We start from the raw sequence: 122,566 nt of genomic DNA on the forward strand, positions 1-122,566 counted from the left end.
TTTTGTGCTTCCTTTTCATCTGCTTTCACTTTCAAAGATGATAGGCGACATTTGGAAGAACGTTTCTTTTCTTTTTCTTCCCCACACCACACATCTGTGGGCTTCATCTCCAGAGCTGCCAAGAGATACTTGTCAAGATACTGATCCTGATCTGGAGCTTTTGAAATCAACACGTCAGCACACTTGTATCTCCACAGTCTTACTGCACAGAACCTAGCTTTCACACCACCATCACCTTCCAGTAACTTGGGCATTTCTTTCACAAGTCTTTTCAAGATTTCTGGTTTGTTCATGATGATGAGCGTTTCAAGCGGCGATGGGCTTGTACATGGTGGAAGAGATTGAAAGAGGAACTGGCAGAAGTGAGTTCTAGAAAGAAAAAAATATGACAAAAACTTGATTATATATACATTGATTCTTTTCCTTTATCAGAAAAAAAACCACTTTGAAAAAAACATAAGCAATGTTGTAAAATATCAATCTACAAATGAGCTTCACAGCTTTTATCAATTGTGATTTTGTGCAATGAAAATAATTACCCATCCTGAAGTATAAAAGAACATTTCAGTACTCATTCAACTTACCCATTGTGTTCCATCTTTATCTCACAATAGGGACATGTCCAGTTACCATCGTCCATTTCTTTCAGATACCCAATCTCATTTGGTGTCTTATTGGAAAATTGATCTCCTTGTTTTAATGAAAATCCATGCTGAACTTTGTATGGCTCAGCGGAAATGAGTGGCAACTTCTTCAGTTTCCTCAAAAGTGCATCCATCAATCCAACTTTCATATATCCAACATAATGTAGTATGTTTTTCCCACACGCATCCATGGCATAAGGATCCAAGTGCTCCAGATGATGATTTATCATATAATCCAGGACCTTTCTACCTTTCTTATAATGTGCAGCAAGCAACAGAGGAGTCCGACCCATGGAATCGCTCACTGACGCGAAACTCAGATCCTGTTGGGAAAGTATGAACTTCACAAATTCCAGGTTGCCATCCATACAGGCGTAGTGTAGGGGGGTTGAATTCCTCCAGTCTACAACATTCAGGTTGTTGGTAGTAATGACAAGATTCTTGAATGCATCTAAGCAGTTTTTTCCCCTCTGTTCCTTCGCAGATGAGCAACTCATGGCTCCTTGAACAGCATCATGCAATGGTGCTCTCATCATGACATCCCGTGTATCAGGTGAACAGATGCTTAGCAACCACTCAAGCAAATCTGTGAGTCCAAGATATGCAGCCTGGCCAACAAATGGAGCAAGAAGCTCCGGGCATTTCTTTAAACATCCTAGCAGAGGCTTTGCAAATGTCTTGATATTCTTATGTGTTTCCTTTATCAACGTCTGACAGAAATCAGGGTCAAGATCAATGCCTAAGTCAAGATCAGAAATTTTGGATATTACCTCTAAGTTCCTGTTGTAGAATGCCAGACGTATGCCTTTAGCAACATCTGCTCCGTTCATTTTTTTGTTAACAAGAAGTGTCACAAATTCCGTCCCGTCATGTTGACAAGCATAGTGGAAGGGCAGATGGCCATCTGGATCTCTGTCCATAATACTATGACCACCATTTAAAAGATTCTGGATGATTTTGAGGTTGCCAAATTCTGCAGCAAGATGTAGAGGTGGTCGCAGGAATGTGGGTTCAACCGTTGGCACCACCTCACAGAACCTGAGAGCATGTTGGAGCTCTTTATACTGAAGAGCACAGCATGTAAAATGGAGCACCAGTTTCTGTTCAATGATATCTGGATCAAGCTGCTTCATTAGGTAGACAGTGTCTTCCTTCTTCAGGCTTAGGATCATGTAGTAACAGCTGATTCCATTCACGTCAGGGGAATCCAGGGCAGGTTGGAATGACAGTAGATATGCAGCTACGTTCAGATGTTCCCTGTTGGACTTGATTCCATGTTGATAGAGGGCACAGTGCAGTGGTGTCCGACCATTAATATCTTTCTCATACATCAGTTTGTACTTGTCCAGGCGCATGCAGAGAAACTGGCACATGCTCAGATGTCCCCCTTGTGCTGCATAGTGAAGAGGTGTGGCCAGCCGCTGATCTTTTAACTTCTCTTCTGAAAGTTCTGCACCTCTTAGCAAAGTCTCAATCTTTTCCTTGTAAATGCCATAATAATTGTTTTCTTTGTCCGCACAGGCTGCGTACAAGCCTGTTTCAGTCCTTGCAACTGAAGCGTACTGATTTAGTTCCTCAATCACCGAGTCTGAAAAGCCAGAATGAAAAGACATTTAGGCATCCCCATGGACACCAATTGTGCCCCTCTTCTGCGGATCGGTTTCTTTCTACATTTGAATCGGAATTTCTGTTCGGATTGGCAAAGTCAAAACAAGGTAATTTGGCCAAAATATTTAACTTATGCTTCAGGTATATCGATGATCTGATATCGTTCAATAACAATCAAACAGCCAATTCCCTTCCACTGATTTGCCCACCTGAACTAGATATAAAGGAGACCAGTGAGACCGCCTCATCTGTTTTATATTTAGATCTATACATAAGGATTCAGAGTGACAAAACACCCTCCACATGACTGTATTACAAGAGTGAGTGAGTGAGTGAGTGAGTTAAAATTTATAGTCACATCGGCAGTATTTCAGCCATATCGTGACTACCAAAAGTTATACATAATATATATATTTAAACAATAACGGCCTGTCAACAAAGGACAGTAAAATACCTAGATGATCACGAATATTATTTAAAACTAGTCTGTATGGCAAGAGGGATGACTTCTCCTTTTCAATAGTCAACATTCCCATCATGTCGAGCAATATTCCAGGAACTTCAGCCTTTGGTGTTTACATTTCGTAACTTTTGAGATACAATCGAGCATGCTCTTTCTACCAAGATTTCAAAGAGTGTCAGACGACTCTTGCTAAGAAGTTGTTTGATCAAGGTTACAACATTCAAGGCTCAGTAAAGCTTTGAAAAAGTTTTATGGTAGACATGTGGAGGACAGTTCCAAATTTGACGCATAGGTGACAAAAATTATGTCTGATGCAATTCCCTGTTTTTACTTGTACCATATGTTCCCATGGTTTTTTTTCAGGTGAACAATTGACTTGCCTTTGCATGTGTTAGTGACGGGTGCCACCGGTTGGGCAGGATAAGCTCACCTTTTCGCGAACACCTGGTATCATTACTATTTTATAGTGATTCATAAACTCAAACTCATTATGTAGTCGGAAAGGGTTTTGTCGCTTTATTAACATACTTTTACATTTACTGTGAAAATATATCATGCCATGTGTTCCTGGCTTCAAAAATGATGTAGGAGATTAAACATGTGCCTACTATTTTCAGTCATACAAGTTACCATGGTGCGATATATAAAGGATAGATACGCTAATTGGTTATTCCTTTTCGTGGCGTTAACATAGCTCACCATTAACATCAGGTCGGGCTGACGTGATGTCTGATGGTATGAATGAGAAGCCGGTCATGCCCCGTGCGTCCAGCCTCTGTCGGAGGGCATCAAGATTCCAGTGACTCACTCCACTTGCATCACACAGGAACAGCAGTCCTATACACGTCACCAAGTAACGCCGCCCGTCCCTTTCGAAAGGCAGCTGGAAGGTAGTCAATAAAAATGTGAGCATTTACTTGTCTTTCATTTCGTGACCATATGCAATTCGAGGAGAGGATCTAAGATCTATTCAAATCAAATTGTTTTTGTAAATTAATTAGAAAAAGAACTACCTTTTTGTATGTGACATCTGGTGAATACTGAAAATATTGGTTTTGAGATCGCCCTTGTCCTGCTTTCGGTAGGATGTCACTCAGTGTCAGAGTTTTCTCCCTTGCTGTGATTACTTCTGTGTTCTTGCAAAGGAAAACGAATCCATTTCGAAATATTTGATCAAAATCTTGCTGGACTTTACTTCTGACGTCACGGACAGATGCTTTTGAATATAGTCTGTATGTCTTGACAAACAGACATGGGTTGTTGGAACTGACAGCTTGGATCTTCACGAGAATGTCTTCCCCTTTCTCCCTGGGGACCGTGGGAGGAGACGAGAACTCATAAGGAATTCCTGGGTCCCTAAAAACAAAACAAATCTTATGATATGAACAAAGATATGAATATGCAAAACCCGATTAACTACAGTTATTATTATTACACCTGTCACCTATCACTTAAAATATTCAACAAATAATGAAGTAAATACATCAATTTACTCAGCGTATATTAAGGAAAACTGGTATACTCTGCTTTCATTTCATTTGTAATATTGTCATTTCTTTCTTGTTTTTGTTGTAAAATCGTTGTCATCCACCGTGATATACATGTAGCTTGAACACTTCCTTGAACAACAAACATGGAAGCATTATTTTTATTTGGACATTTAAAAAATGAAACACGTCTATGAGCTGGAACATCACGTTTTGTTGGGATGTGTGTCGTTTCATCACGATAAGCCATGCATACCACAAAATAATCCACGTAATTACACCAGAAGGAAAATGTGAAGAAACATATAGCGAGTACAGTAAACTACAGTTATAACGAACTCAAAGGGACTACTATTTTTAGTTCGTTATAACCGTAGTTCGATATAAGCATATATAAGTATAACTACTGCAAAAAGTCGGGTCCAAACAAGAAAGTTCGTTATATCCGTCAGTTCTTTATAAGCGTGTTCGTTATAACCGTAGTTTACTGTACTACCACAAACTGAGTCCCCAACCATGGACCCTCCATACAGTGCTTCTGCTAGAATAGGTCTTCAGCAACCAATGCTTGCCGTAAAAGGCGACTATGATTGTCGTAAGAGGCTTTTAACGGGATCGGGTGGTCAGGCTCGCTGACTTGGTTGAAGCATTTCATCTATCCTAATTGCGTGGATCGAAGCTCATGATGTCAATCACTGTATTGTCTGGTCCAGACTCGATTATTTACAGACCGCCGTCACATAGCTGGAATATTGCTGCGTGCGGCTTCAAACAACAAACCAACCAAAGCTTCTGCTCTCACAGACAATGGATAGGATCGACTGTGACAACATGTGGGCGTTAATTTGCGTGCAGAAAGCATACTACTCATACTGCTGTTGCTTGGAGATTTGTCATGCATAGGACATGTCCAAACATTACTTGAATTACTTTGTGTTTTTGTTCCTCCCGAGGAAACATCTAACTTTTGGCCTTGACATGTGCACAATATGGCAGGCACTCTGTAAGGGGTGTGGGTGGGGTGTGGGGGTGTGGTGGGGTGTGGGTGTGTGTGTGTGGTGGGGGTGGGGGGTGGGGTGGGGGGGTTGGGGGGGGGGGGGGGGGGGCAGATACTTATATTCATGGGAACAATTTTGTTCCAGTTATCATATTTTGTTTAATCAGGTTTTCACATGACACAGAACGCGATTTTAATCGAAACTGGTCATCCTTTCGATGAGACATATTTGATGCAACATATTTACCAGCCCCAACAGAGAACACACACGTGACTGTCACAGATATTGTATACTTTTTCACCATAAGGTGTTTCAGGGAACAGAATCTTCATGATGTTTTTTGTTACAATATCTTGATCATATTCGACTCTCTACAGTGTGCTCAATAATTAAAATCAAATAGACTAGGCTTGGATATTCTGAAATAGGCGGCCATACTCAGCTGGACAGATTTTACTTAAACAATTATATGACGTCCTCAGGCTTTTATTATTGCAGTTGATTCTCAGCCAGAAATATCAACTATAACTTTGTTCAAGTCGGAGAAATCACTCGCATCTTTTACTTAGAGGCTCGTGATTCTACTTCCGGAATCAACCCGTGATGATCTGGGATAGAATAGGTCTTCAGCAACCCATGCTTGCCGTAAAAGGCGACTATGCTTGTCGTAAAAGGCGACTAACGGGATCGGGTGGTCAGGCTCGCTGATTTGGTTGATGCATGTCATCAATCCCAATGGCGTGGATCGATGCTCATGATGTCAAGCACTGTATTGTCTGGTCCAGACTCGATTATTTACAGACCGCCGTCATATAGCTGGAATATTGCTGAGTGCGGCGTAAAACAACAAACAAACAAGCTTCCGGAATCAACAGATTCCAGTGATTTATCCATTACAGACTTTGTAGCATTAGGTGAATACATGTACACAGTAAAGTATCATGGTGGTGAAATGGTTTGGACTTAAATCAAATGATGTATGTCTTGGTATTCCACAAATAGTGGGGTGCACGATTGGCCCACTTTCCCAAAACGCCGATTCGTTGTGCGGAGTTGCGTCCCTTAGGCGCTTTATTATGGTATTATTTCAGGTTCACCCTGCATCTGAATCTTTGTCAGCATCACACCCGTGATCGTGAGTTTCACTAGGGCGGTAAACTTCTACCATATGTGCCCCTGCGTCACTCGCCTTGGCACGCCTTGTTATTACTGTAATAACGCATTAAACCCAACTCACTCACGCCTTGAACAAGTTTTACATTTAATAATATTAATCATTTTCCGTCAATGAATGAACAGACTGTTACTTAGATAAATATGTGCAGACTAGGAAAATATCGAAAACTGTGCGAATTCTTGGTTCCCGATTCCGTGTTTACAGATATAAACATAACTTAGTGGGAAATCATGTGTAAATGAATCTCCGTTTGCTACTTTGCTAAGGGGAGCACGGGTGGCCCAGTCGTCTAAGGCGGCGTGATTTGCTGTGTAGAGTTGCGTCCCTTTGGGCACGCCAGAAACCTATGATTGTGGGTTCGAATCCCGGTTCGCCCCGATTATGTTTCTAGGTTTGTCAGCACCGTTCTCGTGGGTTTCACCGAAGTGGTAAACGTCTAAGACCTGGCTTTCCTTCAACATTAAGCTGGTCGTGACACGCCGTGATATAACTGGAATACTGTTAAAAGCGGCGTTAAACCCATCTCACTCACTTTGCTAAGCGTCAGACTGAAGGGTCTCACGAAGGGCTGTGTAGTACAATAGGAAGGGGTCTGTGGCTCACTGCACATGTACGTGGGCAAGATATCGATCCTCGGATTAAGGGGCGTTGCGGTTCTTCGCATGTCGCGTACATGGCGGCAGTAAGAACACTGGGGACATTTACTTTGCAGTGTCTGTGACATCGCCAATGACTACGGCACAAGAGAGCCAGGACGTATGTCAAGCATTGAAAGAACAAAACAAGCCCCACTTCTAATGTAGTATATATGTTGAGGTTCACGTTACGTAAAATGTTTCAGGGTTATCTAATTCAACAAACGTGCCTTATACAACACATATCGGCACTTGGAATCCATAATTAAACATTTGAATTAACCGTTATCTCTGACGTATGAAAGGCTGAGTAGAACAGTGACAATTAAAGTGAAATCTTAGTCAGTATATACGCGTATAAATGTGTGTGTGTGTGTGCGTGTGTGTGTGTTTGTGGTATCGCTCTCCCCCCCCCCCCCCCCCCCCCTCTCTCTCTCTCTCACTGTGTTGGTTGCTATATTCTGGTATATAGTCACCAGATACCCGTATCCGTCCTCTGGCGCATTAATACATTGTTTTGCAATTATAATAATATTTTTATAGCTTATGTTTCTTATGTTGTGTGTCTAGGTTTGTCAGCACCATACCCGTGCTCGTGGGTTTCACGGCTTTCCTCCCAGATTAAGCTGACACGCCGTGATATAAGGGGGGGAAAACTGTTAAACTCACTCATTTACTCACCTACTTCCTATTTTATGTTGTTTTGTACAGCGGATGCCTCAGTACCTGTATGCTCTCTCTCTCTCTCTCTCTCTCTCTCTCTCTCTCTCTCTCTCTCTCTCTCTCTCGTCACTTTCTACTTCTATATTCCCTCGCTCCCTCTCTGTCTCTGTCTGTCTGTCTGTCTCTCTCCCTCTCTCTCTCTCTCTCTCTCTCTCTCTCTCTATCTCTCTCTCTCTCTCTTCTCACTCGCCATTTCGTTTGATAATAAATGTACAACGTGTAAGACTGTGTTGTGTTTGTATGTTTCCTTCTGTGTGAAGGTCCGTTGTCATGTATGTACCCTTCATCATTCACTACAGTTGTATTATCAATATTCACAAAAATGGTGGATTATGTTTAAACGCTGTCAAAGCGGCAACGAAACCCTTTTCACTCAGTCACTTATAATAACCGTTTTTTTATATACTAAGCGAGCGTCCCTGCAAACCAGGTGTTTACCAGAGAATATCTTTTGGCTTTGTTTTTTGTTTAACGCCGCACTCAATAATATTCCTGCCATTTGTCAGCGGTCTGTAAATAATCGACAATCCAGTGATTGACATCACGAGCATCGATCCACGCAATTGGGATACGATGACAAGCATCAACCAAGTCAACGAGTTAGTCGTTAGTCGCCTCTTACAACAAGCATGGTGTGCTGAAGATCTATTCTCTACCCGGATCTTCACGGGTCTCAAGTCATGAGAAATCTCTGCAAAAAGTAGTGTCAGTTTCACGATTCCGACTACTTCATGTGTTAATGAATCACTACCAACTAGTAATGACACCAGATATAAGCGAAAAGGTAAGTGTATCCTGACCCATCGGTGGCACGTCACAAACACATGTAAAGGCAAGTCAAGTCAACCCCCAGATCCTCATTAGTCGACTCATGGGGTTATGCCCGAAGTGCCTACGGGGAGCCATGCATTATACACAACATAGCATTTCTTATGACGACTTTGGAAGGCATTTAGAAGTGATACACATCAAGAAGAGAATTTATGGATGTCAACTTCTTTATTATGAGGAACAAAAGAATAGATTTCTTCTTCTTTTTTTTGTGTGTGTGTCCCTCATAATAAAGAAGTTGACATCCATAAATTCTCTTCCTTATTTCTTATTGCATGTAGTAATCATGATTCTCAAGAGCAATCTGTAATCCCTCGCAATGATGCGGGTCCACGTTGATAACAGTTGCTACGCTTCGCGATAATGTTAGATCCGAATACATTAACTACGTAGAAGGTGTTGTCTCGAATAAAGATCGGTGGCTTACCGCTCTAGTATGTGTTACAGGCCCGGCATTATTTCATGTTATAATACAGGGATTAGGATCAGGCGAGGCTCGTGTCACGCGAAGTTTATTTAATTGAATAGAGTCTGAGGATCATTGGCAAAGATTATACTTAACATGTTTGTTTTATTTGCCAGTAGTCATAGAAGGCAATAATTCAAATGTTATTTGTTTTAAATTGATAGTTACAGAGACTGAGTTGGGTTGAACGCCGTGTTTAGCAATGTGCAAGCCATATCATTCGGTGGGAACACCAGAATGGACTTCAAACATGTATCCATGAGTGTAATGGCGTCACATGCCAAGGCTTTAATCACTTGGCTACTAAACTGCCACTTAACACTACTTGCATTGGTAGTAAAGAATGCGACAATGCATATATATTTATATATAAATAGTTTTGGTAATGTTAACATAAATACTAAAGAATATTTACCTTGCTAGGCAACATGATTTTGTAATGCATTATTGACAAGATTAGACACAATGTAGTTAATGATGATAACTGAACATTGAGCTGAAAGTAACTGTACGTAAAGATGCATGAATAACGTGTAACACGTGCAGTATCCTGTCCCCATATTAGAGATTTGTTTCGTGTGTCAATTTGTGATCCCATTTAATGATTCTCGTTTATCAGACTTGGAGTAAAGTCTCATTTCGACTGATCACATCCTGTGCCATAAAATGTACATTTATGAAAGCCCTTGTTTTTGACACACTGTTACCAGATTCCAAACAACTGCGGCACTTAATACGCAACACGCTCTTATTTCAAACTGACATCTATTAGCTGATAAACACGTCCACACTCATGTTTCACTAGCCTGTACAGCGGGATTTAACTCTCCATTAAATTTTGACAGTGAAATATGAAATATTTCACGTGAAACTATCACTGATGTGTGTTCAGTACGTTTGATTACAAATCGGGATTGATTTGATTTGACAATTTATGTTATTGTGTTGACCACTATACATTATTTCCATTATGTACTTACCAAAAGTTGGTAAAGTGAGAATCATCAAGATAAATCTTCTGATCTATATGGTATTGGATAATGGAAATGATATGATCATATCTGCTGGGGATTTGGTTCTAATGGTTGGTGTGATGAGATGGTGGCGCACTAGGTCGTTAAAGAGGTCGGAGGGCAAATTCGAAATTTGCATTTTTCTGCCCCCGTCGCTAATATGGTGTAAATGTTGGCCAGACGTGCAGGAATTCTTCGAGGCATACTTCGGATAAGTCGACCAATGCCAGCTCGACTCATGTTGTTCCACTCATCAGTGAGAAACACCGAGTTCAACACGTTGCAAACGTCGCATGACCAGTGCTGTTCCTTAATGATTAAATGTGTTTAATGAAGTACCTTCGAGCCTTTTGAGAAGATTATATGTGTCTGCCCACAACGCAGTCTGAGTGACAATGGCAAATCTAACATACCACCACTTGCACGTGCGCTCCGAGGTTACCAGCTTCATGGCTGTACCAGTGTTGTGTTTGGGAGCTTGATTTCTTCAGAAATGTTCGTGCCATATAAATCACATACTTTCATTGCTAGATATTCGTGTGTATTTTCCTGTATTGTCACCTCAAAACAAAATATCCCCTACATTTTTTGCATAGCATATATTTAGCATATATCTATAACACTTTGTGCATAAGTTTCTACTAAATATTTTACATCCAAAGAAATATGAATTTGTAATTGAAGGTGAGCTTCGGGCCCTTTTATTGTGGTGAACGTGATTTAGAAAACTGTGAATCATGTTTAATTCATCTTCTATTAAACTAAATACATCAGTAAAAAAGTTAAAACGTATAATAGATCTTTACACGACAGACATAAAATACCAGTATACTTACCCCATTGCTGATCAAGACAGAATCAAGAAACCATTTGTGACAAGCCACTGTGATCCACTCTGGCCGCTGTCATATCTATCACCTTGAAACCAAGGAGACATATTTCTTGCTCTGCGTGTATTGAAGAACAGGTCTGTCCATCGTAATGCCAGTACGTATAAATCGTCATTTGACAAGTCGCAACTCGGTCCCTTCGTCTCCCTCAATGTACTCCTCTGTCACGTCTAACAATGCCCCGCATGTTGGGCAACGAACCTTAACACTATCTCCGTGAACCTTGACAGTACTAGAGATATCGGGGTATGGCAAGAGGATATACTGTGTGGCAAGGATTCCTGCTTACACTTATACAGAGAGGAAGATACAAACGTAAGTAAGTTTATTTTTGTGTGAAAGAAGCATGTCCAAATTTTACTACGATGCCTCATGGTGTAAACTGATCTCATCACGTGCTATGATCAGCCGGATCTTTATTCTGTCGTGGGCTGGTCTGTCTACTGGGATCCGTCAACCATTCTATCAATTATAAAGCTATCTTATTGTGGGATGATACACTATTACCACAACTGCCCGGACGCTGTCTAAGATCCCACTGTCAATAGTCCCTTCAACGACCAATACGTCTACTGGTGATCTGACAATCAAACGTTCTGACCTGAACAGACTGATCATAATTATAGTGGACTGATATTGTCAACATGACTTATCCATTCTATCGTGGATAGACGGGTCATATTGTGGACTGATATTGTCAGCATGACCAATCCATTATGTCGTGAACAGACTGATCATAATGTGGACTGATATTGTCCACATGACCAATCCATTCTATCGTGAACAGACTGATCATATTGTGGACTGATATTGTCAACATGACTTATCCATTCTATCGTGGATAGACGGGTCATATTGTGGACTGATATTGTCAGCATGACCAATCCATTATGTCGTGAACAGACTGATCATAATGTCGACTGATATTGTCAACATGACTTATCCATTCTATCGTGAACAGACTGATCATAATGTGGACTGATATTGTCAACATGACCAATCCATTCTATCGTGAACAGACTGATCATAATGTGGACTGATATTGTCAACATGACCAATCCATTCTATAGTGAACAGACTGATCATAATGTGGACTGATATTGTCAGCATGACCAATCCATTCTGTCGTGAACTGACTGATCATATGGTGGAATGATATTGTCAAGACGAACAATTCATTCTGTTGTGAACAGACTGATCATATGGTGGAATGATATTGTCAAGACGAACAATCCATTCTGTTGTGAATAGACTGATCATATGGTGGACTGATATATTCACAATGATCTGGCGGTAAAACTTTCCGGCATTGACAGATTGAATATATGGTCTTTACACTATAACGACACATACTGCAAGTAAACTAGTTTATTTTATAGGAAAATATTCGTGTACAAAACTTGGGATGATAACTTTGAATTAAGGGGCAAGTATAAGTGTAATATATAACACCTTTGGACTTGTTGATAGATTGATAGGCAAAAAGGTTATATTTATATATATATATATATATAGAGAGAGAGAGAGAGAGAGAGAGAGAGAGAAGAGAGAGAGAGAGAGAGAGAGAGAGAGAGAGAGAGAGAGAGAGAGGGAGCGAGGGAGATTAGTAAGAGAGCGAGGGAATATAATGCACAAGACAACAAATATGCTCTTAAATATTATATTGATTGAAAAACAATGTATTACTTGGTCACAAGTCGGATACCAGGATCTGGTATCGATATATGTACACAGGGAGAAAGAGAGAGCGAGAGAGAGAGCGAGAGAGAGAGAGAGAGCGAAGGAGAGAGAGAGGGGGTGGAGGTAGAGAGGGAGGGAGGGTGAGAGTAAGACAGAAGAGAGGGACTACAGCTGATGTGGTGTCCATTGTTCAAAACAGCATAAAAAGTAACTAAAGTATTATCACAAAAGTGACACCGGACGGATGTAGGGTAGTAAAATATTGGACACTTGAAACTATTTCACCTACTTAAGTAACGGCTACAACAAGCTATGTCTGATGTTACTGTCACAATATAAAGATCATTACAACCTGCGTGTACAATTATATGTGATCAGATCGTCTTCCCTATACAAAAGATATGTCTTTAGCAACACCATTACGCGTGTCCATCTTGCATTTGACATACATGGTTCTGATTACCAATTATGTGTTAGACTTCTATTGAACAAAGGCTTTTGTACCCTGTATATACTACACTTGAAATAACAATTCAGTTAATTGTGGAGTATCTGTCTCTTGTGGATTACTGTTACCCAGGACTCTGGACATGGATCATTTCTCGCAAACAAGATACATGTAATGACTTGCAGCAGTACCAGTTTAGTTATAATTAAAAATACTCCTTGGTTATATGTAAATGTCAAATGGATTATGGACCACAAACACTAATAACCTTGAATAGATGGAGTAAATATAAACTGTACTGTACAGTATATATACATGTACTGCTGGAATATAGTTAAAAACAGCGTAAAACTAAGAAGATGTTTAATTTTTCTAATAATATAAATACTTAAAAGTATATGCTGAAATATTTAAAGAATAGATATGTACGACGGGCGTTCAATAAGTTTTGCTACTTCAATATAAGACCAAGTTGCAGAATATCTTTTGCACTTTTATTTTTCAATGTAATATATTGAAGTTGCAAAACTTTTTGAACGCCCCTCGTATGTATGTAATATAAAACATAACCTATATATAAAGCATATCTTATATATCTATAACTCACAAATGGCACGAAGGACGGAAAGCTCATATAATGTTAAACATGAACTAGGCAGTAAATATTTCCAGAGTGCATCATATAACAAGAATACTGTATAGCGGTACAGGGGCTTATAAACAGAGAAAAGTAAATTGTTTTAGTTCAAAGAAACTGTTATAAATTCCTGGGGCAAAGATAATTGAGACTGATATTTTATTAAATAGTTTCAGTCTGTTTTGAAAACTATGGATAATCCGTGTTTGGTAAATGACATTGTACCAAGTAAACTGGCAATGAAATATTTTAACAGATGGATGAATGACATGGCAAGATGTGTATCCAGCAGGACATTTGCATCTATGAACATATTATAAATACCGACGGAAGGGAATAGAAAATGCCTTCTCAGTATGTACAACAGCATCGTCGTGAACACGTGAAACACAATAAAAACCTGATATATGCACATGGACGGAAGGGGTAACATGATTTATCAACAAATGAATGATCCATAGCGACAGTTTGCCATTTAGGTGTGTTGACTTGTAGATGGTTACACACCACTGTTTAAAGGAATCGAGTATGTTTAACAAAAGCTTGATTAATTTGACAATTTTTTTGGACAAAACAAAAACAACACCGATACTATAAATGGGTAAAATCCCAGAAGTATTTATAAATAATTACCATAGTTGAAGCTGAAAAATGAAAAAATGAATAAAATGACTTGTACAAAATTATGACGTAATTTTCACAAAACATATGAAATATGGTAACAATAATTTGTTTTTTAAAAAACAAAACAAAACTGATACAATGGATGGGTAAAATCCACAGAAGTAAGTATTTGTAAATATTTGACATAGCTAAACGTGATAAATAAAGATTTGAAATAAATGATTTATACAACATTATGACGTAATTCACACACAAAATCCATATGAAATATGGTGACAATAATTTGTTTTTACTGATACTATAAATGGGCAAAATCCACTGAAGTAAATATTTGTAAATATTTGACATAGCTAAACGTGATAAATAAAGATTTGAAATAAATGATTTATACAACATTATGACGTAATTCACACACAAAACCATATGAAATATGGTGACAATAATTTGTTTTTACAAAACAATACTTATACTATAAATGGGCAAAATCCACTGACATCAATATTTGTAAATAGTTGACATAGCTAAACGTGATAAATGAAGATTTGAAATAAATGATTATTATGATCAACATTATGACGTAATTCCCAAGAACATATGAACTATGGTGACAATAATCATTTTTTACAAAATAAAACAATACTGATACTACAAATAGGAAAAATGCACAGAAGTAAGAAATTGTAAGAAGTTGACATAGCTAAACTTGATCTATAAAAATCTTTATTAAATGGCAAACATATAAACAGACGTAATTCACAAAAACGATCTTGTGTGGCCCCTTTGAAGTTGCCAGGAAACAACACTCTGATCATGTAAAACAAATTGTCAAATTGTTAAATTATTACGTTGGCATATATTTGGCATAACAGATCCCATAGAAAAATAAATAACTCACTTTGATACCACATTCTACATTCAGTGTATGATATTTATAAGCAAACTATTCACAATTGGTTTCAAACAACTTTTATAAAATAACCTATATACCAAACGGTGCAAAATAATTTAGATAAGGAATTTTGAGTTATGTCTTTCTATCTTTATACAGAGAGTTTTATCATAAAATGTATTTTGTATTTCTTCGTGATAACAATCTATTTCATATTTCTGATTTTGTATCTCATTAACACAATACCCATTTTACTTTTTAAATAACACATGGTAAACTTCTACTCAAGTTTAATCATCAGTTTTGTTTAACGCGTCAGGGCAGTATTTCACTGATATCACGGTGGGTAAGGCCTGACGGGAAGCAAGCCATAGACTTACAACGTTTATAACACCTTTTGATCATAATCGGATCGAAACTGGGATTCGAACCAGCGACCACCACATCTTGACACGGCTATGGAAAGTTTAATAAATGAAGTAAAAATATCTGTGTCTAATACGGGTAGAAATGCTATAAATAATGAATGGGTGGGGTGGTATACATCTGTGGCCCTCTGAGTGTCCACACTACACTAAGTACGTGTCCATGTGAGGCTCAAAGCAATGACATGTTCCGGGTGGCCGAACATTTGTAGCGCATTTCAACAGGGTAATGCTGAGGGGAGATATTAATTACTGTTGTATTTTAATGACATGACAAAGAATACATAAGGAGTCCTTCAGAGACTGTAATGGCACACACACTGAGGGCATATCTATTACCACCCGCCATGGGAACTACATTTTATGTCAGTTTGTTAAACCAAACATTTGTTTCTGGAACTGCATATTCAGTCTTGATTCATTCATTTGCCCTTTAATCAAATGTACATCTTTAGTCAATGTTTACACACATTTTGATAGATTCATTACTTATTCTGAAACTCATTACTTGACATAAATCACAGGTCCTTAAATAAAGGAAGAATCAAAGAAAATAATTACTAGTATATATAAGTATAAATATCATCTCTTCACCAACGCGTTAACATACGCATGGAACTGTTTAGATATAGATCTATTTTTGTTGGCAGACTAATTATGTTGGAATTTTCATTTCAAAAATATATATAAAAAATATAGTTGGAACAATAATATGACAAAATAGTTATATTTGAATGGTTGACAAAACAGTACATATTCTACTAAATATAATAAATATAATATATAGTATATAAAATATATTACAAGTTGAAATGAACCAAACGGAGGTAACCAGTATTTCTTTCCCTTCCACTTGCGTCACATATGCATGCAAACTGTTATGTTCTTTTCTCGCTATGGTCATATTGACTATTGACATCAGTAAATAAGCAATGAATATTAACACATGCGTATGAAATATGGGGTTAAAACCTATGATTATATATCAAATCACTTTTTGCATATTACTGTAAAGTTTCCTTCAAATTCAAATAGCTATGTTGTGGTATGTCTGTAAAACAACCCATATCATTAGCTACTTCAAAAGTTAGAAACAAGAAATAATATATATCTAGTAAGTCTAGTAAACATCGACTACATATGACAAGTCATCACCTTTAAATACAGGCCACAAGAATTTCACTTATGTCTTCTCAAGGCTGAATTATAAACATTGTACAACATAAAATTGTTGATTTGATTTTGTTTTGGATTCTTTGATCTGGTTAACATTAAAGCTGACTTTTCCTATTGATAGATGCCTATTTACAATATGTTACAGGTTATGATTAATATAAGAAATACATTTCAAATATATTGCATATATTATAGAATAACGTCAACGCCAGAGGAAATACAGTCTCTATCAACATCCGAAACAGTTTTTACTGTGCGCAAGGCAAGACCATGTCTGTAGACAAAATGAATATGAGAAGTCCTCCTGCGTATGACAATGTGAAAAATGAATAGCGTAGATCCACGTCACAAGAAGATGCCTTAAGTACATTATAAAGCTATGCATAAGGGAAAAGCTTTACCGAATTTGGGATGAGTCACCTCTTCAGTTGCTTCATTGTAATAACTACTCACCAATTCATCAAGGCCATCCCATTACTTGCAATGCATGTATGAACGACCCCGTAAATTGTATTCATTGTATCTATCACACAATCATTAATGACTGAAACAGGACATACTGATTCCTTTGTTAAAATGACAATCAACGAATACCATATTTTCCCCCTTAACTCAACCGCGGGGATTCCATCATACATCACAGGGGCCTTCACTGACATTAATACTGTACAGATGTTTTCGTGGAGATCAAGACATCTACACTATAGGCTTACTCAGCATAATAATTACACTGAAAGCGGTGAAGCTTCACCACTGAAAACAGGCAGTACTGGTAGGAGGTTATACCAGTACTGTATAGTTAAAGCTAATTTAAAGACATAGCAAAATGTCTTTGGTCTTCAAAGGTAATCAAGTCAGATATAATTAATATTATCAATACCAAACCATTTTAAAAAAATCAAAGTTACTTTGACAAATCTATCTAAGGAAAGGTATTACTTACAAGTATGACATATTTACAATCTATTGTTATTACTGAAGTAAAGAATATATACAAAACCAAGGATTTTCCTATCTAAATTCAAACGACAATCTGCAGTAGCATGCGTATTTCTAGCTGCCAATTACAATACAACACAATGAAATGAAATAAATTAAAATAATCCCATGAACAATACCTTTGCTACAAATGTTTAACACATGCATGTACATTGAGCAAACAATGATACAACTGGCATTCAAAGGGAGACCATCCGGTTGCCTCACATTGTTTATGCTTGAACGAAAGAATATTTTTAACCCTACTTCTCTTTGTATACTGAGAACTCAACAATGATTACTTCTGGATACATATCTCGAAAGAATTTTTTGTACCTTTACTAATAAATACCAGAAATAGTATTGCAAATCCTTAGGGGTAGTTTTTGATTAAGAAAAATACCAAATGGTCTATGATTTCCCATGTTTATGTTGAAAAGGATTTTTTCGCTTTTATTTACACTAGTTCATTACTTTTTTTTATTTTAACATGTTTATTGACAATGGATATGTACAATGAGGAGAAACAATGTTATATATTACATTTGGCAACCTATAAAACTATACAATACTTTTCAACAACTAGATTATTATGGGATATCTCTACTCATGTGTTTATTAATGAATCAATTTACAAGCATATATTTCATGATGGCTATTTTGAGACACTAGTGTTAAACCTTGATAGTTATGTGTGTATATAAACTATGCTTGGTTAACCATTTGTATGGTTTGCTTCAAACGATATACAGTCAATAATGTGAACATCTCTAGCCTAATGTTACATTATTGTTGGGTATCAATCAGGACAAACGTAACATACATAAAGACCAATCTGTATCATTTATCGTTGCAGTGACAATATTCTAGAATATCATATCTGAACACTATTATATTAATATTTATAATGGAGTAAGGGTTATTTGACTAATGATAAAAGTATAGTTTGTTTGTTGATTTACGCCGCACTCAACAATATTCCAGCCATATGACGGCGGTCTGTAAGTAATCGAGTCTGGACCAGACAATCCAGTGATGGACATCATTAGCATCGATCTTCGCAATTCGGATACGATGACATGCATCAACAAAGTCATCGAGCCTGACCACCCGATCCTGTTAGTCGCCTCTTCCAACAAGCATAGTCGCCTTTTACGACAAGTATAGGTTGCTGAAGACCTATTCTAACCCGAATCTCTATACAAACTATGCATTAAAAAATGAATAATTAAAATGGTTCTCAAAAAATGATAAAATACATATATTAAAAAAACACAATGCTGGACAAATATACAATACAGTCACAGGCTTAACTAAAATGTCCTAGTTTATGTTACAATGTACGTGCATTCATATGATGCATGACATACTGATATACCTAGCTTGTCCATATTTCTATATTTCAAGTGAAGCATTTGTCTATACTTTTGTATTTTGAATTACTGAAACTGTACATACACTTTAGAAATGTGTTAATTTGTCTTTTTTTGTTGGTTATTGTGAAGAATATCTAAACGTCATGTGATTTTACATGTCTTTGGAATAAATATGTCATCTATACCAGTAATACCTTGGTAATAAATCCTGAATATATAACGCACACTGATAAGTAGTTGTGATGAACACTAGTAGAAGTGAAATTTTTACAGTGTGGAAAGTAATTACACTGATATGTTTGTTTACTAATACTATAACATTAGTTAGGAACGATGTATTCGTTTCATTACCAAAGCAAAATTCAAAGTTACATTGTGTAATCTAGCCTTAGAAAAAAGCCATTACTTTTAAGTATCACATATTTACATTACATTATTTTTTAGGTAAAAAATATTTTTTTAGGTACAAAGTAAATACAAATTTTAAATCTAAATTCAAAGGACAATCGTCAGTAGCAGGCATATTTCTAATTCTACTAAATGCTACGACATGAAATGAAAACAAGGAACAAATTAAAATAATCCCAAGAACTGTCCATTTGATATATATACATATAATACAAACATATCTGAATATTGAGAAAAACAATGAAACAACCAGCATGCAAGAGATACAATCCGGTTGTCTCCCTTCGGTTATACTTGGACAAAAGAATAACTGTTATCCTTTTTGTAAATTGAGAACTCAAATATCTTTACTACTGCATATATATCTAAAACTCTCATCTGTACTCATAAAACACAATAATATTATTGCTGTACTTTAAACAACGAGGGAGAGGTCTGAAATATCAAATGGTGTACACTAGTGCATTATTTACCAAACAGCTAACATGTACTTGCTTAATACCTGCGGTAAGAAAAGACACTACTATACATTTTACCAATGTCACCTGGCAACCTCTAGAACATTGACGAATCATGGCAAATTGACGGCGTTCATTATTAATAAATATATATTCAAACCAGTGTTCACAAAACTCTCCCATATGTCAGATAACGGCATGGTCTCGAGATATTTTGCTTATATAATATATACATAAACACACTTATATACAAAAACAATGCTAGTTTTACCATGTGTATGGTTTTGCTCAAAACAGGATACAATCAATAATTTGAAATTTCTAAATCCTCATTTTATGCAACATTTGGTTGTCAGATGTCGATCAGCACAAACAAAACATGCAAAAAGACTCTATTGGCATCATTCTTCTTTGCTCTAACAATATTCCAACATACATAACAATAAATTATTTATAGCAATATATCTACAATAAAATGAAGTAATTTGACTAACTATAACAAAATAATTTGTGAAAACAGTTTATACAATTGGGCTGAGTTTGTTGTGAAACAAGTTACAAAGTCATATTACAAAAACAATACTGAAATATCAATAATATACATTTAACTAAAATGTCCTAAATAATGTAAACTATACATGCATTCATGTGGACAATGCTTTACTATACATCTATATATATAGTTTAGGTGATGACTGTATTTGATCACGTCCTCTTACAAATTCTTGTAGATGAACATCCCTAAACAGTCAAAATACCAGTTCTAGTCATGTCCACGTAACGTGGTGATATATGAGTACTGGAAGATATATTATACCAACTGTAATGATATCCAAAGGGAATCCCATAGAATTATAAGAATGAAAATGTGGCAAGAGTATTTGTCATATAATGAGTGAGTGAGTGCGTTTTTAACGCCACTTTGAACAGTATTCTAGTTATATCAGGGCGTGTCAGCTCAATGTGTCTATTGTGACGCATGTAGCGGACGTTTACCACTTTGGTGAAACTCATGAGCACGGGTATGGTGCTGACAAACCTGGAAACATATGAGGGGCAAACCGGGAATCGATCCCATGGTCATAGATTCTGACGTGCTCGAAGGGACGCATTTCTATACCGCGAATTGAGACGACTTGGCCAGTCTGGGCCGACTGTACCCTGTCATATAATGAGTGAGTGAGTGTGTGAGTTAAAATTTAACGTAACATTGGCAATATTTCAGTCAAATCGTACTGTCATGTAATGACATGTGAGATAGACATATGTCTACTTTGTAGAATGAGGGTCATAGACAACATGGAGGTACTCTCCAGGATAAGTTGTGGATGTTTCGCTGTGGAGTTCTAGAAGTGACTTGCACAGTTTACATCTAGCTCGAATGAACATGTGTGGTTTGGGCTGTGCCATTCGAAAGGAATATGCTCCTTTGAAATATGAGTCATTTGATGTTGCAACTGTGAGCCAACTTTTCCCTGTGTCCTTCTGCACTCTGAAGGTGGCCTTGTGTACGACCTCGAATTCGACCGTGGACATATCAATATATGTTACACAGTTCCCATTCCGTTTCTGGTCTTGTGACTTTGTATCATTTGAACCTACACCCAAGCAGATATTCTCATGTCTAGGCAACAGCAATAATGTGGGGTTTTCTCTTTCATTTAGGGATACCTGTTTGGATGATTTGCCTGTTTCTATTCGTATGGCATTAAATTCGCAGCCTTTTCCAACTTGTCTATACAAATCTCTTTCATTCAAACTTACAGATAACATGCAATTTGAACCAAGTTTCACCTCCTCAAATCCAGTCCAGTCACAATTAAGAGTCAGTGACTCTTTTGAAACATGCTCAGATGAGATAAGAACTTTTTCCATCTTTCCTTCATGAGACAGAGTCAGTTTTAGCAATTTATTCTTTGCTAGCCTCTTTAAAAGGGAGTCAGTAACAGTAGCTCCAAGAAAATCAGACACTCTCATCTTAAATTTTTTATATCCTTCAACTGTGAACTTTGCAAGCTGAGGATCATCCAGATTACAATTAGATGAGAGTAAGCCCTTGCCGAAAGTATTGTCCAGACCACGGATCATATCTGCTATGGGTGTAAATCTTCCTTTGTGAACAGCAAATATGGTTAAGACATCTTTGTCAAATTTGACAATTTTTGAATCTGAATCTTTTGTCTTTTCCACAACATGGATATCTGTCAGTGTCTTTGGAAACTTATGTTTGAATCCTTTCGATTTTGATGCATAGTAACTGAAGGCTGTGGTTATGTTGTTAAAAACTGTCTCAGCGTATGGAAGGAAGATATCATCTGGAGTTGGTTCCAAGAAAGAAAAAGTAACTGGGGGGTGTCGTGCAGACAAATCATCTATCATATTTAGAAGTTTTCTGCTTTTGTCTGACACAAACATGTGTCCAAGGGTAACGTTAAGAATGTTAGCGAATCTTGGAGACACATATGTTTTCTTTGGGTCACGTGTTGAGCCTTTTCTTTTAGGAAGAAGTTTGGGAAATACAAATCGGACGGCAAATGGTTCCTGCTCATTCTTTTGGACATTTTCTTCAGAAACTGCAAGAGCAGGGTCACAAAGCAAATACAGATCACTCTCTGAGAGAGGATATATACCGAAATGTTCATCATCACGTGCCATTCCTTGAGCAGTCCACGGGGTATGGTCATCCATCATGTTTGAACTGCCGATCCTCAATACTCCTTGGGTCGAAAGAAGATCATTTTTCTGATGTGTCATCAAGTCAACCACTGGAGTGAAGGTCTCAAGCGTAGTAGATACATCCATAGCAATCCGTTCTATAGAGGCAGGTTTGAATCCACATCTTCTTAGGTCATCTGTATCAATAACAATATTAATGCCGAGCTCTGAGCCTCTTTTCCAGCATTGATGAAGAGCTATGCCATGGTTGCAATCCACATCAAAATGAGGACGGCCTATACGTAAATGTGTAGTCCATGAATCAAAAGGGAGGAAGAGTGTTCCTTGTTCTTCCTCATGGATTTCCGATCTTGTTAATCCCCTTTGTATCTTTGATGGTATATTCTGGAGTAGCTTTAGAACTTCAAAAGGGTCTGTGATGTGATATAAGACACCGAGAAAGCTGATCAACTGAAGTCTTCCAATTGTTTTCATATCATTCATTTTGTCAAACGGCTGGTGGTACCATACACCACTGACTTTGGTTGTAGGTAATGATTTTGCATCACCCTTCAGCAACAGTTTGAAATCATATTCACATGACCCTTCACTTCTGACATTGACGAGGAATTTGTCATGGGATATACCATTGCCCAACTCAGCCATGGTGACCCAGCACCATAAACCTGGTTCAAGTTGTTTTGTCAGGGTCTTCAAATTTCCTGGCTTAACTTTAGGTTGTACTGGCCAGACGCCAGGACACATAGTCAAAGCCACTTCAATCCCTTCTACCAATTCTTGTTCAATCTTTTCAACTGGTGAACTGGTATAATATTCTGCAGCATAAAGTTGAAGTAACTCTAAAGGATCTCTCAACTGTCGACTTTCTTTTTGGGCTATCTCTTCAAGCCATTTACGTTTCTCTACAGGTATTAAAAACCTGAAGCCTGATTTTTCAGCCAGAAGTACCAGATCCTTCTTTGGTATCAGATCCTCTTCAGCTCCTCTTGTCAGTACATGCTGCACCTCCATTTCCTTCAGCTGTGCGTATATGTCGAGACCTGTGCTGGTCCAACCACCAGTGTGAGATCGTTGTGCATACACCGTCATTATTAAGACGTCTCCATCAATTTTAAGGCCAACTTCAGATGAAACTTGGGCATTTTTCAGGAGTATTTTTCTTGCCCTGAATTTGTACCTTAGAAGATGTTTTAGTCCTGCAGCCAGGCGTAGCATCTCTAACCGTATTCCATTCCGTCCAAGTATCGACAAAGACTGTGTGTCCCCAACATTGCCAAATGATTTCCAGTCAACAGATACTTCTAACGTTGGTTTCGTGTCCACAACATTCCTTTCAAGTTCCTTCACACCTCCAGTCATGTTGATACAAAATGAGTGACATGCTTTTAAGATGGTATACAAAGGAAAACTCTCTGCTACAAATCCTAAAACTCCATCCTTGAAATTAATGTACCATGGCATAGACTGATCAATCAAACAAAACATAGTTTTGTTTGTCCTGGTCAAATTGTCAGTGTGCTTGATGATAATTTCCCTCACAGGTGTAAATAAATCTTTGAGAGATTCCATGATGGTTTGGCCCTGAAGAGCAAAGATATCATCATTAAGGTCTGTGCATCTTCTGATAACATGCAGTAGTCCTCCAAGTTCATTGCTGGGATCTCGTCCTGTTAGCATATTGTAGACTGTGATATCATCGTCTGAATGTTTGGGATTGAAGGAGGACCAATCCACTTTAACCTTCACTGTATGCCCAACCAGTTCAGTCATCTGCCAAAAAAATACATATCCTGAAGAAATGATATGAACGATTATGCAATAGAAACGAAGCATTATTTCTATACTAGACATAGACATTGCTTACTGTATGAATACTCTGTGACATTGCTTACTGTATGAATAATCTGTGACATTGCTTATCATATGAATACTTTGGGACATTGCTTTTATGGCAAAGACAATGCTTATCGCTATAAATGTACATGTATATGGGAAATATTTGTGTCCTTTATAGCACATTACTATATCATGTTACAGTTTATCACGTTAGGCCCCTTTGATAAACTGCGCAGTTTATTATCAATGTATTTATACATACCAATTCCTCAGCTTTATCAATGATTTGAGTATCAACCATGTTCTTGAAGTAGATCTCCTCTGGTTGTCTAGAATTGACCATGGTCTCCACAACCCTAGATGGCATTTCAAAATAATTTAGTTCTCTGCCAGTTAATTCAGTGAATCCTGCAAATTGACCTCCTGTCTCAATTTGTTTTTCAATTTGCTGCTTCACTTCAATTATATGCAATTGAGACTTGATGTCAATCCCCCCACTAGTCAACCCTGACTGCGACTGGGATGGAAACAGAGTAAGTGTTATCTCCTCGCCATCCATCAAGAGAGCACCTTCCGATGCAGCTGGAGCATTTCTCAGGATTAGCTTCTTGGGTTTAGTTGTGTACCAGAGCAAGCGTTTCAATCCCACAATCAGTTGATATATCACCATTCTTAATCCATTTCGCCCAAACACCGACATGCTAGATGTGTCTCCAAGTGATGAAAATGACTTCCAGTCAACAGATACATCTACCCAGGATATCTGTGCTTCAGTTTCAACATCTTGTGAAAACTTGCAAACACCACCAGCTGAATGTACACATATGGTCTGATATGCCTTGAGCCGACTGTACATTGGGAAGTTCTGTACCACAAACTCAAACTTATCATTCTTATAATTGAAAACCCAAGGCATCGACTCTTCACAAGGAAAGAACATGATCTTTCTTGGCAATGGCATTGTAGTTGACATTGATACAACAATCGTTTGCAATGGAGTAAATAAATCTTGAATACATGCCACGGCAGTATCTCCATGCAAAGCTAATATATCTTCATAGAGTTCTTTGCATCTTCCTAGAATATCAACAAGGCCTCCAAGCTTGCTGTTGAGATCTCTCCCTGCCAGCAAACTGTAGCAAGCTGATCTTGTCTCAATATCAACTGTGTCAAAAGAAGCCCAGTCCACATCAATTTTCACTCTGTGTCCAACAATCTCATGCACCTAAAAGAAGTGACCATTTCAAATTAAAGAATGGATATGATCATAACCATTGACAAAAAGTTACAGTTAGTAATCTAATCTAATGATCTTATATCTCAACCCTGTCAAATCAGCGTAGGAACAGTGAAGAGTAAGGGAACCATATTAACAGGACAAAGGAGCAACATTGTAGTGACTGAGTGAGAGTTTACGGCGCTTTTAGCAATATTCCAGCAATATCACGGCAGGGGACACCAGAAATGGGCTTCACACATTGTACTCATGTCGGGAATCGAACCCGGGTCTTCGGCGTGACGAGCGAACGCTTTAACCACTAGGCTACCTGACCGCCCCAGCAACATTGTAACCTGAGATATATCCTAGAAAAGAATGTCAACTTGTTATCTCTTCCTTGTTTTACTCCAAATAATATCTATACAGGGTTTTGAACTGATATATAATGATGATATATACTGATTTGCTTCAGAAGTTACTATTTTTCAAATTGGAGGTTTACTATTATTCACCGCAGCACATAATTCATGTCTAAAGTTATAATGTATTGTTGTACAATGCTGACATCAATCTCGAGGGGTATATTGGGTGATGTAGCCTGTGTGAGAGCTTCATCACACCATCTGCCCAGAGAGATTGGCTGACAACGAATTTACCTCACCAACTATCATTCATACAGACCCGGAATAGATGTCCGAAGTTTCACTGAGTAAAACGCTTTGATTCAGCCATTGTGAGAGCTGGCAGACGACACATATGAAGAGTTACTTCCCTTTATTCAGTGCATTGGATAAAGATCTGTTCATTTCACGCAACGATACTTATGCAAGATATGCAAGTTAACTAAGGTGTGTTCCCATGGATTTCTCAGCGGGGTGTATAAACAAGCTACATGAGCAGGCTAGGAAAATAATAGTCCGCTCCTTAACCAACCAGAACCTAGTATTTACCGTAAGGTGAGATAAGAAGTAATGTTCAGCTTACCAATATTTCTGCTTCGGAAAGAATATCTTTTTCCACTAGAACCTTGAAATGAGCATCATTGTGAAGTTCATTTGGAACTCTTTCACTTGAGGCTATGGAAAGGATAGGTTCTCCGTCATCAGCCTGGTCAGTTCTGTCAAGTGCAACGTGATCTTTAAGTGTTCTGCCATCTAATTCCTTGAAGGGCGTTCCAGTACCAGTTGACAGGCAGATGATTTCTATCTTGTCCATCTCTTCCAGATTGTGTGCCTGGTTTAAAACTGATGTCAGTGTGGTAAGATAACTAGCTATTACAGTCATCAACCAGGAATCGGACACAGCAACTGGTTTGTTATTTCTAAAACTGTCCAAATCGACTTTCAATGGTTTTCCAATGATCGTTTCTGGCAGCATTGAATCCACAGTAGCAGATGATTCCACCTTCTTTTTCAGTTCTGGATTGTTGGTTTTCAGCATAAGAAAGCTTGCTTCACTCAGTCTTGCGTCAGCCATTGACTGAATCCATGTTTCATCTCCAGGGTGTGATATTCCCGTCTTCCAACATGCAACAATAGGGAGGCACACTTTTATATCAGAGAGATTTGCAAAGTGACTTTGATCTGTGTCAGTCAGTTGCATCAGGGACAGTATTTCCCCATATATGTCGTACATTTGGAGACTAACTGCAGTCTGCAATGGTGTAATTCCCTCGATCTCTTTGTTGATAACTTCTGGATATTTTTGTAGAATGAATTTTACAACATCCACAGAGTGAGTTACGATTGCTGAGTCCAAGACAGATGGAAGGTCAAGTGTCGCTTTAGTGTGTTCAAGAATTGCAATTGTTGTACTTTCCCATCCTTTTGTCAAACAAAGTGATATGTTTGACATTTGATCATTCCCCTTACTTTGCAGCAGGAACAGCCTTGCCAAATCAACATCATCTTTATATCCCATGCATGCCAGTGCACTTTTCACAATGCGAACGTCTTTTGAAATACCAGCATATTGTAGCAACGTTTCAAGGGTATGTGATTGGGCACTGTCTGGGGTTGAGACATACCCTGTAGTTGTTTTCCCTCTTTCCCAAATGTTCCTCTCGGGACCACTGGTCTTTTGCTGATGGAGGTATACTTCAGACCAGCCGAAACATCTGTCAAGGAGACAATCGAGACATGTGTAATCTGTTTTCTTATGGGAGCTGTGTTGAGAATTGGTAGGGAAACCTTGTTCAAAGAACAGTGACGTCATGTGCTGATGACCAAGGGCGATGCTATATTGACCAGCTTCCATACCAAATTTGTTTTTGAGATGAATAGTCTGTGGGTCAGATTTTTCTCTCAACATTTCCAGAACTACTTTGTCCCCTGTCAAAGCAGCCACATGAAATAGGGTTTCTCGTGTGCTCTTTGACACCCATTCCACTGTGTTTTGTCTTTCTATCAATAGTCTGACACATTCCTTGTGTTTGTTCTGCACTGCTAAAGCCAATGGGATATTCCCTCGAATCTCTGTCAGCAATATAGTCCTCAGCGTCTGCTGATCCTCTTCTATTCTTGTTAGCAGAGTATCAATTACCTTTAATGAGCCATATTTAGCTGCAACATGTATGAGGGGTGCCTCTGCATACGAATGTGTCATTGCAGTGAGAATATGTCCTTCTGCCGCAAAGATCATTGCCAGTGCAACTTCGTCATTCCTTTGCCTCAAAGCATACTCAATTGTCCATGCTTCCCTTTTGACAGATATTGTTGGGTACAACATGTCTGTAGACTGTATGGGAGGAAGGGATTCTGTGCCATTACTTGTCAAAAGGTATCGCAACCAGCCAAAGTGGAGGATTTCCTTGGTCCATTTAAATGTCGTTTTCAATTTGAATGTTTCAGATAGGTCCTTGATAAGAGCAACCTGGCCCATAGCTCTGGCATAGTCTATTGGATTTCTCTTCTCATTGTCTTCACGTTCTGCTAACTTGGTACTCTTTTCTAAAATCTTGGTAACGATGCTCTCTGTGCCCCATTTACAGGCATAATGCAAGATTGTTGCTCCCTGAGAATCAACTTCTGTCAGACTTACATCAGGTAATGTTTCAAGTATGTAAAGGCAAAATTCCACATGTCCTTTCTTTATGCCATTCATAAGTGCCCTTGGAACGCATTTAGTTAGTGTTGCTTTCTTCTCCCTTAAAGGCTCATCTCCAAATTCAAGGACAACCCTGAATGCAGATACCGATCCACTGAAACCTGTTAGCTCTAAAAGTGTTGATAGCATGTCATCACTCAACAATTGATTCCTCTGAAACAGTTCAAGTAATGTCTTCAAAACAGAAGTCATTCCTCTCCTGGCTGCTTTCACAGCTGCTGAATTTATGTCGATAGCATTTGATGTTCCTGTGTTTGTGGCGAATGTTAGCAGAGCTTCGGAAGTATTTGTATGACCTTGTGATGAAGTGACACAAAATACCTCATTCAACAGCTGACTGATATTACTTGGGCTGTTCTTCTCAAAAACTGTCAACATTATCCTAAGCAGGTCAATCTTTCCTTTAGAAGCAGCAAATGTAAACACATCAATCCATTGTTTGGTTAACATCTTTTCTGGGAACCGTTTAAGGCAACTCTCTGCAACAATCTTCAGAAATGAAACATGATTCATTCTCACAGACAATACCAGGGTGTTGTCATCAACATGTAGAGTACCAATCATGGCCAACACTGTCAAAGATTTGGATACTTCGTCTTTATGGCCCTGTAGAAGTATGATCAAGTCGGTTAATGTACAACCGTGGATGACTATCCTTGAGCAAACATCTGATTGTCTCTGAAATGTGTTCTTCAGTCTTCCTTTTAGATGGACAAAGATATCAGGGTTGCACAGTAAAGCTAATGCTATGAGCAAGACGTCTGGGATCTTGACATCATGAGACAGGGGCAATATGTCTAAAACCTCTTTGACAATTTCCTCAAGAGGACATTGCTTTCTAGATAGCAAGAACTTCATTTGTTCTCCTTTGAGGTGATGTGACTTTATATCGGTGTGCAGTGAAGAAATCTTTTCCTTTACATCTGCATCTTTCTCTACCTTCTTCCATTTTCTAAGCTTTTCTATCACACCATCAATGCCTGGGATCAAGGAGATAATTGCTTGACTTGCTTTCTCTACTATTGTGATTGGATCCTTAATTAGCTTTGAAGACGTTTGAATTTGTTTTACCATCTTAATGTCAAGATTTGAAACTGCTAAAGCAAATGGTGGTAAACCCTTTGTTGTTTTCATCATGCTAGAAAACATTGGCTGTGTCATCAAATCTTTCACCAAAGCTGTGTCACCAGCGATCACTGCTGCATGGAAGATATTTCCCTTAATATCACTTCCAACGTGTGACAAGTTCATAAGGTATTGAACTCTCTTTGACATTGCATCTTTAACAGTCACTGATGATGGATATTCCTTTGGTTGCGAGCTCATCTCCTCTTTAAATTGCTTTAAAATAGGTTTCAAAAACACTTCACTTTTGGACTGCAGTGCCAATGCAACCCTCCTAGAATTGTTGCATAATAATTCCGGAATCCTGGAAACGGTCTCTTTGGCACCTAGAACAGTTACTGGTGGTGAATCATCATTTGGTTGTGAGCTTACCTCTTCTTTAAGTCTCTCAAAACTTGGTGTCATGAACACCCCACTGTTGGACTGTAGTGCCAATCCAACCCTATCTGAGTTGTTGCATAACCCAGGAAACTGCTTTGGACGTGTCACCAATGAAGGTCCTTCTGTGGCTGCATAACATGTCTTCCTTATTTCAAAATCTGGAAATGCCTTTATCAAAGAAAGGGAAGCCCCATTCATCAGAAGCAATTCTGCAAGTTTCCAATGCTTGTGAGCTAATGCATACCACAGAGGACTGGAACCAGATGCATCTCGTATGTTGTGACTCTGAATTCCTCCCTTTTTCAGATGTTGCAAAATACAGTACATGGATTCAGCGTCACCAGTCTTTGCCAGGCAATGGAGAACACTTTCACCATGTTTGTCCTTCGACGGCTCAATTGCCAACTTCAGCAATTCAACGAAAGAGTCCGTTTTTGCTACAGATTTAGAAGTGTGTGCAATCAATTCCTTTACCATAGGCATGATAATGGCAACATCATTCAGTAAAGCATATGTGATAATTTGCTTCATCACTGGCAATTCCAGTGTATCTTCCGCAAACTGCAATGTTCCTGTTCTAAACACATGTTTCAGACATTCATATACATCACGCGGTTCCTTGTCATTATTTGGATGACAGATCAAATCAGCAGTTGTCCAACCCTCTATGATCGGCATGGATGTAAGATTTGGTTTCCTGTGGAATAATTTCATTCTTCTCTCTAATCGTTCAAATAGGCTAGGTTTGCTCAGCAATGCCAAAACTGTCAAGACAACATTTGGGATCTGTTCTTCCTTAGACAAGAAAAGAATATCCAAAACATAGTTTGCTAGCTCTTCGAGGGAACACTGCGATGAATAAGGAAAATGTCGCAGCTCTATTCCTTTGAAGTAATGTGATCTCAGAGAATCATATAACGAGCATACTCTTTTCTTCAACTCTTGCTCCTTCTCCAGCCGTTTTCTTCTCCACAGTTTTGCAATGACAGTGTCAATACCTGGCACCAAGGAAATAATTGCTTCACTTGCTCTTTCAGCAGCTGTAACTGGATCTGATATGAGTTCAGGGTATTTCAAACAAAGCTGAACCGCCTTGATGTGCTGATTACTAATTCCCAGTACCACTGGTGATACACAGTCAACTTGTTTCATCATAGTTGTAAACATGGGTTGTGCTATTATATCTGTCATCAAATGAATATCACCTACAATGACAGCTGTATGGAAGATTGTTCCTCCCCTTCTTGTTGTAAAACATGTTAAACCTATCAGGTATTTGACTCTCTTAAGCATGGCATGTTGTATTGGTTCCCCCTTTTCAACCAATTTTGGTGGTTCAATGTGAGAGCATGGTGATGCTGTTTTCCGCAAATCTAACAGTGACTCTGAATCCGGGAATGAAGTACCTTTAGACCCTAGTGCAATAGCAACATTTCTTGAATCACTTTGAAGGGCACAAAAAAACGTCTTTTCAGGCAATGATTGAAATGTCCTTTTTGTATCCAGATCAGGTACAACTGGAAAAATCGCACCATTTGGTTGATATGGAAATCTGCTGCGCGAACCCTTGTAAACATCCCAATTCCTATTGTATGGATATTCACGCCATGGTTCACAACCGCGCAAACCATGAAAAGCTCCATTCAAGAGCAACAGTTCTGCAAGCTTCCAATGTTTGTGTCTCAATGCATAATTAGGGGTGCTGATTGAGTCAAATTGATTAAGGTTTATGATTTCCAAGAGGTCAACACGTTCATCTTTCAAGTGTTGTAGCATCAGCTTGACATTACTAATGTCATTGTTTTTGCAGAGATGAGGAATGACATCTCTATACATGTCATTAAATTCGTCAGTTTTCCCAGGTTTTGAATGTACTTTACATAATACTTCCTTCACGATGTGTTCAACAACAGAAACGTTCCCTGATTTTATAGCTGAAATGATGCAATTTTTCATTGGCAAGTCATCCCATTTCACTTCATGAATGCTTTTAAGAGCCTTTAGAGCTAGGTCGGCAGTACCCAACGAGAGAATCTCCTGTAGCCCAATGCTGAAACAAATAAATATTACTTTGATATATCTATATACCAATAGTGTTTGCTGGTACAAAACCAGAAATCATTACACACCACCACAGTATCCATTTGGATACCATTAACGTCAGTATTCTCATACCAGATTAAAGTACCAAAACCCTAGCGAACATAACGAGGAACCTTAAGTCATTTCTACAAAAATGGCAATTCTAGTCTTTGAAACACATGACCTTTGTATTACAATTTTAAACTATATTTTAAATCCTATACCTCAAGCTGCCTCGTCAGATCACTTCCATTTGGGGACATACACGCCAAATGTAGTGTAACTCCCATGCCTCCAACTGGCTTACTAAGAACGTCTTTTGACTTGCGGTTAAGTGTAACAAACCATGTTGGGGCATGTGAGAGTAAATATATTCCTCCTGTATATTTGTTCTGAAGGAATCGATGTACAAGAAACATGGGAAACATATTCCATGGTCAGCAAAATATTATAATTAATAAATGCTACTGAGCTTGTGATGAAACTCGGGGACTACAACCCACCAGCAGAGACATCAACCTGGTTCAAGTAAATATAAAACGTCAATACCATAGAATAACCAGTTTGACAGAGATCTCTTATGAATATGGAAATATCAAAAACGATATTGCATATGCTACTCAGTGAATGCAGGCCACCGTGATCTACTACTCATATGAAATGATTGCCGCAACATCAGCCATAAAACCTATGCATAGTCATAAATCAGCCATTTTCATTCAAAATATAATGATATTTGTTATACGTTCCGTTTGTAGTAGCACTCAACACGTTTCGATTTTAGCAATATTTACAAATGTTACAGTGATTGAAATCTATGATGACTAAATACCAAGGAGCACACCAGAAACCTATGACTGTGGGTTCGAATCCCTGTTCGCCCCGATTATGTTTCTAGGTTTGTCAGCACCATACCCGTGCTCGTGGGTTTCACCGAAGTGGTAAACATCTGAGACCTGCATCACTTCGGGCTTTCCGCCCACATTAAGCTGACACAGCGCGATATAACTGGAATACTGTTAAAAGCGGCGTTAAACCTCACTCACTCCGTCACTCACACACTCACTCACATAACCAGGAAAGATACATAAAGTGGTACTCTATCAGTATTTCATAACCGATCATATATAGTTTATGTGACTTCTCACCATGCAGTTTTGACAGCATCAGAATATCGTACACCATACGGGTCCGCTTCAGATTCATCAAGGGAGCTGTCGGCATTGTCCTTAAAATCAGGCGGCTCTAAAACAGCTGTACCCTGGTCCAGGAAGTAGTCAACCAGTGTCCAGTTGTGATCCATTGCTGCCACTTGTAATGCTTCTTGATTTCTTGGAGGGATATCCTTTACACGTATGCTGAAAAATATATGTATATTTACATCAATAAACAAAACAATAGAACCAGTGAAATAAGACATGGATATGAAGAAAACTAGTTCATGAGACAATTAGTATCTTCATTCCCAAGTAACAATATTTTCCAATGTCAGTTTACCTCTCACAAATGTATTTGATAAGTCCAAGCTTCGTTTTTTCTTCTCCTGTATCTTCTCTGGATACGTATCCCACGTGTTTTCTAAGATGGTGGTTTTGTTTCCTTAAGTAGGTTGTCAATGGGTTGTAATCATCTTGGTCTATCCTGTGTAATTCTTGGTCATTCTCTATCCCTTAATGGATGAAAAGTGTAAGTTGGAATTAACCAAGATCACAATTGGAATATTTTTTTCTACGCAGGTATAGCAATGTGAAAATTAAACATGTATTGAATTCCAAAATGTTCACATGTTAACTGATAAAACAAACTTTTAAACAAGTAACAGTAAAATTGTTGTTGATTTACATGGCACTCTTGATATATGATGGCAGCCTGTGAATAATAGAGGCTGGAGTGATATTATGAATAAGGTCACTTGCTATTGGTATGATAACAGGCAATCGAAAACAGTCTGACCACCCGTCATATTAGGCGTTCTGTACAAGACTGTTAGAAACCTACTCTAAACTGGGATACACACAGGGGAGAAAATTACAGTATAATCGTAACATTTGAATACAATACACTTACCAAGACATGCACACAGAACTGTCATTGCTGTTGGCACTGCTCCATGTTTAGTTAAGAGATGTACCATCTTTTTGTCATTTTTCCATGCAGCAAGATCAACAGCCTTCGCCATGTCCGTATGAGATAACTCAGTGTCACAATTTGCTTTTACTATATGTTCTACGAGTTCATGCTCTCCAAACCAGACAGCCAGATGCAGAACTGAAATATGGATATGGCGTCGATGAAGACGTTGGAGTATGCCTATCAGCCTTTCTTCCAATGATGCATCTTTGGCATTCCTTTTTTGAAACAATCCAAGTGTCCGCAGTTGGATAAGTTCTTTCAGCACTGATGCATTCACGTCTAATTTATTCCCAACAGTCCTCATCTGTTCAATAGATAATGTTCCGAATTCGGAAGCATCTGGCATTTTCTCATCACTTAGAAATGATGGAAATCTTTGTTTTTTTCGCTGATCAAACAGCAACATATTTGAAGGTTTTCGTCGCCACCACAACATGCGAACCAACTGTTCAAGAAACAACTTTGTTGTGTCACCTGGGCTGGCATCATCACTTGTAACACTGTTGACATCAGACGAGGATGGCGAAGGAGCAGAGGATGATGAACCAGCAGAACTGTCTCGTCCATATGGACTCAACATCCTTCTAACCAGTTGTTCTTTCGCATCCTGATCTGCTGATGTTATAGCTTTCATACAGGCATTGGTGAGCATGCTCAAGATCTCTATGGGGCTTGTGGACATGCAATCGAAAATATGCTTCAGGATGAGATACCCTTCTCCAAATCTGTTGAATAAGTACTCACGGCATCTCATTTTGTTCTCATTGAACCCAAGCAGACATTTCATTAGTGTTGATCCTGATCGTTTCAGTAATATTGCAATAACGTTCCACATCCTTTTCACTTGGGCAGCTCTGAAGAATTCACATGCAGGATGTTTAAATGACGTCTTCTTTACCCTCATTTCCACAGGGTATGATCCATTGTGCAGGATGAAACAAACAATTGCTTCCTTTTCTTCAGGTTTAAGATGTTGCTGCCATTTCTGTATGAAGAGAACCAAAGGAAGGTGATCATGAATCTGAAGTATTTCAAGCATTACAGGTCTTAAACTGCCCAATAATTTGGCTGTCATTAACTTTGTTCCCTTCAAAATTCCGGGTGCAGTTTCGTTGATGGTTTTAAACAGTCCAAAGGATGGCTTTTCTGAAACGCAAGCTGCTCCTAAGATTCCATTTGGTAAAATGCTGATAAAGGTCAACTGTGTATCCGGAATGCCAAACCTCTTCTGTTCCTCGTTGTACATCAGCAACAGTTTCTGTAACAGTGGAACATTTCCAGATTTTGCAGCAAGATGGATTGCAAAGGATCCCATTGTACTTGTCCATTGACTCTTCAATAGTAGATCAACTACTTTCTCATTACCAATAATGATCGCTCTTTCCAGAGCAGTGCAATACCTCCTCAAAGATGAGGGGATATCAGAATTTTTTACAGGTGATAACCTGGTTTTGGATCCGAATCTATATCCACATTGGGGTGGAATATAATTTGGATTTGCTCCTAGTTTCAAAAGATAGTCAACCATAACATACTGTCTTCTTTGTTCTTCAGCATCTGGTTTGGTCCTTAATGATGTTAAAAGGCATTGTTTCTGTTTACGTGGCTGTTTGGGCTCACGCCACACCTCAGTGGGCTTCATTTCCAGAGCTGCCAAGAGATACTTGTCAAGATATTGAAGTTCATCTAGAATACTAGACATCAAAACATCAGCACACCTGAGTCTCCATAGCCTGACTGCACAGAATCTTGCCTTCACACCGTCTTCACCATCCAGTAGGTTTGGCATTTCTGTCACCAGTTTCTTCAAAGTTTCTGGTTTGTTCATTATGATTAATGTTTCAAGTGGGGACAGGCAAGTATTTGGAGGCAAAGTTTGTAACATGACCTCACAGAAGTGACCGCTGGAAAAAAATAAAGTTTAACATTATTTTGAGATGATGTTAATTAGATAATGGGAGTGACAACATACTTTCCATAATTCTAATCCATTGTACAATTCCGACTGTATATGTACAATACGTCAACATAATGCTAATGCTTGTCAAAGCAAGAAAATAACCAGTCTAGGTTATCCACCGAAACAGATTTTATTTGTCGTAAATAGCTGTGAATATTATATGAATTGACAACTGAAAATCAGGTAGCACCCCAATCCACACCATTTGCATTTAAAAAGCAAGTATTTTCTCCTGCCATGCGGCAGCAGCGGCGATCAAGTGATCGATGAACATAAGCATGTGTTTGTGAATCACTATCAAATAGTGATGATGCCAGGTGCTACAAGGTGTTTGTGAAAACAATTAAGTAGTATTCATGGCAGAATCAGTGTGAATCACAAAGACACTTACCCGCTGTCTGCAAACGTTGCCTCACAAAAACGACATTTCCAATGTCCATTGTCCATTGCTTCGAAATATGTCTTGTCATATGATGTAGCCCATGACACCTTGCCATGCGGTCTCGAGGGAAAGCCATCCTTAGCTTTGTATGGGTCTGTGGGTGATTTTGGAAGTTTTTTCATTTTCCTCAAAAGTACATCAATCAGCCCGAAATTCATATATCCAACATAATGCAGTATGTTCTTCCCATACGCGTCCATGGCATAAGGATCCAAGTGCTCCAGATGATGATTTATCATATAATCCAGGACCTTTCTACCTTTCTTATAATGTGCAGCAAGCAACAAAGGAGTCCGACCCATGGAGTCTCTCACTGATGCAAAACTCAGATCCTGTTGGGAAAGCATGAACTTCACAAATTCCAGATTGCCTTCCATACAGGCATAGTGAAGAGGGGTTGAATTTCTCCAGTCTACAACATTCAAGGTTTTTGTCTCATTAACAAGTAGCTTAAATGCGTTTAGGCACTGTTTATTTTTCTTGTCCCTTTTCACATCGCTCCCTCGAACATTCCAGCCCTGAACAGCATCATGCAAGGGTGTCCTCATCATACTATCAGTAGAATCAGGAGGGCATCTTTTCAGCAAATACACAAGTAGGTCTGTTAGACCCAGATAGGCAGCTTGGCCAACAAATTGAGAAAGTTGTTCAGGATTTGTCTTGAAACACTTGAGGAGAGATTGTCCGCATTTCAGGTTCTTCTGTGCTTGAGTCAACAGTGTCTTGAATGTTTCTTGATCAAGATCCATATCCACGTCCATATCTGCAATCTGTCCAATTAATTCAAAGTTTCTGTTGTTAAGTGCCAATCGTACTCCTTTAGAAACATCCTGTGTATTCATGTCCTTGTTAATGAGAAGTTTCACAAACTCCAACTTGTTGTGTTGACAAGCATAGTGGAAAGGCAGATGGCCATCAGGATCTCTGTCCAGAACACTATGACCACCATTTAAAAGATTCTGGATGATTTTGAGGTTGCCAAATTCTGCAGCAAGATGTAGAGGTGGTCGCAGGAATGTGGGTTCAACCGTTGGCACCACCTCACAGAACCTGAGAGCATGTTTGAGCTCTTTGTACTGAAGTGCACAACATGTAAAATGGAGCACCAGTTTCTGATCAATGATATCTGGATCAAGTTGCTTCATTAGGTAGACAGTGTCTTCCTTCTTCAGGCTTAGGATCATGTAGTAACAGCTCATCCCATTCACGTCAGGGGAATCCAGGTCAGGTTGGAATGACAGCAGATATGCAGCTACTTTCAGATGTTCCCTGTTGGACTTGATTCCATGTTGATAGAGGGCACAGTGCAGTGGTGTCCGACCATTAATGTCTTTCTCATACATCAGTTTGTATTTGTCCAGGCGCATGCAGAGAAACTGGCACATGTTCAGGTGTCCCCCTTGTGCTGCATAGTGAAGAGGTGTAGCCAGCCGCTGATCTTTAAGCTGTTCTTCCCGCACATTTCTCCCTTTATTTTGCAGCAAACACTCTATCTTTTCTTTATAGATACCATAATCAATCTGGCTTGTTTCGGGTTTAGTTTTATGATCCTTTGATTTTTCTTCAACCTCCAACTTTGCGATTGCAGCATATTGGCTCAGTTCCTCGACCACGGAATCTGAAATAACGTTTCATTTGGTCATCATTGCAATTCGTAGACTGAAAACACATTCGACGAACTGAAACTATCTTGGTAGCTGAGATCAATTTTGAGTGTTAAGCAGAGGAATATGTGAATATTGTTACCAGGTCGTCTCTAATTGTCCATATGACACTAGGTGCGTTTCTTCTCAACTTACCATTGCTGTCAGGTCGAGCTGACGTGATATCTGTTGGTATGAAGGAGAAGCCGAACATACTTCGTGCATCCAACTTCTGTTGGAGGGCATCAAGATTCCAGTGACTCACTCCACTTGCATCAAACAGGAACAGCAGTCCTATACATGTCACCAGGTAACGCCGTCCGTCCTTTTCAAAGGGTAGCTGTTAGTTCAAAAGAGTGTCATTTGTACAACGTTTGATCATATGAACAAACAGTCAGCAAACTAGAAAAGTGTTAGTGAAAGTTAATGATCCTTTCGCTTAATGACCCCCAAACTCTGCTGAGGGAAAACGCATGTCCATTGCAGGACAACTTTGAAACAGAAAGTCCCATGACTGTAGTTAAATTAATACGGAAGTTGCATTACCTTTTGTTTAATTACTGCACCTTTGCTGTGAGTAAATACATTTTAACGAAGAACAGAATGTTCGATGCTTCAACTACATTAAAATGAAAGTAACATGCATTTCTGATTTAATTACTTCCCCTCCGCTTTGAGGAATCACATATTAATTAATTTGGGCTTTACAACAGCAAGTAACATGACTCTAGCTCCATTAACAAGAGAGTTATATGCACTTCAGGTTTAATTACTTCACTCACAGTAAAAAAAGGAAAGTACATTTTTTTATGAAGTACAGGTTTCAAAGAGCCATGCCTCTGGCTACTTTAATAAGAATTTATATGCTCTTTCTGGTGAATTACCTTAACACTTTTCAATCACATGCTTGAATGTTTCTAGCTGAAAATATGGGTGTTAGCTGACATACAAACACGGGAAGTTCACAGAGGAGCAGAAGTACCTGACGAATGACAAGTCCCGTGATCTGTACCTGCAATTAAGGTCACGCCTATCCTGATCACTTCAATGCCCCACCCTTAGGGTTTCATACAATAACAGTTCACACTTCTTGGATTATCATGAACATAAAACCTTTTTGTGTGTATGACCAATAGGGTGAATTTTACCTTTGAAGTCAGTTGCAAGTATTTCAACAACTTACCAAAGGGCTATCAAACTTATTCACTAAATATGATGTATCAAGGTGGAATCCAATTTTAAAACGAAAATAGTGGTCTAAAACTTATTCATTATGAATATATGACAACTTCTTTTATTCATACTGACGACGTTTCAGTGCGAATCAGGTGAATACTGCTTTACCTTATGACCTCATGAATCACCTTATGATAAAAAGTGTCTTTGATTCATGTGATTCTGTGTGTGTGTGTGTGTGTGTGTGTGTGTGTGTGTGTGTGTGTGTGTGTGTGTGTGTGTGTGTGTGCGTGCGTGCGTGAAAGAGTGAAAATTGTTTTTCTAACAATTATTCTGACACATGAAAACCTGAAAATGGTATTTATCTCCTATGTAGGATCCGAAATTATATCTGATAAACAAAATCAATTGCATGCCATTGATATTTAACAAGGACAATCATGTGTATTCTGTAAAGCAATTGAATATAGTGCCAAATATTTTCGAATAATATTCCAGACTTTTGTGGACACTTGCAAATGTCCACAACTTATACCCTACTTCACTAGAATAAAAGTGCACGGAAGGGGTAGATTAAATCCTAAGATTGATTATTGCAATTTTCTTAACTTACGTCTTTGTAAGATACATCAGATGGATACTGGAAATTGTTCTTTGTGGGTTTCCCCAGTCCAGCTTTTGGAAGGACGTCACTTAAACTTAAAGCCTTTTCATTTGAAGTGAGAATCTCTCTGTTCTTGCAAAGAAAGACGAAGCCATTTTCAAACACTTGGTTAAATTCCTGCTGGATCTTCTTCCTGACATCAAGAACCGATGATTTTGAATACAGCCTGTAGGACTTGACCAGCAGACATGGGTTGTTGGAGCTCACAGCCTGGACCTTCACCAGAATGTCTCCCCCTCTCTCCCTTGGCACTGAGGGCGGGGAGGAGAACACAAAGGGAGCATCAGTGTCCCTAGAAATATAAAGAAAAAAATCAGCGTCTCAAGAGAACATGTTTACTTGTAAGGAATATGTTGGGTTTCTGCATGTCTTCAGCATTGAAATCAGATATTAGCTTAGGTCTAGAGGATGCATGTAAGTATGTGGCAGGCGTTTGGTAAATCGAGCAATAATATGTTAATTGGACAATGTTGAAGAAAACCATTGTTTGCAGTGTATATGGTAAGATTAATAAATATTTGGTGCAAATTATTATCAATGCCTCCGGAGAAAACAGAGTTTGTGTCTAACGTAACCGTTCACTGTGCCAAGAAGAATTGTTATGCCCATTGTACCATGGGCCACTGGCCTCCAAGTACCGAATTAAAGTTTCGTGTGTCATGTCCCAAGTCTCATGTCTCCTGGCATGATACAATAGTATTTGGCAGGCAGGAGCTCACTAATGTGTTCCTTTCACACCGTAAAATCGCACCCTTGTAGAATTGCATGGGTGCATATTTTGTCTCTTCTCATGATCGCAATAATGCATAAGACAACGGTCATTAGTGAAGCCATCCGGCTTACTGCCTACCATTTATACCTGGTGTGACCCTCCACAAAAAAGTTACGCCATGTCTGGAGATAGTCAAGGTGGTAATGCAAACAAGATAAGATCAAAGAATATTTACTTGTACACTTTACCTAACTGTGAAAGGTGAGGGGTTCGACATCGTAATCACTAAGTCATCCTGCGACGACAGCATACCTTGCCATACTGTTTGCATGTCTCTTAGTGTAGGTATTTAGTATACATAAAGTTAAAATATTTGTCAATATGTCTGTATAAAATTCAGAAAGGATTTCTTAACGATGTAATAAAAAGTATACATAATCCTCGGGGTCGGTTTGAAGCAGACCACCACAGCGACACACATTCCGCGTTCATCTGTGATAGCTGTACGTTACATTGATTGCTCAACACATTATCTGTTTTCACATCTAACTCGAATCGAAATAGGTCAGATCGTGTTTTATTACCGATAAGTTATGAAGGAACGAGTGTTACAACTTTCCCATATTAGCACATGTCCACTTTGAGATTCTAAAAGCTGATTGGTCAGTGGAGTGAGTATGGTTTTACGCCTCTTTTAGCAATATTCCAGCAATACCACGACAGCGGGACGTCAGAAATGGGCTTCACACATTTCGGAAGTCGAACCTGGGTCATCAGAGTGATGAACTAATGTTTTAACTACTGGACTACTATATCGTCAATATAAAAAACAAAGACGTCGGTTGTCAAGGTAGCGCAGATATATTTGAAATAAATAGAGATATATTTTCTCGTTATTGGCACTAGCGTGTATTAAGGTTTCAGTTTAAAACATATTTCTATAGCCAGGACCAGTAAAGTGGAAAATAAGAGAATGATATGACTCATAAACTACTATTCTTGGCAAGCACAGTATCAAATTCAATTTCAATGTACATTAACTGTACCCCCAACAAACACGACTTTTTAATTTACTCACTGAACCTACAATGACAACGAATACAATCATTCAACGCCCCATGGTTGGAATACAATGTACTGGTATATCTTTGTGTGTATAACTGCCACCCAGGGTCTTCTCTTAGCCTGGCTAGAATGTTATAATCATACCTTGCATAGATGTATGTGTGAACACAAATTGTTTTATTTATTCAAAGTACTATATGATATATGACTCATAGTTTGTAGGGGCGGTCGGGTAGCCTCGTTGTTAAAGCGTTCGCTCGTCACGCCGAAGACCCGGGTTCGATGGGTACAATGTGTGAAGCCCATGCCTGGTGTTCCCCGCCGTGATGTTGCTGGAATATTGCTAAAAGCGGCTTTAGATCAAACTCACTCACTCATAATTTGTATTGTGTGATTTATACTATACGGTTTTATTTATTTATAATACATATTTTCAAATGTTAAGCAGTCAAATATATTTTCAAATTTCGATATGGAAAGTGTTGTTTCATAGGTAATATGTTAACCAGTCTGCCACCGGTGGTGCAGCAAGGTTACAATTAAATGTTGAAGAAAACTAAATGCGGGAAACTATCGGCTGGAACGAAAGAAACTGTCTACATGTATATTTATGAACAATACACTTTAACATTTTCTTCGGAACAGATACTATTTTGTTAGTGAGTTAAATGGGAAAGGTGTCAGTAACAGTCCTATTTATCTACTTATACAAGATAGCTTCGCGATAAAACGCAAAGAACAATGAAGAACGAAGCGTGGTTTAATTTACGATAAAACATTGTTCTATCACGGCGTCATTTCTGGAGATTCGAATTTGCGGTCGCAACTAGATGACGATGGGGTTTAACGTCGCGTCCAAGATTATTGCACTTATATAGCGACGTGCATGTACGTGTGTGTGTTTGTGTGGCTGCTTGTACTAGTCCGGACTGATGCCGATTTATAGTGCTAGCCCACTGAGATACCATGCCGCAGTTTAACATGAAAACCCCATTAAGACACAGTGTACTGACTCCGAGCCGACCAGTCCTTGTTTTAGCCCCTTAATGCCGAGCGCCAGACAGGGTAACAACAAGTACCATCTTTTAACGTCTTTTGGTATGACGCGGCCGGGGGTCAAACCCCGGACCTTCCGCTCTCCGGGCGGACGCTCTACCACTAGACCACGGAGGCGGTCGAAAAGGAACAGGTAATCAACGTGAAAATTGTGAGAGTATGTTCGTAAATTGGCCTTGTCCGACATCGCAGAGGTCGGATTCCATTCAGGGAGTCATCATTACTTAAATACGGGTAAATATTTTAAAAGCGTATACTTTTTACTAACATCATTAAATAGGATGTATGTAATGTTAATATCTCAAATACGATTAAAACGATTTGCGGTCGTTGTTTATCGTAAGATAAAACACTGCAGGAAAAATAAACCCCTATTGGTTTATTCTCCCTGCAGTGTTGTATTATACGATAAACAACTCCCACTCGTCGTTTATTTCTTAAGTACAGCGTATGTATAATTAAGGAACGAACGAACGAACGAAATGCAAAGTGTAACATTTATATCCAACAACAATTGAACCGCATAGTTGTAAAATAATTTATCTGAAGGTCAAGGTTTCTTTTCTTTTAATAAGGGGTCATGGGTGCCCAGGGTGTGTGGAGTTGCGTCCCTTGGATGACGGGTTCGAATCCCACATTATCATTAGCTCCGTTAATGATACTTGATTTGTCAGCTTTTTATCCGTACTCCATTTTCATTCACTCACTCACTCATTCACTCACTCATTAGGGGTAGACACCGGGTCATTTATGGCATTTGGATTTCTGTTTCAAGTGGTTCCTATTTCTCATTTAAAGCCTTCATTCTACCAAATGAGCCAAGAAAAACCCTACATCGTTCTTTTCAACTATTGGGATACGCTGACATTTGACGAGACACATGAAGATCCGGTTTTCAGGCTCGCTGACTTGGTTGATGCATGTCATCGTATCCCAATTGCGTGATCGATGCTCATGGTGTCAATCACTGAATAGTCAGGTCTAGGCTCCATTAGTTATATACCACCGTCACATATTCGGAATAACGCTCAGTAAGACGTTAAGTAACAAAAAAAATAGACGACAAGATATTATATTTATTCTGTTTCTTAAAAGAATTTACCGAGATGCAAAGTAAATTCTATCAGGTATTGTCATTTTCGGCTTTATTTTCGTAGTTTGTTTAGGAAGGGCTTCCCAACAGTCTCCTTACGTCTCTGAATAGTAATGATTTATCAGCTAAAAAGGATATATTTGAGGGTTTTTTGCATCTGTCAGAAATGTTGAACAGACTTTCCCTAGGAAAGATGTTTAAATGTTGTGAATATATTTCTTTGTTCCGAAATTTGCATTATGAAGCGCCTTGTTTTTGGCGATGCTTATATAAGGTGTATCACGTTCTGTCTTAGGGGTGAGGGGTGATTCTGTGTAGGGGATACTTGCAGTGAGTGCAGCCATTTGACACATGCTTGAATATCGGCCCCTTTCACACATGTTAGCATTCTGCCGTGTTGTTGTTAAAGCGTTCAATGCTAGGAGGCAGTAATTTGAACACCCATTTCATAACGATTGCTAAAGTTTTCAAAATTATGAAATGTGTTAGGTTTAGTCAGCCCAGAAGGGTACTTAACATGCCTCGCCCTTATACAGTACGGCTATAACGAACACGCTTATAACGAACGGTCGGATGTAACGAACTTACTTTTTTGTCCCTAAAATTTGCTGTAGTTATGCTGTATATATGCTTATAACGAACTACGGTTATAACGAACTAAAATTAGTGGTCCCTTTGAGTTCGTTATAACCGTAGTTTACTGTACTTTGATCCAGTCTCGTTACTTTACACCCCTTACAATACGCATAGAGTAGATGACTACGGCGGAAAACATCATGCACTCACTCCATTTACCTGATGACATGGGTCGATATTTTGTCCCGATTAACATTTTGGAAGAGGGACAGTAGGTTGTTGGGAACGTTTATCACGCAGTGACAGGTGACAGGTGACATTACCAACAGCCCAATAAAAGTGTCTGTACATAGGGTGTCTCATAACAACTGTCAATGTGAAACACCACGGCACCATATTCCAGTATGTGGTCTCGGTATGTGGTCTCTGTCATAGATATTTTTTTTTTTGTTTAACGCCGCACTCAGCAATGTTTGAGCTATATGACAGCTGTCTGTAAATAATCGATTCTGAGCCAGACGATCCAGTGATTGAGCATCAATCGGCGCAATTGGGATACGTTTACATTCATAAACCAAGTCAGCTAGCCTGACCACCCGATCCCGTTAGTCGCCTCTTACTACAAGCGTGGATTATTGAAGACCAATTCTTACCCGGATCTTCACGGGTCTCTGTCATAGGTGTGATTCTATATAAAAACATAATTATGGACACATCATCCTAAAGTAGGAACTTGTGTTTTTTCTTAAACCCCAAACATTCCAAAACATAAATCTACACAACAATATATGCGTATGCATAAGAAAATAGCTGATGATCAGATCTAACAATGATTATTTAGATGAAAAAACTCACCCCATATTTGACTACCCGTCCATCAGCACCATTGCAAAAAACAAATGTCTATATAACCCGCAGTGAGTTAGTCTTCTTGGGTACAGTCAGTCCTGACCGAGCACCCGGGGTAGACTGGCTGGTCGCTCTCGCACCCGGCGTAATCACTGCCAGTAAACAAGCTGACGCCACATTGCCCGTATGTTATCAACGGTCCCATCTGAATGGTTCCCCGCGGGGCAAAACGTCTATCGCAACTGACTTGTAACACTTGAACTTAAATAGTTCAATACCGCATAGACTGGTCTGGTGTGGGTAATATTGTAAATATCAGGGAGTGCATGTGTTGTAGAAAGGCGGAGACGGTGTCATGTCGGTGGTTAGATTCCACGTTTAAACAAGGCATTTTGAGGTAGGTACAGTTTACTTATATGGTTGATCTATACTCTATTTACAGCGTTTGTAATCTGTCATACACACACATGCATGTATTGGCCGAGTCGCGTATTGTACAGGTCACAGTGACGGACAATTAAATTCGCATCTGAAATTATATTTATGTCAGTTGAAAAGAAACATTAATTTAACATGATGCGTTTTTAAAGTCTAGATTACAACATTTGCTGCAACGGATTATACAAATGCATTTTCGTAAGAGTGAGTGAGTGAGTTGTGTTTAACGCCGCTTTTAAAAATATTCCAGTTATATCGCGGTGTGTCAGCTCAATGTGGGAGGAAAGCCCGAAGTGATGCCCCCCCCCCCCCCCCCCCCCCCCCCGCCCCCCCCGCCTTTTCGTAAGAAACCATCATTTAACATTCAGAGTCACAGTATATTGTCTTAGTTGCTGATTCGAAACAAACAATCCTTTTCTCAAAATGGAGACGAACAAGTTCTGTTTTTCAAAACCATGTCTTTTTTGGGACATACAGCTTGTCGAGCGAAAGGAAATATTTATTTTGTAAAACATAAGGCATATTTCTTTTTTTGCAATTTGTCATGAACAATTTATTGAAAAATGGACCGTTGCTCATTATATCAATCCATGCATTGCTTCGTAAGGCAAACATCATGGGTTGCCATAGTGTGACTGAAATATTGCTGTCGTCAAACAATATTTATATATTCAGTCAATAACATTCCGTTAAATATACATTTTACGGAAGAGTAGTAGGGCCACGGTGAATTTTTTTTGTCTAAGTATCTCCTACGTAGGACTTACTATCTTCTACGTAGGACTTAGTATCTCCGACGCAGGACTTACTATCTCCTACGTAGGACTTATTATCTCCCACGTAGGACTTACTATCTCCCACGTAGGACTTACTATCTCCGACGTAGGACTTATTATCTCCCACGTAGGACTTACTATCTCCCACGTAGGACTTACTATCTCTTACGTAGGACTTAGTATGGCCTAGAATCACTATCTCCTACGTAGGACTTATTATCTCCTACGTAGGACTTATTATCTCCTACGTAGGACTTACTATCTCCTACGTAGGACTTCCTACGTAGGTCATAGTAAGTCCTACGTAGGAGATACTTATACAACAACAAAAATTCACCGTGGCCCTACTACGCTTCCGTACATCTGACACTGGGTGTTGGTGTTGGAATATTTACCGAAATGTTGTAATTATCTGATTGATGTTGATTGCATTGACATTTTACATTTAGTGTTACCAGACGAATTATCAGTCATAGAAACAAACCAAAGGATTTTTTTACCAAAATAAAGTGATATACTGATTCGTTATAATTATATTTTTTATAATTACCTTTTTACGGTGATCCATTCATGTACTTTTAACAGCTATTTTGTCTTTTGCGCCAAATCGAATCTGTTTCGTCGGATAATCGAGATTGATTATTCTCTGGCCTTGGCGGTTAATAGTTACATCACATTATTCAGAGAACAGTCGTCGAAACCAGATATGTTACGAAATTTATATGACTACTTGATTAATAGTGCTTAGACTTATTTCACATTATTTATCGAAACTACAGTTTCAGTAAATATGTAACTTAATATATATATTGATTATCTGATCATTTATGTCATATAATTAATAGAACGTACTTTAACATAATCCTTTACGGAAATGTGTATTAAATACCTACTTAATGTTGATTGAATATATGTCACTGTAACAGATTGCCTGATGAGATTAATGTCACAGTACCAAAACAACAACGACCCGAATATACCCGGAAATACAACTTCGAGGGAACTAATTGCTCCTTCAAATATTCACCTTGGCCCATTGACCCTCACAGAAATTCCACTCTGACATAGATCCATTTATAGATATGAACGACTTCGCGCGTGGCGTGTGTGTGCGTGCGTGCTTGCGTGTGTGTGAGAGAGAGAGATAGAGAGAGAATTAAAGGGAGAGAGGGAGGGAGAGAGATAGCGAGGGAGAGGGAGAGTGAAAAGGAGAGAGGGAGGGAGGGAGAGAGAGATAGCGAGGTAGAGGGAGAGTGAAAAGGAGAGAGGGAGGGAGGGAGAGAGATCGGGGAGGAGGGACTAAGAGGGTGGAAAGAGAGAGAGGGAGTGAAAAGGAGAGAGGGAAGGAGAGAGAGATGGGGAGGAGGGACTAAGAGGTTGGAGAGAGAGAGTGAGACAGATAGGGAGAGTGAAAGGGAGAGAGAGGGGGAGGAGGGACTAGGAGGGTTGAGAGAGAGAGGGAGTGAAAAGGAGAGAGGGAGGGAGAGAGAGATGGGGAGGAGGGACTAAGAGGTTGGAGAGAGAGAGTGAGACAGATAGGGAGAGTGAAAGGGAGAGAGAGGGGAAGAGGGACTAGGAGGGTGGAGAGAGAGAGGGAGAGTGAAGGGAGAGAGGGAGGGAGAGAGATAGCGAGGGAGAGGGAGAGTGAAAAGGAGAGAGGGAGAGAGGGAGAGAAGGTAACATTGGCATGAATGGGATTATATAAGAAACATAAACTGACGTGTGGAAGTATATGTACCAGCTATACTTTGGGTGAGATGGAATGAGGTTCAACGTCAAAGATTAATGCGCTACCCCACCGAGATGACATGGCGATATTTAACACAGAGAGCCTCCATTTAACGTCTTTTGGTTGACGCGGCCAAGGATCGAAGCCCCGTGCTTCGGCTCTCTGGGCAGACGTTCTATCCACAAGACCACGGAGGCGGTCCACAAGCCATAGAATAATGGCTTGTATCTCATGTATTTTGTCTTAGGAAGGATGGCACACTGACACAATTGCCTTCTCTGAAGATGTCCACCCTTTGGACCATCCGCAAACTCGTATCTGGCCTGTTCCACCGCCAATGGTGTCGTGATCTCGGCCTTCCTTTTAAAACACCATCTCACAGTAATATACCTTTAAGTATTCGTGAAAATAGTTTTTTTTAATGCGTCGATTTTATTCAGTTTCAACATGTCTGATTGTACCCGTGATACGACTACACCTTAAGTTATGTATGTACCAGGCTTGTCATGTAGGTAATCCCCAGTGCTACTCATAGCCATTCGTCTCCAAGACAACGAATCAACATGAACACAACACTGTGTGCATGAATGTATTAAACCTGATCTTCTTGTCACCCAAGTAGCTTTACAATGCTCAAACACGTTAGATATGTGTGCCCTTCTTCTTTGTAAGTAGCCATGACACATGAGCTGTCTCCACTCGCCCTTGACCTTCTGTGTTAGTGCTAACAATATGTTTCCACGACAGGTTTTATGATTCAAGTGAGTGAGTGAGTGAGTGAGTGAGTGAGTGAGTGAGTGAGTGGGTGACAGGGTGAGTGAGTGGGTGGTTGAGTGGGTATGTGAGTGGGTATGTGGGTGGGTGGGTTGGGTGAGTGAGTGAGTGAGCGAGTGAGTGAGCGAGTGAGCGAGTGAGCGAGCAAGGGTGAATGGGTGGGTGAGTGAGTGGGTATGTGGGTGGGTGGGTGGGTTGGGTGAGTGAGTGAGTGAGTGAGTGAGTGAGTGAGTGAGTGAGCGAGTGAGCGAGTGAGCGAGCGAGGGGTGGGTGGGTGGTTGAGTGAGTGAGTGAGTGAGTTGGAATATATTTACATGTCAAAACAACCTGCATATATGTTCATTGTGTGAGTTACAAAATCGTCACACGCGGGACATTCAGATCAGTTATTTATGAAAAAAAATATGAAAAAAACTCAACTTAAAGCCAACTTATGTTCCTTGCGTTTATTTATTGCTTCTATATGGCGTTCGACTCAGAATATCTCATGATCATATCAATAATACACCTTAATGCTGCGTGGGTTGTTTTGCCGTCGATTGATTCAGATTTTTTTAATTGTTTGTTTGTCTGTTTTACAATGCCGCATTCAGCAACATTCCAGCTTTATGAGGGTGGCCTGTAAATAATCGAGTGGTTGACATCATGAGCATCGATCAACACATATTGGATAGGATGACATGCATCAACCAAGTCAGCGAGCCTGACCACGCGATCCCGTTAGTTGCCTCTTTCGACAAGCATACTTGTCTTATTACAACAAACATGGGTTGCTGAAGACCTATTCTAACCCGGATTTTTACGGGTACTTTGATTGATATCGAGGTTATGACCTACGCTAAGTACTGCTGATTTGTGCCCTACATTGATACGAAACCCGCTGTATGAATACGTGTTTACACAAATCACCAAGCCTCGTGACGTTCTGTACAGCATCTAGATAATGTTAGTGTCATTTAAACTCGTTCAATAAAATGTCACAGTATTCTCACTGTCGTGGAATGTGATATTTCGAAGCCATTTGCCACGCCACTGACATGACACCTTGGTGTTTTTTAGAGTATATCCCTCCATTTGACTGGGGCCTTGCTATCTCGAAATAAAGTTCATTCGATCACCACATTGTATATCAGTCGTATTATCCCCTGTAACTCGAATAAAACAATGGTACTTGTACACGACTGTATCCTGTAGTCCGTGTAATTCAAGCTTAGGTTACTAGCACAAGCCTGTCCCATTTAGTCCATGTAACTCGAATCAAACAAGCTTAGGCTTACTAGCACATGACAGTCTCCTTATGTCCGTGTAACTCGAATCAAACAATGTTAATTAATTGTTCACGACAGTCTTCTTTAGTCCATGTAACTCGAATCAAACAAGGTTAATTAATAGTTCCAATGTAACTCGAATCAAACAAGGTTAATTAATAGTCCACGACAGTCTTCTTTAGTCCTTGTAACTCGAATCAAACAAGTTTAGGTTTACTAGCACATAACAGTGTCCTTTAGTCCATGTAACTCGAATCAAACAATGTTAATTTATAGTTCACGACAGTCTTTTTTAGACCCTGTAACTCGAATCAAACAAGGTTAGATAAAAGTTCACGACAGTCGTCTTTAGACCCCGTAACACTCGAATCAAACAAGGGCCAATGGGGGCAGTTTCCTTTAGACCCCTTAACACTCGAATCAAACAAGGGCTACTGGGGGCAGTTTCCTTTAGACCCCTTAACACTCGAATCAAACAAGGGCTACTGGGGGCAGTTTCCTTTAGACCCCGTAACACTCGAATCAAACAAGGGCTACTGGGGGCAGTTTTCTTTAGACCCCGTAACACTCGAATCAAACAAGGGCTACTGGGGGCAGTTTCCTTTAGACCCCGTAACACTCGAATCAAACAAGGGCCAATGGGGGCAGTTTCCTTTAGACCCCGTAACACTCGAATCAAACAAGGGTTACTGGGGACAGTTTCCTTTAAAGGGGAAGTGTACACGCAAAAATCACTTTCTTTCTTTTTCTAAACAAAACGCAATTGAAATTGAATTAATTAGTATCTGTGTTTGAAAATATACACTCATTTTTTTCACAGTGAACGTAGGAAGCTCACAATAGTGTGAAAATGATATGCCGTTATGAGGCCTTCGTTTTTCGAGCTAAACAGGCCTGAGTTATCCCCCTTAGATTATGACGTAATTGGTGCCAATTCAACTGGGTCCCTGTCTATTCTCAACGCAAAAGATATCAAGTACCAGTTTGCGGTAAAACAACATGGCCTACGACACACTCCGGCGCAGTGGTGACTCAGCATAACACTATGCTGGTTGGCATCTGAGACGCTAGAATCACACACCTGGACCTACACCACGTGAAGCGGCTCTAACAAAGCATGATGACGTCATAATGTTTATCAATTGGCACCAATGACGTCATATTGCAAGGGGCATAAGCCATGGTGTTTTTGTTGTGGAAATAGAACACCTGGTTAATGTGAAAAATATAAATCATTTTAATGCGAAAAATATGTTAATTAATTGTGATATTTTTATATTTTTGTCTATGACACTTCTATGTTAACACTTTTAATGTGGAAAAAGTACAAGAAAAATAGGTTCATTTCCGTGTGAACTTGCCCTTTAAAACCTGTAACTCTCGAATCAAACAAGGGCAATAGTTAAAAATAATTTCCTAAAGACCCTGTATGCATTGCACATACATGAACAAATCAAACAATTTGCATTTTGAACAGTTTTTTCAATAGCTACAAATACGAAAAGAGCCGGCATACCAGTCAGCGTCTTATTTTTAATTGGTCGAGCTGCAAACACCCCTGGTATCAATACATAATATTTCAGCTGGAAGCCGTTTAATAAAGGGAGTATCAATACTTTCAAGCAGAGTGACATGTTTATCACTTATTGTGAGGTGAGCTGCACCACTCTTAAAATAGCTACTATTCTATTTCATTCAATACGACAACCATGGTATTTGTCTGTAAAATGTGCGTAACCTCTATATCCCAGTAAATAGAGTGTAGTGATACGGCTATCTAGGACTCGGTGTCCCTATGTTCAATAAGCGCGGACACAGAACACTCTCCAAAAAACATAAAAATGTCATTTTGTTCATTGATTTGTTGTTCACCAAACTAATCATGTCAGGTCAAATGTTATCTTTAACGGAAATGAAGGGGTGAGACGTACATCGAGTTTAGATAGCGCGTTGAATATTCTGGGCTTTATAAAGTGCATGAAGTGATCTTATTTTTGGTGTGACATGCATCGGATTAGACAGTGCGTGAGTCAATTCAACAAGGGGCATTATGTTAAGGGAATATATATGCGCACAGTTCATATAGGCTCCAGTTACATTAATGATGAATGCAGAGGTTCAAATAAACATCCGGGCGGTCGGGTAGCCCAGCGGTTAAAGCCCTCTCGTCACGCCGAGGACACGGGTTCGATTCCCGACACGGGTACTATGTGTGAAGCCCATTTCTGGTGTCCCCCGCCGCGATATTGCTGGAATATTGCTAAAAGCAGCGTGAAACCAAACTCACTTAAACATACAACAACAGTTTCAACAGGACATATTTTAGAACCTACTCATTATATTGCTGTACAATTGTTTTCTATTCATCTGCCCACTTAAACCACAAGGGTGCAACATACAATGTCCTATGTGTGTTTAAGGGTTAATTGAATGGTTATCCCGGCTTTACCTTGGGAAGGAAAGAATCGGTAGGGCAGGACATGCTCGGTCGATTTGCGAACACACCTGTGTTATCTATAAAAGTGAAAGGGATTTGTCTATTCCAATTTGTCGGTTCCTATTTGTCGGTTCTAATTTGTCGGTTCCAATTTGTCGGTTCCATTTTGTCGGTTCCTATTTGTCGGTTCCAATTTGTCGGGACACTTTTCAGTTTATATCTCCAAGGTAGTCAAGTTCAAGGGGTCAGTTAAACGATGTCTGAATATACGACTGGCCCCGTGGGGAGTTCGGGTTAGAATTGTCCATAGTAACCTATACTTGTTTGAGGCACGGATCGGGTGGTCAGGCTGGATGACTTGGTTAACTGCATGTCATCGTACCCCGACGGCGTTAGACGTTGCTCATAATATCAATCTCTCGATTATGACAGACCGTCGTCATATAGATACGTCATTGTTGACCCAGCTTTAAACAAGCAAAGAGGCAACTAAATCCTATAGGTAATGAGACGCGCTGACTTGGGTGATTGCGTATCATTTAGTTATAACACCTCTTGAAAAGCCATCATCTGAGTATGTACAATGTCTATGTGATGCTACACCCCCGTTACAGCGCGAGTAATCGCGAAAAACATGGCCGGCCGAAAACACATGATGCCCGAAAACCTATGATCCGACGATACATTAAGCAAGATGTTACTTTTTGCCACTTGTATTCGATAATTTATGAGTATGTGATTCGGGTATTGCATCCTCCTCTCAGAAATACGACCACGTGACACTAAAAATGGGCTTCAGGTATTTTCCCATTCGGGAATCGAATCCTAGTCTTCCACGTGACAAACCATACAGGAGTAATGAAATTAATTCAATATGAACATGTCGTCCAAAGAGAATTGGAGATCATTTTGGTAATGTTATTTCAACGCAGGTGAATGATTTTAGATCTCGAGGGTATTGATAATGTTCGTAAATTGACAAAGATCCTCATTTGTAATCCAGATATGGATTTCGAAATGTAGTGGGATACTGGGTATTGAGGTAGTCGGCAAGAGATGAATTGGGTTCTCAGGCGACCTACTCGAGTTTCAATGGAATCAACACAAAAGACACAAAGTAAACCGAAGACTTTTCATTTCATATTTAATGCACTCATTGGAGACCTTATGAAATATTTGCATATCTGTTACATTTCTATGCTGTAGAATACTGAAATAACTTTCTGGGCCAGAGTATATGTAAATACATGTGAACATGAACAATCGCGCATAGGTCCTGTCCCACAATGAAACACGTTGCCTGATGTTTCTCCTCAGGCATGGGCCTAATGTGCGAAAATGCGCCCCTGTTCATCCAGGAGGTGACTAGGTACCCGCTAGGATGAGATGGCAATGTGGCTGTAAACCTCTCACCTTACAATATAGCGACAAAACCCTTTCCACATACAATAGATTGTACGATTCCGACTATATAATGAGTATGTGTTTATGATTTGGTTGGTTGGTTGGTTGGTTGGTTTGTTGTTTAACGCCGCACTCAGCAATATTCCAGCTATATGACGGAGGTCTGTAAATAATCGAGTCTGGGGCAGACAAGCCAGTGATTGATATCATGAGCTTCGATCCACGCAATTGGGATCGATGACATGCATCAACCAAGTCAGCGAGCCTGACCACCCGATCCCGTTAGTCGCCTTTTACGACAAGCATAGTCACCTTTTACGGCAAGCATGGGTTGCTGAAGACCTATTCTACCCCGGAATCTTCACGAGTCACTAGTAAATAGTAATGATACAAGGTGTTCGCGAAAAGGTGAGCGTGTCCTGCCCCACCGGTGGCACCCGTCACAAACACATGTAAATACAAGTCAATTGTTCACTTAAAAAACCACGGGAACATATGGTAGAGGCAAATAGGGAATTGCATCGGACATCATTTTTGTCACTGATGTGTAAATTTGGAAATGTCCTCCACATGTCTTCCATAAAACATTTTGAAAGCTTTACTGAGGCCTTGAATGTTGTAACCTTGATCAAACAATTTCTGAGCAGTCATATGACTCTCTTTAAAATCTTAAAAGGAGCATGCTCGATTGTATCACGAAAGTTGTGAAATGTAAACACCAAAGGCTGGAGCTGCTGGAATATTGCTAGACATGAAATGAAATGAATTCAATCAAACATGTCGTCCAAATAGAATTGGAAAAGATCTATCATAATCCTGTCACATGATCTGTCATTTTGGTAATGTGGTTTCTACGCAGATGAATGACTTTAGATCTCGAGGGTATTGATAATGTTCGTAAATTGACAAAGGTCCTCATTTGCATTTCAGATATGAATTTCAAACTACTAGGTATTGAGGTAGTCGGCAAGTGATGAATTGGGTTTTCAGGCGACCTACTCGTATTTCAATGGAATCAACTCAAATTACACAAAGTAAACCGAAGACTTTTCATTTCATATTTAATGTATTCATTGGAGACCTTATGAAATATTTGCAAATCGGTTACATTTCTATACTGTAGAATACCGACTTAACTTTCTTGGCCACAGTATATGTAAATACATGTATACATGAACAATCGCGTGGGAGTTGCTGGAATATTGTCCTACATGAAGGGAAGGTTGACTATTGGAAATCTGAAGTCTTCCCTCATACAGCCTTGTGGAGAGTGTTTTGTCACTCTGAATCTTTATGCATAAATCTAAATATGAATCAGATAAGGCGCTCTCAACCTCTTGGCCAAATTACCTTGTTTTGACCTTACCAATCCAAACAGAAATTCCGATTTATATGCATAAAGAAACAGATCCGCCAAAAGGGGAGTACAGTTGGGGATGCCTACTTATTGCCTAAATGTCTTACCCCCCAAAATTTACGAAGATGTTAACAATGAGGAAGTCCAGCATTTCACATATTGATTTCTCAGTTGACTTCATATGGCATTTGCTTTCATTTTTTCAAATATTGTCCTAACCCTCTGAATATCGATCCGTTAATGTATCTGTGTTTATCACGTTTTGTAACAAAATCCCCATGGATCAAGGTATGAAGTTTTCCCTTAAATTTGTCATGTGGCATAGCGGTGTCAAAGCTGAAAATCAAATGTTTTGACAGAATAAATCTAGGTTCTTTTCTGAGATTGAAAAAGGTCAGGCAAATCCTTTGAGTTTTTGAGAATCCACAGGGTATCAATTCCGCGTGTCACAAATACTTTCTGTGAATATAAAGAAAGTCCTTCCTTGATTGTATTAAGGACTATGGATAGTCTTTGAGATAGGGATTTGGTGGTACATTTGCTGGACCCAGCAATATATATCTTTCTTTGTACAAAAGAGAAATGGACATATCTCCAGGGTTTAGACTCAGGTTAAAAGTTGACAGTACTGATTTATGGTTTTGGCAGATTTCCTACTCAGATAACATACTGGTCTTATATGTTGCATTACCTGATATGTCATTAATACCAAGTCCTTGAGTTTTGATTGACAATTAATGGAGCGATGCTTACATACAATGGTTATGTTATTTGAGGCATTCAGTGGGAACAACTACAAACCTTTCGTGTAGGGCAGCCAGACTTTGTATGACAGCTGGCTGGGACAGAATGGGCTTAGTCCAATTCCGTTTCCTCTTTTTCAGTTTGTGCATTCTACCAATGACAACATCACGCACTGACTTAACCCAGTCTGATAGACATTCAACAGGTTCCTCTTCTCTTTTGGAATACGAAAGGACGGGTACAACATAAGTATTTGTTGCTTTAACTTTATTGCGAGTGTCCTGCCCTGAACTCCAGATTTTCTTAAATCTCCATTTATACTCTGCCCGAAGTTTTTCAATGATATGGGCATTCTGGAGTTCGTCCCTAACCTGCATTCCTACGTACATATATGCCTTGGAACGCTTGTACTTTCATATAAAACATGCTTGCACGTTGCTCATTCATTTTATTTTTTGGAAGACATGAGTTACGCTGAAGACAGTATTCTCTCTTATATCTGCCATCCCCTGTGATGAAATGAACTTTAATTCAGACAAACCAGAGGTTGGTATCTGCCCGGATACGATAGCACACCAATACAGTCGCAGATAGGAATGTGTCTTCCTTAATTACTGTCATCCAAAGTACCATCCACACGCTAGCCTACGAGCAATCCGATCACCTTTAACGACCAGTACTGACTATTTGCAACCCTTACAGTGTATGTCGAATGTGCGAACGTTCTGAACCAAGAGGTTCCAAAGGTTTCAAATGAGTGGGGTTGCATTTCGTTCATGGTTCTATGTTCAGTGTTAACTGAGAAAAACGAATAATGGTTGATGTTGTGGTTCTGGAATGACAATAACAACGGAAAAAAAAGACTTACTATGAATTGTTTTGGCTTAAAGTTTAGCATGAGCAATACGTAAAGGGTATGTAGTGTCCTATATAACGTGTTGATAAAATAAATAGAGGATTCATCACGAGTGTTTTTTAATATGGGAAATATCAACCGAGTCTTAGTTAATCGGTATTTGCCGAGCCTTTGGCGAGGCTTTGGCGAGGCAAATACCGATTAACGGGACGAGTTTGATATTTCCCATATTAAAAAACACGAGTGATGAATTCTATTTATCATTTTCACATTTTTGCTTCCAAATTCAGGAATAATTGCATTAAACATTAACATCAGCAACTTGTCGAAAGCTTACGTATAGATCGTGCGTAGTGATACATGTTTTCCATAGCCATGTAAACCAAAATAAACAATTCGCTGAGAAAAAAAGTTCCTCGGATTATTTTAAACAAAATACTTGAACAGACTTTTGCAGAATAATTGAAACTTTAAAACGGTAACAACAACGATTCTGTGTAATCTGATTATATCTCTGGTGTAACTTCACTTATAATATATAGTTTCAAATCAAACCGCTCCCTCTTCCGGTTATCTAATTTGCATATCTAATTTGCATACTTATGTCATTGGGGTATGACATACATGTTTTTATGTCATACGCTTATGTCATGGATAAATGCTTAAGTTAAATGATAAAGTCGATTTTTACATAGCGAATTGTGTGTTACCTATGTTATACCTGTGCTCTCAGTGTTTTCTTGCACAAAATCAGGTATTCCTTGACCATTATTCTTACATGTAAGCTACTCAAAAGAAGTCTAAGAACACTTGATTTTTTCACATGACAAAAGTCATGGCTATGACAGATTAACTACAGTCATATGAAAAAATCGGGTGTTCTTATACTTCGTTTCCTTGTACAGTAAACTATGGCTATAACGAACTAAAATGGACCACTAAATTAAGTTTGTTTCAACCGTAGTTTGTTATAAGCATATATACAGCCTATACACAGCAAATTAACAGGCAAAAAAAACAGTTCGTTATATCCGTCAGTTCGTTATAAACGTGTTCGTTATAAACGTAATTTACTGTAGTATATATCAATAGATTGACACACAAACGATCAAAACGATGTTTCCAAAAGGTGAAAAGCATTATTGCGTGATTTTGTTTTGAACGTCATTCTTGCTGAGAAGATTTAACATTGGCGATACAAAATTTATTTCGGAAACGTTATAATATACTAAGTCTTTGTATTCGTCTTGTTATTTATATCTAAATAAATAGGTGCGGTCGGGTAGCCTAGTGGTTAAAGCGTTCGCTTGTCACGCCGAAGACCCGGGTTCGATTCCTGACATGGGTACAATGTGTGAAGCTGATGTGACATTGCTGGAATATTGCTAAAAGCGGCGTAAAACCCCACTCACTCACTCAATTATAACTAAATATCCTTTTATCTTTCCTTTATCATAACAATAACAATCCGATAACACCAACTGTCGTGAAACAGCTCTCCATCCTGCGCAGAACGCTTGAAATAAGTGTGCAGCAGTGCAATGTTTGTGTTATGCACAGATCGGTATCGACAGAAACACCCTGGGAGGCGACCTGATACGTCTGTGCGCGTTCGCGATGCTCTTTATAATGTCCGTTATGTTCTTTTATCAGTAACAGATTACACAAATGCAATTTGTTATTGTCAACAATACAATCACTCTCTTTGCAAGTATGTATTTGTTCAAGACGCAGGGCTGTGTTTATCAGTGATCCAGTGTTGGTAGACTGGTAAAAAATATGGACCCCCATCCACCTTTTTGATCAATACTTTGGGGCGGTGGTCTCAGTGAAGACTTTGTTGATAATACATGTGTGAGTTATGCATGACCATCTGTGAAATATGTAATATTTACTTTACCCTCTGCACCGATAAGAAATATTTTCAACAGGCACTTTTTACTTTGTGTTGCTTGGACACTACACTGTGATTAGTCTGTCCGGCGCGGGGGGAACAGGTGGCCCAGTCGTCTAAGGCGCCGCGATTCGCTGTGCAGAGTTTCGTCCCTTGGGCACGCCAGAAACCGATGATTGTGGGTTCGAATCCCGGTTCGCCCCGATTATGTTTCCAGGTTTATCAGCACCTCTCCCGTGCCCTACGGTTCCACCGAAGTGGTAAACGTCTGAGACCTGCATCATTTCGGGTTTTCCTCCCACATTAAGCTGAAACGCCATGATATGGAATAAACTGGAATAATGTTAAAAGCGGCGTTAAACCCAACTCACTCACTCACTCACTCACTCACTCACTCACTCACTCACTCACTCACTCACTCACTCACTCACTCACCGTAGTGTAGTGGATGGAGCGCATGTCCAGAGTTCGGAAAGGGGGTTCGATCCCTCGGCGGCGTCATACCAAAAGACGTTAAAAGATGGTACTTGTTGTTACCCTGACTGGAATTCGGCATTAAGGGGATAAAACAAGGACTGGTCTACTCGGAGTCAGTACACTGTGTGGGGTATCCCTGTAAAACTGTGGCATGGTATCTGAGTGAGCTAACACCATAAAACCACCAATATGGTGCTCGCCACTTGAAATAGAATCACGAAATATCGCGATTGTTAATTAACGAAGGTAGCTGTATGTGTTCTAATACTTATAAGGAATTATAAGGAATTTTTTTTTTAGATATACAAAAAATGCAAAGTCCGCTTTTCCAGAAATATTTTGCTAGTGATAATCATCATCACTGAGTTTTGACCACGTGGTTACTACACGGGTAAGCTTCGGGAAGTTCCTTGCAATATGACTGCCCGTAATATACATATATTATAGTGATCTTACTGTTGTCCACATAGGGCCACTTGGCTCGGTCTGAAGCCCCACATTCGCATTTAACAGGTCATGTTTTCTGTGTTCCCTGCGTATCTTTGTCTGTACATACTGGTACATACACGTCGAATTCAGAAAACCTGATTGGTCATTGTGAACCAGGAAGTACATTATCTCGCGGTGTTAAATCATTACATTGGCTGTGAATGACTTGAACTACACAATACGACATTGGCATTTCAAGAGGTTCTTGTTGTGGGTTGAGAAGCAAACTCTCCTTTATTGCGGTTCAATTTGACATGTTCCCAGAACGAGAAGAGGGTTCTTGGAAGAGTGATAATAGTTTCTTCATAACCCGTCAACACAGCCATAGCAGCCAAGTAAATAAACTGCTTTTATTATTCATACGACGTTTCAGAGAAGCCAAGTGAATACGCTACTTTAGATGAGGGTAGCTGAACACATGACACCTCTTTATGGACAGCAACTTCTTGTATTCTTCATACGACGTTTTATAGCAGCCAAGTATATCAACTGCTTTAGTTGAGTATACCTGTCCCGTGTGCGAAATACGCATCAGTCGGAAAGCGCACGTTAAATCTCCAAAGTAAGTAAGTAAGTATACCTGTCATGTGAACAAGTACCGATCGACGGTATAGTCGCGGGTCTCTCGAGTTACCCGTTTGGCAAGGGACCAGAACGGCGTTGCGTGACTGGCTAGGGGTGTCTGTGATGTCGGTGCCTGGAATGTCTGTAATGTTGTAATCAATGCGCATCTGATACCTGTGTGCGTGGAGTGTTCCAACGACAAACTGTATCGCCGATATGAAGCAGTGAAGCCGAGAATCATTGTCAAATCGACAAAGATACCACGTTATATATGAAACATTTAATTGTCCCAGGAAACGCTTCAAAGAAATAATTATTCTTCATTCCACATATTGTTGTATAAAGAAAGAAATTGCCTGTCTCAAACAATAAATTGTTACAATAACAAGAACATTAACCACATCAGCCAAGTTTATTCATGTGCGCCTGAGACAGGATTGTGTCTCTATCCCTCAGAATCGGGTTATTTTAGCTCTATTTTAGGTCTCAAACTCCAAGCATTTAAAAGTTCATGTTTTCTGTGCTCCCTACTTAGCCTTACAAACTGATGGCAAACACGTTATAAAATATGATACTTGATTACATACCAAATAAAATATTACACGTAATGACATATGATATATAATTTATGATGCGTGATGACAAATAACACATAAAACATTACACGTAATGACATGATGTATAAAATATGATATATGATGACATATAACACATAAAATATTACACGTAATGACATATGATGTATAAAATATGATACGTGATGACAAATAACACATAAAATATTACACGTAATTACATATGCCATATAAAGTATTATTCGTTATGGCATATGACGCATACATTATGACACGTTGTGACATATGGCATATGAAATATGATACTTAATGACATATTATGCATAAAACATGACACGTTATGACATATGACATATAAAGTATGACAAGTTATGATATATGCCATATAATGTATGGCAAGTTATGATATATGCAATACAAAGTATGACAAGTTATGACATATGACATATAAAGTATAACACGTTATTGCATATGACACATACAGTTTGACGCGTTATGACATGTGGCATATAGAATATGACACGTTATGATTAAGTCATTAACAATGACACGTCAGGAGATACGACATATAATATGACATGTAAATATGACACTTGTTTTAATGATGTTTCTAATGGCATGGTCATGTTGATGCAACTGGCACGTTAACAGTTGCTGAGCAAGTTTGCAATATCACTTAAATTACAATGCGCAGCATTTCTATCCTCTCATCATCTTAGATTTCATTTGTCACGCTCGTGGTAGGGGTCGTCAAACGACCTGCCAAACTAGGGTAATTATATGTATGTAAAAAATATGAGGTCACGCTCGTGGTAGGGGGTGTCAAACGGTCTGTCAACCTAGGGTAATTATGTGTATGTACAAACCATGAGGTCACAGTCGATTGAGCAGTCGATCTCCACAAAGCAGTTAGTAAACGAATATGTAGACAACACATTGTTCACTGAAAACAGATAGCATTCAGATCTTAAGCAAATACTCGTTAATAAACGATCAACTGGACAGGTTATATAGAATTGCTGCAGTATTGAAACTATAAACGAGCTGTTCAAAGAAACATGCATAGAGCGCTGACTTATATTACATAATTGATGACATAATTAGTCACGGGTTGCCCAATAATCTAAAGGCCATTTTATATGCATATTTGTGTCCCTTTGCCATGTCAGGATCCACTAATCCTGGATCGACTCCAAGATTCACCCTGATTATTCTCCTTGGCTTTTTAGCGTCAGATATCGTGTATTGTAAAGATATGGCGACAGCGACGCCCAAAATTGTTATTCAAAAGGTGTAAAACCCAACACACTCACTCACTCACTCACTCCCACCTAAAACGGATTCTAGCATCCATACGGTCAAAATAATGCTCACATATTTATACTCACTTACTCAAGACCCTTCATTGTTCCAACTGTTGAATAACTCTGAAATGTAAACTTTCATTCTTATTCACGTAAGACTAGAAAATAATAATAATATGATCATGAACATTTTGTTCCAAAGTTTCATCAGGCACATATTGGCAAGAGTGTTCCCCATATATGGCTAACAAGCCAAACGTGACTGCAGTAGTGTTTACGATGACACGGGCTATGACTACTTATGTCGAGACTGTGTTAAACTGACACCGAACACCATAAAACGACGCTATACCTCTACCGATATCCTCTTTGGTGTAAGTCAATTGCGGGATGTTTGGATTCACACATGACAAAAGTCACTTTTTCAAGTAAACACAATGCACCTGTTTACAAGTGTGAGCTTGCACTTAATGGGTCCCAGTGAAGGTTAGACAACGACATAATATTATCTTGGCGACGAGCTTGCTTAAAGGGGCAATAGGCCCGGGCCAATTGACAGTCCGAAAAAAGTATGATTCAAATCCTTAAAACCCACTTTGTCGAACAAACTGACAATTGTATGATTACTCCTATCACATTTACGAGGCCCGCGACTATCCGGGGTAGATAAGGTCTTCAGCAACCCATGATTGCCATAAAAGGCGACTATGCTTCTCGTAAGAGGCGGCTAACGGGATCGGGCGGTCAGGCTCGCTGACTTGGTTTATGCATGTCATCGATCCCAATTGCGTGGATCGATGCTCATGATGTCAGACACTGGGTTGTCTGGTCCAGACTCGATTACTTACAGACCGCCGTCATAAAGCTGGAATATTGCTGAGTGCGGCGTTAAACAACAAACAAACAAACAACATTTACGAGGTTTGGCCGATATGAAAGTTGCTTCTTACAGTTAAACACTTCAACGGATTTACTGTGTTTGAATTGACTCGGTCCCACGAATGCTGTGAATGTGTGAGGAATTTCTTACATTTGAATGGAATTTTATGCATGCAACGACCGGGATGCACGTGCAATTTTAAGGTGTACATGTGACTATCATGCATGATTCTGAAAAAATCCATGCACATTCATTTCTATGTGATTTTAATGGTGAACAGGGTTTCCTCACGCTTGTATATAAACACGCGGTCAAACAAGGAATACAATTATGGTATATACAATGAAATGTTTGGGCATGTCATAACTAACATAACAGACACTTTGTTCGTGCATTGTGAAGACGACGACGACGACGACGATGCTGCTGCTGCTGCTGCTGCTGCTGCTGATGATGATGATGATAAAACAAAGTACTCATGAAGTGGCAGCTTCTTGCAGCTACCGATTTACCTTTAAACTTCCCAGATGCTAAATAGCTGTCCCGAACTTCACAAACCATTGAGTGAGTGAGTGAGTGAGTATGGTTTTACGCCGCTTTTAGCAATATTCCAGCAATATCACGGCGGGGGACACCGGAAATGGGCTTCACACATTGTACCCATGTCGGGAATCGAACCCGGGTCGTCGGCGTGACGAGCGAACGCTTTAACCACTAGGCTACCCGACGGCCCCCACAAACCATTGAAGTTACTGTACTTTACGGACTCAATTAGTATATATCCATCCTTCCCACCCGTCGTTTCGCAATGCATATAAAGTGAAACCTCTCTAGTCCGGTCCTCCTTTTGGGACGATTACTCTTAGCGACGTCTACATATAAAATAAGGACATTGCCCATTACAGGTGATTCCAGACGTCCGGATTAAAGAGGTTTCACAGTACACATACGTATCTCTATTGTCATTTGTGTTCCTCTCTGATTACTGTCATTAGCAGTGAAATTGTATATAATTTGTTTATGTAACATCTCACCCAGGTTATCCCACTGAGGAATTTCGATCTGAGCGGCGAGTATGCCGGGCTCCAAGAAAGTTTCCCACGCAGACCCGAAGGGCGCGAAGTGGAAGAGTGCCTCTCCAAGTGACACTCCCAGGAAAACAGCGACTGAAAAGAAGACTGACACTCCGAGGAAGACCGAGGGTGGGAAGAAGAGCCCCAAAGATGAGCCGGAAGACAAATCGGCGAGGCCAGAAGCTGCGCAGAAAGGCGGGAGAGGTCACACGAGCGTCAGGGATGCAGATGGGGAGAAGCCACCAAGACACGTGGTGGAGAGAAACACAACCAAGTTGTTCGAGGCCGTAAAGCGCGCACAGACGCATAATATGGAGGAGTTTATCAGACTTGGTGGCAATGTAAACGGGAGAGATGAGGTGAGTAGACGCTGGTATGGTTTTACGTTTCAATAGCATTATTTCAGTGACATCACGACGAGGACCCCTGAAATGGGCTTCACAATTTGTACCTGTGTGAGGAATCGAACCCGGGCCTTCTGCGTGACGAACGAACGCTTTAACCACTAGGCTACCCCACTGCCAGAAAAGTACGTATGGCAATAGAATGTTTGGACCTATTCCTAGAATCATGATGTAGATTGTCTTCAAAGTCACGACCTTCATCGTCAGATGTCTATACACATCCATGTATTGTAACAATCAGAGGCTGAGTGTATGATGACTGTTTGCGATGGTAGTTTGTTTGTTTATTTGTTGTTTAACGCCTAACTACTCTTCTAGCTGTATGACGGCGGCCGTTAAACAATCGAGTCAGGACCCGACTATCCACTGATAGATAGTGTGAGCAACGATCCACGTCGGGTTCGATGACACACAATCAACCAAGTGTTCGAGCTTGACCACTACCCATTTAGTCGCCTCTTAAGACCAGCTTAGTTCATTGGGGACCTGTTCTTACCTGGAATTCCCACGGGGTGCGATTGTAGACAGGCACTAAACATTGCACGTGTTGTTCTGGACGGTGGTGATTATTTGTGTTCACAAACTCCTAGAATGACGATCGGGGGCACGGGTGGCCCAGTCGTTTAAGGCGCCGCGATTCGCTGTGCAGAGTTGCGTCCCTTGGGCCCGCCAGAAACCTATGATTGTGGAATCGAATCCCGGTTCGCCCCGATTATGTTTCTAGGTTTGTCAGCTCGTGCTCGTGGGTTTCATCATTTCGTACTTTCCTCCCACATTAAGCTGACACGTCGCGATATAACTGAAATACTGTTAAAAGCGGCGTTAAACACAACTCACTCACTCACTCACTCACTCACTCACTCACTCACTAGAATGCCGATCAAACAGTTAACGCAATAAATCAAACTATAACGCAAACTGGATCGCAAACACTTGCTAGTATAAACTTTTATACTTGCAGGAAGGAAAGACTCCTTTAATTTGGGCGGCCGAACTCCGAAACAATACGGTGCAGACGTTGCTTTGTCATAAAAACGTTGACGTCAATGCGTCGGACAAGGTAAATCTTGGATATCTCGTGATTTTCAGCTACAGTTACTACAGATTTGTCATGCATTGTGGTGAAATCTCACTTTGGGATAAAGTTAACATGTTGATAAGGTTCAGCTTGTCTGAGATGACACCTGGCGTAGTTTGATCAGGGTTAACACTCAAGGCCCAAGTAAAGCTTCAAACGTGCACAGACAGGTGGATGGCATTTCCACATTTAACGCATTAGTGATCAAAATGATGTCTGATGCAATTTCCCATTTTTACTTGAACCATACATTTCCCTTTTTTCAGGTAAACAATTGACTTTCCTTTGCATGTGTTTGTTACGAGTGCGCCGGTTGGGTCAGGAAACGTTCACTTTTCCGCGAACACATGTTAATGATATAGTCGGAATCGAACAATGGACTTTTTGATGATAATGAAATGGCTTTTCTCGCTTCTATTATTATCGCCAATTCGTATCAACGTCTTATGACATTCCAATCACAAACGGGGTATTTATTTTACAGCTGAAGAGAACTGCGTTGCATTTTGAATCCGCCCATGGTGACATGGACAGTGTGAAGCAACTACTGGCACACGGAGCAAGAATAGACACTAGAGATTCGGTATGAAGCTACTACAAACACCCTAATATCTGCCAGTTAGGATCAATACGATAATATCTGAATTATAGCATGTTTAAAATCATACGGGTAGTTCAGACAGAAAATGGGTTGTATTAACTTTTCATTCATTACAGGCTGGGAGAACCCCCTTGCATTTTGCTGTCAACGGAAACCATTTTGCAACAGCTGATATTCTGGTATTTTGCGGAGCGGACGGTGCACTAAAGGACAAGGTATTCTCAAGATGAACAACGACATTAGCTTACACTAATGTGTAATGTGAGTGAGTGAGTGAGTTGGATTTAACGCCGCTTTTAACAGTATTCCAATTTTATCACGGCGTGTCAGCTTAATGTGGGAGGAAAGCCTCAGGTCTCAGACGTTTAATACTTCGGTGAATCCCACGAGCACGGGTATGGTGCTGATAAACCTAGAAACACAATCGGGGCGAACCCACAATCATTCCTTTATCTGGTATTCGTTCGGTCTCACAATCAATATCTGCACTGCGAATCGCGGCTCTTTAGACGACTGGGCCCCCCGTGCCCCCGAAAATACTTCAGAGGGCACATTTGGTCAAGTCATCGGAGACGCAGCAATTCGCCTTGCAGATATTGATTGTGAGATCGAACGAATTCCAGATACATGTACTCGCTGATTAGGTTTATGTGGAACATGTCTCAGAACTGCATCGCGTTTAAACTTTCTTCACACTTGATGCTAATAATTGTGAGCCCTGTCTCTTTGTGATTTCAGGGTTAATGTCTCAGTGTTTAACTTATATTTTAATGTTTTGTAGCCTTTCAAACATGTAGTTAGTCTTGTCTTTGCTAAAAGTGTAAATATAATTATCTTATGACAAGCCCTTTCTTCTGATATACTCGCGATGATATATCAGTCAGTCGTAACTCGCGTGGAACAGCCTATTTTAAAACTACATATGTTTAAGATGTAACATAGATAACAGACACATGTCCGAGGTACTGGTAAATGTGTTGATTATCCATTATCCGAGATTTTACAGTCCCCTCCACCAGATATGGGGTTTTATGGTTTGCCTATGGTGGGTCAAGTTGAGATAAACGCATTGGTAGTAGAAGTACTTTCTTATATAAAGTATTGAAATTACACAAATATATGAATCAACATTCAATATCATTAGATATTAACCATTAAAAACATGTCTTCCTTCCATGACAGGACCGTGTGTCGCCGGAGTCCATCAGCAGGACACCACAGATGGCTTCACTCATGAAAAGGTCAAGGGAGATAACTGCAGCCATAAAGCATGAGTACGTATACCTGCACAAACTACCACGAAAGTACCTGAACCGCAACCTGTACTGTCACAGCAAACACACCCACGTCTTATTCTAGTGAATAGTATTTGTTGCATTATAATATAGGCCGTAAAAGATGACTATGTCTGTCGTATTAGGCGACTAACGGGATCGGGTGGTCAGGCTCGCTGGCTTGCTTGATGCATTTCATCGTATCCCAATTGCGTAGATCGATGTTTATGATGTCAATCATTGGATTGTCTGGTCCAGACTAGATTATGACAGACCGCCGCCATATAGCTGAAACAACAAACAAACAAACAAATAAACATTACCTTGATACTATTACTACAATCATTTCTTCAAATACACCATCTCCCCGAGGCAAAAGAGTTACCTGACTATAAAAGTCCAGTTTCCACCCTTGCCGAACTAGGCTGGTATTATGGAGTTACATTTTGGCTGGACTAACGAGTCTATGCATAGTCCAATCAAACTCGCGCACCGAAATCGAAATCCGGTTCGTCAACTGTCGTGCAGATTTCGGTCGATTGCAGTATTTGCAAAGCATGTGCACCGCCAACTCGTTGTCAACAGATATTTTCCAAATCTTTTCATGTTTTTAATCAAGGTGCTCACGTGATTTGATGCATTTCGCGATGTAAGACCAGTTTCTATCACAATATAGATCTTGATTATCGATCTGATCGTCCTGACTGGGCGACACCATTTTCTGTGAAGCAAACGCAAGTGATACGAGAGGTGGAATCTGATTGGTCCATAGGAGAGGCTTAGAAGGGACATAACTGGTAATAGCCACTGGTGGCGCTACGATCGAGCCCAGTAATTCAAGCTTAGTTCGGCAAGGGTGGAAACTGGACTTTTAAAGTCAGTTAACTCTCTTGCCTTGGGAAGATGCAAAAAACACTTACCGTTGTGTCCCCCATTAAATCGTTCTCTCGCTAGGACTTCCTTTCCATTTGTTTGTGACGGGTGCCACTGGTGGGGCAGTATACGCTCCCCTTTTCGCAAACACATGGTATCATCACTATTTGATAGCAATTCATAAACACAAGTTCATGATATAGTCGGAATCGTACAATGGACTTTACCTTCAGCCGAGATTTTGTTATGACCATGGAAAGAGGTTTGCCGCGTTTTCTTTGATAACAATACTGAAGACTATTTATTTTTTTTACAGGTACATCACCGTTCAACGCACAACATTGATAGATAACAGTCGCACGGACCTTGATAGCATTGGTCTAGCAGTGCAAACGCCTAAGTTGTTTTCCAAGTCACCAGTCTGCTTTCTTTGTAGACGAGTTAGGCCAGAGTACAGCCTTAGATTTCTGGGGCCCATTAAGTCAGAACTTCTCATCAGCGACACTTTCGAATTCCGGATATCCGGGTCACAGTTCAAGGGCAAGGTCAAAGTGTACATCCCAATGTATGACAAACCGGAGCCGTACGAAGAAGTGCACATCAAAACAAACATGAAACATACCCTGAGGGAAGACAGTGAAGAGCTTACTGACTACGAGCGTCTCAAGAACTCGGTATGAGTATAGCAATAATATGTTATTAAGAGACATATCCTTCTATCAAAAATATGTTTGAGCTTCCAATTTAGATTTTTTGATTCCTTGTCTATGGACTAACCTAAAGCTATATGTGAAGGAATAATGGACACAAAGAAAACAAAATTACTAAAAGATATATCAGTTATGTTTGACTAGTTGTTTTTTTCTGATGGTTTCTTATTGACAATGGTCTTATTTCTCACCACACAATCTAATCATGGTCACTGGCCCATGACCTATTTATGGATTTCATCCAAAGAATAGGAAGCGTTTCTTTGTTGCCTGACGCGGCATAGAAGTACTCGTGCCATACGACGGCGTACAACACTATGGCTGAACTGAAGCAATGACCAGGAAGCAATAACTACCTATGATGTTGTTATTTGATGATCTAGAACCAGTGGATTTGCAGTGTGGACATCGACCTGAAGGAAATCAACGCCTTTTTGCTGGTGACCCGACCAAGAGTGGAATACTTCAACGTGGGATCCCGAGGAGGACAGTTTGTTTCCGAAGTCGACGATTTCATCAAATTTGATATTCCTTCAAAATCTTTCTCAGACAAAGGAAGTTTATCACTGGAGGTAGGTTACCATGGTGCTCAAATGTTACAGATTTTCACTTGTCAACAAAGATACAAAATATGGCCAGCAACTACAAGAAAATCAGTCGAGATAAAATGTAGCATGTAATATGTAGAAGATTAATCATATACACTCTTTCTTTTTCATGAATCGTTTGGCCAAACCAATCCATGGCTGCATGAATTAATAGTTTGGGGTATTTTGTGCAGCTTATCCCACGACCTGCCTATGACAACGAGGACCTGGGATTGGAGACAATTGAGGTCGCATCCGTGTCCAACTTCTACGACGTTAATCACACACGCAAGGAACAGCCTCAGAATGACGTCACAGTCACGTTACCTCTTCCACGTGACTACATGGGAGACGGCGGGGACCTTTATGTGCTGAACAGACGAGACAAAGAGGAAGATGAATCAGAGCTGTCACTGTGGGAAATTGTCTGTGTTAATCCTAAAGTGACGCAGGGAAAGGTCATGTTCAAGGCAACACATTTTTGTAGGTAAGTCAGTGAAAAAACTATTATCGATATTTCGACTGAGGTACGGGTGATATGGGAGGCATTTGACCTTTCATCCATGACTGCACAAGAATAAAACTTTTACAAGTATACATAATTTTCTTGCAACTCTCCCAATTGCTTGTATATTACCCTCCTAATTCAGGTAAAATTGCCCAAAAAGTTTAGTTCTAGGAGAAAGACACATATATTGTAAATATATACCTGAACAAATTGGTAGGCCCATTACTTTGCTCTCAAATGAACGTTTCGTGGTTTGGCGATGGCATCCACGTTTTCTCTCCATAACTCTGTTTTCAATACCAGATCTTGAGACTTTAGTTGTTACGGGTTTTCATTTTACTGATGATGCAATATGTAAATATTTATATTGTGGAATAGTTTTTTTGTAATTGGAAGAGTATATAACAAACCTATTTTAACAGCTATGGAATGGTGTCCACAAAACAACCGAGATCTGACCCAGTTGTAAGCCATCATCCTAAAGAATCACCAGTCGTAAGAGATGGTCCTAACGAAGTTATTGATACAAGCACCAGACCGCAAAGCAAACTAGAAGATGAGTCTCCCAGCACGAGTGGGAGGGATGAAAACCAATTGGACATCCCTGATACACAGACTGAGACTGGGACACCTAATGAAGGTGCCACACATGATCCACCAAATGAAAGCCAACAGGGAAAATCATCAGCTGAGGGAGACAATTCAAAGGGAACTGGTTCCTCGATTGTGGAAGAGGAAAGAAACGAATGTTTGGATGATGCAGCAAAAGATGAAGGTGAAGAAAAGAAAGGTGATGAATCAGACACAGAAAACCCAGCTGACCGGAACAACATGGAGGAAGCTTTTGTGGATACTGCTATTCCGAAGGAGGCATCGAGCACCGAAGAGCCAGAGAAGACAAAGACTGATACTAACGAGCAAGAACAAGACGTAGGTGATAACACTAGGCAAATGTCCGACTTAGATACAAATAGCAAGAATCAGGAAAATGATACAGATATGAAAGAACCTTCAAGAAGATCCGAAGATGTAGGAACGATAGGAGCAAAAGAAAATGATACTGATACCACAAGCATAAAGTCAGTGGCCAGTCCAGAGAAGCAGGAAAATGATACAGATATGAAAGCAGCTTCAAGAAGATCCGAAGATGTAGGAACGATAGGAGCAAAAGAAAATGATACTGATACCACAAGCATGAAGTCAGTGGCCGGTCTAGAGAAGCAGGAAAATGATACAGATATGAAAGAACCCTCAAGAAGATCTGAAGATGTAGGAACGATAGGAGCTAAAGAAAATGATACTGATACCTCAAGCATAAAGTCAGTGGCCAGTCTAGAGAAGCAGGAAAATGATACAGATATGAAAGAACCTTCAAGAAGATCTGAAGATGTAGGAACGATAGGAGCAAAAGAAAATGATACTGATACCACAAGCATGAAGTCAGTGGCCAGTCTAGAGAAGCAGAAAGAAACAGATGGTACTGAGGGACAGGTGCGACCTAAAGCTGCTTCAGACGAGGAAGAGAAACCACCTGCGGAAACACCCCATTCTGGAAAGTCTGTTGGGAGTGAGGAAGTACCAAAGGATACCGACAGTTACCATTTAATGTCAGGAACTCGTTCCCCTCTACATGGGAGTACAACATCTGTAGTCAAACCAAGATCAGGTTTGGAGGAGATGCAAGTAGGAAAACCAGAATTTCCTGGTGGAAACAAGCATGTTGATTCTCGTATGGGCAGCTTGAGTAGTCTTGGATCTGGAAAAGAGAAAGAATCGTCAAACAAAGCCATAACTTCCAATAACCACGTCACTAAGTCATCATTAAAGGGCAGCCAGATTTCCATAGCTAAGAGTGACAAATCTGTTGACAGTGTGAAGTCGAAACTATCCATACATTCACAGAAAATACCCAGAAAACAAGAAGCTATGATATCTCCTAGAAGCAGTCAAGGTCGTTTTTCCCAAACCCCATCTGGACGCAGTTCTGTAGAGGGCAGCAGCACTAAAGGTAAAGCAAGACAAAAGCAGCTTAAACAGACAAGGAAACAGGAGACAGAGGTTAAGAAGGCAGCAGCAGTATTATATGATAAAGCCAAGAAAAGGAAATGTAAAGTCTCCTTTGTGGTCATGCTCAGAGCTAATGAAATTGACAGTTATGAAACTCTAGTTGAATGTACAATGAAAGATGCAGATAAGCGTGTCACATTCTGGAAAACAGAAGGGTTTGATGACCAGAAGCCCAGTTACCCAACACAGGGAAGAAATGAGCATGATATAATCCCCAAAACTGGGTTCAAGTTTTCTATCTCAGGAGCAGCAGAATGTTTAACAGGACCATTATTGGAATTTCACCCAAAAAGAAAAGATGACAATGTTCAGATATTTCCACTACACAGACTTACGTCTGACAGCAGCGAAGCCTTCGTGGATATTACGAAGAAGCGGGATCAACGTATTGATAATGCCAAAGATGAGAAGTTCGGACAAGTTACTCTTTACTTAGATGGGTATGATGGCAAGAAGAAGAAGTCTCTGAAAGATGCCAAACATGACAGCAGTTTTAAGGGTAATGTCACTAATACTGAGTAAAACTGTCTGCCAATATACCTGTAATGGCTTGTCTGTATGACATTTGCACTACATGTAAGGCTGTTAGAAAAGCTATCTGTGATGCTTGTTTTTTTCTAATTCAAGTTTTGATGGAGTTTGCTCATTTGAATGATATACCAATAGTCACTGTAAGAAAAGATGTATTGAAAAAATACGTCAAAGGTCTTTCCATAATCATAATATTAAATACATGTGACAAAATTCTAAATATAAGGACATTATGCGATATATTGCAAAACAAAGCAGAGAAGAAAATTATATGCTTTGTTTCGAGTTTTTCTTTATTGGTGTCATGAAAAGCTTCAAATTTTCTTTAAAGGTTTTACCAGTGATAATTTTCTGGAGAAAATAGCCAAAGAACTGACTGGTGAATGGTACAAGCTTGGAATTCACCTGGGTCTGGCGAAGAGTATTATTGATAACTCTGATGAGGTCAAGGGAGACAAGAAGTTGAAGGTACAAAAATCTTTTTGATGCATCATCTTTAAAGAGAGAGGGGCGGTCTGGTAGCCTTGTGGTTAAAGCGTTCGCCCAAGACCCGGTTTCGATTCCCGACATGGGTACAATGTGTGGGGCCCATGAATGGTGTCCCCCGCCGTAATATTGCTGGAATATTGCTAAAAGCGGCGTAAAACAACAGTCACTCACTTATAGAGAGAGTGGGTAAGTGAATGGATACAAGGTTAACTGTTTTGTTGTATTGTGTTTAACTTGTAGGTTACACTAGCTGGAAATATAGGCCATAAGGCTTTAACATATTAGTCAATAACCGTTTTAACTGGACGAGACAGATAACGATCTTTCGACAATCATTTAAAGATTAGAGAAGACATATACAAATGTTCAGGTTCTGTTTGTGTTGATGACATTTCAGAGATACATCCTAACAACATTTATTTGGATCATGAGGGGCACGGGTGGCCCAGTCGTCTAAGGCTCCGCGATTCGCTTTGCAGAGTTGCGTCCCTTGGGCACGCCAGAAACCGATGATTGTGGGTTCGAATCCCGGTTCGCCCCGATTATGTTTCTAGGTTTGTCAGCACCATACCCGTGCTCGTGGGTTTCACCGAAGTGGTAAACGTCTGAGACCTGCATCACTTCGGGCTTTCCTCCCACATTAAGCAGACACGCCGTGATATGACTAGAATACTGTTAAAAGCGGCGTTAAACCCAACTCACTCACAATTTGGATCATGCAAGGCATTGTTTATTTTGTATGTCAGATGTTGATACTGTGGCGAGAAAACTGCAGATACAGACAAGATATGGGTGTCAGGAATCTCACTATGGCACTGAGGAAGGTTGGAAGGAATGACATCGAGGAGCTTGTCATGCAAGAACTGAAAACATGGTATCAGTTCGCTTCCTCTTAGTTTAAGATTCCTAAATGCTTATCACAGCCAGCAAGGTACACTGAGTCCTGGTGGTAAAGGTCAACAGTAACTTCCCAAAACCTCGGGGAATTTAGGTAACAAAGCTCATATGAAGATGGTAACTGATCTGAAATGGCTGAAATGCAAGGACGTTCATTGTAAGTCAGCTTAAGTGCATGTCACTTGACTGTGTAATTTATGCTTTCATAGGAAGATGTATTGCAACTTTGTGGCGTGTTCTTGTGCAAACATATATAAATTATATATTAAAGAAATGTGCAATCATCATTGTGGTTGAATGTATATGCTACAGGATGGAGAAACACAAGACGAGAGATGATAGTTTCTGTACCTGGCTGAGAGCAGCTTTAAACGAGGACTGGATAATCCCTAAAGGTGAGATGGCGTTTTGGGTGTGTTATTAATTAATATTTAATGTCGTTTCCTTAGAGTTGTCAAGAGTAGTGAGTGAGTGAGTATGTTTTACACCGCTTTTAGCAATATTCCAGCAATATCACGGCGGGGGACACCAGAAATGGGCTTCACACATTGTACCCATGTCGGGAATCGAACCCGGGTCTTCGGCGTGACGAGCGAACGCTTTAACCACTAGGCTACCCGACCGCCACTTGTCAAGAGTAAACAAATGTCTGTAAATATGATAGAAAACACCAATGTATCCTAAATGTTCAGGGAATGATCTTAGGCTGTGCAGAGTTGCGTTCGTTTGAAGGGATTGTATGCCCAGATTCGCCCCGACTATGAGCCTTGGTATTTCATCAACGTACCTGTGATCGTTTGCTTGACGTCTGAGACGTTCACCGCTTCAGGTTTCCCTGCAACAGTTGGCTTCCACGCTGTGATGTAACAGAAATATTGATCATGGCGGCGTTAAACACAACCTTCTTACCTTGCATTGTAAACTTGACAAACCAAGTTGACACCTACAATCCCCTACGGGATCTGCACCATTTGCAATACTATAATGATAAAAAAAAGTTAAAAGGGCTAGAGGTGTACGTTCTTCTGACATTCAACATTGGGTTACACAGGTGACCTGGAGCCGCTGTCTGTTGCCTTCATGATGAGTCTGGTCGAGCAGGTCGGCATGGAAAAGGCCCTTGTCCATCGTCTCGATCTTCCTACACCGCAGATTAACAACATTGAAGAGGACACGCGTTTCTACCCAACACCAGAACGCAAAATGCTTGAGGTAAGAAAATATATTTTTCAAAACCAAAATGTTCGAATGATCGTGTGTGGTCATTCTTTATTATAATTGCAATTGTGCTACCATTCCTGAAATATTTGGTGAGACTAACAGAATTACCGTATTCGACGTAATAAGCGCTCCGCTCTAATAAGCGCCCAAGGCGATATTTGTTAATATATTGGCTAGTGAACAATCCCAAATAGCACCCCTTCCGATTTATCAATGTACACAAGACATTTTTATTAGTGTATGATACGCCTTCGTGTGTTTTATGCACCCTTAATTATGGGCAATTACATTCTGGAAAATATATCTGTCGTGTATAACACGCACCGACTTTTCTTTTGTATCATTTAAGGCTGTCAGCATAAACCACGAAATTTACGGTCTTTCAACTGTTTTTTCTCTCACTATAATAATATTCTAATAAGAGCCCCCTATTTCCAATTTTGGGAGCGCCCTAGGCGCTTATTACGTCGAATACGGTAACCTTGAATTAACAGCTTCATTACATCACTAATATGGGCGATATGCATAGGAGCTACTTGATCTGCGTTCTAGAATAGTAAAGGCCCTGGTCTTTTCAGTGATTTTTCTTTAATACCAAACATGAGGCTGCCAAAAAAGGTTATTCTACAGACAATAAAAATTATATACAAATTCAGTCAATATTTGAAATGTCAACATACAGGTGAGATGTATCACAGCGTATCACATGCATACGTTTTACCGTATACTTATAGATGGTACTGCAAGCCAAGACGAGATACCAGTCAGATATAGAGTTCTTCAAGGAACTAGACAAATGCCTTGGCGAGCTTGGACTCACTGAGGTACAGGACTGGTGCAGAAATACTACAGCCGAATGGTAAGTAGTATCTGCTGATCAACAAATCTATATTAGTGTGGGACACAGATGCTGTGATGTTTAAATCCACAAACCCATCTCCACTGGACTTGTTACATATTCATCCCGCACGATGATTGATATCTATTGGAACAGGAAATTTTTACTTGTCTCGCAAACATCAGAACTTTTATAGTGATTAATAAGGAAAATATCTGTCGGCGCCCAAGTAACGGCACGCGTGCTATGCAAGTCCTGCAGTCCACCGAAATCTGCACGGCAGTCATTATGTTGTTTATTAACCGGATGTCGATTTCGTTACGCGATTTTGATTGGACTAGACATAGACTCGTTAGTTCAGTCAAATTGTAACTCCATTATTCCTGCCTAGATCGGCAAGGGTGGTAACTGGACTTTTATAGTCAGTTAAATCCTTTGCCTCGGGAAGATGCTCTTGGGGTGATTTCTACCTTTTGATTTCACAGATATTTCTTAATAACTGGCCCATGTAGACAGGCAAGATATTATAATGCTTTATTACCTACTGTTGGATACATGATCAATTGACTTGCCTTTGCATGTGTTTGTGACGTGTGCCACCGCTCGGGAAGGTTACGTCATCTTTTTGCGAACAACTACTATCATCACTAATTAGGACATAAATTTGGATTCGATCTCAATTTGTGAAACATATTCTGCTAAGTAATACATTCTGGACTCACTGTAGCAGATTCACTTCAAATTACCCATCCCGCTCTTGTGTCGCACACCATTCATTTCTTATTTATGTCATGAAATTACTCCGCTATTAGAAATAATATGTACTATTATACAAAGGAATATCACAGCTTTACATAGTAGGGTGGAACATCTGCTCAGGAATACATAAATAATTCAGTCTGCACATACATTAATCTCCTGATCTGGTAGATTAATTAATCAATACGGTCAATTTCAGTCAGCTACTTATAATCTAATGATTATAGTATTGCTTACTGATAGTATTCACTTGGCATTTGATGTTTGTAAATATTTTTCTTATTTATTAATTGTCTGCAGTTGGTATGTCATGTAATATGTTTTCGTGTGTTAAAAGCGGCATTAAAGTCACCCTTTGGCGTGTTAGCAAATCCGTCTCATTTTGTATCCCGTTCCCAGGTGCTCTGTGCAGGACGACAATGTAGGCTTTGCGTTTGTGGAACAGCTGAAGAGTTACCTGGACGAAGTGGGTCATCAGTATCCCCCTGTAGAGGATCCAACCGTTGTGGGTGATGATGCTGCCCCTGGGGCTTCATCAGCAGGTGGCATAGTCAAGGATGACCATGTCACCGAAGAACTGTCGACTCCATCTGTATAATGTCCAGGGGTGTTTTGTTAGCTTCAGCTGTATTCACTGCACTGACGATCTGGACTTTCCTCCCATTCAAAAGCTGTTCAATGCTGTGTTAAACCAAACATACTCATCCTACTCTGTCCTCGTAAGGAGCGGTGGGGTAGCCAAGTGGTTAAAGCGTTCGCTCTTTACGCCGAAGACCCGGGTTCGATTCCTGGGTACAATGTGTGAAGTTCATTTTTGGTGTCCCCCGCCGTGATATTGCTGGAATATTGCTAAAAGCGGCGGAAAACCATACTCACTCACTCACTCACTGTCCTCGTGGACCAGTAATCTGTTAAGGGGGCACGGGTCTCCCAGTCATATGAGACTCTCCAAATCACCGATCAGAGTTGCGTCCCTTGGGCGTGCCAGAAACCTATGATCGTGGGTTCAAACGAAAGTGGTTAACGTCTAGGACCTACAATACTTCTGTTATTTCTCCCATATGAAGCTGAAACACCGTGATAGAACTGGAAAACTGTTCAAGCCGCGTTCCACCATACTCACTATACCATCTGAAGGAATATATGACTGCATGTAATGTTGGACATCTTTTGGATACAGTGAAGCTCTAAGTGGACATTACTTCATATCCAGAGTTTGTAAATCCATACGATTTAGCTTAGAACGGTACCGTCCGGATTAACGAGGTCGAGTGTATCGGATATGTATTCGTAGTACCTGATGAGTGTTACATATGCCATGTCAAATATTCCAATTACAATTCATAAATGTGTACATGTTGTATAAGTTTACTTGATGAAGATTTCTTGCTTTAATAAATAAGTCATATTGTCATAAGTCATTACGTTTTCTAGTTCTATGAGTATACAAAGTGGTTCTAACCTTTTACTCTAAATACTACCAAAAAGCATTTAATTTTTCCTTTGTTTTCTCTAACGTGAAATGAATTCGACAAAGCATATAGTCACATGAATATAAAGGTTTTCGTGTAATTTCTACACACATACGTCACACGAAGCAGATCAGAGGCTAAGCAATTAAACTGATCACCGATTTGAAGCTTTTGATATATCTAACGGAAACCGCCATTTTTGTTTCCTTAACAACTCATAGCGCCCTTCTTGAAATGATTCTGACAATGACATATCCCAAGTGTTTGGCGACCCTGTCTGCCGTGCAGGCACATCATAATCACTAACATGAAGGTGACCAGTGAGCAGTGTGGTTTCAAATGCAGGACATTTGGATTTAGCTGCAGGTACAATGCAACAAGACCACCTCCGTGGTCTCATGGTAGAGCGTCCGCCCGGAGAGCGGAAGGTCGGGGGTTCAATCCACGACCGTGTCAAAGACGTTATAAGATGGTACTTGTTGTTACCCGGTCTGGCGCTCGGCATTAAGGGGCTAAAACAAGGACTGGTCGGCTCGGAGTCACTATACTGTGTCTGAGTGGGGTATTCATGTTAAACTGCGGCATGGTATCTCAGTGAGCTAGCACTATAAATCGGCATCAGTCCGGACTAGTACAAGCAGCCACACACATACACGTACATGCACGTCGCTATATAAGTGCAATAATCTTGGACGCGACGTTAAACGCCATTTCACCTCACCTACAATGCAACAAAATAACAGAGATTTTTTGTTTCCAACAAAAACAAAGTCATTGGCAACTGCCAGACTTTATGCTCATTCTTAGGGGTCCTAAAACCAGTATGTAAATGTTCGATCAGAATAATAAAAGACATTGATGATTACATATATTACCCTACACTTATAGATATAACACTTCAACAAAACAGTTTAAAATTTCATTGTTTGGTATTTTCCCCAAAATAAGATTACTTTGCGTACATGTTTTGGGAAATATTCTCGCATGCTTTCCTGATCATTAATGGAATGTTCAAAGGTCGAGACAGTAACAGCTGTACATATGATACTGGCCCGTGAAGATCCGGGTAAGAATTGGTCTTCAGCAACCCATGCTTGCCGTAAAAGGCGACTATGCTTGTCGTAAGAGGCGACTAACGGGATCGGGTGGTCAGGCTCGCTGACTTGGTTGATGCATGTTATCGTATCCCAATTACGTGGATCGATGGTCATGATATCAATCACTGGATTTTCTTGTTCAGACTCGATTATTTACAGACCGCCGTCAAAAAGCTGGGGTATTGCTGAGTGCGGCGTTAAACAACAAACAAACAACAAGTGATCGGAAATAAGAACAAGGTGCGGCCGGGCCTGTCCCTCACACACATTACATAGCCTGGGGGTCATGTTTCCTTTCGTAACAAAATGTAATAGTTGGACAAAAACTGGTACCTTGCTTCTAGTTCGAGGTGTTTGATCTGCGGTAGTGGGTGCCCGGTATCTCAAGCAGTGTGGCTGATAACATTCCAGCTAAGTGGTGGGGAATCCCAGTATCAGATACAGTTAATACACTAAACTGCTTACAACGAACTCAAAGGGACCAGTAATTTTAGTTCGTTATAAATATATATACAGCATATGTACAGCAAACGGTCGGGAAAAATTCAGTTCGTTATATCCGTCTGTTCATTATAAGCGTGTTCGTTATAAAAGTAGTTTACTGTATGTCAAAAATATTGTTAGTGTGCATCTTGGACGTCCCCATCCCCTATCATCGAAGCCTCTCTAGGCTAATATATATAATTCTTCCTCGTCCATTTTTCCCTACTATCGGGGTACTTTTCTGGTTACGGTCTATCATTCGTAATAACATATCTGCTCTGTCAAAAGCATAGCTGACAAGAAATACACCTTTCTACATAGACTCGAAAGGTAAATAAAAGCGACAAAACTCTTTCCATAATCATCATCATCATAAATCCTTGAATCGAAACCGAAGAATAATTATTATTATTATAATTATTATTATTATTATTATTATTATTATTATTATTCCTTCAGCTCATTCAGAGATGTACTGTCTTCCGGTTCATCGAATTATTTCAACTGGTAATCACTCATGCGACAGCCTATCCCAAGTTCGTCTGGATTCTCGATCAGATCAAATTCGAAGTACGCGTATACTAGTTCCAAAACGTAAATGAAGATCAAACTCACAAAATGCGGTCTGGTGTAAAGTGTATCATCGAAGGCAAAAGACCAATGACAACGCTGTGTAGTGTCAACCATTGGTTTGCCTCGCCCAGACCCAAACAACATGAACAGTTTCATTCGCTGAATCTCGAAATGAGTAAAAGAGTAAAAGTCTCGATGAAGAAATACAGTGATTCGAATAAAGGCATTGTCTCAAACAATTAATTGGGGATGACAGGGTAGCCTAGTGGTTGAACCGTTCGCTCGTCACGCCGAAGACCAGGGTTCGATTCCCCACATGGGTACAATTTAATGTGTGAAGCCAATTTGTGGTGTCACCTGATATTCTTGGAATACTGCGAAAAGGGGCGTAAAACCATACTTACTGAGTCAAGTACTCGAATATTTAATTGCTGTATCGACGCCAATACTTAACAATATAATATGATAAAACCACCCTGAAATATTTTACTTGTTTTGACATTTACAAAATATATCTGTCATTTCATTGGTTGAGAAAGGGTTACATTACCTTCTTTAAAAAAAAGTGATTTAGCCAATGGGCTCAAAGGAGAGCAAAATGTTCAGCCAATCAGCGAAAGCGTAACGAAAAGCGTGTTGCATCTCCTGTCACTTTCTTCAGTTATTGTTGAATTTGTTGGTTATTGAAAACTTACTGATTTTTGTTTGTTTCCTAGAGTATGTAATAAAACAATTATTGAACACAATTCGGCTTTAATCAATATCACTTTCTTGGGTCCATAAAACATGATATTGCCCCAATGACGTTAAACCCATACTACGAACACGTACAAATATATACTAGTATCGTATATGTTCCGGACACGGGAAATCTGTTCACACAACTTCGGGCATGTAGTGGTATGCACAAAGGGAGACAACCAGAGGGTGCATGCATGGGTACCAGACAGGAAAGAAACAGGTACTGTGCCCAAACAGCTAAGTCCTCGATCTTACCTCGTAAAGACTGACGACGGAACCTATAGGAGGAATAGACCTGACATTAACTTGTCACCAAATGTTCCTGAAAAACAAGTTCCGAATGTGCCTGAAAAGAACACTCACCTGAACCAATACCTCATCCATGTCTGAAACAAACAAATGACTCCTCAGTTTACATAACACGATCTGGCAGAGTCTTAAGAAAGCCAGATAGATACTAAGACTTTCTCTCATATAAAGTTTGACAAGTGAGTCAATATTCATTGGGTATGGTTGAGAGATTTATTATTCTGTAACTCTAAGGCCATGGGTATGCTAAAGCTGTGTTGTGTGAGTGAATGTTGATTTGTTTTGTTTATATGCATTATAATGTTTCATTGTCCAGGCACAGTTGAAAGTTAACAGTATTGTTAACTTGCTTTCTCCTGGAAGGAGAGATGTAGTGGTATGAACAAAGGGAGACAACCAGAGTTGTCCTGATGTAGCCCTCAAGAATAAACGTGTCTCAAACACACTCCTGCGTTCGTCCTGATTTTGAAGGAATAACTAACATAACAGGGCAGGCCTTTAGAAAACCCCTGCCGGTATATAGTAATAGCTAAAGCTTACATGATTTACGAATTTCCCTTCACACATTCCCATGTTTTTAATTCAACCGAAAAAGCTACGATGTGTTAAGTTTCCAGTAATGGCCGACAACTGTGGGAAATCCCCGTTCCTAAAATAGACCGTGACGTAACGATTGCGGGACGTTACGACATTCGGTCCATTTTAACATGTTTAAAATAGCTACAACTACTGATTGGTAATATTTTCATCATTCACTGAAATATCCGCGGGTATTCAATTAATGTACCCAGTTGTATGACTTCAACTGACACCGAAGTAAGTAGAGTAAGAACAGCCAGCTTCAAGTCTTGCTCAGACAGAGAGTGACAGGTTATGTACTATTTACATAATTTTCTTTCGTATAAATATTATGAAATAATTCTGTATACAGAAATACAGCTGATGTAACGTATGTATTTGAGTAGACGAGTTTTTCCATTATTATTATTGTTGACGGATTTTTCTACTAATCTTATTATTGTTGACGGATTTTTCTACTAATCTTATTTTTATTTTTTGATTATTATTATTTTTATTATAATGGATAATCATGAAATATACTTCTTAGTGGTACTATTATAAAATCGAACTGTAAAATCACTAACATGGAATACATCTGTAAAAACAAATATTGATTGGAAACGTACAATGTATTGGTAACAGTTCGGTCTAAATGAAAGACAAGAAATGATCAATAGTATATGTTGTATTCTGAGGAAACATGTTTACATGGTTTTTTTTAATTTATACTCATAAAAAAGGACATCACATTTAACCTCTGAAAATCTGTGTTTCGTATCTGCTCCGAAAAAAATATTCTCACAAATCTCAAAGACAATCCGAATAACCGATCGAGAAAGGTATACTGACTAAGAGAATAATATTGTTTAGTGCATTACCAACGCAAGCAAAAGCAGTCATAGCCTTGTGCGGATAAAATGCAAAAAGTATATTGTTCCATAATTCTGGAAAATATTATTTCAACCAAATTGTTTTAAAAAGTCACATGTAACATGTTTTAGGAAATGTAAACTTTGTAGCGGGCATTGTAACTGAAATTTCATTTTGCTGTGATACTATAAATAAAATAATAAAAATAAATTTCTAATGAACAAGCTTCTTCATAACAGTGTCCTAATGCCTATGTTGTAAATAATAAGTTTATCCTCATAATCAATCACGTAGTTCCAGTGAGTGAGTGAGTATGGTTTTACGCCGCTTTTAGCAATATATCACGGCGGGGGACTGCAGTAACAACCATCCAGTACATCGTACCGCATTATTGGGCCTTATCTGCATCTTCTATTATCTTCTATTATTATCCCTTCGCCTAAATGAAGTCACCTACCCTTTGCTATATCTGTGCGTTGCCAAGGCAGTAAGTGGGACCTTTGTGTAAATAAAGTTTGCGTTCGTTTCATAAGATTTTTTCCACATATGATTTAAATTCCGATGTTTGAGCCATAAGTTGGGCATTCAACATTCGTTACAATGACAAAGTCAGTACTGAATTACATAAGTGAAAGAAATGTAAACTTAATATTACTGAAGATAAATACCATTTCCTTTTAGTTTGTCCATTTGATATGGAAAACAGAAAGCTCTACGTCACAAGCTACGCTTACAAGTATTCATCACCAGCAAAATCTAATCAACCAGTAGCAACAAAAAATGTTAAGCTAATTAAAAATATTGCTATATATTTGAAAAGAAATCTGCCTGTATAATGCATCACAGATATTGTATTGAGATATTATAACAGTTGTCCTATCTGTCCGTGTGCAAAAAGTTATCTAATGTATTGTATTGATACTGAATAAACTTCTTTTTCTACATCTTAAAACTACAAACTACAAACGTACAGGGTATTTGCTGCGAAACCGAATTTAAGATCAAAAGTTTATATACATAAGTTTAGATTAAATATTGTGCTTTATAGTTTAGTCATATTTTGGGGACCGCCCCCGTGGTCTAGTTGTAGAGCGTCCGCCCGGAGAGCGGAAGGTCCGGGGTTCGATCCCCGACCGCGTCATACCAAAAGGCGTTAAAAGATGGTACTTGTTGTTACCCTGTCTGGCGCTCGGCATTAAGGGGCTAAAACAAGGACAGGTCGGCTCGGAGTCAGTATACTGTGTCTGAGTGGGGTATTCATGTTAAACTGCGGCATGGTATCTCAGTGAGCTAGCACTATAAATCGGCATCAGTCCGGACTAGTCCAAACAGCCACACACACACGTGCATGGACGTCGCTATATACGTGAAATAATCTCGGACACGACGTTAAAACCCATTTCACCTCACCTAGTCGTCTTTTGGCCTGTATCTCAAAACTACCCCGTACCCCTACCCTACACCACCATCCGTCCACACTGAGCTACAGAAATGTTTGTTTCTTCTTCCCCACACCCTGAGAACCACTCCTAAGGGCATGTTACGTAATATGTAAATATGGCACTTAACTCTGCAATTCTAATAAAATTCGACATTTTACATTGTGAAGGATGTTTCTAAAATATTTATAATTTTTTTTTACAATTTCATTAAAATCAGATCTTAGTTCTCCCTACCGCTAAACAAAGATCTGAGGACATCCCATTATGGGTCACGTCAGACCGACCTTGCGCGAACCTTGACTGACCAATGGAATGACCAATCAGAAGGCAGCTTTCTCGTGCTTTACAGCACTAATTTCAAATTGGCGACTACGCTTCGCAACATATTTTGACAAATTCTCGATTACAAATTTGAAACCTAAACAAAAGAACATTCTGGAATGGCTAAGAGATGGTCTAGATTGTATTGATCCTGTCGTTAAAACCGTAACTATCGTTCGGAATACCCCGTGTTAAAGTGTTCGAGTTTGTATGATTAGAAATCACATTCCGACTGTCACTTTCATGATTTGGTAAGCGACGCTCTGATTGGTCGGATGAAAGGTCGTTCTGACGTGACCTCAAATGGGATGTCTTCAGATCTTTGTTTAGCGGTAGCGAGAACTGATTTTAATGAGATCATTGTATTTTTTACAGATTTCCAACAGCCATTGATGAGTCATCTGTATAGTACCATGTCAGGAAGTACCTTCAAACACAGTTTCAAACAGGACAACATGACACACAACGGGAGACCTCCCAAACATGTCAAGTATAAGGAGTACCTGGAACGTTTGGGATCCTTTGTCGCTTGGCCCATAAAGTACGTCCCGAAAACTCCGGAAGAACTTTCAACAGCCGGGTTCTTTTACATCGGGTCAGCTGACCGGGTCACGTGTTTTCAGTGCGGGATAACTCTGCGAGATTGGGAAGCAGAACACGATGCTGTCGCGGAACATAAGCGTTATTCTGCCGAATGTGAGTTCATCAACAGAGCAGACATGTCCGATCTTGGGGTTTCGGAGAGGAACACAATAGGCTTCCATTTACCATCGGGCGCTTCAAACGTAGTCAACCATGTTGAAAGTACTGCCGCAAGACAAAGCAATACTGGGAGCTTTGAATGTTTAAGCGCTAGCCACGTGCCAACAGGTGCCTCAAACATTGAAAGTACTCCGAGAAGTGCAAGCAGAGTCAGTAATGCCGAGTCTCTGTTCAAAGACCTGACCATCAATGGCCACTCCTATGCTAATCTTCCTCATCCTACCGGGGAAAGAAAAACGGCCCCCGTCTCAAATACATCTGCTTCTGAGGGAGAAGGACGCGGGTACATGAAGTCGGACCAAGTCGTCACTGCAGTACAAGAAACACCTGACACGTCTAAACATCCCCTTCGTCTACTTCTGACCGAAAACAAGCGTCTAAGAGAACAGCGCACGTGCAGGGTGTGCAGAAACAAGGACGCCGCCATATTGTTCCTCCCCTGTGGTCATCTAGTCACGTGCCCCGACTGTGCAGATACTGTGCATGACTGTGTTGTGTGTGGACAAAACATTCTTGGTACTGTCAAGACATATCTGCCGTAAACTAATGGTATCATCGCATTGAGACTTCACAATTACGGGTCGACCATTTGATTTCTCGGGCAGGGGGGGGGGGGGGTGTGCAAAATATCGCGAGCAAAGCCATAATCTTTGCCATCGAGACATGTTCATGATAGAGTGTATGCCTGTAACAATTATTTATAAATAATTATTTCACATCTTCCTTTTCAAGTGGGGCGGGTAGCCTCACGCTGAAGACTCGGGTTCGATTCCCGACATGGGTACAATGTGTGAAGCCCATTTCTGGTGTTCCCCACTGTGATATTGCTGGAATATTGCTAAAAGCGGCGTAAAACCAAACTCACTCACTTCTTTTCAAGTTGCCACATCATGCATGCGACTGTATCGTATCCTTGGTCATCGTTATTGTCTCAACTTGTCCCTTATTATAGTTTTGTATATATAAATGTTTGAATTTTACCTCTAATGTCGCTGCTCTCGACCTGAGCGTAAATAAAGTTCAGTTCAGTTAAGAATGAACTGTAGTCAGGTGCTGTCCATCAACGTACGTTGTATATTGTTCTTATAAGTTGTTTTATATTTGTTATTCTACTTTCAAATTATTATAATATGATAACTGAATATATTTAGATTTTTTGTGTATACTGATATTTATTAATAAATGAGAACCGTTTATAAGATTTGGTATTTTGTTTGTTTTTGCAATGCACCTAGGAACCATAATATCTTTAAACAATCTAATATTTTGAAATGTGCTTATTTTTAGATTTATTTAATCAGTAATGTAAATCCCCATCTGGAGGATCCCGGATGTATAATTGAGCCTGACACGTCGTCTTCTATATATGCATTGTAGTAAGAAAGTAGGATCTGTACAAGCGGAAAATGCGTTCGTTGTGAACAAAATCCCACGACTGAAATGTTTCATGTTACCCTTTACCCCCTTTGTATTAACAGTACCCGGATGTAAATGCCATGTATGACAAGTGTCGGGCGAGTTATTGGCAGGTAAAGGGGCAAAGCAACACCATAGTTTGAAGGCTCCGTTGAGAGTATTGAGTGTAAACTTTTATGTTTCCGTCGAAATGCCGTTTAGCCAAATATATTCTTCTAATATTTGTTGCTAACTCTAGTGGTTTTCACTATGCATGCACATTGAGCGTCGGGTATATCATATCGTATGACCATAGCGATTGATGCTGATTTTGATTATGTAGTTATTGATGGATAGATTATTTTGCGAGTTCGCTTGCGGTTCGAAGCATGTTTATTTCTCTGAAGTTGTGTTTGACTCGCAACACATTATTTAAATGACATCCAGCATTTAATACGCGTTATTTTGGGCGCAAAAGCTGAAGACAAGTTATTATTTCCAATCATTTTCGGGAAGGGATTGTTCTTTTCATTGCTGGCTATCCTCATATATATAGCTGACGCGTGTCTGTTTCTCCAACAACATGGTGGACAGTGGGATACCTTCTTGACTTGATCCGACAGTATTATTTAAAGTTAATTTAAGCTACCGACGTTTACTACAATATCTAAAAAACTATTGGACCTACTCCAGTCAAAGTTTGTATGAGATTATTACACAGTCATACATAACTGGATATTACATTTAAAGACATGAATAAAAAATCTGTCTATTTAGCTATCACTATATTTCATCAACAACCAGACCTGTTCGTCACTGGTGGAACGAGCATTCATTGTAACAGCCATCTGCATAATGCTATCCCTGCGTCACAGGGCCACATGACACAGTTGAACCAATCAAGTCAACTCGAAAGGTTGCAGGGGAATCACGCAAGCACGAATACGGTGAAATATATGAGACTAGCTGTTTTACTCTCCATAACCTAGGCTCGTCCTTTTACATGTGGACAATGGGCCCTGCATTCTTCATATCTCTCGATGGCAAAATAAATATTTGTGGTGAATGATATTTACATTTATTTCTGATTCTGTTTCTATCATATGATGGAGACCACCCTTGCAGTCCCTCCTGTCCTGTTCAACCCACAGGGGACCCACCCAACAACGGACTGAGGTCAAACCCAGCAACGGAACGTCAGTCCAACCCACAGCGAACACGCCCAGCAACGGGCCATCGTCAGTCCAACCCACAGCGAACACACCCAGCAACAAGAAAAAGTCAGTCTTTCCCACAGCGAACACACTCAGCAACGGGACAAAGTCAGTACAACCCACAGCGAACACACCCCGCAACGGGACAAAGTCAGTCCAACCAACAGCGAACACACCCAGCAACGGGACGTCAGTCCCACCCACAGCGAACAAACCCAGCAACGGGACAAATTCAGTCCGACCCACAGCGAACACACCCAGCAACAAGAAAAAAGTCAGTCTATCCCACAGCGAACACACTCAGCAACGGAACAAAGTCAGTACAACCCACAGCGAACACACCCCGCAACGGGACAAAGTCAGTCCAACCAACAGCGAACACACCCAGCAACGGGACGTCAGTCCCACCCACAGCGAACAAACCCAGCAACGGGCCATCGTCAGTCCAACCCACAGCGAACACACCCAGCAACGGGACGTCAGTCCAACCAACAGCGAACACAACCAGCAACGGGACATCGTCAGTCCAACCCACAGCGAACACACCCAGCAACGGGACGTCAGTCCAACCCACAGCGAACACACCCAGCAACGGGACAACGTCTGTCAACCCACAGCGAACACACCCAGCAACGGGACATCGTCAGTCCAACCCACAGCGAACACAACCAGCAACGGGACATCGTCAGTCCAACCCACAGCGAACACACCCAGCAACGGGCCAACGTCTGTCCAACCCACAGCGAACACACCCAGCAACGGGCCATCGTCAGTCCAACCCACAGCGAACACACCCAGCAACGACACGTCAGTCCAACCCACAGCGAACACACCCAGCAACGGCACGTCAGTCCAACCCGGAGCGAACATACCCCGCAACGGGACAACGTCAGTCCAACCCACAGAGAACACACCCAGCCACGGGACATCGTCAATCCAACCCACAGCGAACACACCCAGCAACGGGACAACGTCTGTCCAACCCACAGCGAACACACCCAGCAACGGGCCATCGGCAGTCCAACCCACAGCGAACACACCCAGCAACGGCACGTCAGTTAAACCCACAGCGAACACACCCTGCAACGGCACGTCAGTCCAACCCACAGCGAACATACCCCGCAACGTGACAACGTCAGTCCAACCCACAGCGAACACACCCTGCAACGGGACAAAGTCAGTCCAACCAACAGCGAACAAACCCAGCAACGGGACGTCAGTCCCACCGACAGCGAACACACCCAGCAACGGGACAACGTCAGTCCAACCCACAGCGAACACACCCAGCAACAAGAAAAAGTCAGTCTTTCCCACAGCGAACACACTCAGCAACGGGACAAAGTCAGTACAACCCACAGCGAACACACCCCGCAACGGGACAAAGTCAGTCCAACCAACAGCGAACACACCCAGCAACGGGACGTCAGTCCCACCCACAGCGAACAAACCCAGCAACGGGACAAATTCAGTCCGACCCACAGCGAACACACCCAGCAACAAGAAAAAAGTCAGTCTATCCAACAGCGAACACACTCAGCAACGGAACAAAGTCAGTACAACCCACAGCGAACACACCCCGCAACGGGACAAAGTCAGTCCAACCAACAGCGAACACACCCAGCAACGGGACGTCAGTCCCACCCACAGCGAACAAACCCAGCAACGGGCCATCGTCAGTCCAACCCACAGCGAACACACCCAGCAACGGGACGTCAGTCCAACCAACAGCGAACACAACCAGCAACGGGACATCGTCAGTCCAACCCACAGCGAACACACCCAGCAACGGGACGTCAGTCCAACCCACAGCGAACACACCCAGCAACGGGACAACGTCTGTCAACCCACAGCGAACACACCCAGCAACGGGACATCGTCAGTCCAACCCACAGCGAACACAACCAGCAACGGGACATCGTCAGTCCAACCCACAGCGAACACACCCAGCAACGGGCCATCGTCAGTCCAACCCACAGCGAACACACCCAGCAACGACACGTCAGTCCAACCCACAGCGAACACACCCAGCAACGGCACGTCAGTCCAACCCGGAGCGAACATACCCCGCAACGGGACAACGTCAGTCCAACCCACAGAGAACACACCCAGCCACGGGACATCGTCAATCCAACCCACAGCGAACACACCCAGCAACGGGACAACGTCTGTCCAACCCACAGCGAACACACCCAGCAACGGGCCATCGGCAGTCCAACCCACAGCGAACACACCCAGCAACGGCACGTCAGTTAAACCCACAGCGAACACACCCTGCAACGGCACGTCAGTCCAACCCACAGCGAACATACCCCGCAACGTGACAACGTCAGTCCAACCCACAGCGAACACACCCTGCAACGGGACAAAGTCAGTCCAACCAACAGCAAACAAACCCAGCAACGGGACGTCAGTCCCACCGACAGCGAACACACCCAGCAACGGGACAACGTCAGTCCAACCCACAGCCAACACACCCAGCAACAAGAAAAAGTCAGTCTTTCCCACAGCGAACACACTCAGCAACGGGACAAAGTCAGTACAACCCACAGCGAACACACCCCGCAACGGGACAAAGTCAGTCCAACCAACAGCGAACACACCCAGCAACGGGACGTCAGTCCCACCCACAGCGAACAAACCCAGCAACGGGACAAATTCAGTCCGACCCACAGCGAACACACCCAGCAACAAGAAAAAAGTCAGTCTATCCCACAGCGAACACACTCAGCAACGGAACAAAGTCAGTACAACCCACAGCGAACACACCCCGCAAGGGGACAAAGTCATTTCAACCCACAGCGAACACACCCAGCAACGGGACAAAGTCAGTCCATCCCACAGCGAACACCCAGTGGGAAAACGTTAGTCCGACCAGCGACGAAAACAACTTACGGGATACGGTTAGTGCAACGACAGTCTGTGTCGGGAAGCTGAGATTAAATGGGGTTAAACATGGCGTTCAAGATTATTTCACTTTATATACCGACGTGAATTCAAGTGTGTGTATCCAGGACAGATACATATTTATTAGTAACTTATATCAATCATAAAGACTAAAATATATATTTCCTGAAAAGACAAGCGTACACTGTGTCATTAGGGCTTTGCAATTGCAAATGGAAGATAAAACGTAAATCTTCATACATGTGTGCACAATAAAATCGGCTTGTTTGTTTTTAACAGAAAAAATAACAGTACACTTAGTGGTGGTGGCTTTGAGTTTTCTGTCAGAAAGCAAAAAAATAAAGTTTATTAAGATTCATTTATATAAATTATATTAATTAGAAATGCTTTCATGTCAGTTAATGAGACTTTTGAAAAACACTTGAATGTTATAAAGAAAACCGGTATCTTAAATAATTATTCTGTTGTAGTGAAATGTGCGAAAGCTATAACCCCAAACCAAGCATTTTTTCCTCTACTAACAACAGCTACTATACACATTTCTAGATTCAACGGCTTCGTATTCGAGTTTTTTTCAATTATTATTATTATTAATTACATATATTCAACAACAAAAGTTCCTGTGACACCAATGTTTTAGTGTATTTTTCAAACAAGTAAAGTTTGGTTTTCAATATCGTAATACATATATGGAATCAAGCCACAAAAACGCAACTGCTACAGAAAAGCATGCATTCCATGCAAAAGTTGACTTTAATGCAAGCCCATTGCATTTCACTCCCCAAGAATGGGTATAAAAACATGTGTGTTAACGGGATTCCATATGCACTGTTTAGCATCGTGCTGACAACAACCACTCAGAAAAACAACAAAATTACGCAATTATTCAACATTACGAAATGCCACGCCTGTCCGAAAATGAGCGTCTGCGAGCCATTGGTGGTATGCTTGAAGCAGGATCGAGTCAACGTGATGTTGCAAGATAATTTAACGTCCACAGAAACACCATTTGGTGTTTATGGCAACGTTGGCAACAGACGAATGCAGTCAGAGACCATCCTCGGAGTGGCAGGCCACGCGTAACCAATAATCGACAAGACAAATGGATTCGAACAACACACCTACGAAATCGATTCCAGCCAGCAACAGTGACTGCAAGAAGCATCCCTGGACTTCGACGAATATCTTCACAAACCGTACGTCGCCGCCTCAGATGTGCAGGGATTGTCGCCAGAAGACCCGCGAGACGTCCCATTTTGACAGAAAACCACCGTCAAGCGTCTACAGTGGTGCAGACAGCATCTACGCTGGGCGGCCATGCAGTGGGGACAAGTTCTATTCACTGACGAGTCTCGTTTTCACCTCAGCCACAGCGATGGCGGATTCGAGTGTACCGACGTCGAGGTGAACGTTACGTCAATCATTGTGTCATGGAAGAAGATCGGTTCGAGGGCGTCAGCGTTATGGTATGGGGTGGGATTACAGCAAGACAGAGGACCCGTTTGATAGTGGTAGAGGGAAATTGTAATGGACAACGCTACCGCGACGAGATCATCGGCCCTGTTGTTCTACCGTTTTTTGCGTCGTCATGGCCCAGGCATTACCTTTCAACATGACAACGCTCGACTTGTTCAGGATTCTCTTCAACAAAACAACGTGAATGTCATCCCCTGGCCGGCTCGCTCCCCTGATCTCTCACCAATCGAGTAGATGTGGGATAAGATGGATCGGCGCCTTCGACATCAACCACGTGTTCCAGAGACACTCAAGGAACTTCGAAACATGCTCCAGCAGATATGGACTGATATCCCACAGGACTGGTCCATTCCATGAGACGAAGATGTGTTGCTTTCATCGCAACCAGAGGTGGACACACACGCTATTGATTTGTAAACTGACATTTTGGCATGTTCATGTTGTTGTTTTATGAAATCACGCATTTTCTGAAGTCAGTATGGCAGTTAAGTCTAATAACTGGAAATTTCAGTGATTATGTCTAATAACTGATTCACTCGGTGGTTATGTCTAATTACTGAAATCTTCAGTAATTAGACATAATCACTGAAATGAACCAAGTGATTTTATACTTGTTTACTGAAAGCATATCCCTGCCTTTTTATAATAACTTGTGAGAAGGCTGTCCTGTCCTAAGCCAATCTCCTGTAAACAAACGGAAAGCCTCGACATCCCCAAAGCCAAGGTTCTGTAGAGAGGGCGAACTGTGACATTAAAGACATTCTAGTTTCTTGGCTTGGAAACAATGACACCAGTGATTGGACTGTAGGACTTAAGTTCGTCCAGTTTCAATACCGATTTCAATACCGATCGAACACTCTCTTTGCGTCAAGCGGTTCAACTTGACTCAGTCTGTGGTGGTCAAGGCTTTGTAAGGTGTAATTGTGTTGGAACTAAACGGTGTCAGACCAATCGCTGCAAATGTTTTAAGGCCAAGATGCAATGTAATTCTATATGTCATTCAAGTCTTTCATGTGCAAACAAACATTCCTGAGTGTCCATCTGACTGCTATTTGCCACACCATTCATGTCATACCATTCACGTCATACCATTTTATGAAATAAAAGATTGAACTGTTTAAGCTTATTTCTGTGATTTTTGTGTGAGGTATCTGGTTACAGGAGGTTGTATTTACTTTGATAGCTAATCTAATTTCAAAACTAGCACACATTATAAAAACAAGGCAGGGATATGCTTTCAGTAAACAAGTATAAAATCCCTTGGTTCATTTAGTGATTATGTCTAATTACTGAAGATTTCAGTAATTAGACATAACCACCGATCGAGTGAATCAGTTATTAGACATAATCACTGAAATTTTCAGTCATTAGACTTAATCACTGATTATACTTGTTTCCTGTAACATATATATGGTCCTGTGCACACACATCTACACATTCATTTTACTGCTACTTCCAACAATATTACACTCGCAGCTTCGCGCGAAAGAAACTCATGAATATTCAGCAGGACACACCTCCAAACACAATGGAGCGTTCAATTTTCCGACCTACGCATATTTGTTCTTTGTCAGTTTAGTAAAAACATTCTAGTAGTTGCTATGACAACGTACTGTGAAGGAAACAGTCAACAACAATCAAAATATAACTTGAACTGGGACTTTTCCGATACGTTGCACTGTGACCTTAGCCTGACAAAGGGCAAGGACGTTCTTCTCCAGCATGGCAGCCGACGACAGCAAGTCAACTTTTCCCCACTTCGCAACTGACGCCATTCACGTTGGCCAGGAGCCCGAACAATGGAAGTCTATGGCTGTAGTTCCTCCGATATCCAATGCCTCAACGTACAAGCAGTTTGCACCTAACGAGCACGCGGTGAGTGTAATTAGTACGAGTATTGAACTAGCAGACGCGCACCTGTCAACCCAGCTTGCTTCACTCGGTTCAGCTGTTTCGTCATCCCGAGGCGTCGAGTGACTATGCCTATGTGTTGCAAATCACACAGCCGAATAATATCAATGAAGTAAATCACTTGTGGATTTTTTTCTCGTAGCGTGTTTGTGACTTATATTTATGTCACAAAGCAGGACCTATAGAATCTTTACACTGAATTAGACTATGTTAAATTCTTAGGCTTAGAGACCATTCATTGCGTTCTACTATAGATGCATGATCCTCGTATATTGATTATGTGGGACTTAGCCATACAAAATATGCTATATGTCCATAGCTCATTTCACAAAGTTTCAGCATTCATGAATATTCTTGATCACATTGATTTTTGACATCAGCTGTTAAGATGTGGTTGATGTGAGTGAGCTTCGTGTTAATCAGAATGACTTGCATATTTAAGATCCCGCTATTTGCCACATAAAAATATTGATAGGAACGTTTGACCTCCATAAAGAATATTATCTGCTGATGTCATGATCACAAGCACATATGTAACACACCCTTAACACACCCTTAACATAATTACCAAGAAAGAACTCATTTCATAATTGGAACAGTTTCTTCTTAGCAGTTATGTACACAAAGTGACACGTTTTGGGGCACACAAAACATCTAAATGTGTTTTATATGGTTGTGTGTTTTCTGGTGTCTAAGACGACAAATCATGTTGTTTTCATTCAATTATTTTTTAATAGACATCCAAAACGTTTAATTATTCTAATTATACTGAATTTTAACAGTAGCCATCAAACAGACTATTTGTCCTTTTAATATTTTGAGATACCCTAATATAAGGGTAATGCTATTTTTCAGGGCATTATCATTTGCAGAAGCCTGAGGTCTTCCATGAAAAGACCGAGGGCTTCTGCAAATGATAATGCCCTAAAAAAGAGCATTACCGTTATTATACCTAAAATGGATGGAATTTGTTATCAAACAAAAAGAAACAACAATATCTGTTTTGAAACATGCACTGCAATCAACACGGATGTCACTGACCCACTTTTTACAAATATGGAAACGTCATAGAACAAACCAGATGACGTCGGTATTCAACGTGACGTCACTATCCCTATCCTATGACGTCACCTAACAACGGGCGTGACAATGGCCCTTCGTCAAGCAATATGAGGGCATTATCAAGTTACAGTGGCCCGCTCATTTCTGATAACATGTGGGCGGTTTAAAGATAGTTCTATCCATTTTAGCTATAATATAAGAGTGACACTATTTTTCAGGGAATAATCATTTGCAGAAGCCTGATGTCTTCCATTAACTGCCCGACGGAAGAGAGCTGTTGAAAAGACCTAGGGCTTCTGCAAATGATAATGCCCTGAAAAATAGCGTTATTATAGCTAAAATGGATATAATTTGTTATCAAATAAGATGAAACAACATCAGTTTTTAAACATTTACTGCAATCAACACACAACGAATGTCACCGACCCACTTTTACAAACATGGAAACGTCATAGAACAAACCAGATGACATCACTATTGAACATCAATATGACGTCGCCTAACAACGGGCTTGATGATAGCCCATCATCAACCAATATGATGGCAATATCCGGTTACAGTGGCCCGCTCATTTCTGATAAGGCATGCTGTTTGATGAGAATTCTATCCATTTTAGCTATAATTAATTGTCACATGGCCTATATTGCCTTAAATGCTAGATATGAGATATAAAAATACATATGTCTGGTATATGTCTGGTATTATACAACAGTTGGTATGATTTTATCTTACAATTGGTATGGTATTATACCATGGTTGCTGTGATCTGTGATGTGATAACTGGTGGTGACTGATGGAACAGAAACATAATCAGAATATCATTCCTATTTTGTATTACCGGTATTGGCCCTATGTATAGCAATGATAAGTACAATCTATTCAACATGGTTATGACGACTGGTACATATTTATTCTGAAGCTTTATTCTGCCCGTTATTACAAGGCCAGACTAAATGTGGATCCGTTCTGACTTTTTTGTCCAAGGTATTTCAAAAGATAAATATAACCTCAGATCTGTCATATCTGAATATTTCTTTTTTCATTTCTGTTTTTTTCTTAACATATTGTATACTGCAAAGTCTCTTGGACCATCAATGATTAGATGACAATATTAAATTCTTCAATTCTTTACTTTGCACTTAATTACGAATCCATGAACGTTGTTTTGTTTTACATGCAGCCAAAGGTATCATGTACATTTCTTCTTCTCATCAGATTGATTTATAACAGGACTTAAAACATTCTTTTCACAGGGATTTGAATATTCCCGCAGTGGCAACCCAACAAGAAACTGTCTGGAGAAATGTATAGCTGGTGTAGAGGGAGGAAAACATGGTACGGTAATATACTTAGTTGGTATGGTATTATACTACAGTTCAGATGATATTATATTACAGTTAGTACGGCATTATACCACAGTTGCTGCAGTAGTATTCTACAGTTCAGCTGGCATTATATTACAGTTGGTACGGTATTATATCACAGTTGCTACAGTATTATTCTACAGTTCAGCTGGCATTATATTACAGTTGGTATGGTATTATACCACAGTTGCTACAGTATTATTCTACAGTTCAGCTGGCATTATATTACAGTTGGTACAGTATTATAACGCAGTTGATTCAGTATTATTCTACAGTTAAGATTGCATTATATTACAGTTGGACGGTATTATAACACAGTTGCTACAGTATAATACTACAGTTGCTACGGTATTATTCAAAAGTTGGTACGGTATTATACTACAGCTGGTACAGTGTTATACCACAGTTGCTACAGTATTATACTACAGTGATTATGGTATTATTCAACAGTTGGTACAGTATTATACTACAGTTGGTATGGTATTATTCAACAGTTGGTACTGTATTATACCTACAGTATTACATGACAGTTGGTATGGTATTATACTACAGTTGGTATGGTATTATTCAACAGTTGGTACGGTATTATTCAACAGTTGGTACAGTATTATACTACAGTTGGTACAGTATTATACCACGGTTGCGACAGTATTATACTACAGTTGGTATGGTATTATACAACATGGTATTATATAACAGTTGGTACAGTGTTATACTACAGTTTGTATGGTGTTATACCATAGTTGGTACGGTACTATACTACAGTTATATTAACATAAGCTGAGAGGCCACAGTATGGGAAATTGGTCTGATGGGGAATGTAATCCATATTGTCAAACTGGGACTGACCTACCTGTTGGACTTTGGCTAAACGCCAACAGTAAATGATTCCCACTTTCTGTTTTATAAGGGGGCAAGTAATGGTCTTGACAGACATGCTTGAAAAGAGTTATACAGTTGGCCAGTTCGTTTGAAAACTAGCCGACCGTCCCCTGATTGTTAAGTAGCTGATATGGATCATCAAAGTTTTAGTGTAAATATTTCTAAACATTCTGAACGAATTAAGTAAGGGATGATGAATATTTTTGGTGATATATTTTTTTGTAAAGACTGAGCACACAATTTTCATAAAAATATCCCCCAAATCTTATAATTCTTTACTTTTTTTGTTCAGTATATATGGCAGCACAGACAATAATTAATGAAAATGCACTACTTACATATGGATATAATCTAATACATTATTGCACATTTATTCTGTTGTTATATTAATGTAAAATATCCCTGAAAATTATGTCTCATGATAATGACATATTGAAGCCAATTCTTTAAATAAATATGTAAACAATCATAACTTGACGGACTGCTTATTTAATCATTAAAACAATAAGACTGTAGACAATATAATAAGACATTACAAAGCCATTGACGTCATTCAGTCCGATAATGCAAAACAAGCCCTGCCCATCCTATTATCAGTCCATGAGAAAACAGTAGCCTGTTGGTGGGTGTGGCAATTTATATATTATTGGATAACCTGTATCCAGTAAAGATATTAACACCAAGAAAATGATCAATTGCCTTTATGACTACCCCATGGAATTTAATGACTTACATCATAAAACAGGAATATTGCTGAGTGTGCTGTAATGCAACAAACAAAATACTTAATAATCAATACTAGATTTGCTTCAATGACAACTAAGTGCGATAAATCATGCCATGTTGACACATATGTTCACCATGTAATTTGCTTTAGAAACTGTAAATCCTGAAATTAATGCTTCTCCAAATTAATACAACTGCTGACCCTAAGCAAAATATTGATGCTACTCTCCCCCTCCCATCCCCAGTGGAATGATACATATCCTTTCCTTAATCCAACCTTAATCCAATCAAACAGCAACTAGCACCGCTTATTAGCACTGAGCGTAGCACTTCCGTAAACACAATAAACAGTATTTAAAAAAACAAAAACCACCCAGTTTATATGTTTATTCTGTTAACTGGCATTAAGGAAGGTCAAAGGCAATAAAATAATTGAACCAACAACAGCTTTCATGTCAGATTTTTCAACAGAGGTCAAGATCTGATATGAAATCTGTTCTTTCGGAACATCTCATAAAAAATCCTGACCTCCATATTTCCTGGCCAAGGTACTCCATACCAACATCAGTCATTGGAAATAGAGGAAACTTCAAGAAAGCATCACAATAGCCAGATACTTGTCACCACTGCACCTCTCCTCTCCTGCTAATCTCATTGGCTTCGTCATTATAATGTTATCTTAATCCTTTCCCATCATTGGTGGCATTATATTGTTGTCTTTGTACATTAATCCTATCCCATCTGCATCATCATTATAGTGTTACCTTTTGCACATTAACCCTTTGTCACTGGCTTTGTCATCATGTTGTCATCGTTGTACAATCATTCCACCTTGTGTATGTAAACATCATGATTTATATATATGTATGTGTCACAATTTTCGCTTTTATTTCACGCTTGCATTAATTTCAAGATTTAAGGTACCTGAAAAACTAGGGTTGAGCTCAATAGTACTAAATTGTACTTAGTTCACAATATCATGTGACCAAGCAGTTGCACGTCTGCTTGTTATCCTTTGGGCATTCAAGCATATACTGAAAAGCCGTCTTACAATTTGAACCACAGAGACATGAGTATGGTATGACTAGGGCTGTTCCAATTCACTCGTGTAATCAGTGAATCGAACCGTATCCATGCATGAATTGAATTCGTTATTCGTGGCCACTAGAATCGAATATTTATGAATATGCAATCATGTGCATTTACATACCCTGTGCCTGAAAATATCCATAAGAACATATTATATGCATAGATTTCTTCAAAGACAAAACTCTTACCATATTTAATTTGACAGTATTGTAGTCCCTGGTTGTTGTCACATTTCATCAGATACTAGTACCTGGATAAGAGCAGTATTTAAAAGTAGAATATATTAATCATGTTAATAATTAACAAACCATGTCAAATAATTTGTTGTTATTCTTTCAATGAATATAACAAATGATACATCAACTGCTGATTTGTTATTGTAATCGTGAATTAATATTCGTATTTGTTACCCTATATTCGTGATACGAATCATATTCGCCTCATAGTGTATTCATTGCAGCCCTAAGTATGACTACAGTGTTGATCTCCCTTTAACATTGATTCTTGCTAGAGACAAATAGTTTTAGGACATCTTCATGTTTTGTCATCTATTGATGGGATATTCTGATATATCACCACTTTATTTGAAAGCATTAGGACATTTCTGGTGTCAATTAGGAGATAAAGTTGCTGTGTTTTCAATGTAGAGCTAGGTTACCTGTAGATTTAACCCTGCTAAATTGAATTTGGAACCAAACACGCACTATGAGGTTACTATTGTTAAATTAATTAACGCGATTAAATCTACAGGTAACCTAGCTCTACACTGAAAACACGATATATTTGTCTCCATTTTACCATGACTAAACAAAACACAAACTCTCTTGTGTTAGTAATTATACTCAGTGAAGTGGCATGGGTTGAGTCAAGCGTTTCGAATTGGTTGTCGATCTGAATAACTGAATCACCAACAACAACCTTTAACAAAATTATGGTGCTCTATATACTCAAGCAGTTTGTTTTCGTCCTTCACCGCACGTCACCATTATGACATCATAATCTCATATCGCTCATTGTGATGCAAAAGATATGATGTCCCCAAAACTTAAATAACATTCTTTGTAGATTTCTCTCGTCAAATTAGCTGTTTCAAACAAGGGATTTATTGTGATTTGACAGCCCCTGATTGACCAGTCAGAATCAAGTTATTTCCAAATTCATGGTAGAATAACTCAATTAGGAGATAAATCTGCTGTGTTTTAGAATTTGAGATAGTCTAATTAGATTAGATACCTCTTATTTTAATTGGAAATCCAGTGCTTTAGCGAGAGGTTGCAAATGTCCAGTAACTGGACCGATCTGAAACTAGTCTAGTGCAATGCTTGTGCAATGTTTACTTTACTCTGACCTTGACCCAGAAAGTAACAGTACAGGAGTGGTTAGGTTACATATTTTATATGTACATACACGTGAACGACAAGTCTTTGTATCAGGCCATATTGAAAAATATCTGTTTTGGGCAACAAGCCTAGCATTTTGGAAAAGTTTAGATGAAAATCTAACAATTAATTATTGTATCTGTAGCAGAATGAATAGTGAAGTAAAGGATGGACATAGAGGATTTATACATGCTCCCTACATATGTTAAACATGTAAAGCACTCAAATGTATTTTCAACCAATATCTTTTGATTCTGCATGTAAATATTGTATAAATTTACAACGATACGGGGCTGTCTAAAATAAATTTCTTGTTTCTGGGGTTTGTTTTTAAACAGATGGGTAGAGAAAGTGGACACTGTTTAGTACTGGAGCAGTTGACAAATAATGTGTCAGTCCAAGAACAGGGGTGTATTTGTCTTTCTAAGTGTCCAACACAACCCTCATAAAGATGCCTGTTTGGAATGTCAGTGAGCACATCCCATTTGTTATACACCTTAACACAATACAGGGCATGAGGGATATGCCTGTTATCCTCCGCCTCCACTAGCAGATAACAATGGAGTGGGACGTTGCTAACAGAAAGAGAAATTTATTATCAGAAAGAAAGAAAACTACATTTGTATCTTCTGAGCATCTTTCTTATTCAAATGTTAATGTCAAATTGTATTGCTTAGCACTGGAATTAATTTATTAAATCTTTTAAATTTACATAGAAGTAGAATCAGGTTTGGGCTCCTTTCATAAGTTTGTTGTTAAACACTGCACTCAGCAATATTCCAGCTATATGACAGCAGGCTGTAAATAATCGAGTCTGGACCAGACAATCCAGTGATTTGGATACGATGATATGCATCAACCAAGTGAGCGAGATGGACTGTTATGCTAGTTAGGACTGTTAAGCCAGTAAAGACTGTTAAGCCAGTTAGGACTGTTAAGCCAGTTAGGACTGTTATACCAGTTAGGACTGTTAAACTAGTTAGGACTGTTAAGCCAGTTAGGACTGTTAAGCCAGTTAGGACTGTTAAACTAGTTAGGACTGTTAAGCCAGTTAGGACTGTTAAGCCAGTTAGAACTGTTAAGCCAGTTAGGACTGTTAAGCCAGTTAGGACTGTTAAGCCAGTTAGGACTGTTAAACTAGTTAGGACTGTTAGGACTAGATAAATCCCTGGAAACTGAACTCAGACACCCACTGTGATATTATTACTAGTTCTATTTTCCCACTAGCATTGTTATGAGTTATTGACTGACTGACTGTGATGGTCTGTAACATGTTGTGCCCTAGTTCACAGGTACAGTGTGAGACTATTGATATGTTTTGGTCATTTCCTCTCGCTGAGCAGAGTTGCGTCCCTTGGGCACATCTGAAACCGATGATTGTGGGTTTCGAATCCCGGTTTGCCCCAATTATGTTCTAGGTTTGTCAGCACCATACCCGTTCTTGTGGGTTTCACTAAAGTGGTAAACATCTGACCTGCATCACTTCGGGCTTTCCTCCCACATGAGGCAGTGATATAACTGGAATACTTTTAAAAGTGGTGTTAAACCCAACTCACTCTCACACTCACTCTATGAATAATGAGCCCTTCATCATAATGACTGTCCCACACACACCTCTTCTGAACAAAGGGGGCGGTCGGGTAGCCTAGTGGTTAAAGCGTTCGCTCGTCACGCCGAAGACCCGGGTTCGATTCCCGACATGGGTACAATGTGTGAAGCCCATTTCTGGTGTCCCCCGCCGTGATATTGCTGGAATATTGCTAAAAGCGGCGTAAAACCATACTCACTCACTCTGAACAAAGATGAATTTATCTCTTTGTTTCTGACCTATAATCTAGTACTCTCTACGGGCTGCCATGGCTGAGTATTTTTACTACAGCCCAGAACAACATATATCGCACATTCACTGTTATTGATAATGCTTCTGTGAGGTTCTGTGTTAGAAGGGGTGATGGGGAGCCTAGTGGTTAAAGTGTTCGCTCCTCTCGCCTAAGACCCGGGTTCGATTCCCCATATGGGTACAATGTGTGAAGCCCATTTCTGGTGTCCCCCGCTGTGATATTGCTGGAATATTGCTAAAAGCGGCGTAAAACCTCACTCACTCACTCACTCACTCACTCACTCACTCACTCACTCACTCACTCACTCACTCACTCACTCACTCACTCACTCACTCACTCACTCACTCACTCACTCACTCACTCACTCACTCACTCACTCACTCACTCTGTGTTAGAATGGATCCCCAGTACAAGGTTACCTAATCTAATGGATCTGATGGCCAGGCTCGGTGACTTGGTGGATTACATGCGACACTGTTCATAATATCAATCACTGTTTTGTCTGGTCTAGACATGATTATTTACATACTATCAATGAATGGCATCATAGGTTGATTAAACATGTTAAAAGACATTTGATTAAATTAGACTCAAGTCTTCAAGGTAATTCTTTCATGTAAATTACTTTATGCTTATTTCATTTTGATATTTCCTTCACATATTAATCATATATATATACTACTCAACATATGCTAAGGACCACACCATTGACTAAAGATGACAATAAGACAGTTGTCTGTCAATGACAAAATGAAAAACAAAGATGCTAGAACTAACATCAATCTGTTAGCGGTATAATTTCATGAGTAAACAGTTGATAATGATATCAACAACTCAATATTATGATACCACTACTTACATGTGAAGCCCATTTCTGGTGTTCCCCGCCCTGATATTGGTGAAATATTGCTAAAAGCTGCGTAAAACCACTCACTCACTCACTCACTCACTCAACTGCCTTGTTTTGGCGACGAATGGCTACAAATGTCATGTGGCTTTAAGCAATAATGCATACTCACTCACTCACTCACTCACTCACTCACTCACTCACTCACTCACTCACTCACTCACTCACTCACTCACTCACTCGCTCGCAACTGTATCTTGGCCAACAAAAGTTTTGGTCCTTAGCAAATGTTGACTAGTAGAGTTGATGTTTGATAAATGTTTATGAATTTGTCACCTTACATTCTGTTGCTGCAGGCTTCTGTTTTTCCTCTGGGCTAGCAGCAACCAACACCATCACCAGCCTTCTGTCAGCTGGGGACCAGATCATCAGCATGGATGACCTTTATGGGGGTAAATAACTCATGTTATATCCTACATGGTACTACTGAAACAAGTAACATAGACTGTTGAAAAACACTAGTATCATGACACTATTATTGTCTGATACGTATCCTCATTCATATGTTAATTTACATTCATAAATACAATTATATATCTATCTATATTTTTATACAACTGCTAGAATGGATACAATATTATTTTTAAAAACATGTTTTCAAACATAATCAAGATGGATATTTTTAAATGCATGCAATTTGCTATATCTAAATTGTAATCATGCTGTATTTGCATATGTGAAATGTTTTACATGTTTTAAAGTTTTAATGAAACAAATTTATAAGCTCATTTTTTGTATAGAATACAGGCAGGTACAAATTGAACAGTGAGGTTGTTGATTTGATAATCGTTTTTGTTTGCAAATGAAAGTGGACATTGTACACGTTTTAAATGAGTTTTTGAAAAATTTAGTTCTGCATTTACATCACTTTCTGCTGGATGTTGTAATACAGTAGTGAGAAGATATGTAACCATGGTGATGATGTCTGTTGCAGGAACTAACCGATACTTCAGAAAGTGTGCAGGCAAGCTTGGTATTGAGACCTTATTTGTTGACTGTACCAATATAGAGAGTGTCCAGAAAGCAATCACACCAAAAACCAAGGTTTGTATAACACCTTTGTTTCATTAATAAAGGTAACAGGGCACAGGTGTCATAGTTGTCTAAGGCCCTACAATTTGCTGTGCAGAGTTGCGGCCCTTTGTCATCCCAGAATCTGCATATTGTTGGTTTGAATACCAGATTCATCATGCTCGTAAACTTGGTTTGTCAACAGTGTACCATGCTCATGAGATTCTACGACCCATGTCGTGTTAGACTTTCCAACCATATACCAGTTCGAACGCCAGATTCTCCATGATAAGGGACCAGTCACTTATTACAGGGGTAGGTAGGTCAGAGGTTACTGATGCACAAAAGTACTGAAAATAATTACCCTCCCCCAATGCTTGTCATAATGTGGGGTGACCCTCCCTATGTCCTTGTACATTTTTTCCATGACTCTCCCAAATATTTGTGTATTAACTACTATGATGCCTATGCACAACAAGGGGCGGTCGGGTAGCCTCGTGGTTAAAGCGTTGCTTGTCACGCCAAAGACCCGGGTTTGATTCCCGTCATGGGTACAATGTGTGAGGCCCATTTCTGGTGTCCCCCGCCGTGATATTGCTGGAATATTGCTAAAAGTGTCGTAAAACCATAGTCACTCACTCACTCACCCTATGCACAGCATCCATAGCTGACCCGTGAAGATCCGGGGTAGAATAGTTCTTCAGCAACCCATACTTGCCGTAAAAGGCGACTATGCTTGCCATAAGAGGCAACTAACGGGATCGTGTGGTCAGGCTCGCTGACTTGGTTGATGCATGTCATCGATCCCAATTCCGTGGATTGATGATCATGATATCAATCACTGGATTGTCTGGTCCAGACTCCATTATTTACAGACCGCGTCATATAGCTTGAATATGGCTGAGTGCGGCATGGTTAAAAAAACCAACAACAACCAACATCCATAGCAGCTGTAACAATTTCAGATGATATGGCTGGAGACGCCCACGAACCCCACCATGAAGCTTGTTGACATTGCAGCTGTTGTCAAGGTAACAAGGGCAGCCAGGAGCAAGATTATCGTCGTTGTTGACAACACATTCATGTCTTCCTACTTCCAGGTAGGTTTTTTGAAAGATTCATAATGTGCCAGAGACAAGAATCCTCCACAGCTCTGCAGATACACTTTTGCCTTTTAGTCAAGAAGCTTGTTCACCTATTGCTACACCGGGGGCACGGGTGCCCTTTCGTCTTAGGCTCTGCAATTCGCTGTGCACAGTTGCGTCCCTTGGGCACATCAGAAACCTATGATTGTGGGTTCGAATCCCGGTTCGCCCCAATTATGTTTCTAGGTTTGTCAGCACCATACCCGTGCTCATGGGTTTCACCGAAGTGGTAAACGTGGGTGTTCTTTGTTTTCCTTTGAGTAGTATACTCTGCATAATGTATGTCATGATTAAATCTAGGTTGTAGCCTCTCAAATGTATACTACCCAATTTTTTATTGGGATATTCTGAGTGGTTGAGGACATGTTGTCATACCAATAGTATTGAATAATGCCATAAAACTAACACATTCCCAGCATCGTTAATGGTAGATCTTAAATTATTCTGATTAGATACATCTGTGTGTTACGATCTGACAGACCCTTCATAGGAGGTCATGACAGGAGAACCTGACCTTTAACTCAGTGAAGATCCATGATATGGAATGGCGTGGATCGATGCTCATGATGTCAATCACTGGATTGTCTGGTCCAGACTGGATTATTTAAAGACCGCCGTCATATAGCTGGAAAATTGCTGAGTGCGGCGTTAAACAACAAACTCACTCACACTCGCTGACTTGATTGATGCATGTCATCGTGACCTAATTGTGAAGTTCGATGCTCATAATGTCAATCACTGGATTATATGGTCCAGATTTGTATTTACAGACAGCCATCATATAGCTGGAATATTGCTGAGTGCAGCATTAAACAACAAACAAAGCTATACAATACTTACCGTTTTTTTTACAATGTGGTTATTCTGGTTTGACCGCCTCCGTGGTCTAGTGGTAGAGCGTCCGCCCGGAGAGCGGAAGGTCTGGGGTTCAAACCCCGGCCTCGTCATACCAAAAGACGTTAAAAGATGGTACTTGTTGTTACCCTGTCTGGCGCTCGGCATTAAGGGGCTAATACAAGGACTGGTCGGCTCGTAGTCAGTATACTGTGTCTGAGTGGGGTATTCATGTTAAACTGCTGCATGGTATCTCAGTGGGCTAGCACTACAAATTGGCATCAGTCCGGACTAGTACAAGCAGCCACACAAACACACACACGTACATGCACGTCGCTATATAAGTGCAATAATCTTGGATGCGACGTTAAACCCAATTTCACCTCACCTTATTCTGGTTTGTTTTTGCAGAGACCCCTGGAGCTGGGGGCTGACATGTCCATGCATTCCCTCTCCAAGTACATGAATGGTAGGTGAAGTTGGATAACCAAGGTCGCATTTAAAAATAGGTTCTTGTTGAATGTAATTCACATTTATCATGTACTTTTGAGCTAAAAGACAAGAGTGATGGATATGTTCTTATTTATGTAGACATTATTTCATTTTAAACATTGAATTTTCCTGAATGAGATGTTATGGTAACATGACATTGACCAATCATCAAGTAGTCATTAATCAGTACATGCATTGTTCCAAATGAAAACAAGCTAATGCAGCCCTCTAAGTAGTGACCATTTTGGTGACCAAATGAGACTTAAATTTATGATTGGCAATGAAAATATTTTTCTCCACTTGGCTACCTAAAAGTAAACATGACTGGCGACAATATCTGTTAAGATATCTGTTGGCTCCTAAAAACTTTGGTTTGGCTCCTAAAATACTCATGTTAGGAGCCGCTTGGCTCCCAAACCATAATACAAACTTAGAGGGCTGCAATGAATAAATTATTTGTGTCTAGTAGACTCAATATTTTCATATAATAGATAGTATCATCCATGTGATAAACCAACCCTGGTATCACTATCCAATAAATATGCAAATCAGTTCACCTTGCTGGAACTACTTTTAAGTCGCACACTTTGAAGCTGTGTTTGGATCCTCAATAAGTTATTGTCTGACATTTCCAGCATGGTTAGATAGGGGTTTCCATGTGTATGGATGTTTCTGCAGAAAAATATGACTGCCAATTAGTTTGCACTATATGCTATGTGTGGCAAACACTGTTTTCATACACTGTTTCTAAAGATATGTCATTGAGTGAAACTAAGTCATGAATGTAAATCGTAATGAAAATATCATATTTAAAGAATAAAAACTGGGTATTATGTCCACCACTGGTTTGCCTAATACAATATTTACTCGTAGCATATGATAATTACGATACCAAAACGCACTCACTAATATTATAGTCTGTATATATTATGCATTAGTGTTCCTGACAGTAGGGACTGCCTCCATTGTCTAGTGGGTAGAGCATCTACCCACTTCATACCAAACAATCTTAAAAGAAGGTACTTGATGTTACCCTTCCTGGTGCTCGGCATTAAGGGGTTAAAACGTGTCTATCTTCCGCAGACAAAATTACATCATTTCCCTTCAGCGAATTCAGGGAAACGAACAGATCATAGCAATTAAATACAAATTTACCGATTAAATTGTATTTCCTGTTCTGATAGGCATTGTGTTTTTGTGGAGAGATTAAGATTACTGTGTGTAGTTTCCCGTAAACTAAGCCAGAAGTAGCAATCAGCCGTACACACGTTTCTCGGAATCTACCGGTGATTTACCAGTGATTTGTCTGGGGATGCATGGGTTGTGGACTGACAGGGTTGTGGACTGACAGGGTATCACTGTCTGCAGTTTTGAGACATACGTCATCTGTCCTAAGGTCACTCCGATGTTATCATGGGCGCTGCTGTTGTCAATGATGACGAACTCGCCGAGGAGATGAGGTTCCTACAGAATGGTGAGTGTATAGTTGTCCGATGTTCAAGGCATTTGTTTCTATATTTAGAGCATTCCTTAAAATTTGGAAATGTCAAAAAAAGGAACATTTCTGTTCTGGGGCTTAAAGAAAATAAAAGAATTGGTTCTCAGGCAATGACTTTTGAAAATATAGTGCAGGTAGTGTCTTTTTGTTTTGTTTTTGCTTGTTCAAACAAGTATGTAACCAAATAAACAGTTGTGTACCTTCAACCTGGGAAAGGGCCTCCCTATATAAACAAGCATACAAACTGCTATTGCCACCGTGCCACGAGATGCACAGTAAAGCAGTGCACATGTAAAGGGAAGTAACTGTGTGCTATATTGGATCACATTGTTTTTAAGTACTATGATTTTTATGGGTTCTTTAAAATGGAAATAAAAACAAAACGTGCGGCAGACTTTATGATGATGCGGGCGGTGCCTGAGAACCAAGACTATCATATTTTTTAGCCTTAGTATTAATTATTACAGCCAGCCTGATAATGACACTTAAACACAAATTGCCTGATGTATGCTTATGACTCACAGTCACAAGGTATAAGATGTAATGATGAATACCATTTGTAGCTACGCAGGTCTCCAAGCAGTGTTATATCCTTTATATCCCTTATAAACCTTATAAACCTTGTAAATACTATGAACTATACTATACTATTCCTGTCACAAGTTTGAAATAGAGAATTTGAAATGGTATTCTTGTTCTCATCCTTCATTTAAAACAAAATTAAAAATTGAAGGGTTATTAATATTTTGTACTTGGACCACTTAGCCACTTGAGAGGGGGAAATGGCTGATTGTCACAATGATATGTATTGGCAATTATTAAACCAATAAATCAACAAGACTTGTTATTGAAGTGTATGCACTTAAGAGCACAGAGATGAGTGTCTCTACAAGCCTCTCCTTGTCATCTGGGGCAGTTGGGTAGCCTAGTGGTTAAAGCGTTCACTCGTCACGCCGAAGACCCGGGTTCGATTCCCGACATGGGTACAAGGAGTGAAGTCCGTTTCTGGTGGGCTCACTCATACTCACTCACTCACTCATTCTCCTTGTCATCATGTATATCGTTGTCCAGCAATTGGTTCGGTGCCCTCTCCATTTGACTGCTACTTGGTGAACCGAGGCCTTAAGACCCTACACGTCCGCATGAAGGAGCACATGAAGAATGGTTTGGCTGTAGCCAAGTTCCTGGAAGCTAGTCCCAGGGTTGAGAAAGTCAACCATCCAGGTGAGTTGTCTCCCTTCCCTCAGTGGTTTATTTCAAACTCCAACACTTTGCTGAAACTATTACCCTGGTTGTCTTATGTTCCTGCCTGTGTGAGTAAGTTGGTGTGTATGTCGTATGTCCCAGAGGTATCTGGATTCAACGGTTCCCCAGGATCATGTTCTTGCTGTTGTATATACTGAACAAAATAAGTTAGGGATGATGAAATATTTTTACATTTACACAAATTCAAGTCTTCACTACAAAACAATATCCCCAGAAATCTTCATGACCCCTTACTTTTTTTTTCAATATATAACTAAAATGGGCAATATCTTATTGTCATATTGTTGCTGCTATATATAACTGAAATGGGGATTCCCCAGTGTCTTATTGTCATATTCTTGCTGCTATGTATAACTGAAATGGGGATTACCCAGTATCTCATTGTCACATTCTTGCTGCTATGTATAACTGAAATGGGGAATCCCCAGTATCTTATCACATTCTTAACTACAATAACATGAAAGAATCATCATGACAGATTAACTGAAGTAATATGAAAGAATAATGTTTTCTTTTACGTCTTTTGAGTAGTACATGTATATCTGTAAACTAAAAAATACATATTGTGTGGTGTTTTGGTATGATGTACTGATGGGTGTTTCCCCAGGTTTGCCGTCGCACCCCCAATATGAGCTAGGCAAACGCCAGATGAAGGGGTACAGTGGTATGGTCACTTTCTTCATCAAGGGTGGACTGGAAGAGTCCAAGAAGTTTCTTCAAAATCTCAAGGTCAGTGAGGATTTAGTTATAATGTTATAACTTATATACAAATTTTAAAAAATTAAAGTGCACATGATTCATATAGCTGGGGGTCGGTCGGGTAGCTTAGTGGTTAAAGCGTTCGCTCGTCACGCCGAAGACCCGGGTTCGATTCCCAACATGGGTACAATGTGTGAAGCCCATTTCTGGTGTCCCCCACCGTGATATTGCTGGAATATTGCTAAAAGCGGCGTAAACCTATACTCACTCACTCACTCATATAGCTGGAATATTGCTGAGTTCGGCGTTAACCAACAGACAAACAAACAAAACTTTCATATTTGTGGCATAACATATGAACTAAAGAATTGGGTGTTCTTTAACTTCTTAGTAGTATATGTTTTCATTATTTGAGAGTTCTGTCTTCAATGTAGATAATTTGGTACATGGAGTTGATGTACCAGTGTTTGGGGGAAACTGCTTTCTTCTCAAAGTAGACACAATTTATGGATAACAACTTCTTTAATACTGTAAAAGGTGACGTTTCGATATAGAACCTTATACCGTTGTCAAGCAAGACTGGACATTTGTTTCATCCTATAACTTAAAAACTACTTCATGTATTCTTTTCCAATTGGGGGTACAGTTTCTATACCAAGAGGAGAGGTGCAGCGCAAAAGTGAATTTTCTTAGAAAATGTTGATTTTTTTTTTAATGTTTTGAACTGTTGGAGTCGAGGTCGGGGTATTGCTCACTTTTTGCCTTGTTTACTTTTATTTTCCGATAATGATATCAAGAACATCAATGTTAAGAAAGATTTCAAACACTATTTTTAGGTTGGGATTTTTTTCATTGTCGTTTTGCATTATGGTAGTGACAAGATTTTATGTGGTGTAAAAGCATGTCGAGTATAAGGGATGTTTTGTGGATGTCTCAACGTCTTTATTTCTTCAGATCTTCACGCTGGCTGAGAGTCTAGGAGGGTATGAAAGTCTATGTGAATTACCGTAAGTGTTCTGTTTGAGTCCCTCTGCAATTCAGAAATGAACAAATCATATCAACTTAGTATTACTGACTCTTGTTTACGACTGTAATTTGAATATGACATCTTACAGAAACTATTACTATTAAATTCATGAAACATGTTTTGCAATGTTTTAACGTGGGTGTGTGCTTTGAACAAAAAGTGCTTTGAAAAATAATCTCTGAAATAATCAGATTATTCTCTAATCATTTACATTGTGTTTATAAGCTTGCTTCTCCATTAGCATTGTTGTTGTTTTTTTTGTTTAACGCTGCACTCCGCAATATGCCAGCTATATGACGGCGGTCTGTAAATAATCGAGTCTGGGCCAGACAATTTAGTGATTGACATCATGAGCATCGATTGGGATCGATGACATGTATCAACCAAGTCAGCGAGCCTGACCACCCGATCCCGTTAGTCGCCTTTTACCCATTAGCATTGTCTCAAGCAGCTTAACAAAAAGCTGTCATAGGTTCGTAAAGGCCCTGTAAATAAAATGTTTGAAACGTAATCACAATGTTCTGAGAAGTTGTAATGCAAATACAACCAGTCAAGAACAAGTTCAGTTCCAAATGAGGAATGTCATTATCTCTATAATCTCATTTAAAACTGACCTTAGTTCTCACTACCGCTAAGCAAAGATCTGAGGGCATCCATTCCAGGTCATGTCAGATTGACTCTTCGTCCAACCAATCAAAACGTTGATTGGGAAAGTGACAGTGTGAATGTTTTCTAGTCCTGCAACCTTGAAAAGTTTAACACGGGGTATTCCTAACGACTGTTAAGGGCTGTATGACTGATTTAGTCAAAATCATTGTCTATCTCTGGCTTCAGTGTGATAAACATTGGAAATGGCAGACTTTTTCCATAGCCTGTTGGAAGAACTGCAATACAATCTTCACAATTTTCTTTTGTTCAGTTTCAAAATTTCAAATAGAGAACTTCATCAAGAGATTTTTTAAAGCATGGTCTTGAATGGAAATCGCTAGTTTGAAAGAAGTACTCTTACGTTAGAGAAAGGTACTTTCTCATTGGCAAGTGTCTACTTGTTTGTCATTTTATCAGTCAGACACTAGTAGAGATGCGTCCCTTATGCGTGCCAGAAGCCTATGATTGTTGGTTTGAATCTCAGATTCACCCTGAATATGTTTCTAGGTTTTGTCGTACTCGTCGGTTTCACGATAGAAGTAAATGTCCATGACTTCGTGCTTTCCTCCCACATCAAGCTTACAAGCCATGATATATCTGAAATACCATTCAAAGTTGCATTAAACAAAACTCACTCACTCTCTCATTCACTATAGTATCTCAGCATTATTCTGAGGAAAAAAACAAAATTCTTTTATTCAAATTTGTTATATGGATATAGGAATTTGTGAGAAAAGAAAGTCCAAATGTAAGTATTATTGATACAGATCACTTCAAACACATGCCTCCGTCCCGGCCGAGCAGCGTGTTGAGCTGGGCATCACAGACAGCCTGATCCGACTCTCTGTGGGCATCGAGGACTTGGAAGACATCATAGCTGATATAGACCAGGCTCTGAAGATTGCAGTGAGTAAAATGTGTTGATTGGCTGAGATAGTTCAGAACATCAAGAATTGTTTCATGCTTGTTTCCAAATGTAACTAAATTTGAGATTGTAATCTTTTTTTCTTTTTTTGTTGTTTAACGCCGCACTCAGCAATATTCCAGCTATATGACAGCGGTCTGTGAATAATCGAGTCTGGACCAGACAATCCAGTGATTAATATCATGAGCATCGATCCAAGCAATTGGGATCATCGATGACATGCATCAACCAAGTCAGCGAGTCAGACCACCCGATCCCGTTAGTCGCCTCTTACGACAAGCATAGTCGCCTTTTTGTGGCAAGCATGGGTTGCTGAAGACCTACTCTACCCCGGATCTTCACGGGTCGAGATTGTAATCAGTGACGTTTCAGTAGGAAATTAGTTAATGAAATATCATCAGATAGATGTTCCAATGTTAGTTGAACAGGTCACTATGATACTCGATATTGGCTAATGTGTGTGTGTGTGTGTTAAGACATCTCTTGATATATTAAGGGTAACGCTATTTTTCAGGGCATTGTTATTTGCAGGAGCCCAAGGGCTTCCATTAACTTCCCGATGAAGGAGGGCAGTTGAAAAGACAATACACTTCTGCAAATGATAATGCCCTGAAATATAGCGTTACCGTTATTACAGCTAAAATGGATGGAATTTGATATCAAATAATAAAAAGAAACAATATTGGTTTTGAAACGTACTGCAATCAACATGAATGTCACTGACACACTTTTACAAATATGGAAACGTCAGAACAAACAAGATGGCGTGACTATTGAACGTGATGTCATCTTTCCCTATCCCTATAATGTAACCTAACAACAAGCATGATAATTGCCCATCGTCAAGCAATATGTGGGCATTATCAAGTTACAGTTGCCACGCATTTCTGATAACATGCGGGCGGACTAATGATAATTCTATCCATTTTAGCCATAATAATGATTTACAGTCACCATGTGTGCGTGTTGGACATCCTTTGCTAATGATCAACATTTACTGTGTGTACTAGAATCTCCGTAATGCTTGATCTTAATATTGGTGAATGGTGTCACTGTATGTGTTCTTTGAGACTCAATATTGGTGGAGAGTTGTGTCAGTGTTTATAACTAACAGTGGTGTGGCCACATGAGCCTCACTGTCTGTCAAAGTATTGGTTAGCCAGGTCAAATCCTGTTTTCTTGAGTCTCCTAAATAGTTAGTTCAGCTTGTCCCAGTATTGGTTAAGAGGCCACGGTTGGCCCAGTTGTCTAAGGCGCCACGATTCGCTGTGCAGAGTTGCGTCCCTTTGGCACGCCAGAAACCTATGATTGTGGGTTTGAATCCCGGTTCGCCCTTATTATGTTTCTAGGTTTTTAGCAGAATACCCAAACTTGTGGGTTTCACCGAAGTGGTAAATGTCTGAGACCTGTATCACTTTGGGCTTAAAGCTGACACGCCGTGATATAACTGGAATACTGTTAAAAGCGGTGTTAAACCCAAGTCACTCACTCACTCACTCACTCACTCACTCAGTCAGTATTGGATAATACCATCACTATTTGTGTTCCATCTCAACAGACACACATTTAATTTCACCATACCCGTGCTCATGGGTTTGGCGTTAAACAACAATCAAACAAACATGAAGAGTCAAGTAAATAGTCGAGTTGTTACGTTCAGAGCACATATCCCTGAATTCTAATCATCAAAAGAGGAGGGGGGCACAGGTGGCCCATTCGTCTCAGATGCCGCGATTTGCTGTGCAGAGTTGCGTCCCTTGGGCACGCCAGAAACCTATGACTGTTTGTTCGAATCCAGGTTCGCCCTGATTATGTTTCTAGGTTTGTCAGCACCATACCCGTGCTCGTGGGTTTCACCAAAGTGGTAAATGTCTGAGACCTGCATCACTTCAGGCTTTCCTCCCACATTAAGCTGACACGCCGTGATATAACTGGAATACTGTTAAAAGCGGCATTAAACCCAACTCACTCACTCACTCACTCAGTATTGGATAATACCATCACTATTTGTGTTCCATCTCAACAGATACACAATTAATTTTATTTTTCTTTGTTCACAGGTTCCTTGAACAGAAGTTGTGTGGACAGTTTGGGCTAATATTTACACCTTAAACAGTCATATAATTGCAATAGTCCACAGGCTTCTTTTTCATGTTTAACCAGTTAATTTCAATTATAGGATAATTATGTTAGATGAAAAGTAACTTATGCATATGTATAGGAAATTACAAGGTATGACTCTGTGATCCTTAAATGATTTTACAACAAAATTTTATGCATATCAAAGTTATCACTTACATTTCTGTTTAGTTTTAGTACTTAATTTGACAAATCCTTGAGGTGATGGTGAGACAAAGTAATCATAAGGCTGTGACTGTAATTTTTTGCTCAAGCAAATCAACTTAAATCACCCCCTTTAAACATTCCAGTTCAAGGGCGGAACATGGTTTGACATTTTACACTGTTTGAATCAGACTGCCTAAGGTGTGTGTATTATGTCAGATAATTGTTTAATTTTGTCCTCTTTCTTTGTCAATTATTTTGTTTATGTTAGTGTTTATGTACCTTTATGATCTCGTGACAATATTGTCGTATTGATGTTGGAAGTCCAACTAATATGATACAGACATTTTTGTTGACATTTACCCGGTACTCTGGTGGATAAAAAAATATATGTCCATTATAATATATACAGAACACACTTATTTTCTTGTGTACACCTCTTTTCTTTACTGTTATTGGATTATTCAAATTTGATGGTTTGAATCTCTTTTAAGACAACCGGTGCCAACCTATTTCTCATGAAATGTACTTGCTATCCTAGATTACCTCTGTAACACTTATATTTTAATATATTATCTTTTGTCTGTTATTGTTTCATTAAACCAATAATGCTGCAATATATTGCATAGGGATGGGGATGCTGATTTATGAAATAACGTTGTACTATGTACAATGTGTTGTTTATCGCAAGGGTGTAATATATCAATAAAGCCTTACAACTCCTGTGTTCTCATCTATTAATATGTTTTCAGATGTGTTTGTTTGTTGTTATTCCAGCTATATGACAGCGGTCTGTAAATCGATCCAGTTATTGACATCATGAGCATCGATCCACGCAATTGGGATACAATGACAGACAGCAAGCCTGATCATCCAATCCCATTAGTCGCCTCTTACGACAAGCATTTGTGTGTTGTACCCAGCCATGTACACAGTCGCTGCTCAGGCAGTTGTATACCACAGTGATATAGCTGCTGACAGCTGCGCAATACTGACTCACGTACCAACCAATTCCGTTAATCAATCACCTACCCACCCACTCACGCACCCATTTATTCACTCACTAAAAGCTTCACACATAAAGGTCTCCAGAAACCCATGATTGCCGTAAAAGGCGACTATGCTCGTCGCATTAGGCGACTAACCGGATCGGGGTCGGGTGGTCAGGCTTGCTGACATGGTTGATGCATGACATCGTATCCCAGTTGCATGGATGGATGCTCATGATGTCAATCACTGGATTGTCTGGCCCAGACTTGATATTTTTCAGACCAGCATATACTAGTAGCTGGAATATTGCCGAGTTCAGCGTCAAGTAAATAGTCAAGTCGTTGGGAGCACACATCTTTGAATTCTAATCCCCATAAGAGGAGGGGGGCACAGGTGGCCCATTCGTCTAAGGCGCCGCAATTAGCTGTGCAGAGTTTGGCATGTCAGAAACCTATGAGACCTGCATCACTTCGGGCTTTCCTCCCACATTAAGCTGAGACGCCGCGATATAACTGGAATACTGTTAAAAGCAGCGTTAAACAAACTACTCACTCATAAGAGGAGGAATATCTCCTCTCGTCTACTCCGTCACCAACCCACCCACCTATGCACCAACCATCAGCCCATTCCCAGAGCTATATTTGCTAACGTATCTTTAACAGCCTCACTTCATTTAACCCAACCCGAGAAGAAGCTAAAACGTTTTCCAGATTTTCCGGCGCTGTGTATGCAAAACCGGAAGATGGTAGGGAGCAACTACCATTTTCTCGCTGGACAGTAAAAAATGTGATTTCACTCGAGCACATGGGGCGTAAATTAGCCAAGTTTTTAGCTCTTCTAGTTATTATTTTTAATTAAATCTAACATATATCATGCATCGAAGGGCTCCGGACCATATTCGTTATTGTATTTATATACGACACCATGTAATATGTTTTACTTTTGGGGTCATCTGGAGCGATAGGGACGAGTCGAAAACTAGGTGATTTTCAGAGAACAAATGACATTATTTTATACCTGCGCACTTTTGTGTTAATTTTAGCTATATTCAGCTATTTTAGGATTTGTATCAATGTATTACCGTTGTACACCCCCCTATCCCACATGACAAACTTAAGGGAAAACTTACTTTCTTGATCCATGGGGCCTTTGTTGACCATAGATACAGTTACTTATCTATACTCACACGCAAAAGAAACGCAAGTCGAGTATGCAGTATACATGTTATTTATTTTCAACAGTAAAGACAAGAAATACTAATAGGGCAAGATTGACAAAAATTTGACTGAAGACAGTTGAATGGATTAAAAGGCAGATGACATAATTGTTTTGTTCAAATGTTAAGGGCTTCCACAGTTTCAGTCAATACCTGGTGTGACCACAATTAGCATTAATCACTGCCACACTTCTCCTATACATTGAGTGGATCAGACGAAGGCCCTAGGGATCCTCCTGCACACATCCAGAGCAGCTGTGCGTAGTTCATGGGCAGTCGTAGGGACTGGGCGCACATTGTGCAGACGCCTTTGAACCTCACAAGTGTTCGAGACCGCCTCCGTAGTCTAGTGGTAGAGCGTCCGCCAGGAGAGCGGAAGGTCCGGGGTTCGATCCCCGACCGCGTCATACCAAAAGACGTTTAAAGATGGTACTTGTTGTTACCCTGTCTGGCGCTCGGCATTAAGGGGATCAAACAAGGACTGGTCGGCTCGGAGTCAGTATACTGTGTCTGAGTGGGGTATTCATGTTAAACTGCGGCATGGTATCTCAGTGAGCTAGCACTATAAATCGGCATCAGTCCGGACTAGTACAAGCAGTCACACACACACACACGTGCATGCACGTCGCTATATAAGTGCAATAATCTTGGACGCGACGTTAAACCCCATTTCACCTCACCTCAGAAGTGTTCGATGGGGGTTCAGATCAGGGCTGAGGGCTGGCCACGGTAGAACACGGATGTTGTGTTGTTGCAGAAAGGCCATGGTAGCTTTGGCAACATGGGGACGAGCGTTGTCCTGCTGGAAAACGTGTTGTTGATGTGCAAAAAATGGAACAATGTGGGGTCTGATCACTTGGTCGATATACCGCTGAGCAGTGACGCCGTGTCCCCGACCTTGACCAACATTCAGAAAGCACATGGGTCCAAGTCTCACGTTATGTCCAATCCCTGCCCATATCATGACGCTAGGTCCACCCCATGGATCCCTTTCCGCAACGTTTCTGACAGCGAAACAATCACTTCGACGCCGCCAAATTCTGACTCTTCCGTCTGCATGGGAGACATAAAAACAAATTTCATCACTCCACTCACGATGACGCCAATTGTGATGACCCTGTGCCCACTGAAGTCGTGCTTGTCGATGCCGTTGTTGGAGAACAGAACGACGTGCTGGTCGGCGACATCTGAGGTTGTTGGAACGGAGACGTCGGATCACAGTGTCCCGGCTAATGTGTCGATTATGTGTTCCTATGGTCTGTCGAGCACTTGCACTTGCAGTTAGGAACGGATGTCGCTGGTGTTGACGGGTAATCTGCCGATCTTGAGGTGTGGTAACCCCAGGACTTCTGCTCCGAGGAAGGTGGTCTGTGGTCTGTGTAGCATTGTATCGATGCAGGAGACGGTAAATTGTGGTTATGTTAACGTTGAAATCACCGGCAACATCTTGGACAGACTCTCCAGCTTCCAAACGTCCGATAGCCTGGTTTCTCTGAATTTGAGTTAGGCGTGGCATTGTTGACCAAGGAGTGGTAGGTCCAACAATCGGCCACAGTTTTATACCCACTACAGTTCGTGCATTTTCGCGAGAAATGGGTGCATGATACCCACATATTCATTGAAATGGTGCGTTTTGGCTATTCGTTTTTTATGTTGCGTTTTTACTCGGGGCTTCCAAAATGCAACCAAAAATATTGATAACACCATCAGGCTTCACTACATGCTGAAAATCGTATCAATATATGGTTCCGTGTTTGTTACCTATATGCTTAAAACCACTTGCGTTTCTTTTGCGTGTGAGTATATATTCAGGACAAATTGTCAATGTGAAAGCAAATTTCATCTAAAGTGTACTGATAAAACTATATGTGAAATTCTCGACTTCCTAACTGCTAACATCTGTATGAAATTTAAGGAAAGGCTTTTAGACAAAAATTAGGCATCCCCATGGGCACCAAGCCTGGCTGAACTGTTTCTTATGTATAGGAATCAGAATTTCTGCTCAAGTTGGAAAAATCCAAACAAGGGAATTTGGACCCCAAGTTTAATTTATGCATGGTTCAGGTTGGTTGGTTCGTTTAACGCCGCACTCACCAAAGTTTCAGCTTTATGACGGCGGCCTGTAAACAATTGAATCAGGACCAGATAATCGAGTGACTGACACAAAGGGCATCGATCAACGCAACTGGGATACGATTACATGATAAACCAAGTCAGCGATTCTTACTAAACGGCCCCGGTAGTCGCCTCTTACGACAAGCATGGGTTGCTGAAGACCAGTCCTAACCCGGATCTTCACGGGTCTCTGTCAATAGCATCGATCTTGCATTTGGGAAACGATGACATGCATTAACCTGACCACCCGCTTCGCCTTTCACGAGAAGCATGGATTTGCTGAAGACCAACTCTAACCTGGATCTTCACAGGTTAAGCTTCAAGTATGTCGATAATCTGATTCGAATCCCGGACGGGACTCAACTCCAAAAGGTACGAGAATCTGTACTTTACTAAGAAAGTGTTATCCCAAATATAACATTTGTTACATTTGACCACTTTCTAAATGGCATTGTGTAAAAATAATCTGATATCGTTCAATAACGGTCTGTTTCATATTTAGACCAATGCATAAAGATTCAGATTAACAAAAATTATCCACAGGATAGTAAGACAAGTGGGATGACTTCATCTTTCCTATAGAACAGTTTCCCTTTATGTCGAACAATAATCCTTTGATGTCCATATTTCACAACTTTTGAGGTACAATCGAGCATGCTCATTCTACGAAGATTTCGAAGAGGATCATACAACTCTTGCTCGTGAAGATCCGGGTTAAAATAGGCCTTCAGCAACCCATGCTTGCCGTTAAAGGTGACTATGCTTGCCGTGAGAGGCGACTAATGGGATCGGATGATCAGGCTCGCTGTCTTGGTTGAGGCATGTCATCTTATCCCAGTTGCGTGGATGGATGCTCATGATGTCAATCACTGGATTGTCTGGTCCAGACTCGATTATTTACAGACCGCCGTCATATAGCTGGAATATTGCTGGGTGCGGCGTTAAACAACAAACAAACAAAACAAAAGTTGTTTGATCAAGGTTGCAACATTCATGGCCTTAGCAAAGCTTTTACAAAATTTTATGGCATGGACATTTCCAAATTTGACGCTTCAGTGACAAAATAGATGTCCGATGCATTTTTTTCCAGGTGAACACTTAATTTACCTTTGCATGTGTTTGTGACTGGTGCCATCGATTTGACATGTTACGCTTACCTTTTCGCGAACACCTGGTATCATCACAATATGACATTCGTCACCACTCGCCCATTTCCGTAACCTATTCGGCTTGTCCCGGAATACCACGAGTTGGTCACGAATGAATATGATAGTGATTCATAAACAAATGCTTATAATATAGTCGGAATCGTACAATGGACCCTGCTTTCAGAGAGGATTTCTTTTATCATAAAGAATTTATTTTGTCACTTTTATTCAACAAAAGAGCGAATATGCGTTATTGCTTAAATCCACATGAGAACTTTTACAGCTATTCGTCGCCCAAACAAGGCAGTTGAAATAATATGAGGGAACATGGACTAACACAACGTCCTAAAATGTTTTCAAAAAGAACAGTTTTCATCAATATCACTGCTGTATGAATCTGTTCAAAGCAATGTAACATTCTTATACTAACTACCGAGATGGTATTATTCCAACAACCTTGACAGAAAATGTACCATCATCTCGTACAGTTTTTGTTTTGTTAAATATCTCAGAATTTATGCATCACACTGCATTGATATTAATCATAACATAGCCTAATAAAGCTAAAATTGTCAGAGTGACCGCCTCCGTGGTCTAGTGGTAGAGCGTCCGCCCGGAGAGGGGAAGGTCCGGGGTTCGATCCCCGACCGCGTCATACCAAAAGACGTTAAAAGATGGTACTTGTTGTTACCCTGTCTGGCGCTCGGCATTAAGGGCCTAAAACAAGGACTGGTCGGCTCGGAGTCAGTATACTGTGTGGAGTATTCATGTTAAACTGCGGCATG

At 40.0% G+C, this 122,566-nt stretch overlaps 4 protein-coding genes across 5 annotated transcripts; 3 read left to right on the forward strand and 1 right to left on the reverse strand.

The window, feature by feature from the left end:
* The first annotated feature begins 11,167 nt into the window (after positions 1–11,167).
* Positions 11,168–79,124, forward strand: LOC124147945. Of its 2 annotated transcripts, none has more exons than XM_048399543.1 (16): positions 11,168–11,250; positions 64,832–65,225; positions 66,232–66,330; positions 66,833–66,931; positions 67,066–67,164; positions 68,132–68,223; positions 69,413–69,770; positions 70,190–70,378; positions 70,588–70,880; positions 71,324–73,467; positions 73,831–73,967; positions 74,735–74,862; positions 75,198–75,280; positions 75,937–76,097; positions 76,841–76,965; positions 78,103–79,124. In XM_048399543.1, exons 2-16 carry the CDS (start codon positions 64,869–64,871, stop codon positions 78,299–78,301), a joined length of 4,563 nt encoding a protein of 1,520 aa, XP_048255500.1. In that variant the 5' UTR covers positions 11,168–11,250; positions 64,832–64,868; the 3' UTR covers positions 78,302–79,124. The 2 variants fall into 2 exon arrangements, with proteins under 2 accessions (XP_048255500.1, XP_046374759.2); XM_046518803.2 differs by lacking the exon at positions 11,168–11,250 and adding an exon at positions 45,944–46,224.
* LOC124147944 lies at positions 18,973–45,969 on the reverse strand. The gene is made up of 10 exons (XM_046518802.2): positions 45,834–45,969; positions 40,426–40,768; positions 38,793–38,976; positions 36,943–38,611; positions 34,526–36,495; positions 33,956–34,127; positions 33,607–33,816; positions 26,750–32,426; positions 24,809–25,771; positions 18,973–24,480 (listed from the first exon to the last, which is right to left on the reverse strand). The coding sequence occupies exons 1-10, from the start codon at positions 45,836–45,838 to the stop codon at positions 21,304–21,306; spliced, it is 14,370 nt and encodes a 4,789-aa protein (XP_046374758.2). The 5' UTR covers positions 45,839–45,969; the 3' UTR covers positions 18,973–21,303.
* A 3,963-nt stretch (positions 79,125–83,087) lies between the features above and the next one.
* On the forward strand, positions 83,088–86,934 carry LOC124147946 (inhibitor of apoptosis protein-like). Its single transcript, XM_046518804.2, has 2 exons — positions 83,088–83,248; positions 85,948–86,934. Exon 2 carries the CDS (start codon positions 85,965–85,967, stop codon positions 86,874–86,876), a length of 912 nt encoding a protein of 303 aa, XP_046374760.2. The 5' UTR covers positions 83,088–83,248; positions 85,948–85,964; the 3' UTR covers positions 86,877–86,934.
* An 8,076-nt stretch (positions 86,935–95,010) lies between these two features.
* LOC124147947 (cystathionine gamma-lyase-like) lies at positions 95,011–117,035 on the forward strand. The gene is made up of 12 exons (XM_046518805.2): positions 95,011–95,198; positions 97,550–97,631; positions 104,781–104,876; positions 105,419–105,528; positions 106,461–106,595; positions 107,886–107,943; positions 109,363–109,440; positions 110,536–110,688; positions 111,338–111,459; positions 112,384–112,436; positions 113,872–114,010; positions 116,090–117,035. The coding sequence occupies exons 1-12, from the start codon at positions 95,046–95,048 to the stop codon at positions 116,096–116,098; spliced, it is 1,188 nt and encodes a 395-aa protein (XP_046374761.2). The 5' UTR covers positions 95,011–95,045; the 3' UTR covers positions 116,099–117,035.
* Positions 117,036–122,566: the final 5,531 nt, after the last annotated feature.

The sequence above is a fragment of the Haliotis rufescens genome, unplaced genomic scaffold (assembly GCF_023055435.1).
Source record: "Haliotis rufescens isolate VD_foot unplaced genomic scaffold, xgHalRufe1.0.p SCAF_2, whole genome shotgun sequence".
In the NCBI taxonomy this organism is placed as follows: domain Eukaryota; kingdom Metazoa; phylum Mollusca; class Gastropoda; order Lepetellida; family Haliotidae; genus Haliotis; species Haliotis rufescens.

What these genes read in the sequence shown, in the direction of transcription:
- LOC124147944 (XM_046518802.2), bottom strand. An exon ending in AGCTCGACCTGACAGCAATG is followed by an intron (nt 38,612 to 38,792) that starts GTAAGTTGAGAA and finishes ACGTTATTTCAG; the next exon opens with ATTCCGTGGTCGAGGAACTG. An exon ending in GATGCTGTCAAAACTGCATG is followed by an intron (nt 32,427 to 33,606) that starts GTGAGAAGTCAC and finishes TATTTGTTTCAG; the next exon opens with CATTGGGCTACAGGAGATTC.
- LOC124147945 (XM_048399543.1), top strand. Translation starts at nt 64,869, where the DNA reads ATGCCGGGCTCCAAGAAAGTTTCCCACGCAGACCCGAAGGGCGCGAAG. An exon ending in ACGGTGCACTAAAGGACAAG is followed by an intron (nt 67,165 to 68,131) that starts GTATTCTCAAGA and finishes CTTCCATGACAG; the next exon opens with GACCGTGTGTCGCCGGAGTC. An exon ending in AGGGAGACAAGAAGTTGAAG is followed by an intron (nt 73,968 to 74,734) that starts GTACAAAAATCT and finishes TTTGTATGTCAG; the next exon opens with ATGTTGATACTGTGGCGAGA.
- LOC124147946 (XM_046518804.2), top strand. Translation starts at nt 85,965, where the DNA reads ATGAGTCATCTGTATAGTACCATGTCAGGAAGTACCTTCAAACACAGT.
- LOC124147947 (XM_046518805.2), top strand. Translation starts at nt 95,046, where the DNA reads ATGGCAGCCGACGACAGCAAGTCAACTTTTCCCCACTTCGCAACTGAC. An exon ending in CATGGATGACCTTTATGGGG is followed by an intron (nt 104,877 to 105,418) that starts GTAAATAACTCA and finishes TGTCTGTTGCAG; the next exon opens with GAACTAACCGATACTTCAGA. An exon ending in GATGAGGTTCCTACAGAATG is followed by an intron (nt 109,441 to 110,535) that starts GTGAGTGTATAG and finishes ATCGTTGTCCAG; the next exon opens with CAATTGGTTCGGTGCCCTCT.